The sequence below is a fragment of the Camellia sinensis genome, chromosome 2 (genome assembly GCF_055761805.1).
Source record: "Camellia sinensis isolate YWXY chromosome 2, ASM5576180v1, whole genome shotgun sequence".
NCBI lineage: Eukaryota > Viridiplantae > Streptophyta > Magnoliopsida > Ericales > Theaceae > Camellia > Camellia sinensis.
The window spans coordinates 64,887,110-65,031,288 of NC_138962.1; the positions used below are offsets into that span (position 1 = coordinate 64,887,110).

The window sequence follows — 144,179 nt, forward strand, 5'->3', positions numbered from 1 at the left end:
ATGAGAGCAAATATGTAATAATGGTATATATCTTCCAACCCCCATTTCTTTCTCCCTTTTATTTACCTGCTTATAATGGTAGCATAGAGCATCATGTTTCCTTAACATTTCCTATGTTTGCATACACTTGTTTCATGTACATTTGGGTTCGGCTCATCATACTAACCAATGTTGTATTCAACTTTCTTAAATGAATACGTGATGTATCATATGTTTTCAATGGAATCATTTACCATGCTCATAGTTGAGCCTATTAAAAATTGCATAATGTGTGCATTGTATTAGTCACATTGCATTGTTTAGGAACATGCATGTTCTCTAATCATTTTGCTTTGTTTTGGCTCGGAGTACTAGGTGAGCATTTAATTGTTTTAGCATATCGCATAAGTGTGATTATTGCGATGCCAAGCATGCTTTTTATGAGGCTAAGTGCTTAAGTGATATAACTCTTTAAATGCAGATGGATAAAGGCTAATTACAAAAATTGGGATAAATTGATTAAAGTACATACGAGCCTACTTTTTCAAGTAGTACGTATTCAAACCATTTTTCAAAACAAAGCATGAAATCAAAGCGTTCCAACTTTTGCAAATTAGTCTATACTTATGTGCATCACATAGTAAAATAGCTAAAAAATCGGAACAATAGCATATAATGTAAATAAGAATCATATCATGATTAGTAGAGGCCGATCTTTGATCGGGCGAGTAGGGTGCTCAATTCATGACCTTCCCCTCTCGTACCTAAGTTCTCGAGCCGAGACACTTTGGTGATGACAGATAAGTGGCCTTTGGCACGAGTCACAGGTTTCCTAAATTTTCCAAAAATATTTAGGTGGCAACTCTGAAATCTAACAAAGTAGTCCATTTTTGGCATTTGATTCAAACATTGATTTTTCAAAAAGAAATGTCGGATTTAGACTCTTTTTGTGTTGTCGCTGTTTCACATTGCACTTGTGAAATCAGATTCAGAACCACAGGAGTCCAAACTGTAGGGCTAGTCATATCCGAAAGGAGCACGAAAAGCAAGCTACAGTTTCTTATGCACTACATACCCCAAGAAGTTTCCAGCTAACACACCAAAAGCACAATTGAGAGGGTTGAGTTGCAACTTGAATTCTCTCATCCTTTCGAAGTCTGCTGCCAAATGAACCAGGTGCTCTTCCATGGAATTAGACTTCACAACAGTATCATCAATCTAACACTCTAAGTACCCTCCAATGAGATCATAGAAAATAGTGTTCATTGCTCTCTAATATGTTGCTCCAGCATTCTTCAACCCAAATGGCATTTTGACCCATTCGAAGGTGCCAATGTTTCCAGGGCACCTGAAAACTGTCTTATGGACATCCTCCTCTGCTATGTAGATCTGGTTATAGCCAGAATGCCCATCCATCATGGACAAAATTCTTGTGTCCTGCTGAGCTATCCACCAATAAGTCAACTATAGGCATAGGATACTCATTTTTTGGAGTTGCCAAATTTAGGTTTCTAAAATCGATACATACCCTTATTTTGCCATTCTTTTTTACCACAGGCACAATATTAGAAAACCACTCAACATACCTGACTATTCTAATGAAGCTTTCTTTAAGGAGCCTAACAATCTCCTTTTTAACCTTTTGAACCACTTCAGGATTCATTCGTCTTCGCTTCTACTTATATGGCCTGAAATTAGGCTTCATTGCGAGCCTATGTTCCACTAATGATCTGTCCAACCCAGGCAGTTCATTATAAGACGAAGCAAAATAATCCTTGTATTATTTCAAGACAACCAACAACTGGTTCCTATCATTAGGATCTAACTAAGCAATGATATAGGTAGGTTGTTTTGCTGAACCTTCACGTAGGTTGACTTCTTCCAAGGGATCTTGCACTTGGGCACTCGCTGATGCTTCCCCATTGACTTTATCTATCTTCGAAGCAACCCTTTTATCTGGTTCTACCTCTATCCTTTCTGGTTCAACATCTCTACTATCTTCTTCATAAACAAAATCTATCCATAAAGCCTCTTCTTCCTATATTTCCTGGACTTTCATTTCAATGTCCAATGCACAATACTTACCAAAAGTCAAAGGTCTGGCCTTTGGTTGCCTCTGATCACAACCAATCATCATGATTTCTCTCTCTTTCTCCTGCACTTTCTGGACTATTAACTCTATGTCCAATGCTAAAAATTTGATTAAAGCCAATGGTCTAGCTTCTTGGTCTTGATCCTTTTTCCCTACAACCAGGTATCATTGTCATCTTTGGTGATGAACTATTCATCAGCACTCTCTTGTACTAGGTGCTTCAAGTGTGCTACTTCCTCATCAACCATCACTTCGGCTGCTCCATCAGACTTTCTCAACACACTAAGTGGGACCACCCCTTCAATGTATAGCTTGGCTTCTGCAAAATCAGTACAAGCAATAAAGGGATGTGGATCTGCATTGATTTCTTCTGTTTCCCCATTGCACAGAGCTATCATCATCTTTTGATGTAGAGAGGAAGACACACATTTGTTGGTGTGGATCCAATCCCTGCCAAGCAAAGCATTATACTTGGCATTGTTGTCTATAACAAAGAATGCCATCATGCAATCTCTGGTTCCCACACTCCAGTTGATGGGCGGAATGCCCTAAGCCATCTACTTATCCCCAGCAAAACTAGCAATGGTTGTGCTTGTTGGGATCAACCTAGGGTTTCTTTTCCCCAACTTCTTCAAAGAGGACCTTGGAAGCAGAGTCACTGCTGCCCAATTGTCCACTAACACCCTATTCATTTGTATCCCATCAAAGTAAGCCTTGATATGCAGGGGCTTAGCTGGGTCATAGATATTGCAGGGTACTCGAAGGGGTATGAGAGGTTAATGCTCACCTCCTTACTTTCCTCATGAGTTTCCATTGGCTGGGCCACTTTGGAATCATCTTGAACCATGCTGGCTTATGAATCTTCACTAGAAACTAGATTGGGGTCATCTTCTTGACCTTCTTGGTTTCTCTCTTTAGCTTAGAATTCCTGTGGTAGCACATAAACCATATTTATTGGCACAGAGGGAATGAGCCAAACTGTACCACTGGCTGCAATTGCTTTCCTTCTATATGGATCTACTCTAAAGCTTGGGAGGCATCCTCCATACTGCACTCTAGTACCTTAGTGCTGGTGGGTTCCTTCGAAGCAATTCATTTGTGATCTGCTTCTGTTGCCTTTTCGACTAAGAATGTATGTTCATCTATGAAGGCTTCGAACATTTCATCTTCAGTCAATTCCTTCCCTTGGCCTAGTTCAACTTTTCCTTCTGTCTCACTATTACTTTCTATCAAGGCCTTTTCAAGACCTGCTATGCTGGATCTTTCTTTGGCTTTCAGTTTAGTATGAACTTAGCCAACTGTTCTCTACTGGCACCCTCTTTGATCTTAAGAGCAGGCCTTGAACCTTCTCCTTCTTCTATCTGGTCTTTTGACTGTGCCAAAGAGGTACTTTCTCCACTTTCTTTCAGGTCCTTCTGATACTGAGTGTACCTTCGCTAGATTTTTCTCCTTTGGGACCTGGAAATTACTGGAACCATGTCTGGTTCCCTTGTTTTGGGGTTTTTTGTAGAACCCAATTATTTGGAGCCACCAAATAAGGCTTGATCATCATTCCCTTGTCTCCGAAAGTCTTGCTTTATGCTAGTATGACTTTAGGTTTGCTCTACATGACAAACTAATCTGGAACCCCAAGGACCCATGAACCCACTGCTCTAGATGCTAGGCCTGCTACCCCTGTCTTCGTAACTATCTTCGAAACAGTTCTTGGAGGCCAATTATTACGCCTAGTTCCCTGTCTTAAGCCAATTTCAGGCTTCCCTTCTGGCTGATTGCCCACCCTGTAATAGTTAGGTGGCCTAGTTTCATGTAGGGGCCTCTTTCCCTTTGATTGCATCCTAGTGTTTGGTGAACCAACCAAGGATGAATGCTATCTAGGACCAATTGGTTATCGCCTTCTGTTGTAAGTGCTGGCTGGTTTTTGATTTTTCTACACATCTTTATAATACTGCTTCCCATCAACTGGGAGCCCCTTCAGCCATTTGTAACTCATCCTGCATCCAGGACACATCCTCTGCACTACAGCTACTTCGAGGGAGTCATCATCCAGTATTTCTTCACTAGAGCCATCCCTTTGGCCTATAGAGTTTTGTCCATTAGCTAGTGAACTTCTGGTGCCCTTCTTGAAGGCAGCTTAGCTAGCCACATACATCTGCACAGTGACTTCCTCCAATTCCTTCAAGGATAGATTTTCGAAATCTGGCATGCCAACATTGGCTATAGCCTCACTAATCTCTAGAAATGGGTTGGTGTCAATGCCCATGGCTTTCTCAGTCTTGGCTGGAAACTTTAGCCTCCCCTTCCGAATCTGTTCTTGGATCCTGTCTCGAAAAATAATACAGTTTTTAGTTGAATGAGACCAAGAATTGTGCCATTTACAGTACAGTTTTCCTTTAAGTTCTTCAGGAGTAGGGATCTTAACTCCCTTTGGTAACTTTAGGAAGTGTGCTGCAAGCAAATGGTCAAAAATGTCATCTGATGTTATGTCAAACGAATACTTCCTATGAAGGTCTTTCTTTTTAAACTGCTGGTCTATTGTAATGTCTTGTCGAATCAATGCGTCGCAGGTCATAGGTTCTTTTCCTATGATCTCTGTTGCATCGATTTTGTAGTTAGGGTCCCTGTAATAGGTTTTATAGGATGCATTATTTCGATCATGTTCTTCTTCCAATAAGGTTTCATACCTGAAAACTTTATAGGTTAATTCTACTAAGTCTCGAAATTCAGTTGCATCAAACTTCTTTCGAAGCCTAAATTCCAACCCATTTTGAGCCAACCTTACAAATTCAGGCTCAGGTAACATGACCCTACATTTGTTTTGTGCCCTTTTAAATCTGCCAATAAATTGAGCAGCCTTCTCATCAGGCCTTTGGCTCAATCTTGTCAAGTTTGCCATAGAAACCTTAGGCTCTGTCTAGAAAAATTGGGCATGAAAAACCTTCTCCATTTGTTGCCAGTTTTGGATAAAGCCAGGTATAAGGTTTATATACAATACGAAGGCTGCCTCAGTTAGAGAGTTTGGAAAAAGTCTCAATTTTATGTAATCATTATTAGCGAACTCCCCACACTGGCCTGTAAACCTAACAATGTGTTCCACTGTTGACTGGTTTCCATTTCCATAAAAAAAAAAAAAAGGGCAAAGTCTGGTATTCTAAACCCCCTTGGATATTCATGTATTCTATCTACCCATTCTGGGTAAGGTTTTCTGTACACCGGAGTCTGGACCTCCCCGAGCTATAGGTCCACACATCTTTCTAACAATATTCGTAATTTGGTCCCTAGGAACCATATTTTGCGTTGGTTGGACCACTACTGGAGAACACAGGGTTTGGAGGAACTCCATTTGCCTAAGGGCCTCTTGGTCCATATATAGGTACATTCAGGACTGGTTGTCCTTGTTATACTGGTTGCTATTGAAGGTATGGTTGACCTCTTGGAATCTGTCCTGGGAAAGGCCCTGCAAAAGGTGCTACAAGAGGAGGAACAAGTGTTGTTTCTGTTCCAACCGCAGGAAATCCTTCCAACCCCCCGAGTGCCAATTCAAACACAGGATTAGTGAAACTCCGTATGCCAGGTATGGCTTCGAACATAGGATTTGAAAACATCCTAATGCCATTTCCTTGCGATGGCCTAAATCCACCAATTTGTATGGTTTCACTAGTGGGTAATGGTACATTTTGATTTGCTAGTGGTCTTGAAGGAGCTTCATACCATGACTGAGCCACAGGTGATGACCTCTCATGATTTTGATTACTAGTCTGACCATTAGTTTGTCTATTATTTTGCATAGGCTATTTATCTCGAGCAAATCTATGCTGAAGGGAGTTCACATTTTCTTCAGCCTGTCTTATGACAGTTGGCTAATAGGAGTTCATTCAATCCAAAAATGATGGTGCCCATCTTTCCATTGTATACATTAGTTTTTGCCGCATAGCATTTACTAAATGTCCCCATTGATTCATTGGTTAGGTAGAAGGGACAGTCGAGGGTCCAATTTCATGGCCCTGTCTAGTATGTTAAACATGTGTTGCATATTTTGAAGTGCTGGTCTGTTCGACAATTTGAGGAGGATGTAATGGGATAGGTATATCCATAAGATGTGACATTACAATATCCTCTGGGTTCTGTACTTCTACCTCGCGTTTCACACCCTTTTTCAGGCATTCATTTTCTCCTCTTGCTCTATGTCTAGCCATTTTTAATAGTCCCACTGGGTGTGGCAAAAATATATGTTGGCTTTTTTGGCTTTCGAAGGTTAATTGTGTAAATTAGAGCATGCCAGCAAGGATCAATAAGTCCTTACTGAATTTTAATTGCCAACCAATTATCAGATGAATATGTTAAAGTTCTTTCAGCCTCAATGAAGAGTACTTTTACTGGTGGCTTTTTTAAGAGAAATTTACAAATGATCACAAATACAAAATAGTTCAGAAACTGAATTTCATTAAGTAAATAAGAACTTACAATGAAATGACCCAGCCTTGAAAAGATTTACAGTAGTGACGACTTGAAACTACTCCTAGGAAATGAAGTGCAGTACAGGAATTGAAGTGCTGGAAATGTAAAACTAGAAAGAAATATGAAGTAAATAAACTAGTTTCTGGATCTAAGTCTGGATCCTTTACTTTAGGGCCTTATCTTCTATTTATACTTCCCAATGGTAACCGTCGAAGTGGGCTTCCAAACGTCGAAATACACTTCCACGATCTCTGGTTATGGCCTTGAACATTCTGCTCCCACAATGCCTTCTTTGCAGTTGGGCTTCCCTCTTGAATTTGAATTTGAATTGCAAGTAACCGTTGGGCCACGTCACCTCGCGCCTTCTCACTGCTTCCATGCGACACAGACCCACCATTACCATATGAACTGTCACATGTATGCTGCTGATTGGAGACTTACATTAACTCTCCAAAATACCCTTTACGAGTCACGTGTTAAACTGCGATTGGCCTGTACAAAACATATAACCAACAGAATGATACATTAGTATAAAATCAAAGTTGTATGTTGTACACATAAAGTTATTGTCTTCAAAAATAAAGAGAAAACATAGTGATAAAATATAAATTTATTAATTTAAATTATGCCATTACAATCTCTGCTGAATTTTCTAATCAAAGAAAATAATTATATGATTCTTCTTTTTAAAAAGTTGACTTGAGGGCTTAACAATTTTTTTTCAAATTGAATGTGAAATCTCCTCCAAGTAGCATAAAGAAGATGATGAATTTGTAGGGCTGTGTTTGGTTTAATTTTCAAATCAATTTTTGAGAGTTCAAAAGCCAAAATTTGTTTGGTTTCTAGTTTTCTCAAAACAACATTCAATCATTTTTTCTATTTCCTCTCTCATTCTCTTATATCTTACATATCATTCAATAACTTTTTCTTTTACACCCATATATTCAATTACAAAAAAAATTCAAATCATCCCAAACTACAAAACTATTTTCAAAATATACAACTAAACAAATTTTTAAAATTTGAAAACTATTATTTTTCAAAATTGATTTCAAAACCAAACAAAATGGACCCTAGCTAGGATTTTGACTTAAGGGCTTGATAGCTTAATCCCAAATCAAGTTTGTAGAACATTCATCAATTTAGTAGAAGAAGATACTAAATTTGCAAAGTTTCATGACAAATTTTGAATTGATTACATGGTTTTATGTATTTAGAATTGTGTGTAAATTTTGTATATAAAATTCTGTTGGAGATAATCCATATTTATAGGCACAGACTTAAACTTCTTTTATAATTATCTTCGATTTATTTAGAGATAAATATCAAAATATCACTTTAATGGTGTGCCATAATTTTATTGGCTTTTTTTTGTCAATAGATAAAAGAGTGATCACAAATATGAAAAATATTTATATCATCAAATAGACTACTAGTCCACAAAACCTAGAAAGTCAAAAAAGCCTAACAACCAATAAAACAACTAGCCCAAGCCCAACATGACCACCACTAACACTCCGTTTGGATCGTGAGATGAGGTGAGAAAAAAAAATGATTGTGGTTTCTCACCTAGGTGAGAAAAGAAAAGAAACGATTATGGTTTCTCACCATTTTGTTTGGATGAATAAAATAGAAGAGAATTTGGTTTCTCATCTATCTTGTTTAGATATAGTAAATAAGAAAAAAGAAAGGAAAGTATTGTATTTTATTTTACCAAAATAACCTTCCATATTAATAAGCTATATTTTTCATAAGGATAATCTTGATATTTAAATTTTTTTTATTAAACCAATTCCTTTCTCATAAAATCTCACCACTTTTGGTGAGAAACAAAACATAGGTTTGGTGAGAAAAGGATTCCATCTCTCATCATTTCTCACTATTTCTCACCTAATTAACCATCCAAACAAGTTAGGGGATTTAATAGTCTCATCATTTTTTTTCTTTTCTCACCAAACCTCTCCATCCAAACGGAGTGCAAGTACATAAGCCCCATTATGGGAGGAGAGATAAACCACCGCAAAGTGTATTAAATTCCTCTTCATAGGAATTGAATTCGAGACCTCAAACTGGTGTTATACAATCACTAGGCTAAATGTCATGGTTACATAATTTTATTGGCTTGATCATCAAGACTTCTCATCTTGAAGAGATTACATCATTTTAACATATGGCAATTTGTGACTTAACTACCTTGTAATCTTGATTTGAGATCAATTAGACACGTGGCACGATTTGATTTGTCACTAACTATATCATATTTTATAAGCCTTTGTAATATGTGACAATTTGTAACTGGTTGAAATTTCAAGCTTACATATGCGTGGGACTATTGTAAGAAGAAAAATGCTAGAGATCCCAAATATTTTACTAAATATCTCACATGGGTGTAGGACTCATATCATGTGGGTCGCACACCCATATAAGATTTTGGTTAAATATTTGATAAAATATTTTGGGATACCTAATATTACTCTTGTAAGAAATTTATATACACGTGACTATAGCTATTATACGAAAATTAAATCTAACAGAATTTTGAATTGAATTCATTACATCTCACAAATAATTCAAACATACTTTTGTTGGCTGTTGAAATTAGAAAAATTGAGAAAATACTCTTTAGACTTTCTTAATAGTGATGACTAGAATACTTTTTGGGTGTGTTTGATTGGAGGGATAAGGGGGGGGGATTATTCACTATTGGGATTGTAATCCGGGGGAGGTTCTTTATCCGGCATTTGTTTTTTTTTTAGTCAGCCGGACATAGAGTCCGACCAGACTCCTTATCCCCCATATGGGGGACTATTGTATCCTAAGGGGGGTAGGGGACAATTTTCAGTAGACTATCCACTGTTGGGATTAAATGATGAAATGACCATTTTGACCCTCTACTATTAATTATGTAATATATTTAGTAAAATTCAATAAAATTCAAATGTCTCAATTTAAAAATAAAATAATTTTGTTTAATTTTTTATTGATGTTTTATTTATTTAATTTTTTAAAACAATTTTTTATAGATATTTTATTGGTGTTTTATTTTAAAATTTTGTTTATAATTTATTTAATTTCATTATTTAAATTTTAATAGATGTTTTATTTAATTTCATTATTTAATTATATTTATTTTTAAAAATAAATTTATTTAAAATTTTAATTAAAAAAATAACATATATTTTTATTGATATTTTATTTATTTAATTTAAAAATAAATAAATTTATTTAATTGTGGAAAAAATAAAATAAAATAAAATTTTATTTAATCTAGCTAAAAAATTAAAATATTAAAGATATGTTTAATATTGCTATTACTTAGTAAACAATTAAAAAAAAGGTAAAATAGTCCTTTGTTCATTTATCCTATCCAATCTGTCCAACCAAACGTTAAATTTACTAAAAATAGTCATTTCCAGATATCTAATCCAATAAAAAAACAAACACAGGATACAGATCCAATCCAACCAAATAGTCCGAGAGATTCACAGTCCCAGGACTCAAGTCCAATGGATTCTAATCCCCCCTTACCCAGTCCGTCCAATCAAACACACCCTTTATGTTATGTTTAGTTGGGGATTTAAGGAGAGATTTGGAAAGGAAAATCAAAAAATTAGGTGAAATGTGAATAAAACATAACTATATTTCACCTAGTTTCACACACATTTTCCCTTTCCCTTTCCATTTCCAAATCCCTACTCAAATCTCCCAACCAAACACAGCGTTAGTGATAGAAAAATATTACTTATATTGAAAATGGAGTCATCCATCTCTTTCTAGAGAATAAAAAAAATAAAAATAAAATAAAAAAACTTTATGAGAAGAATTCTATCAAAAAAAATTTCTTATCACAAAAGAGTGGGCCTTTTCTCAAATTAAGGCAAAATAGCAATTTATTTTCCAAACTAAGCCTAGTTTGGACGGAATTTTCAAACTAGGCTAAAACGTGGTTGTGAACCATGCTTTCACCGTTTATCTGAGCCTCTCGCTGAAAATTTCTAAAATCGCAAAAGCGTGGTTACAAACCACGCTTTTAAGGTTTTTTTTTCATAAAACGTGGTTTCAAAATACGCTATTGAGCAAAATGACGTTTTCAACAAATCAAACCAAACCAGCACTCTCTTCCTTCTCTCTCTCTCTCTCTCTCTCTCTCTCTCTCTCTCTCTCACGTCCATATACAAACCACGTGTTTTCAATAACTTTTTTTTTAATTAATTTTTTTTCAAATAAAATTAATTGAAAAAAAAATTGTTTGTAAAATTTTTAAATTTTTGTTTAAAAACCGACATAAACTCATTTTTTGAATTTACATTTTTTTCTCAAATTTACAAATTGAGACAACCATTTATATACCAAAAAAAATTATCAAATAAGTTTTTATGATAGTTTTTAAAATTTTTGTAAATATAAATTGAAAACTGAAAACGAAATGGTTACCAAACATGCCTCAGATGGTAAAAATGTCGTAAAATTAACAAATAATTAAATAAGTTACTAACGTAAGAAATGACTTATCAAAAGATTTTTAGGCTATGTATGGTTTGATTTTTAGAATTTTTTTTTTTTTAAAGAAATGACTTATCAAAAGATTTTTTTTCGAAGAAATGACTTATCAAAAGATTTTTTTTCGAGTGGTTAGAAATAATTTTTTACAAATTAAATTGAAACAACCATACGTATGTATAAACTAAGGTAATTTTATGATAATAAATTAGGATGTTTAGTTTAATTTATGATTTAATTATATATTCAGGCAAGCTCGCACTCCTTTCTTCCAAGCTCTTGTCTGTCCGATCGACCTGCGAGCACAACGGCGGTGAGCTACCCGGCGGTGTGTGGCCGGAAAACCCCTCCGACAATCAAGTTAGAACACACACACAGGGGATAGATAGAGAGAAGGGAGAGTGTTGAGTGTTTAGTGTATGTCTCACCAAATGTTCATCTGTCCATGCATGGGGGGCGCAGACTTGCTTATATACTTTCTACGCCCCAAATCTACTCCCATTAGTCTCTCGACACGTGGTACTGCTATCTCATCTGTCAGCACAAATCTAGCTGAACATCACCTAACCAAACTGCCAGCCCACACTACTGGGAGCTTGGCAGCCGGGCTGCAGCATCTCGGCTGTCAATGGCCGTGCTGCACAGCTAACCAGAGCGCTCCGCTCGCCAAGCTCAATGACGACCGAGCTCGGTTGCATTCCGGCATAGCCGAGCTCGGGATAAGTCATGCTGGTTAGCCGTCGGCCTTCCTGCCGAGCTAACGCATGAACCGTGGAACCTAGTGAGGCAGCGAACATCTCGGCCGAACCCTCACTTGACCGGTTTCCGCACCAACAAGCCCAAGTAGCTCGGTTCCACAGCAACTATGCCATTACCAAGCAAAAATCCTTTCTGGATAGGCCCAGGCTGCCACGGCCCAAATGTGTTCAGCCCACAATTTGTTCGGCCATTACCATGGTCCAATCCAAATCATAAATCTCCCTCTCAATTGCCCCTTAATTCCGTCCGCGCAAGCGTGACTTGGGTTACCTATTCTGACCGGGATAACTCTTCCTTGGTTCACAGTCTGCTAGACAGTGACCGGGCTAGTTGACATACCTGCCTTCAAAACTTTCCCGGTCGACGCCTCGACTTGCCATCCTGACTCTTCAATACTGACGCCGCCGCCATTATGACACGTGTCGCGTACTGGTTGGCCTCGAGCAATCAACCATCACATCCCTTTAATTCAAATTTTTGGCGGTCTCAGTAGCCTATAAACGCACCAAGTCCTCCTTCAATCTCCTCTTACTGTCTTTCCTCCTTCCTCGTCGATCCAGAGCTCCTGCCCTTCCATTCTTGCCATTCCAGAGTTCGTGTTCGAAGGAGAAGCTTCTGCCCTTAACTGGTAAGTCCTTCAACTCTTGTTATTGTTATTTCATTTGGTATTTCTCCTTTTAAGGCACCAAATCCGTAGGTTTTAGGACATACCCCTCCCAAAACCCTCACTTGTCTCTAGTTTCTTCGTTGTTCTTCAATCCCAGTGATGAACACTTGAAGATCTAGGGCGGACCGGGCTCCAGGTCTTCTTTTGATCCCAAAAAACACTGAGACTGAGCAAATTACAAGTTTGCCTTACCCTTAGTAGAAACCGAGGTGGACAGAGGACTTGGCCGCTCGACCGGGCTAACATCTGGTCCGCTTGAGCGACCGAGGTGGTCTGGCACTCTTCATGACCGAGCTAAAGTCAAGCTCGTTTCGCATGACCGCGCTTCCACTTACAATTACCCTCATTTTCCTGCAGAGTCCAAGGGGACCACAGACCAATACTGAGGCTCTCAAAGACCAAGCAGCCGTCTTAACTCCAGTTCGTGCCAAACCGCCTCAGCCGAGCTAAATCAGCCGGCTACACATGGGGCGATACCACTTCCTTGTCGACTCCCCGGCTGCCTTGGTCGCTTGGCTCTACCGAGAAAGAGAGAGATGCGCTCCGGGCCGAACTGGACGCGCTAAAACAATCAAGGGAGAAGGAGCTGGAGGATGCCAATAATGCTGGCTTCAAGGAGGCCGAGGAGAGCTATACAAAGCAGGTTAATGCCACCCAAGATATCTACTTCAAGGCAGGTTGGAAGACTGCTTGTGAATAGCTCGGCCATGGACCTGGGACCGACATATTTTCCTCTCCTCCAGCTGTCTTCCTGCCAACTTATCTTGTGCCATACGCCAACGATGTCTTTAGTGCATTGCAGGCTGAGGCCGAGAAAGGAGGCGAAGAAGAAGCCGAGAAAAATGCTGAGGAAGAAAACCATCCAGAACAGCCCGGCGCCCAAGACAAGATAGCAACAATCAACCTGGAGCCAACTGGGGACGAATTCACTGACCTTTCTCCCTTAGAGTAGTTTTCTTTGTCTTTTTCTTCCTTTTTGGTTCACAAATGTAACCTAGCTATCCGCCCCCCTCTTGTAATTACTTTGCTCATTAATGAAAATTTTCGATTTTGCCAAGTGTTTGCACGGTCTTCAAGCCACATAGTTTTAGCCAAACAAAATACCCCGGCAAGACTAATCATCTTATTAACTTATTCGACCAGAATAAAGCATCGCGGTTTTAATCACAAATAACCAACTTGAGTAAATCATTAATCCAATCAACCGAAGTAAAACATCTCGGTTGAAGTACAAAAGTTGAGCAAGTCATCAATTGTTTTAACCGAAACAGGACATCACGGTTTTAAATATGAAAGTTGATCTAGCCATCAACTCATTCAACCGAAGTAAAACATCTCAGTCAAAATCTTAAAGTTGAACAAAACATCAACTCATTCAATCGGAATAAACATCTCGGTTGGAACCTCAGAGTTGAACATATCATCAATTCATTCAACCGGAGTAAATCATCTTGGTTGGATCCCCAGAGTTGATCCAATCATCAACTCATTCAACCGGAATAAATCATCTCGGTTGGAACCTCAGAGTTGAACATATCATTAACTCATTCAGCCGGAGTAAATCATCTCAGTTGGATCCCCAGAGTTGAACAAATCATCAACTCATTCAACCGAAGTAAATCATCTCGGTTGGAACCTCAGAGTTGAACATATCATCAACTCATTCAACCGGAGTAAATCATCTCAGTTGGATCCCCAAAGTTGAAAAGCAACAATCAAAGTGCTAAGGCAAAGATGAGACACTTCTATATATATTGACAAAAAGAATATTACATTCTGAAGTGTAAGGCAAAAAATTCCTTTGTACAAAAAGAAAGCAAAAGCTAAAAATAGTACAGTTTGAGGTTGGCCGCATTCCATGGCCGGGGTATTCCTCTACCCTCCAAGTCCTCCAAGTGGTATGCCCCCTTGCCCGCCAGACCGGTTATCTTGCAGGGTCCTTCCCAATTTGTCTCTAGTTTGCCTTCACCTGGCACCAGGGTATTGCCCATGACTTTCCTCAAGACCCAGTCACCTACTTTGAACGGTCTGGGGTGCACCGTTTTGTTATATTTCCTTAAAAGCTCTTGTTGGTAGGCAGCCATGTAGATGATAGCCTTTTCCCGGCGTTCTTCCACTAGGTCCAATTCCAGGGCAATGGCTTCGGCATTCAGCTCAGGCTCAAAACTTTCACTTCTGAGGGTGGGCATTCCAACTTCCATGGGTATGACCGCCTCCATGCCATATGCTAAGGCAAAAGGATTTTCCTCCGTAGATCGCCACGGGGTTGTTTGGTATGCCCAAAGGACGCTGGGGAGTTCCTCGGCCCATTTTCCCTTGGCTTTCTCAAGCCTTTTCTTCAACCCATCAAGGATGGTCTTGTTTGATGCTTCGGCTTGACCGTTGGACTGCAGGTAAGCCGGAGTAGAGTTGTAGAATTCAATCTTCAAATCTTCACAAAATCCTTTGAATAGGTGACCGTCGAATTGGATGCCATTATCAGAGATCAGAATTTTGGGAACGCCAAATCGCGTGACCACATTCTGCCAGACAAACCGTTTGACGTCTTTCTCCTTGATTGTCGCCAAAGGCTTAGCTTCAACACATTTGGTGAAGTAGTCGGTGGCCGCGATGGAGAACTACCGGTTGCCTGGTGCCGTTGGGAGTGGCCCCACTATAACTAGCCCCCACATCGCAAAGGGCCAAGAGCTGGTGAGAGGAAGAAGTTCCCTGGCCGGCTGGTGGATCTGATGGGCAAACTTCTGGCACTTCTCACATTTGCGAACATACTTCTGTGTGTCGGCTTGCATGCACGGCCACCAGTAGCCTTGCAAAATACCTCGGTAGGCCAAAGATCTGCCCCCTATGTGACTGCCACAGATGCCTTCGTGAATTTCGTATAGGAAGGCTTCTACGCTGCTTGGGTGCACGCACTTCAGATAAGGACCGGTGAAAGACTTCTTGTATAAAGCGCCTGATGGAGAGAGCCAAAACCGCTCTAACTTCACACGCACTTTATGTGCTTCCTTCTTGTCGGCTGGAAGGGTCCGTTCTCTGAGAAAAAGGATAATAGGGTCCATCCAAGAAGGACCTAGCTCAGTGCAGAGTACTTTTGTCTGCTCGGCTTCCTCAATGCTGGGCCTCGGAAGGAATTCAATCAGGAGAGGGCTGGGAGATGTGCTGTCGACCATGGAAGCAAGGCCGGCTAATTCATCTGCTCAGCTGTTTTCTTCACAGCCAATCTGTTGGACCCTGATCGCCTGGAATCGCTTGATGTGGTCTCTGACCAGAACTTGGTACTTTGCCATTCTATCATCCTTAGCTTCGTAAACCCCAGAAACTTGGTTAACCACAAGCTAGGAATCACTGTAAACCATTAGCTCAGATGCTTACATCTGAAGCACGCCCTTGAGCCCGGCCAAAAGCGCCTCGTACTCAACCTCATTGTTTGATGCAGGAAATCCAAGGGTGATAGAGTGTTCGATGGTCAATCTGTCTGGCAAAATCAGAACTATAGCCAGGCTGGCACCGTGGCGATTAGAGGCACCATTTACAAAAAGGTTCCACATTTCGCCAACGAAGAGCTTCCAACATTCTAAAGGGTCCTGGGAGGCTTGCAGATGGATGGGAGCATGGTCGCTCGGCTGTTCGGCTTCAGGTTCAATGTTGATCGGTTCCACTTCCTCCCCCCTTGGTGATGTGGCACCGGGCAGAGCAGGTTGGTCTGTGATACCCAACTCCGTCGTCGCATCGCCAGGCTGTAATGCCGTACTAACTGAAGATTCTTCGGCGAGGCACGCAAGTTCCTCGTCGCCAACATCGCCAAGCTGTTGCATTTCGATTGAGCCTGTATTCACCTCTTCATCTGCCGTGGCAATATCCACCGGGCAAACTGGATGAGTTCCAGGTGAGAATTCAGCAACAAAGTCGGCCAATGTCTGGGCTTTTATGGCAGTGCGCGGCTGAAACTTGACGTCAAACTGTCCCAATTCGACCGCCCACTTGAGGATTCGACTGGAGAAGTCCGCCCGCTCGAATAAAGCTTTGAGGGAGAACTCGGTCAAAACGATGATTGTATGGGCATAGAAATAGTGCGCCAACTTCCTAGAGGCCATCATCAATGCCAACGCAAGTTTTTCCAGCGGCAAGTATCTTGACTCTGCCGGTAGCAAGGTTTTGCTGACGTAGAAGATAGGATGATGCTTGATTCCCTCCGACCGGACAAGCACCGCACTAACTGCATGCTGAGAAACGGCCAGATATAGGTAGAGTTCTTCGCCGGGCTTCGGTGTGACCAACAGTGGCGCTGAAGAAAGAAACTCCTTGAGCTCAGCCAATGCCCGGTCACACTCTTCATCTCACGAAAACTTCGATTTCAAAGCTTGAAAGAAATGGCGGCAGCGATCTGATGACCGACTTATGAATCGGTTAAGCACGGCGGCCATTCCGGCTAGATGCTGCACGTCCTTCACTGAACTCGGCTGCTTCAATTCTTGTACAGCTTTGATTTGTGTGGGGTCTGCCTCAATACCTCGGTTTGTGACTAGGAAGCCTAAAAATTTTCCGGATCCCACGCCAAAGGCACACTTAGACGCATTCAGGCGTAGCTTGTGTTGTTTGAGAATGGAGAACATCTCGGCCAAGTCAGACAAGTGGTCTGCTTGATGCCGGCTTTTAACCACCATATCATCGATATAAGCCTCCATTGTCCAGCCTAGCAGAGGAGCGAACATCTTGGTCACCATCCTCTGGAAAGTTACCCCAGCATTCTTTAAACCAAAAGACATGACTCGGTAGCAGAAGAGTCCCCTTGGAGTAGTGAAAGAGGTGATTTCTTGGTCGGGGCCATGCATGGCAATCTGATGATAGCCGCGGTAGGCATCCAAGAAACTGAGCCTGTTATGTCCAGCCGTTAAGTCCACAAGCTGGTCTATTCTGGGCAGAGGGAAGTTGTCTTTCAAGCATGCTCGGTTGACAGTCTTGTAGTCAACACAAACTCGCCACTTCCCATTTTCTTGGGCACCACGACCGTGTTTGAAATCCACCGAGGGTAGTGCACTTCCTGAATAGCTCGTGCCTCAAGCAAGTTCTTCACTTCCTCTGCAACTACCTCGGCGTGATGCAGCGCCGATCTCCTTGTTCGCTGAATGATCGGCTTGGCTCCGGGGAAAACGTTTAGGTGATGGCAAATAAAACTCGGATCGAGGCCGGGCATGTCGTAAGGCGACCATGCGAAGACTTCGATATTGGCCATCAAAAACTCAACCATCTCGGTCCTTTCTTGGGCGGTAAGGCTTGAGCCGAGCAAGAAGAACTTGTCCGGATTCTCTGTATCAATTCACACTTCCACCAATTCGTCAACGGCTTTGTCCTTGGCCCTAGTGCCCACATCGTCAAGGACTCCCCGATCTTCCGGTCCCTCTATCATTTGGACGAAGCCTTTGGCAGCTCGGCTCCCGTTTACTGCCACGAAGCATTGCTTCGACATGACTTGATCGCCCCAAATCTCCTTAACTGCCCCCATAGCCGAGGAGAATCTCATCACCTTATGGTAGGTCGACGCTACAGCTTGCATAGCGTGAAGTCACCCCCTTCCAAGGATCAGGTTATAAGTAGACGGCACCTACAACACCCAGAACTCCACTTGCTTGGCCACGGATCCCGCTTTGACCGGCAAGATAATTTTTCCCAAAGGCCACTCCGGTTGAGAGTTGAAACCGACCAGTGGCGAAGTTGCCGGAGCCAAGTCTGTATCTTGGAGTTTGAGCTGCTTGAATGCGTCGTAATACATGATCTCGACCGAGCTTCCCTGATCGATCAAGATACGCTTGACATCGAATTCCTTGACGCGGAGTGTCACTACTAAGGCATCGTTGTGCGGCGTCTGAATGCGCTCCAAATCCCTTGTAGAGAAATTGATCATGTCTTTTTCTTCGGTCTTCCCCCTCTTGATTGCAAGCTGGACTGACAAAACTTCCCTCATGTGTTATTCCTTCTTAATCATGCCACGGAGCTCGCATACACGCGTCGGCTCTACTATGCCATGGATAACAATAACAACTTCTTGTGGGGGTGCTTCTAAGTCACCCGATGCACGCGGATCAACCGGGTCTTGATGCGCCTTCATGCCCCCGTCAATGTAAAGGTCCAAGTGTCCGGCTGCGACTAGCTCTTCCAAGTGTTGCTTCAAAGGCAAACAGTCTTCTGTCCGGTGGCCGCGCTCCCAGTGAAATGTGCAACGGTACTGCAGATTGAAGCCCTTCTGTCCGTCGCCCAACTTAGCAGGAAACTGGACATAATCCTTGTCATGGATTTCACTAAGTATGCGATAAATTGGAATCTTAAAAACCGTAGTAATGCCTGTCCTGGCCTTCAACCTTCTGTTTGCATCAGCAACGTCATCCCGGGGGTAGTCATCTCGGTCATTTCGACGACCCCTATCCCGGTTTTTGCAATTTGAGCCACGGTCTGATTCCTCTGTGCGATCATTTGAACGATTGGCCTCCTGTCTGACCGTGTGTACCTTGCCAGCCGACCTCTTGTCTATTGTTACCGGAGTTGTCTTCGCGGTAGATGTTGCCGCATCATCTTCTACTCGGATGTGCTCATTAATGCGTTGCATTAGTTGGCCCATGGATGTCAGCTGGTGCATAGTAAGCGAATCCTGCAGTCTATGTCCGACCGGGAGACCATGCTTATATTGTGTGATTGCAAGGTTGACCGGGCAATCCAAGATCTCATTGAAGGTCTCCCAATATCTGGAGTTCTATGCCTTCAACGTGTCGCTCAACTCCATCTTGACACTGAGAAGGTGGTCGACTTCCTTTGGCGTTTTGGTGTTGGTTTTGAAGCGTGTTACAAAGGCCTCGGCCAACTGCTACCACCTTTCGATGCTCCCCTCTGGCAGCCTCTCGAACCATTTCAGGCCAAGTTCGCCCAAGCTCGACGGAAAGATTAGGCACATAAGAGCATCATTTCGCCTATGTCCGGCCATGACCTGTCGGAAATGGCTTACATGCATATATGGATCGGTCTTTCCGTCGTAGAGCGTGAACTTTGGCTGGTGGAAGCTCGCCAGAAGCGGTGTTGTCTCTATCTCCACGGAGAAAGGAGTGGCACTCAGCCTCGCCAAGTCTGTGTCTAAAAGGAGAGGCACGGCTGGGCGGGGTGGAGGCATTCCGACCTCTTCACTGGCGTAAACCCCATAGGATAGCCGCTGGAACGCCGGCACCCTCTAAGCCTCCCGCCGGCGAGCCCGTTCCTTCAAGACTACCCACAAATCCTCTGAACGAGCGGAATAAGAATACCTCGACGTCGTCGCCGAACGTGAGGGTTGATAGGTGCTGTCTTGCGCGCTGGACTTCTGTATGTGCGCGTCGGAATCTCCAAACTTGTAGCTTCTAGTGATAGATATGGAGGGAGTGTGCCGCTGGCTCTGACTGCCTGAACGGCAGGGTTGGGTGCGCTCACTGTGGTCTCCCACTCCAGTTACACCCTTCCCTTTAACATGCTGTTTAAGCTCCTCCATCTCCGCCACCATTCTCCGGATGACGGTGTCTTGGTCCCTTAGCTTGTGTTCCGAACGTCTGGCTTGCGATTCTCTCCGCCGCCGATGACCGTCTGGACTCCGAGAATGACTATAGCTTCTTCCGCGCTTATCTCGCGCGTCTCTTGAATGTCCTCCTAGGGATGTCCCCAGTTCCGCCATTGGAGGGATGGCGGGATGTCCTTCTCTCCATCTACCTGACTCTGGGGTAACTCCGTCGATGGCGGACAACAGGATCTCGTCGTTGTTCGCCATGGACGGCGATCAGATGAGCCTGGAAGACAAGGTTTTGTCTGTCAACCTTCCCACAGACGGCGCCAATTGTGCGGGGAGCAAATATTCAGGAAAGCCCGCACTCCTTTCTTCTAAGCTCCTGTCTGTCCGATCGACCTGCGAGCACAACGGCGGTAAGCTACCCGGCGGTGTGTGGCCGGAAAACCCCTCCGACGATCAAGTTAGAAAACACACACAGGGGATAGATAGAGAGAAGGGAGAGTGTTGAGTGTTTAGTGTATGTCTCACCAAATGTTCATCTATCCAGGCATGGGGGGCGCAGACTCGCTTATATACCTTCTGCACCCCAAATCTGCTCTCATTAGTCTCTCGACATGTGGTGCTGTTATCCCATCTGTCAGCACAAATCTAGCTGAACATCACTTAACCAAACTGCCAGCCCATAATACTAGGAGCTCGGCAGCCGGGCTGCAGCATCTCAGCTGTCAATGGCCGTGCTGCACAGCTAGCCAGAGCGCTCCTGTGATACCCCTGTTCCGTAGTATGCTAATTGGTCCTTAAATTGAGTAGGATTATGTGTTTATCATGATTTTATGTGCCATTATGTGAATATATGTGATTTTGAAGTTTTATCTGTTCACCGTAGGAATATCTGTTTGACTAATCAACTTTGGAAATTTAATCGAGGGCCTTATCGGCCACAGAACCCGAAATTGATTACGCCATTGTGATTGGCATAATTTTTAGAGCCTACGGTGAAATTTAATTGAAAAATTGATTCGGACCAGATTAAGTTGATTAAATTGGTAAATTGGTGCCCAATTATTTACTAATATTATATTGACTTAGTGGGACTTGCCATATTTGAGCACTACACCTTATTTCTCTCCCTTAGCTTATTTTGGCTGATTCTTGAACTCAATTTGAGAGGGAGAGCCGACTATAGGAAGGGAGAAAGAGGGATTGTGCAACTTTGGTCTTGAAACTTGGAGATTGGAAGCCTAAGTCAAGATTTGATCATAGATTGTGAGAATCAAGCTCCTAGGTGAGTGATTCTTGGATTATAATTGTAATTTTGTGCATATCCAAGCTATCTTGGTGATCAAGAACAAGATTGTGATGAAGTTGAGTTGTGTTTGTTGAATTGAGGCTTAATATGTGCATGCATGTAAGAAATACCTTGAAATTTGCATGTTTAAGCACAAATGTGTATAACCCATGTGAAATGTTAAAAGGAAACTCATGTTTTGATCACCATTGGTGTTATCTAAGTTGAGAATGTGGCTAATCCATCACATGCATGTACAAATTGAGAAGACATGAGTTTGAATGCATGAATTGGTTATGTTAATGATTGAGTTTAACATATTTTGGGACATGCATGTAGATAAATTATGAAATTGAGCTTCAATATGTTGTAATTCTATGATTGTACCATGATAGTATATGATTATGTGAAGTTTGGACCGAAATCCTGCATTTAGAGCCTTTGAATGTCAAGATGAAGCTCAAGAACTCAATCTGGAAAACCCAGATTTTCGATGTCCGCTCGAGCGGGTGAAGTGACGCTCGAGCGGAGAAATCGAGCTCCCAGCAGTTTTTACAGACATGGTTCCCGCTCGAGCGGGGAAGTTGACGCTCGAGCGTGGGAGCTATTTTGTCAGGCCTTCCGCTCGAGCGCCCTATTTAATGCTCGAGCATATTTTTCATGCAACCAGTACTTTTGCAAGCCTTGAGGACCCGCTCGAGCGGGTAAATTGACGCTCGAGCGGGGACCCTAATTTCTGGAATTTTGTTCATGCGTTCTGTGTTTCGTTTTCCGTTCTCTTTCACTTGTAATCACTCTTCGGCGTGTGTTAAATATTATAAATGAGTTAATGAGATAAGAATAAAGCCTAAAGAGGAATATGTGAATTAAGGGACGGATTGAATGGTTAATGACCCTTTTGTGTGCATGGAATGTGTAGGGTCAAGCTCTAGGGCGGACCCACAAGCCGATCACTGTGAGTAATATCAATATTTGAAAGCTTGTCAATGTCCAATTGTTATTCCCTTATAAACTTTATGAGTTGTTAATTGGGATTGTGGACAAAAGTTTGACAGGGATCAATGAATGGACCAAAGGTCGTTTTGATAGGAATGAATGGACCGAAGGTCGTTTTGATAAGAATGAATGGACCGAAGGTCGTTTTGATGTATATGAATGGACCAAAGGTCGTTTAGATAAATATGAATGGACCGAAGGTCGTTTAGATAAATATGAATGGACCGAAGGTCGTTCTGTCATGAATGAGTGGGCCGAAGGCCGTTTTGACGTAAATGAATGGGCTAAAAGCCGTTTTGACATAAATGGATGGGCCGAAGGCCGTTTGACATAAATGAATGGGCCGGAGGCCGTTTTGACAAGAACAGAAACCTGAATGGGCCAAAGGCCAGCACGTTGGAACTACAGTCACTTGATCTAAATTTTGTATAAGTATATATATAATGTACATGTTAAGTAGAAATGTGAATTGGGCCAAAGGCCGTTTGGAACATGTTGTTCTACATTGTTATGTAACTGTCATATTTGATATTATTCACTGGGCTATCGCTCACGCTCATTCATGTGTTTGTAGGTGAGCCAAGGGAAGTCCAAACCCAGCCCCATTGAAGTCTGCTAGGAAAACATCCGAGTTTTGCGGAAGTCAGCCTTGCGTCTCACTCTTGAGACCTACCCTTGCCTTTTTGCTATGTAATTATATTTTGTCTTGCCGGCAAGGACTTTATGTATATCTGTAAATAGTCTGTCATAGGTTAACTCGTTTTGGATGATCCTGTCTGTAATGAATTTGTGGAACTGTACTTTTGATGTGGGTTATTAACGTAACTGAATATGGTCTGTTAATGTGCATATAAGCACGGCTCTATGGACAAAGTTTTTATTTATTGCTTCCGTTTAGCCCCCTTTACTCTGACAAGTCATGTCTGTTTTGGTCTAAGGCCGTAGGTAATCTCAAGATTGCTGGCCGGTTATGTCCTTAACCCATAGGGGCGGGTTCGGGTCATGACAGCTCCGCTCGCCAAGCTCAATGACGACCGAGCTCAGTTGCATTCCAGCATAGCCGAGCTCGGGATAAGTCATGCTGGTTAGCCATCGGCCTTCCTGCCGAGCTAACACACGAACCGTGGAACACAGTGAGGCAACGGACATCTCGGCCGAACCCTCACTTGACCGGCTTCCGCACCAACAAGCCCAAGTAGCTCGGTTCCACAGCAACTATGCCATTACTGAGCAAAAATCCTTTCTGGATGGGCCCAGGCTGCCACGGCCCAAATGTGTTTGGCTCACAATTTGTCCGGCCATTACCACAGCCCAATCCAAATCATAAATCTCCCTCTCAATATGTATGTATGTTTATTTTAAAATTTTATTAAACTTAAAAATTAGATTAAGATAATTTTATGATTTAATTTTATGGTAATAAATTAAGGTGTTTAGGTTAATCTTATGGGTTAATTTATGGTAATTTTATGTTTGATTTAAAATGTTATTAAATAAGAAATTGAGTTAAAAATTAAATTAAGGTAATTTTATGGTAATAAGTTAGGGTGTTCAATTTACTATTATTCTATTTGTTAAATATGTGATTAAGATAGGAAATTATATATATTAGTGAAGAGAGAATATATTATAGGAGTATTTAGGTAATTTTGCCTTACTTTTAATAGAGATAATTTTGCATTTTAGTCCATAACGATATAAGGTCTTGTCTATATTTGAACTTTTTTTTTTTTTAATCAACAAAAAAATGAACTATATTGATGAAGCAGAAAATGATTACAACAAAAAAGAAAATGACTGCAAAAAACAGCCACTGTTTCCATATTTGACACTCTCAAATTTGAAGCCTAGATTCACCATAAAAAAAAAAATTCGAGCCCTAGACTCCACTCCACCTGCTTTACCCCCTCCCTGTTGATTACGCTTTTATCTGTCTGATTTCATATTTTGTACGTGGGTCTGAATTTTTTTTTTTTTTTTTTTTTGGTCTTATTATGGTTAGGATTTTATTTGCAATGGAGTTTGATTATGAGGTGATTATGGATTTTTTTTTCCCCAAAAAATGTTGGGGTTTTGTTTTGGATTATCCTAAAAAAAGTTGAGTTTTGTTTTGATTGATAATATTGAAATTAAGGTTTATTTTGATTTTCCATTAGAAAATATGGATTATCAGGATATACCATAGAAATTTTGAATATTGTTTAGGCAAATTTGGTGTTTTAGAATATCCTAACTCGAATCTTGCAAATAGTTTCACCAAACCCAATTGTGTGGTAATTTTAGTTTCCAGAGGTTGCACAAAATTTGGCCCTTTTTTTTTTTTTTTTGTAATTTTACGTAGTTTTCTTTTAGTTGCAGGTTAAATCAAACTAGAAGAATGTGTTTTGAACTTACAAAAATTAGAAATTCTTGTTTTTTAATTGACTATTTTAGTTGATTTTTTCATTTTTTACTAAAAGACTGTAAAAGGTAAAGAAAGTTATGTGACAAGTTGTAATGATTTTTTTTGCTAAAAATCAAACTTCCCAAATGGTCACGGTTTTAGTTTCCTAGGGTTTAAAATCTGTTGATTTCTTTTTCTTTTCTCCTAGCATTTTGTCATAAACCAAACATGCAATTCCTTTTCAACCTTTTTAGTTATTTATTTATTGTTTTCCTGATAAATGATAATCACAGTTTGAGTTTGAGTTTTTGTTCTGGCTCTATTGCTAAAAAACAGTTTTGATTTTTTTTATTTTTTTATTTTTTTTTAGTACCAATCAGTTGCAGCTTTTCAATAATTTTGAAACTCAGTGATGTAAATTTCGTGACTTGAGAAGCATTGCAGTATAACAAGGCACATGTGCATATAACTTAATCCATCCAGCTTGTAAGAGTAAATCCTGGCAGAGAATGGACATTTTTCAAGAAGCTCAACCCAGCACATTAACAGAGAAGAAGCTCATAAAATTTAAAAACTCCTCAACTACCTGCAAAGGCAAAACCAACTTTTTCGAGTTCAGTTCAGATATATGAATTTGAATTGATCAACACCCAAACAGACTCAAATTGATCAGTTGTAGATTAATATATATATATAACAAAATACGGATATTTGTAAATAGCTGATCTTTTGAAGTTCAAATATATTAGCCTCAATTAGTTTGATTGAAGTTGCAAAAAATAAAACTTATAAGAAAAGAGAGTTCTATAAGGTTGTGAAGAGTGCTTCAACATGTGATCAGGGACAGTTTGCTTATTCAGGTGATCATGGCCATTTTGAGTTTACTTCAACAGGGTGTTATCTATGGAAAATAAGGCTTTGCACTGCTGATACGTAGAAATTGAGATTGAGTATCAGAAACATAATGAAATTCGCAAAAGGAAGTCCAAAAAGGAGTTTGTTAAATTTAAAATATATATATATATATATATATTTCGGAACTTCCATTCATTAAGTACAAACAAGAAAACCAAATGCTGTCATAGGTTTCATCTGGAATACCAAATACTTCAAATGCAACAAAATGTAAAAATAATAATAAAAAGAAAATTTCCATCCCACGGAATCTTCTATTAGGTTGAGTATTGGAACGAATTGTAGAGGTCACATTCTCGTCATCTTCATCTAGGAACTTGAACTAATTACATTGCACATCTGTCTTGTTATCCTGCAATGCACGACAATATCAGTAAAGATTACATAAAAAATTGTAATGCATGTTATTTGAAATACAGTTATAATATTACTCAAAACAGGAAGCACATACAAACATGAGACAAAACAAAGAAACAGCATGCATCAAGTTGGTCATTGCCCTGTGCAATATCCATATACTTCATGAGCTTATGCACACCAAGCTTATACTCTTTCAAAATAAAAAACCATACCAAATTATCGGACTGTGACCATCTAAACTGAATTATGTTTAATCATATAGTAAATGGAAAGAACTAGAGCAACTACCACTGATCAGAAGAAGCTGACTAACTTCAATTCGACGTCTAGCACAATAAATAAATAAAGAAGAAAAGAAAGAAAAGAAACATATTTGATATTTTGTATTCCAACTGCACATATGATCATCAATTAACAGTAAATTACTGAGTTTTTGAGCAGAATCATGTTAAGGACTTGCTTTCAAACTCAAATCAACTCCAACTATAAAAAAAAAATTCACTTCAACTCTAACATCACTCAAATGAGTGGTGCTTTCTACAAATGTGTGTTTGCAAAGGTCTTATGTCCACACACTGGGCTTGGAAACTGTGCAGAAGCAGTAACCTATACTTATCACAAACCTTGAGGTCGGCCAAACAAACAGCACAATCCACCAACTAATTTATAATAATTGAAAAAAAAAAAAAACAACAACAACAACAACAACAACCTTCAACAAGAGCATCTAGCAAATTGTTACAGAAATGCAATATTAAACTGAAGAACAAGTAAACAAGTGCCTAACAAATCACACCACTTTTTCTACTCCTATTTCAAGTACCAAAGTCTTATTATTGTAAAACAAAGCTCTCAATCACAACACAACTACTAATTTTTTAGGAAAATCTAAACAAAACACTAAACTTTTTTAGGCAAATCAATTCAATACCCTAATATATATCAAAATAACCTATTAATGAACACCAACTTAGATCAAACAACTCAGATAAAACCAAAAAAACACACATCAAGGCTCCCAGCAGGAAATATTACAATAAAATTTGGTCATCAGCTTGGCGTCCAACTGATGTCAATTGTCCCCATAATTTTACAATAATAAACAAATTTCAAAATAATTTTTTTTTTTTTTTTTTTGATAAATAACCAGACTTTATTAAAAAAGCATCAAGATGATGCAAAGAAAACAAAAAAGACAGCCACAAAGGCTCAAAAAAAACTAGCAAACCAAATTTTTCACAAAATCTATAAAAACCAAAACATCTAGATCTACCGAGCCCGTAACCCAACTATAAGAAGTCGCCTATCTAACTAAAGAGTCGAATGAGACACCCCCTTACACTCCAACCAAATCAACCACATTAAGCATTGGGAAACAAGCATCCAAGCCTTTCGACGCCTCCTCCCAACCTGCCCCCCACCCAACTCTGCAAAACTGACTGCACAGAACCCGGTTGCACCTAGGCCAAATTGAAAGTCGCAACAACAAGCATCCAAAGTCGATAAGAAACAGGACAATGAATGAGCAAATAATCCACCGACTCTGCATCCCCATAACACAGATAACACCAATTAACCAAAATATGTCCACGACGAACTAAGTTATCAATAGTCAAAATACGCCCCAAGATTGCTGTCCAAATGAAAAAAGGAACCTTGGGAGGCGTGCCAGACACCCAGACACACTTTTAAGGAAACACCACAGCACCATCCTGAGCAAGCGCGCCGTAATAGGATGACACAGAAAAAATCCCCTTAGACCTAGAACAATCCCATACCAAAGAATCTCAACCTTCCCCCCCAACTTGCAGCCCATGTAAGAAACTCAAAAGCTCCACCAACTAATTTTTTAGGAAAATCTAAACAAATTTCAAAATATAGTTTTTCTGTTCCTTTTTTTCCCAATCAGGAATATTCAAATGACCCTGAAAATATTTGCAGTTTTCAGAAAAAATTCTGAGAACTGAATTCAAAAGCTATGCCAAACATGATGTCTGCAACTATAGTATACACATGATTCAATGGGAAAATCTTCAAAATTCAAGTCCGGAAGAGTAAATTGTAGAAATTGTTGAAGCAAAATCAAACCTTAAGTTTGTTGCATCCAATGGTCTGCTGCATCCGTGGCCTTGTTTGATTCGCCCAAAAAAAAAAAAAAAAAAAAAAAAAATTCACCCAAAAATCTGGCCTTGTCTGTTAAATCTATATTTTTAAATTAAAAAATAAAAAAGCAGCATATTTTTACAAACCCATATCAGAAAACAACTAGAAATTCTAATCAAAATAACAAACTAATTTTAAAAAGTAAATCAAAACTAATACTTAATTTTTTTTATTTTTTTTTAAAGAAAATTAAAACAAAACCCTTATCAAAATAACACACTAAATTTTATTTTTTTTTATCAAGACCCACATACAAAACATGGAATCAAACAAAGAAAACTGTAATAGGGTCATAATTTTACGAGTGTATGAATGGAGAGAGCGTTGAGTGAAGTAGATGAATCAGACCAGAGAGTTTGCCAATCTGATGAGAGCAGAGAGGGCTGGGTTTTCTCCAAGGCTTCTGGGAACCCCCGAAGTTGGATTTCATTCGCTTCCCAGAGGGGCTGGGAGTCCAGGGGAGGGGGAGTGATGGGCCTACTTTTTTTTTTCTCTCTTCTGATGGTGGTGGTTGTCATCGTTGATGGCGATGCCGGCAGTGGAGGGTGGTAGTTGTCGATGGTGCTGCTGGCAGTGGAGGGTGGTTGTAGAGGCATGGAAGAGATTTTGGAAGTGTAAGATTGAGAAGATGAAGTAGAGGGGCAAAAATGTCCCAGAAACCATGTCTTTGTTATTATTTTAGGTCCTTTCATTGATTTGGAATTTGGAATTTCTTCCCACTCATTTGTTTGTGTAATTTTTCCTAAAAAAAAATGAGGCTCTCTTTTTATGAAAGGCCTTAGGTGAGTACCTAAGTTGCCTAATGGTCGAGCCACTACTGGGTGAGTGGTGGCGGCTGCAGTGGTTGTGGTGGGGTGACAATGATGGTGGCGTAAGTAAGACTTTAGTCTAAAAAATATTTGTTCACTACAAAAATGTTGCTAAGTGGCAGCAAGATAAGTAAAACCGCGAGTTATTTACTTGATTCTTGTAGTAATAAGAACTGCTTTATGGCCTATGATCCGGCTGCCATCACTGCAGTTTCTGCCCCTTCCTGCTGCTCTGCCCATCAGGTCACTCTCATGATGCTTTTGTTCATCATCATATGTAAATCATACAAATCAGCAAAATTCATCAAAGGTCAAAAATCATTTTTATTTTCTTCCTTTTGGTTTGACTGTAGATTTCAGAATCTAAAACTACAAGCCACATACCTGTAGTTTCTGTGGAGGCTTGAAGTAAGTATTTTTGCCAACCCGAGTTGGATATTGGAACTACAAAATCATCTTTTGAGAGTACTTGATTGCTGAGGAAGTATATTCCACACCTCACTAGATATGCTAACTCTGGACAAGTAGGATAGGCCTTATCTTGGGTATCCTGTTTTTGTTCTTGATCATACACAACATGAACTCCAAACTCTTTTAACTCTAACGGAGTCCTCACAGTCACTGAAACATTTACTTCATTGCCACCTTCCAATAGATTCCCAATGCTCCAATGACTTAACCATATCATATCTTCATTGGCTTCAGGAAAGCCAAAACATGTTGGGACATAGTTCAAGTTTAGAGCCTTGCTCTCATTACGGAATTCAATGTGTAAAAGTGGTTGACCCTTCCAATGGCTCAACCAATTGTACTGACTGTTGGAAAGTGCATATGCTAAACACATATTCAGGCCTCGGATCCTTTGATAGTGAAGTGAAGGCACAGTAAAAGATATTGAGGATCCTGCACTTTTGTTGCTGAACCAGCCTGGAACCTCTCTCCCTGGGAAAAATGTGCTGAATATAATACCAAGCTCATACAAGCCCTGCATCGTGCAACTCATAATTTCAACAATCCATTACTCCATATGAGCGAGAGAGAGAGAGAGAGAGAGAGAACACCTGGATGGGGCGTTTCACTAGATTCAGTAATGTGCCATTTACAAAGTTCACCTTAATGTTGGTCAGTAATGCGCAATTTATAAAGTTCACTTCAATGTTGGCCATGGACTCCAAGTTGAAATCACCCAAGTTTTTGATCATTTCAGTTTCAACCTTTCCTATGGGTTGCAACTTGAATAAACCTTGAATCTCAACTAGTTTAGTACATTCAGTATGTTCAAGTAGTTGTGAGCCAAACATATTTGATTGATACGTTATTTTTTCCAGTGATCTGCAACGCCCCACGAACAATTTTTCCACACTCGGTAGGCCTAGCAGTGATTGGAGCCTTGTACATGAATTTAAACGAAGTGTCCAAAGCCCAGTTAGACCTTTGATCCAATCTGATAGACTGCAAATTGGATTTTTGCTCAGATTCAAGTTTTGCAACACCGGCAGGTTACTAAAATCCCTGGGAAAAACATCATCAGATAGATTGCAGTCCACAAGACTTAAACTTACTAAAAACCGAGGTAAAGAAATCCATGAAATTTCTGATGTTTTTCTTGGTGTTGAAACTGAAGGCCAGACTGATGCATGCCATGGCTTGACCTCATCAATTGTAGAGAGTAGTTGAATTAAAGCAATTTCATCAACATGAAGTGCTTTTAGGGATTCCATCTTCCCCATATCTGGTGGCAACTTTTCAAGTTTTGAGCAACCAGAAAAAATAAGCTTTTCAAGAGATTTTACCATTGCAATGTTTCTTGGAAGCTTCCTCAGATTTTTGCAATCTTTTGCATTCAAGAGAGCAAGTCTCTCTAGGTTGCCAATTGATTCATGAATCTTAAAAAGACTAGTACAATCTTTAAGAATTAATCTCTCCAAATTGGGGAGTAATGAGAAGTCAGGAGTTTTGGCAAGGCTGTGAGAATGGCTAAGATTAAGGGTTTTTAATAGTCCAAGAAACTGCAAAAGAGAGACAAAAAGGTGTTCCCATCATTTAATCACCAAAAACAATAAATGGATGGGTTAAAAAAAAAAAAAAAGAAAAAAAAAAGAAAGAAAGAAAGAAGAAAAAGAAAGAAAATGTAATACCTTGGTTCCATTCCAAACTCACTTCAAGCTGCTGTAACGCAAGTCAAGTGCAACCAAGCTCTCCAAAGGAAAATCTATAGGAAGGAATTTTGAAGGGAATCCACAACAACACAACCATCTTAATCCTTTAGGAAACTCCCCATAGTTTCCACTAAGTTGTACATAATTAAGTTGGAGTAGTCTTAATTTGTGCATTCTTGCAAATGCATCAGTTTTTAAGTCTAACTCGTTTGAATTTTTAAACTCCGTGCCTGTTGGGTAAGAAGAGAGGAAGCCAAAACAATGCTGCTTCAGTGAATTTCTTTGCTCTGACAACGATTTGTCAAGAAAGTACTCTTTGAAGTGGTGATGATTTGAATTATAAGCACTAATGAGTGACCTGGCAGATTTGGTTTCCATTAACATATGCACGTCAAGGACAAGGCCTTCTACTGTTTCAGTGCCCTGCTGAGGTAAGAAAAATGAAAATACCATGGATAAGTATCGACCAGGAATGTGGAAAAGAAACCACATACATAAGAAGCATGTTACTTACAGTTTTTTCTCTCAACACATTGAAGGAATCCTTATGATGCCATAATCTGCTACGTTTCCCAGGCTCTTTGGGTGATTCTTGGCCAATAATTTCTCTTCCCATGTCTTGAAGTAGTTGACGCATCATCTTGTTATTTTTATCAATTGTAACAAGACATCTATCAATGAGATTTTGAATCCCAGATGTTGTGTAGAAATCACACTCATCTAGTATTCTAACTGAGAAATCTTTGTCCTTTCCGACAAAGAAGCAAGCAATATGCAAGAACAAATTTTTATCATGATCATCTTGTAAGGAATCGTAGCTTATTTTGAGTTTATTCACAATTTGGCTTTCAGGGATTGTTTTCAACTTCTCTAATGCACTTTCCCACAGGTCTACACTTTTCCCAGATAGAGATGAGCCCAAAACTTGAAGAGCTAGCGGAAGTCCTCCACAGTATTGCACCACCCTTTTTGAGTGCTCCATAAAAACTTTAATAGGATGGTTTTGTCCAAAAGCATGCCAACTGAAGAGCTCACATGATTCATCTTCATCCAATTTCTCAACATTATGCACCTCATGATCTTTGTGAGGCTGCAACAGCCTCTCATGTCTAGTTGTTATGATGACTTTACTTCCAGGATGAAACCAATCACGAATTCCAATTAGTGCATCTAATTGGTCAACTTGATCTACATCATCAAGAACAACAAGAGATCTTTTACAGGACACCACATCCTTGATCTTAATAATTCCTTCATCAACACTATGTATGTTTTCTTTTTTCCTCTTTAAAATGTCTAAAAGAAGTTGTCTTTGTAAACGAACTAACCCATTGGGTTGTTCTGAAACTTCTCTGATATTTGCAAGAAAGCTGCTACCTTCAAATCTTCTGTAGTTTAAATTGTGCACAAATTTTGCGATGGTTGTCTTCCCTATTCCCCCCATCCCACAAATTACTAGCACACCAACATCTGTTGACTCATCTTGTAACCACAAATTAATGCTTGTGACTCGAGAATCCATTCCAATTAGGCAAGGTGCAACACTTAAGATCTTGTGGTTAAGCTTATCCTCAATCACCTTAACAATTTTCTGGATAAACTTTGATTCGTGCCTAAAAATAGCAATGAAAATGGTAAATAGATCACAATAAGCATACAATGACTAGAGGTTAATTAAACTGCAGTCTTGCAAATTTCTAACAAGTGACAGTTAATTCATTGTTCGGGCAATGGATGGATATAAAATTGAAAACATTACATGGTTAAACTATGCTAAATAAAAAGTAACACATTCCAAAAAGATCTAACCAATCGTCTAACATGAAATATATAATATATCCATTTGAATAAGTGATTTAATGACAAGTGCTTTTTAATTTTGTGGTGCTAATAATATATATATTTTTTCGATAAATAAACAAACTTTATTAAAATAACATCAAGGCGATGCAAAGAATACAAAAATGATTAACCCACAAATGCCCAATATCTAACTAATTAAATCATGCACAAAATCTACAAAAGCCAACACATCCAGATCCACCAAAACCATCACCCAACTATGTAACATAGTAAGTAGCCTACTATCCAACCACGGAACCGAATGAGGCACACCCTGAAAAGTATGCATGTTTCGCTCCAACCAAATCAACCACATTAAAACTGAGCAACAAGCAACCACGCCTTCCCACGAATTTTCCCAACCTTCACCCCACCCCAATTCTGCAACACCTCCACCATCGTGTTTGGTTGTACCCAAACCAAACCAAAAGTCACAACAATAAGCATCCAAAGCTGTGACGCAACCGAACAATCACTACAAGAAAAAACACTTTTGGCGACTAAATTTTTAGTCGCCAAAAGTCCTCTTTTAGTCGCCAAATGTAGAATTTTCACTTTTCCCAACTAAATATTTTAGTCGCCGCTGTGGTCGCCAATACATGGTCGGCAATACCTTTGGCGACTGAAGATTAGTTAGTCGGCAATATACAGGTCTTCAGCGACTAAAGTTTTAGTCGCCAATAGTCGATTCCATTTGTGAAATTATACATTTAGCGACTAAAGTTTTAGTCGCCAATAGTGTTTTTTTTTTTAATTATTTATACAATTGGCGACTACTTATTTCGTCGGCAATTGTCACTCTTTTTGGCGACCACAATTTTTGTCGCCAAAAGCATTTTTCAAAAAAAAAAAAAATTCCCACTGTGCCTCAGCATCTCCCACGCTTCGAACCTACGACCTCCAAGCTCCAAACCTTAAGGACACACGCCACCCCACTATGCCACTCAACCATCACATGAATATAATTGCAACTTATATTATTTATATATTACTTTCAACATAATATATATAAATATAATTATATATATTCAAATATAATTTATGTAAAAAATAAATTTATTTTATTAAAAAAAAAATTTATCTCAGTTTTGGCGACTAAATCCATTATTTAGTCGCCAATTCTACAATTTTAGGCTACTAATTAATTTTGCAGTCGCTAAAAAAAATGTTGCTCCTAAAAACACACCTTTTGGCGACTAAACCTGTTTTCAGTCGCCAAAAACGTCCCCTTTTGGCTACTAAACTAAATTTTAGTCGCCAATACTCAGTTTTTAGCTACTATTTTTTTTTGTAGCCAAAAAGCTTCACTTTCAGCGACTAATCTGGTTTTAGTCGCCAAAACACCTACAATCGGCGACCAATCTGCTTTTTAGTGGCCAAAAGCAGAACCTTTGGCTACTAAATTGTTTTAGTCGGCAAAAACCATCACTTTTGGCGACGAAAATTGTGTTAGTTGCTGAAACCCATATAATAGGCGACCAAACTGATTTTTAGTCGCCAATACATATACATTTGGCTACTAAATGGTTTTAGTCGCCAAAAATCTTCATTTTTGGCGACTAAAATAGATTTAGTCGCCATTTGTGCAACTTTCAGCGACGAAATTCATTTTTTTAGTCGCCATTGGTGCTTTTTGTTGTAGTGAATGAATGGTGCTAATAATATTTGCCTTCTCCATTTATGTCTTATAAACACCATGAACTTCAAAAGTTCTTTGAAATTTCTAACTATTCACCTTTGTAACTAGAATTCGAGTTATTTCTTTTAAGAACATAAAAATACCGTATGGAAGCCATTAAAACTCCTCCGAAAATCTTCTTTGACTTTGAATAGTTTATTCTTACAAGGGCTTAATTAAACGGCCTCTACCTACCTAACCGGTGCCCTCCTCACAAATTCCTACAGTTATTGCCACCCACTTATATACTCCTACTAGTAAGTGCTTTTAGGTTTTTTCTCTTGCATAACAGTTTGCTTCAATATGCTTCCTGTAGCCGTTATTTGCATTAAAACATGTTGGGTTATGGCCAGAGAAAAAACAAATAGTGATTCTTGATTGCTTCTCAAAATACTTTCAAAAAGCACAATGAAATATTATGAAATCTAAGTCTCTATTTGGTTCATGGATTTCACCCACCCTTTTTCTTTCCCTTCCAAATCCCTACCCAAATCCTCGAACCAAACACAACCTAAAGGAATTTGGAGAAGAATTACCCATCAGCTTGATTTGGCAAAACCATCCCTCCCAAATCCGCAACTTCTCTAAGTGCTGCCCTCCATTGTTTCACCTTCTTCATCCATTCAGTTTTTCTTTCATTAGCTTCTGCCTCTATTTGCTCATGCCTCACAAAATCCTCTGCAAGACCTCCAGTCTGGTTCTTGACCTCAGCCGGATCCACATCATAAAAGATTGGTAGAACTATATGTTTAGAGGTCCTTTTGAATTCAAGGATCATCAAAAGTTCGTCAAGACACCATCTGGAAGATGCATAATCTTTTGAGAAGACAATTACTGAAATCCTTGATAGCCAAATTGCTTTCTGCAATTCTAACTTAATTTTTTCTCCTCTTTCTATATCTTCATTATCTTTGAATGTGCGAATTCCTGCCTGCACCAGAGCTGTATAGAGGTGATCAGTGAAGGCCTTTCGAGTGTCTTTTCCTCTGAAACTCAAGAACACGTGATAAGTACAACGAGAAATGGATGTGTCTACTTGAGCTTTCATGGAAGCCCCAGAACGAAGTGTTTATAGATTGTTAATGATTGGTGAATAAATGTAATATCTTTCAAGGCACATGGATTCTTGTAATTATACCATATATATAAAATAAAGGGTTAATAGAATCAGAGTAGATGGAAGCGGTAAAAATACCAGAAAACAGCAAGGAAAATACTCTTGTAACCAGTTGATTAACAAACACACATGTTTGCAGAAATTTGGATAACAAGCCAACCATGTTTACAAGTGTCTTAAAACACCAAAACATAATTGTGAGTCTGTGACTGTAGGAACAAGTACTCTATATCTCTAGATATATTTTATATAAATATATGTATATTCTGCAGTTTCTTTCTGGGAGTTCTTGTTAACTGTTAAAAACTATAAATCTTGAATCAAATTTGTCTAGAGTTGGAAGAACAGCTGGCAGAAAATGACCAACAAGTCTACCTTAGTTTAACACCATAAGCAAGAACTACAAGTATATTCTGCAGTTTCTTTCAGATATTTCTTGTTAACTGTCAAAAACTATTAATCCATACACTCTTATATAATCAAGAGTATTTAGTTATACTTGCTATGTATTGACCCCTAAAGTAAGTAAAATTGGTTTGATCCCCTCAGAATCTCAATAATTTTATCTTACCCCTTGAAATCTCTTCCTAATTTCTTACTTATCCCAGTATTTCCCAATTTCTCTTTATAATTGGATATAACCATGTCTTATATCATCCTAAACATTCACCCTCTACATGTTTTAATACTTTTTATTTGTACATTTTAAAGTGACTACTACAGAGAATATACATTTATGTCTATTTTTTAAGAAATTGATAAAAATATTCCCAGGGTAAGCCCCTCATCAACTTAAGAACAAACATTCATTTTATGTTATTGTTAGCAACTAAGGTTTTAAAAAGCAGCTGCAACCGTTACGTAAAGCCGTTACGTAACGGTTGTGGTGGTTATCACCACCCATTATGGCCGCTATAGCAGTGTGACAGAAATTCACATGTGTAACAGCCGTTTCGGTATTACGTAATGACCGTAGCGGTACCGTAACGGTCCGTTAAACACTGCCACACCATTTTACAATATTCTAAATAGCTTCTTTTTTCAAAAAAAAAAAAAACACAAAAACAAAAAAAAAAACACAAAAACACAAAAACAAAAGTTTATAAAAAAAGAACAAATACTCAAGTGATCCAAGTCCAAAAAAAAAAATCATATTTGAATTTTTTTCTTTATAAATTTTTTTTAATTTATGGCACAATTTTTATTTTATAATCCTTTCATTTAATAATTGTGAATATGTTTTTATTCAGTTAATTCAGGTATTGGTAAAAAATAATTTATAGACATTTAAAATCAATTATTTTTAAAATCATTAACTATTGAAATAAAATATAAAAAACTCATTTTATAGTGATTTGAAAATATGAAATATATTAGATCATACTTAAAAAGTAACAAAAATTGATCAAAATATATTTAAAACCCCAATAAATGTGATTCTGAAGAAAAAAAATATGCGAATCAGTAATTTTTTTTCAAATTGTGAGAAAAAAGAAAAACAAAACACGGTTTCGGTTACCACAACCGTTACGCTACGGCGTTTACACCCCGCAACCGCTACCGCGTCACTGCAACCATTACGGCGACTGCAATCACTTTTCAAAGCCTTGCCCATTAGATGTTTCATTAATATTTATAATTAGGACTTTTCAAAATAAAAATTAAAAAAATTGTATTTCTTAAGAGCATAGGAATACCCCAAGTTAGTATCATTATATAATTAGCATGAATATAATAATATTAATAATAATAATGGGGAACGTGATAAAATCTATTATGTCAATTAGGCTTTTGAAATTGTTCTGTTGAGGAAGAATTTACATCGGAAGAATTTACATCGGAAGAATTTGTGAAGGAAAAGACTAATAGTTTGGCCTCCCTTGAGTAAAAATTTTGGTTCGGCCCCGACCCCTAACTACACTTGGATGTCCTAATCCAATTTATCCATTGCTGATCTGGTGCAAAATTTTCCTCACAAAATCCTGATGTTACAAGGAAAACCAGTTACTCTTCTTGACCCTACAATTATTAAAAAGCAAATGTAAAAGAAGGTTACTTTGTTTAATCTGGGTGGCAAAACAGCATGTATATATATTTGTTTAATGGATTAGAATTATCATTGAAATAGAGGGCCAACAGTAATGATGTTTACAAGGGTTGACCTTACTCTTTTTTTTTTGGGTTCCTTGCATATTCAAACCAATTATGTGCACAATCTCTAGATTACTGCTGTTATTTTTTTAGGATTAAGTTCACTTTCATCCCCTATTAATGACATATACTAGTTTGTCGGACCAGGTCCACCATCTTTCCTAAAATCAATTAATAATAGGAAGGGCTTCACTTATGTCTTTTACAGCATTCGACATCACGCCCTGCGGGCCTATTTTTAGAGCAGCCAAAGGGAGTGGCATTGTGTACCAACAATCCCTCCCTCACGATGATGCTCCCACGACTCGAACTCATGATAACTTCGCTTTGATCACTTCCCGGTCCAAGTTCCACAATCTTTCCTAAAACCAATTGGTGATAGGAAGGGCTTCACTTATGTCTTTTATGACATTCAACATTGCGCCTTGCAATCCTATTTTTAGAGCAATCGCAGGGAGTGGCATTATGTGCTAACATAGTCCTTAAAGTTTCTAATTTCGGCTCATATGATCCCAGTTTGAGAGGATCGTCCAAACCATTAACGGTTATAGTCTAATTTGTTGCGCAAAAAGATTATTTCAAAATCTAAACAATTTAAATCATAAAATTAAATAGCCAACTTCTTACTCTCACACTGAATTAGATTTTTCACACCCTCAACCCCTCATTTCAAAGTATCTTTGTGCCCATTGAGTTAGGTTTTCAGCATTCTTTGGACTATCTCTAATTACCTTTTTTTTTATAGCCCGGTATCCGATGAATGGACCAACTCATTCAGGGACCAATCCCACCGTCTACTAGTGGGGAGCCCAATTAAAGCCAGACAAAGCTCAGTATGAGACCATGGAGGGAGCAACCCAACCCAAGGCCTTGAGCACCCAGGTTGGGGTTTTGTCTCCATTACCATATTAACACTAAATAAATGAACTGATAGTGTATTTAGGAGGTGAAATAGGAAAAATTTTAAAAATAAAAGTGAAATTAACCCCTTTTTTTTGGGGGGGGGGGGGTGTCAGACTGATGTGTGCACATAGCAATTGATCAAAGTTAGTATCGTTAAATTTGTTTTGCATCAATGTACAAATATACAGGATATATACAAGTTCACTGAACCATCTCCAATCCTTAACACTTTTATTATTTATTTATTATTTTTATCAAATTTAAATTTGACCAAAAGTGTTAAAAAATACATCTCTAATCCATTCATCAAATGTTCATCAAATCAGGAGAGTGACATTTTTTTCATCAAAATGAGAACTCATCAAACACTTCATCAAGTTAGAATTTTATGAGAATTAAAAAAGATGAAGCATAATTTGGAATAATAGGGAAATTTTTAAAAAGATGAAAGAGTTGAAATAATTCATGGAAAATAAAAAATTTTATTCAAATTTGAAATTAAACTAGATAAAATAAAAATAAAAAATAAAAATAAAAATAAAAATAAAAATAAAAAGTTTGATGAAGGTGTTGAGAAGCAAAACACAAACAAAAACTAAGGAAACTAACTAATTTAGGGGATACAAGAACATTGAACTTCTAGAGTGATAAAATAGAGAAGTAGCAGGGAAAACCATCTGTGCTGAAATTTCCCAATAGCAATCCTATCACTGCCATATTATATATATATATAGTAGCCTTAGGGGCCCATATGTGAGCCAATGTAAACTCTGATTCAGGATTCAGAAATCAGCATCACATCTCTTCAAGTTTTTCACTATGTGTGCACTAAAATGAATTACTTTGCAGAAAATTCTATTTACGCATCATAAATTTTCTCTATAGTGATTCTGGTTTAAACCCGACCCATTCATTGTTTTGAATCCTGGTTTTCTTGTCCTAATGGTTATTCATGTCTTCTTTCATCTTATTCCTTGTCGAGTTTGGTTATTGAAGTGTCTTGGTTGTGTTTAAAACAAGTTAGGGAGTTAGTTTTTCAAAATTATGCTGGCTAGAATTTGGCTTGTTCGCTTGAGCGAACTTTCTTGCGCTCGAGCGAACTTTAAGAATTTCCAGTACGTTTGTAGATCTGCAAAACTACTGGGAGGGTGGTGCTCTTCACTTGAGCAGTCACTTTGTTCACTCGAGTAGTCTCACTTTTTGTGTTTGGTCGCTCGAGCGACCATTCCTGCACTCGAGCGGTCTCACTTTTTGTATTTGGTCGCTCAAGCAACCATTTCTGCACTCGAGCGGTCTGTGCGTATATTAAATCCGAAAAGTCATTTTTTGAGTCACTTTTTCACATCTCTCCCTCTCTCTCTCTAAACACTTCAAAATCTCATATCTTCTCTCTCTCTCTAGTTCTTGAACACTTGACCCAAATACACCTTGATCCATTAACCTCTACACCCTAGTCCCTTTGATAAAAAGAAAAAGCACGTCGAGGGTTTCATTCTAATCAGAGAAGTTCATGTTTTCGGCTTCATCGAGTTCTACCCATCTTTCCTTTGACTCTTCTTCTTTGAGGTAGGGATTACTTTGACATTTTTGTGTGGTTTTTAACTTAGTTATTTGTTTTTCTAAACAAGATTGTAATTTGGGAATTTTTGGATAAAATCTAAGGTTTTGGCTTTGAAATCAAAAGAAGGGTTTTCAAAATGGTTTTCTTGTAAATGATTGTGGGATTGTAGATATGGCTGAGTTATGATAAAATGGTGGATTTCCATCCTTAAAATTGATTTTTCAAAAAAAAAGGATTTTGCCTTAAAATGTGAATGTGTTGGGTTTTGTAAAGGGAAATGGAATTGATGTTGGTTTCATAGAATTGGAAAGATAATGATGATGATGGTGGAGTTAAATATGAATTATCACTCCTATTTAGAAATGTTGGAAAGTACATTTGTGTTGAAAATTAATTATCTATTTAGAAATATTTGTTTTGGGCTATCGGTAGAGGATAATTATGATTGTTGTAGAAATTGCATGAGAATTAGGTAAATTGAAACTAATTTCTCATCCATTCGCACTAAGCATTGTAACATATTTAACACATTGAAAATGATTATTGTTTTGAGGAAAAGAGGTGAATACCTTGGTGAATCTTGGTAAGGAGTGTAGTTGTGGTACTAAGTTGGCCTGTGTGTCCTTAGTGAAAGTCCAAAAACCCGCACGGATAGGTGCCGAGCCTTTAGGTTAATACCAATAAAAACGGCAATTGGTAGTGCTTATAGCCTACTTGCAGACACATCCTAGAGATTCCCCAGTGTTATATCCACTACCCTGTCTTCATTGTAAAATAAATAATTTCATGAATTGTACTATAAACTTGGCATAGCATGGTTTTGGAAAGAGATATAAAATGTTTTGATACGAGCATTGCATATGCATTCACTTTATAACTCTATTAAGATTCATACACTGTGTTAGAGTATCATTACTGGGTTTTGGCTCACCCCATGTGGAAAATCATTTTAAAGTGCAGATGATATGCCTCCGCCAAGGCCGTAGCTTGGGAGGACTTGAAGCCGAGAGCTTCTTGTTTTGTTTTTGTTGTATTTATTTTGTACAAGCTTAGGGCTTCACTTGTATTGAGTTCCAAACTCACTTTTGTTGTAACCAAGCATTAACTTGAAAAGTTGTAGCCATTAAGGCACTCATATATCTGTTTGACTTTTATTTCATATTATTAGCTTGTGTCATATGTTATAGATTCAAGGTTAAGGCTTATGAATGTATAAATGCATGTGTTACTCTTTTGTACACTTTGAAGTATATAAATGGAAGGACCTTATTCTCGAATTATGATATTGTTTAATTAATCACTACTCTTGTTTTATTGTAATTATTTTGGGGCGTTACAGTCTCATACACATCATTACGTAGTTCATAACATTACTTAGTTCACATCTTTGATACTTTTGACCTTTGATATTTTACTCAAAACACTCCACAATCTTCATTTTTTATCGGAAGACACAAAAAATTGATCTCAATATATACCATACACATCATACCTTATCAGTCTCGGTCTTGACCATAGGCCCACAAGGCCATGGCTTAGGACCCCTCAAAATAAACTCAAAAAAGGGGCCTCCTCTTATTATAATTTAGTATAATATATTAGGTATGTTTTAAGTCCAAAAAAAATTAAAAAAGACCCAAACTAACTTAAAATAAATTGACCCATTAAAAAATTAAAAATCATCAAAAATTACCTTCGATCAACCATATCACAAAAAAGATTGAATGGATTAGCATTGTTATCCATTGAAAATGACTTTGCAAAAAAATTAGATTATGCAAGTATGATTGATTTATTTGCTTCTAAAAATGCAAGAAGAGCGAGGATCAAGTGATACTTATTAATTATTGTAATGTAATGCTAAGTATTTTTTGTAATTTTAATACAAATCTTTTGTCCTTTACCTTAAAAAAAAATTCATTCTATGAAAAAAAATGTAAAGGGCCCCAGAAATTTAGTAGTTGATTATCGATTTTGGGCCTCGAAAATCTCAGGGTCGGGCTTGTACCTTATACACAGTTCACCTTCACCTTCACCATAACTATACATTGGTGTTGATGACACATCAATGAAACGATCACTGACATTGAAGATCTTGGATTCTAACCACCGAAGATCTATGATTCTCACCTTTGAACCTCACTTAGGCTAGTTTTTTCCATTTGTTTTTTATTTGCTTAGGGAGTTACCTTCATATTTCAAATTTGGCTCGACACTGGTTATCTAAACATATTTTGTTTGTAATTATTTCGGAGTGTTATAGTCTCATACACATCATTACTTAGTTCATAACATTACTTAGTTCACATCTTTGATATTTTTGACCTTTGATATTTTATTCAAAGCACACCACAATCTTCATTTTTTATCCTAAGACACAAAAAATAGATCTCAATATACACCATACACATCATATCTTATACACAGTTCACCTTCACCTTCACCATAATTATACTGCGGTGTTGATGACACATCAATAAAACCTTCACCATAATTATACATCGGTGTTGATGACACATCAATAAAACGATCACTGACATTGAAGATCTTAGATTCTAACCACCGAAGATCTATAATTCTTACCTTTGAACCTCACCTAGGTTAGCTTTTTCCATCCGTTTTTTATTTGCTTACGGATTTACCTTCATATTTCAAATTTGGCTCGACACTAGTTGTGTAAACATATTATTATTGTACAACAAAATAAAATTGAATAAATTAAATATGTTTGAAATATTTTTGTTGAACAAAATAAATTCGTACTTTTTATACTAGATAACTCAACTCATTCGGACTTATCGTGTTTAGTTTTTTTATGTGTGAACATTTATTATTTGGTCAACCTCAATAATTTGAACAAAATAGTATTGTTCGCGTGTAAATATTTGAATATTGTATTTAATTCTAGTTAATCCAAACACTTGATGAACAAAAATATCATTCTAGTGATTTTATAAAAAAGAAAAAAAAAATGCTTTTGTAAATAGTAAACTTACATTTTTATTGATGGATTGTTCTAGAGTAACAATCTGAGTGCCATCCATGGTGTGTAAATTTTCAAAACGATTGATTTCGATATTTTTAAACCCTAAATCTTAATATTTTGAGTTGATGATAAAAATGTAATGGATAAGAGAATTAGGTGAATAATTGATAATGCATAATATCATGAGTATAGTGTGTTAGATTATTATGGAGAAAATGATAAGTGTTGGATGATGATAATGAAATACACCATTTATACATCTATATGTGATAGTGTGCAAAAAATATTTTGTGTTTTGATGTATGAATTCTTTAGATCAGTATAATACACACCATTATTGTCCTTCATAGTCATTTTATTTAAGGATATTATTATAATACAAATTTAATGTGTTAATGGTTTGTACTGTGATAATTTATGGTGTGTAAATAGAATTACTCTTACTTTGCAAATATAACTTACAAAATTAAGGGCTAATTACACAAGTGATGGGCTTCTCACCATTCCACTTTGTGGATTAAACTATATTGTTGGGTCTGTGGGGCTGACCATGGATTCTGTTTCGATAATCTAAACCGTTAAATATGTAGAGTTCATCGAGTACTTTTTCCTTGCAAAAAATCATGTTGATCAGATATCAATAGCCCTTTGATCGGAATATGTTTTTTTCAATGGTAAATATGATTTTAAAAATAAATTGTTAACAAAAATGTGTTTTGACCCAGGGGCTATTGATATTCGATCAATGTGATTTTTTTGTAAGGATGAAATAATCGACGATCTCTACACATTGAACAGTTCGGATTATCGAAATAAGATCCGTGATGGACTCCACATGCCCAATAATATAGTCTAGTTTACAAAGTGGACTGTAGAGAACATTACACAAATAGTCCTCAAATTATGTACCTTATGCTATTTTGGTGTTTATGCTATTTTTGTCTTTATATTTTAAATTGTCAATTTACTGAATTCAGATCTTCGGTAGCCCTTTCCTGTCGCCCTCCCTGTCGCCCTTACCGAAACAGCGTCGTTTTGGTAAAAACGACGTCATTTTCATTAGTTTTTTTTTTTTTTTAATTTTTCCCCAAAATTTGAAATTCCCTCTTATGACACATGCCCCTTTGGTTTGGTTGTGCCCTAGCCCCTCTGAGACGAAGTAGAGCTGAACAAACGAAGCGAGGGTGAATCGAACGGGAGAGGCGAGGCGACGAAGACAGAGAGGCGAGGAGCGAGGGCGAGAAACGAATCACCTCTTATGTTGCAGCCCCTCTGGTTTGGTTGTGCCCTAGCCCCTCTGAGATGAAGCAGAGCTGAACAGGCGAAGCGAGGGCAATCGATCGGGAAAGGCAAGGCGACGAAGACAGAGAGGCTAGGAGCGAGAGCGAGAGACGAAGACAGAGAGGCTTGGGACGAACACAGATTTGGTTTGACTCTCTTCCCTTCTTCTGTGATTCATGCAAAGAATAAGAACAAATCAAGATTTGCTTGATTTGGGCATTTTATGTATGTTGACTTTAGTAGCCATGAGTTTGGAATTCTTAACAAAGGGAGGCTGTTTGCAGATTATTACGTCATTTTGTGTAGAACGAAAACAAAAATATATATATATAAATATATGTTGCTTGATTCATTGCTTGAAAAACAGAGCTGACGCATATATATATACAAAGCTTGAAAAACAGAGCTGAAGTATATATTCATAGTGCACCCCATTTCATGAACATTGCAAGATATATATACATATATATGATGAATCAAGAATAGTGATTCATCATAGCTAATGATTGATTCATTGCTTGAAAAAAAAATATCATTTTTTTCCTGAGTTTTGGTTCATCCATGGAAGTGTATTGAGTGTCAGTAGCAGTAATAACAATTCTGTTTCACAAAACAAGAAAACAATAAATAAAACAATAAATAAATAAATATATATATATATGTATATATATATATATGTTGCTTGTTGTTGCAAATGGTGTAGTGTGGTAGCTGATAGTTATACCTGAACTTCATTGTTGTACATAAGTTTATCAATCATTGTCTTCTGAGTCCATTGAACTAGCAATAACAACAAATCAGGAATGCCTTCACCACTGTTGCCCATTACCAGAACAGATCAATATTCCATGAGTTGAGATGAGTAAGCAGGAAAGTTAGAGTTTGTTCCATTAATGGATTGAAGCCATATAGCACCCACCAAGCTTAGCCATTGAAGAGCCACTAGATGTATGCTAAAGGGTTTGGATTAGTAAATAAATTTGGAATGAAACTGCTTTATAAAGCAGGGTTATGTATGTGACTATGGGATCAAGAAGGAAGGGAAGGGACACTGGTTAGGAAATATCTGTTTTTTTTTTAAATGTGATTGACACAGTATGTATAGAATTTATGTATGAAAAGTTAGCAATAACAACAAATCAGGAATGCCTTCACCACTGTTGCCCATTACCAGAACAGATCAATATTGCTATTATTATTATTATTATTATTATAAATTTGTTTGTTTGGATAGGCGGCAGACTCACTGATTCATTCAAGAAGAGAGCATATTACTAGTATTATTATATTATATGTTTATAAAGATATTATAAAAATGAATTTGTCATTTCACTATAATAAACAAAACAGATAATGAGGCAAAAGGGAAGAGACTACTACTATTCAAATGAAGAATAGACCTCAGGAGACCAATGTCAACAACCCTTATACATAGCTTCAAGTTCCAACCACTGCTTAGACTTGCTTAAGTAGCCCATTAGGCATGAACCTGAATTTATGAACTTTACCCAATGTTAATATAATAGTTAAAAGATGGTCGAACAAAATAAAATAAGAAAAAGAAACCCTTAAAAAATGGGTGTTCATTCTCCATAGTAAAAATAGATAGTTGAAATATGTATAATTATTTCTTATTTTGTTTTGTTAATCTTTTGTTTGTGAATACACAAGTTAGTTATCTACACTTGAAGTCAGAAAGAAAATGTCATGCATGCATGTCCATGGAAAGTTTGGTTAGATCTGTGTTGTATTTGAAATTGACTTTTGTGTTTACTTGTAATTAGGATTGACATGTCAACCAGTTCAAACAATGATGCTGGATTCTTTGAAAATAAAAGATGCAAATGTGGGAAAAAAGCAGGAGTGTACATATCAGAATCAGAGAAAAATCCAGGGAAGATGTATTTCAAGTGCGCAAATAAGGATTGTGACTACTTTGCGTGGGGAGTGGCTTCTACTAGGAGTGGATCAAATATCCAAAAGAGCGGATACGATTATGATTTTGCGAGAAACAATGAACTTGTGAATATCTTGGAATGACTTGACGCAAACCAACGAGAACGACTTGAAGCTATCAAATTCATGATGCTCACAACCATAGTGATGGTTGGTTTTACCATGCTAGTGGTGCTGCTCAAGTGAACTTGTATTTCTACTTAATGTAAACCAGTACTTGTAGAACTTGTTTAATTAATGAAGTTAAAGTTACTATGCTATGTCAATTGTGTTAATTAATGAAACTGGGGGTTATGTATATGATGTATGAAGATTCATGTTATGAAAAGAAAGTGAATCTGATGTTATGTGAGCACAAAATTAATATAATGTTGCATGATGTTTGATCACTCCTTTACACAGGGCACTGTAATGCAATTCTTCCATAGGTTTTAGCATGATAAAGAAAGTAAAATGCCTAGCTTCTTCAAAGTAATCCTCAAAGAGGCATCTCAAAGCAAGCTTTCCAAATAACAAGTTATATGATCACTCGAACATCCTGTGTCACCTCACCCTGAGTCAACAAAATCAACTCCTAAACATTTCTCCATGCTGAGACAAGCAAGCATATAGGAAATGAAGGCAAAGCGTGGTTGTAGAAACAACAAAGAATTGAACCTGTGCCACTTGAATTGAACCTGTGCCACAAAAAATTGTAGATGACAACCATAATAACAACTTTATATATGCATACACAAAAAGAACATTGTTCGGAAACACTAAATATACAGAAAAAAGATGTCCATGAAAAATGTCCAAATCCCGCGAAACATTAAATTTACATAAAAAAATATGTCCATCAAAAACATCCAAATCCCACCAAACATTAAAAATACATAAAAAAATATGTCCATCCAAAATATCCAAATCCCAGCAAACATAAAAATACATAAAAAAATATGTCCATAAAAAATATCCAAATCCCACCAAACATAAAAAAAATACACCCAAATACACCAATATAATAACATCATTGTTTGGTGCAAGCCTTCCAAGGATGTCCATTCACATGTCAGCAGGACTATATGAGGCTTGCGACAGTTGGACTGCACTAGTACCTCGAAGCAACTCCTGAAACGATGTTTGAGTGGGACATACTAAAGGCATTGAATGAGGCAGCATTGACTGCGGCACGTTATTTCCCTGCAATAGTGATACATTTATTAAAATATTTATACAATCTATACTACCATTTAAATGTAAAGTATGTAAACAATTACAACTCACATCATATGTACGACCCATGGCAAAGGGAGGTTAAGATTGGGATTCAGGTCCAGATTGGGATTGAGAATTATAAATTGCACGACCATGACCCTAAAGCAAACCAACATAAAGAATAAGTGAAATTAAAAAAAAGTAATAATGCATTTTCATTTTAAAAAAGATACAATATGAAAAGAATACCTCAACATAATTACTACTCATGCCAAAAGGAGGTCGAGATTGACCTTGTGGAGTATAAACACCCTAAAGTAAACCAACATAAACAAAAGAATAAGTGAAAAACAAAAAAAAGTAATAACGCATTTTCATTTTAAAAAACATACAATATGAAAAGAATACCTCAACATAATTACTACTCATGCCAAAAGGAGGTCGAGATTGACCTTATGGAGTATAAACACCCTAAAGTAAACCAACATAAACAAAAGAATAAGTGAAAAACAAAAAAAAGTAATAACGCATTTTCATTTTAAAAAACATACAATATGAAAAGAATACCTCAACATAATTACTACTCATGCCAAAAGGAGGTCAAGATTGACCTTGTGGAGTATAAACACCCTAAAGTAAACCAACATAAACAAAAGAATAAGTGAAAAACAAAAAAAGTAATAACGCATTTTCATTTTAAAAAACATACAATATGAAAAGAATACCTCAACATAATTACTACTCATGCCAAAAGGAGGTCGAGATTGACCTTGTGGAGTATAAACACCCTAAAGTAAACCAACATAAACAAAAGAATAAGTGAAAAACAAAAAAAGTAATAACGCATTTTCATTTTAAAAAACATACAATATGAAAAGAATACCTCAACATAATTACTACTCATGCCAAAAGGAGGTCGAGATTGACCTTGTGGAGTATAAACACCCTAAATTAAACCAACATAAACAAAAGAATAAGTGAAAATGAAAAAAAGTAAAAATGCATTTTCATTTTGAAAAAACAGACAATATGAAATATTACCTTAACATAATTACTACCCATGGCGAAAAGAGGTCGAGATTGACCTTGCGGAGTGTAAACTGTAACACCCTATAGAACCAATGCACAAAAAAAAAAAAGAAAAGAAATTCACATGACAATATTGCAAGAAGAAGCAATTGAAGATATGTTGGTGCCGTATGAGGTTCAATTGCCCTAAGGTGTATGCATGTTCAATTACCTGTATTGAATGGCTACACAAGGCGGAAGACGATTCAGATTGACCTTGAGAAGTAGGAAAAGAAGCACCCTACATGCATCACAAAATAATAAATATCACGCTACTAGTTGCACACAATAATAAATATTGCAAGATTAATACAAGGTTGCACAGAATAGTAAATATTACCTGACTACAAATATTACCCATGGCGACAAGAGGCTCAGATTGACCTTCAGGAGTACAAAAACCATCACCCTGCAAACAACCAATTTATTTAATTCATGATTTTCCAAACACACATAACACAAAATTGATAGCACATAACAATCACACATAACAAAATTAATTACCTGCTTAGATTGCATTCTTTTCTTATTCGCAATAGATTTTTCCATCCCGTCCTTGATCCTCCTTCTTCCCTTACTAGTTGCTTGTCTTTTCTTCAGTCCCTTAGCTTGGATTGGACAATCTACTTCCTCACTCTGTGGGCATGTGTTAGTTGAGGAATTTCTCAATTCAGTGACCTCCACTTCACCACAAGTGTGCACACTTAATTTCTCTTCAACCATTACGCTCAATGCTTCACCTTTTGCAAGTGACAAATGATAAGTTTCTTCACTTTCCGCGGCTCTACTTGCTATTGCTCTAAACATATTCATCAATGACCTATATCAATCGCTTTGATGTAGTTTGACATTAGCCTTGACATCATACCCACGGCTATCTTTCACACTTTCAGCCCTTGCTTTCTTAGTCCATCGTTTAGGAAGGTCTTTTGTATTCAATATTTCTCTAAGCACCGTCAAACAATGTCGACACACTATGCCCTTCACTTCAAACTTCTTGCAACTACAACTCAAAAAACCATCTCTATGCATTATCACATTCTTATCTTTGTTTCCATCTACCACCGTTCGAATTGTGAATATGGTACTCTCACCACCATTAAGAGTGCCTACAATGGATGCTTCAATGGACTGCACGTACTCATTTTGGAATTCCTCAAAAATTGTTTTGGTGTAAATATCTGCCATTTGCTTTAACATCAAAGTTGGAATGGAAACCCTTGGCAATTTTTGGGACAAATTATATTCGACTTCCAATTCTTTATACCTCTTGTCATAGAGCACCCTCTCAAAGTGCATGAAAAATTCCATCAAGTTATGATCACAATTGAGATAATCCTTCAAACATGCATTGAATGATTCACTTAGTTGAGTAGTACTTATTCTAGCTGCCCAAGAATTCATAACATACGGCCATCCCCATTTGTCCTTCACACCAAAAGTTTGCTTTAACCAATGATTGTTGTGTGCATCATACCTATCAAGCATTTGGTCCCATCGTATTCTAAATTCTTCTTCATCATCAATTTCATGCATAAATTTTGCAAACACACCCTTCACCCCCACATCTCCAAAAAGACAACTTACATGCTTCACAGCGTTTTGCATCAAATGCAAAGTCGGTGGTTTGTATTAGGCATGACAATTGGAATGGCCTTAGCCATCGCAGCATCTTGATCTGTGAAAATAGTTTTTGGAGCTTTGTTTGACATTGCCTCCAAAAAAATTTGAAACAACCATGTGAATGATTCGGCAGTCTCATCATACATCAACGCTGCACCGAATACAATCGTTTCTCGATGATGATTAAATCCAACAAAGGTTCCAAAAGGTCTATGCTCATTATTTATTTTGTAAGTAGTGTCAAAGGTCACTACATCACCAAATTGAGCATAGTCCATTATCATTTGAGCATCGGCCCAAAATATATTAGTTATCTGCTCTTCACAATCTAATTGGACTGCATAATAAAAGGATGGATTTTCCACAGTTTTCTTACGAAAGTATTACAACACACTATCCGCTTCTCCATATTCCAAATCTTTTTGTCTCTTCGATCTTAAATAATTTTTTTGGTCCAATTTGGTGAAGCCAAGTGATGCTCTTCCACCACATTCCCTACCCAATAGCTCATAAGCAGAACTAAGAGGAATTCCAGATTCTGAAGCCAATTCTACTTCAATTGCTTGGGTGATAGATATTTTTCTTTGGGATGGCAACATATGAACACACTCTTGACGCACAAGGTCATAATTATGATGTTCAACAAAATCAATTGCAACATATTTCCCTAAATTTCTATGTAACTTTATACTAAATCGGGCACCACAACCACATCGCACCTCTTGTCTCGAAAATTTTACTAGTGGATCTCGCTTGTCAATACCCCGAGTTCCCTCTGTATAACATACAAAAATCCGTGAAGTTATTTCCTTGGTTTGTTTGTTCTTGTGTGCATACGACTTCCTAATACTAAAGCCCACCTTTCCGCCATAGTTATTGTAAAAGTCATACGCAGCTTGTTCAGAGTCAAATGGCATGCCCAATTTTGGCTTCCAACCACAACTACCCAACTCATCAACAACATTATTTTCTTCCATTACCTACAATTGAGTACCATACAAATAATAAAATAAGCTAATTCCCAAAAATTGATGGATAGGATTTTTTAGAAGTGTGCCTACAAATACTACTGAGTAATTTATATAACATTTTCCTATACATATAATATACCAGTGGGACTGATGAATGATATAAATAATTATATATATATATATATATATGCTTCAGCTTTGTTTAACTTTTCTTTTTCTTTTTTTTTTTCTTTTTTTTATTCGGTGGAGATTGGTTCTGTCATGCCTAACCAAGGCTACCCATTTATCTTATTACCTATTTTTTTTCTGATTGTTATCTTTTGTAATATTTGGTACTGCAATACACACGATAAAGCTTTTCCAATATTCCATGTCTAGCTTTTGCCCAAGCCAAAAAATTACTGTATTTTTAGTGGTGAAATTTTCAGCAAGATGATTCAAAAAACACTTCCAAGACCAATTCAGCAAGATGAAGCACAAGTCATATTTGTTTTATCTGGAATTCCTGGAATACTTGTTATCTAGAATTCCTGGGACACATAGAGGGAGAGAAAGGGGGTTTGGAATTCCAGACAACACCAATTCCATTCTTTTGTAATGTTTGGTAGTGGAATATACCTTCTGCCCAAGTCATACAAACACATAACACAAATATTAAATCAATTGGTAGTTGTTATGTTCTTCATTCTTGAACAATTAACAGAATTAACTGAAATTTTTTTTAAACACATAACAGTTAGATCAATTCTTTTAATTTTCAGAATTCTGGGTCAATTTTTTTTTCAATTAACAGAATTCTATTAACATTTTTGTAATGTTTGGTAGTGGAATATACCTTTTTGAACAATTCCATCACTGGGTCAAAAAATTAACTGAAAAAATTAACAGAATTGAAAAAATAACTGAAAAAATATTTGGGTCACCATCACAAATATTTAGTTGAAAGCCACAGAAAATTGAAGAACATAACAACAAAAAATGAAAAAAAAAATTGAAAAACCCAGAATTGATATTTTTCTATAATCTTTTTTGACTTCTAGAAATATTTATAAAAAATTTCAGACAGATATTCAAAGTTATATATATATATATATATATATATATATATATATATGTATATATCAGCTACAATAATCTGAAAAATATCAGCTACAGATATTCACTTATTTTACCTCCTCAAGGCCGCAATCTTGCCTTGCCGTCGCGTCGCGTCCCTCCGCCATGCTTCGTCCTTCGCCATGGCAGTCTCCTCCCTCCGCCATGCTCCCTCCATTGCCATGGCAGTCTCCTCCCTCCGCCATCCTTCGTCCTTCGCAATTGTAGTCTCCTCCCTCCGCCATCCTTCGTTCTTCATCGTCGCGCCCCTCCACCATCCTTCGTTCGCCCTCGCCCTCGCTGTCGCGCCCCTCCACCATCTGTCTCATCTCTCAGCTCAGCTCTCTCTCTCTCTCTCTCTCTCTCTCTCTCTCTCTCTTTCTCTCTCTCTCTTCGTCTACCATCTCTGTCTTAGGGCTAAACAAAACAAAACACAGAGCTGAGTAGAAAACAAGCGGGAATTTCAAATTTTGGGGAAAAATTAAAAAAAAAAAACTAATGAAAACGACGTCATTTTTACCAAAACGATGCTGTTTCGGTAAGGGCGACATGGAGGGCGACAGGAAAGGGCTATCGAAGATCTGAATTCCAATTTACTCTTTATCTATTAACTTTGTTATTAAAGTGACTATTTTAATTAATTTTTTTGATTTTTTTATGAAAAGTTGTAAAAAACAATAGAGACAAAAATTAATTTTTTAATATATTTTTTTAATTATTTTAGGAGCTTGCCAAAATACTCTTAAATGGTTTCTATCTCCATTTCGACTATAATTGAAAACATAAGGTATTTTTTTAGTTAACTCACTTATGACATTTAGAGTTGTTTTGGGAAGATGATTTTTTAATTTTTTATTCGAAAACATGTAAGGAAATATATAACTAGGAAAATTTAATTTTTTTTGTAATAATTTTTTGATTTTTTAACAAAAATAACATATTTTTAAAATAGGCCTAAATAAAGTTGGAGATTAAATTCATAATTGAAAATATCAAAAACCAAAATGAAACAAAACATATATTTGGAGATTGAATTTTTTTTGGAGGGCAAATTACACTTGTAATCTCTATATTTTGACTTTTGTACTTTCTATAATTTTAATTGGTTTCGTTTTGATCATACATTTGTGATTTTATCCCAATTTAATCTAATTGATTATAATTTTTAATATTTTTTACATAAAATGTACGCATAATCGGCATGCATCATCCTTTTATAGAAATATTATAAACTTGTTCAACTTAATTAACTAATTTTAACCAACTCTGTAACCATGTTTCTTCAAAAATCCTAATCGGTGTTATCAATTAAATTAAATTGATATAAAATCTAAAATTAAAGATCAAAATTAAGCTAATTGAATTGACAATATCCAAAATAACACAATAAACAAAATAAAGGGACTAATGATATTTGTCATTTTTAGGGATGTTTGGAGCATGATTTATTTTTTTATCTTTTTGTTTATTACGAAAGGATGTGTAAAAAAGTAGAAAAATGATGTGACAACTTGTAACAAATAAACTAAGGTTTCATTTGGCATGAGCTATTTTGACTAAATTAGTCAATAAATAAAAAATAAGCTAATTTGGCCAATAAGACAAAATGTCATATTTAAACCATAATCATTTCACTATTTTTTTTTATAACCATCAAATTAACTACAAAAAAACAAAATTGATTCCAAACATAATTTTTTTAATTAGACAAAAATAACCTAAAAAACCAAACTAAATTAGCTTATCCCAAATGAGAGCGTAATTTTTTGTTTTGCTATTCATTAATTGACACACTTTATAATTTTAAGAAATCTCAAGGGTTTATCTATAATTTAGGGGGTGTTTGTGAAGAAAATTGGGTTAAAATAACTCATTAAAAGATAAAATAAGTTAAAATAGTCAGTAAGTCAATTTTTAGGCTTTTCTTTTGTTGATAAAAAAAAAAAAAAAGTCAGTAAGGCAAAATATTATATCAAATTCAGAATCACTTTATTTTTTCTCTCGCAACTATCAAATCAACTATAAAAAAAAAGCTCACAAACTTTCTAAATATAATTTTTTAACCAGACTAAAATAATCAAAAAATCAAATAACCAACAAAAAAAAAAAATGGGCTGAGCTTTCCTCCAATCCGATCATAGACTGGAGAGCACTATTAGGCCCGTGGAGGTCACCACGAGTTCTGATTCGACAACCCGAGCCATTCAATGTGTAGAACTCGCTGAGTACTATATGCTTGTAAAAAAAATCACGTTAATCGAATATCGATAGTTATCTCATCGTATTAGATTTTCGTCAACTATTTATTTTTTTATCGTCTATTTTTTTATACAAAACTTATTTGATCACATAACTATCAATATCTGATTAATATAATTTTTTATAAACATATAGTAATCAACAAATTCTACAAATTGAATGATTCAGATTATCGAGACGGGACTCGTGATGAACCACTACTTTTCTAACATTACTTTCTAATCCAATCACGAATTTAAAAAAAAAAAAAAAAGTCAACCCTAAAAAAAAAATATCCAACTTCCCAAATAATACCTTAATAAAAAAATAATATTTCATGTGATTTATCCGAGACTGACAACTGAACAAGCACAGATCCAACTTTCCTTTCTCCCTCTCCCAAGTCTTCGTCACCCTAAATTTTAGCATTTTTTCAGGTTACAAGTCAAAAATATATATATATAATATAATATAATAAAATAAAAAATAAAATAAAATATCACATGAAAGAGTCATTTTATCTCTTCTTTCCCCCAAACATAATATGTAAATTTTTTTAAAAATTCAATCCACTCTCTAAACACAAAAATTTAAATCTATTAAAATAATCAAAAATTAAAATAACAAATTTCAAAACCCCCACTATATATACCGCCACCGGTACTTCTTTTTCTGCGTAACCAAACAACAACAATTCTGTCTCTCCGCAGCCCTGACAAAGAAAAACGAGTTGGTTGTGCAGACCCCCGTCGATCCTGGTACTCTCTCTCTATAATCTATCTCTCTGTATATGTAATTGATCAGATCATATCTCTGTGTGAGTTAAATTACTCTTCCGCTGCCCTTTGTGTGGTGTGTTCATGTAATTCAGATTCAGAATCAAATTTGAAGAAATTGAACTCTAATGGAAATTGTGTGTAGTGGGTATTTTGATTTGAAGCGATCGAACTCCAATTGAGTTACGAATTGAAAAGAATTCGATGGAAATTTGATATTCCCATAACTAATCTTTGGTTGTAAGGAACAGAGGGTGAGTTACATGAGTTTTGATTGGATGTTTTGTGAGAATTAGTTAATTTTTGGATCAAATATAAAAGTTATCTTGTTGATTAATGGATTAAAAACTAGATCTTTAAGATCAGGGATGCAACATAGATTTTATATTATAGAAGATCACTACAGAACTTGAATTGAAGGTATAGAGAATTGGGAAACGGAGAAAGTAATTGTAAATTAATGGGTGCGAGTGGGGATTTTGGCATTTTTGCGCAATTCCCTCTTGCACCAGGCACATGTCTCACTTATGGGTGATTTACCATGATCAAATTATTTGACAATCATGGTAAATTACCTATATTGAATTTTTATAATTCTCCCTTCGGTGGGATCAGAAAATGTTGGCTTGATGATGCATTTTCATATTTTGTTAATTAGTTTTTAGTTGTTCATGAATGGGTCCTGTTAGAGCAACCCATTAATTTTGGGTTAGCTTGAGTACCTTTGTGTGTCCGTTGTCCAAATTTGTTTTTGGTGATAGTTCGCTGTCTGCTGAAGCTTGATCTCATTATTAAATGCTGATTTTGTGCGATCACACTATAGTTATATTGTTGACTCTGTGATTTCACTGGATTAATGAGTTTAGAACGTAGGTTACAATGCGACACTGATTGGTTGTTCAAATGTGCAGTCACTGTTCTTTTTTCGACCACTCTCTCTTTAAGACGCACAATCACGGACATAGAACAAGACACAACACCGACACACTACATAACATGGACACACTAAATTGTTGACACAACAATTTAAAAAAATGTAGGACATGAAACATGGGGACATGCACAAAATATATAATTTTGTACATTTATTATATGTCGTATATATAAGGCTAAATACACGGACCTCCTATGAAGTTTATGACAATTACATGGACCTCCCCTGTTAGATTGACAGAGGAAGTGATTTTACTTTTTACCCTTGTACTTTTACATGTATCCAAACAAGCTTTATTCAAAATAAATAATAATGGGACACGTTTGGAGTATCGTCAGGAAGTATCCTATGAATGTCGATGTCCTACACTGTTCGACACAGACACTACATGGGCATGCCACCTTCTTAGAATTGTTTGTTCTTCATAGCTTTCTCTTGTAGCAGCTCATTGAAAGCGTACAAAATATTGGGACTTAAAATATAGCCCTCTTCTATTTATCATTTTAATTCTGTATCTAAATAATAGTGAAAACTGGAAGTTTTTAGGGCATTAATATATTATGGGTTTTGAGATTGTGATTTCTCTAGCATATAGTGCTTTTTCATCCTTGTTTGTGTTGCAGCTGTTGCTTGTGCTCCTGCATGCTGATTTACGCTATTTTCCTTTTATATGTCTATTTTATTGTGTTTGAATCTAGAATTTGTGGAGGGAATAAAAAAAGGAAGAAAAAGTGGGAAAAAAAAAAGTTTCACCCACTTTGCCATTCCATTTACTTTTTTCTTTCACAAATCTCTCCACAAATCAAAGATCCAAACACAATGTGTTTGATGTGATTCTAGTGAGCATCCTTATAGAGGTGATTGTTTGGATCAAACCATCAAGCAAAAGGTACAGGAAAATAAAATAAACTGTTTGAATTATACCAACCCCAAGGTTTCATACTTCCAATGCAAAGTAACGGGTATGTTACAATTATTTTGGTGATTTGGTTTGACATTCTATGTCAAAGCATGCTCCTTCTACAAAATTAACATGCATGAAATTTTGGACAACAGTGCCTATTTCAATAGAGTGGGTAAGTAGGCAATATTAATGTTCATTTTGATTTTAAAAAGAAAAAAAAAAAAAGAAGAAAAACTTTGAGCTAAAAAGGTACAGTTCTAATAATTTTTTTGCCTGTGCTACAGATTTCTGGATCCAGCAAGTAGAGAATGGACATAAAAGGATGCAAAAAAGGAAGAAAACACATGACAACTAATGAAGAAAGAGAAAATGACAAGGAAGATGAACAGCAGCAACAGGATCATACAACAACAGCAGAAAGTGTAGTTAGTTTTGGTATACTTGAACTGCCTATACACTTAATATATGACATACTCTCAAGGAACTCTCCAAAGACCATACTCTGTTGCAGATGTGTTTGCAAAACATTCCTCAAAATCCTCACAGACCCTTATTTTGCTGAAATCTACCTTATTAAAGCACCCAATGTTGCTGCTAGCCTTATCCTTCAAGACAGTTCCATTCCCAATGGATTTGTATTTGTCTACATGCTTGATCTTGAGGTGACGTCATCCGCTGCCTCCTGCAGCACTCATCACCATCCTTCTCGTCCTTGTCAAGGATTGACAGTGAAAAATACCAAATTTCAGTTCTACCATGGTCATGTGACTCTTGTGGGTTCATGTAATGGATTGCTTTGTCTACGCCGGGATTCATGGTCAAAACCTCTTTACTACATTTGCAATCCAATTCTTGGTGAACTTATGGTCCTTCCCCAACAATCTCCGTCAAAACCAGTTTATCTTAAGCTTGAAAATTCTGGGTTTGGTTTCTGTCCAAAGACTAAGCAGTACAAGGTCATTCGTTTCATGTGTTTGACATCTTTTGATAGTACAATTTCAAAGAAAGCAGTTGCTGAGATACATACACTTGGCACAGAATCCTGGAGAAGCATTGGGGATGCCCCATGCCCCAGAATGCGGGGGTCGTTTGACTCTTTACTAGATGGTATTCTTCACTGGATTACTGATAGTGTTACGGCTTTTAATTTGATTTGTTCCTTCGACTTAGAGACTGAGCAGTTTCGATCTATCGCTGCACCTACCCACTTTAATGCAGATTATGTTAATAAAATTTCTTGTATCAACGTTGGGGTACTAGGTGGGTATCTCTGTCTATGCTATGTACTTGGCGATGCTCAATTTGATGTTTGGGTAATGAAGGATTATGGTGTAAAGGAGTCCTGGACTAAAGAGTTTACCATTGACATCAATTTCTATTGCGGACTGCGAGTGAAGGACTTGCATCAACCAATTAAATTTTTGAACAATGGGGATATGTTGCTCATAACTAATTCCAACTCTCTAGTTTCTTATAGTCCTCGGAAAAGAACCTTCAGAGAATTTAAGGCTTTGGGGGATCCAAATCTTCAAGCTGTTGCTCATATTCCAAGCTTTATTTCCCTCAAGGATCTTGCGAGAGGGAAAAATGTGAAAAAAGTGAAACGGAAAAGCAAGGAAAGATTTGTTTGGACGAGGGAATTTCGTTTATTAGAGTGTGCTCCATAAAAATTATTCTCTCAAGTAGCTTGCTTCAGAGTCACTTCTATGCATTAGAAACAAATGTGCATATTTAGATTATTTGTTAATAAAAAGTACGAATATTGGTTGTAATTAGACAGATGATACATTTTCTGTTTCTCTTCTATTGAACATATGTTATTAAAGCTTGTGCCAGAGCAGGCTTTAACCTCATATATGCAGTTTTTTGTTGGATCAATTTGTATTTGTTGGATTGTCTTGTAGTAGGAAATGCAGAAAATGCTGTGGAGCATAAACTCGAGTTCACTAGAGGACGACCTTGATCAACAAATTAAGAAGAGAACTAAATAAACTGGTGAAGAGCAATTGATCAAATTACTATATCAGCCTTATGGGCAATTACGGGTGGTTTTTGCCCTGCAGGTGAGTGGGAAATATGCATATTAGTTCACCTTAAATGCATGTGTTACTCCACAATGGGATAGTTTTTGATTATATGCATTTATAAGTACCATTTTTGCTGCTATAATTTACTCTTAATTCTCATTGTTATAGCTTGCTTAGCCATGTAACTTTTACTTGTCTGTTCTAGGCCAGGGATCCTGTGTCTTTAAAATCTTTCTTTATGTTCTCCATATACTCTCAATTGAAAGATGTGTTAGGAATCTCGAAATAAGAGAATCTCACGGCATGATCTTGTGGTGAGAAATTTATTTTTGTCTAGAAATGTGTTTGAATAGGGGAACAAAGATTTTGGGGATAGAGAATCTGAGCACCTGTTCCAAGTGCTCTCAAGATGTTTATTCTTCATTGTTGATTGTGTATCATATGCCAATTCAATTTTCCACATATATAATGACCACAGTATAATAGCTTTGTAAGTAGGTTGTATTGTGCTCAATGTGGGCTTTTTAGATATGATGAAGTTTAGCTTTGTACTAGCCTCTTGAAGGAGGAAAAATAAGAAAGGAACCAATATGCCTCAGGTCAGCTGGCTGCGACAACACTTGACCGAGTATGGCTGCCCAGAGTCTGGTGGCATGATACGATTGGTCGTCACCCCTCGGCCATGACAACACTTGGTTGTCCACTACATAATTGTTTCATAACTGAACATGTCCTGGATGAAGTGTGAATTAGAATTTTAAATTCCGTAATGAATATGGAGTTCTATTCACCAAAAACAGAGAATCTCCATGTTAGCATAGCAGCCTGTACATTTAAATTCAATTTTCTTCATTTGAAGAGGGTAGCATTGAAAAACATTCAAATTATTTGTCAACACACCCTCTTTGGATGTGTATTTGGGCAGAAATTATTTTTGATCTATGGAGAGTCTGTTCAGAATTCCATCCTATCCAAAGGGTTGGTTTGTCACTTGTATCCTGAATCTGTATCCTGAATTTTATCACTTCATAATGTTTATATCCTCCATAATGTTGCAGACAACTCTGTTCTGTCTTGAAGGCTTATTTATTAATATCTTGTCCCATTTCTGCTAATTAATTGTGTTTATATCCTTATAAACATAATTTAATCCATTAATTTAACTGAAAGAACTGAGTAGATACTATTGTAAGAAAAATTGAACAATAATGAAACACCTCTTTCTCAAATCATTTCGAATTCAAACATTGATATCAAAACTTCCAAAAAAATCAAACAGACAGCACCAGTGGGAAAGAGTAGTGTCTGACCATCTCATAGCTAGTTTATCTTTAATGTACTTAGTATTCTCACAACCACCACAAAAATAAGGATTGATGTTTGTGCACCTAAGGCTTATTCTCATAATGAAAGCCTAGTAGCATGATGGTAGAGAAACATGACCCAAGCCACTTGATACAGTGAGACAGTGCCATCAACAACATCCTGATGGCAAGCAAAAGTTTGTAGCAGTGTGTGTTCACTGTTTGATTGGGTAACCATCTCTTTTTTCTCGTATATTACGTGTATTCCATACTTCCTCACCTGAAATCCCATTCCCATTCCCATTTCTTATTGCTGACTTTAGCATAATGTTTGTAGGTGAATCTGTCTCGGCGATCATTGGATAATTTGTATTCAATGCATACGTTCAAGCCTTTGATCTTGTGACCAGGAGGTGGTGTCATAAAAGTAGATATTGAGTACCCAGTTTGATGAATGAACCACTTGGAACCTTGTTTCCAGGAAGAAAAAATGCCAAATATGCCACATTCACACAATCCCTGGATGTGAAAAATCAGAATGAAAACATGAGATAGAGAGAGAGGATAGCTTGTTTTAATATACATTGTTGGGCCCATTTTTTAACAGCCTAAGCTTTTCGGATGTTCGGTCCCCATTTGGTTTTTTTTTTCTCTGTTTGGTTGTTTGTTTCTCTTTCTGTTTGTCTTTCCATGTGCAAGTCGGGGTTGTGAGGGTGGGTGTTCGATAGCTTGATATACATCGTTGGGTTCATTTCTAAAGAGCTTAAGCTTTTGGGATGATTAGTGATTTAACTAGAGAGAGAGAGAGAGAGCGCCTGGAAAGCAATCATTCCGTACGTGTCAGTTAGAGTATTTGCCATTTCCACATTAATACTCTCTGTGGATTCCAAATTGAACAAGCCCATGTATTTGATCGTTTCTTTGCCGACGGTTCTAACTTGAACGATCCCTGAATTTCAGCTAATTTGCTGCACCCAAAAATTCCCCGGTGCACTAATCTTGAAAAGTTTGGTAGATGACCTATTCTTTCCAGTGATATCCAAGCTTTTGCTAACAGCATCTGTAAACTTGCCGGAAGCTCTGGAAGCGATTGAAGCTGTTTGCAACCTTCTTAGTTAAGGATTTCAAGCTTATTGAGACTGCTGAAGTTTGTTTGTAGGTTACAAATTGGGTTTTCAATTAGATCCAAATGCGTGAAGGAAGATAGACTCATCTGATAGATTACATTTTGCAAGTTTTAACCTCACTAAAGAGTGTGGTAAACAAGCCAATGAAAAGAAATTGGCGGGTTCTAGACATTTCCTTTGTAATATCCAAGACCAGAGTAGTGAATGCCATGGTTCTGTTGATACTGAACTGAAGTTGCTTGAATCCCGTGTGAAGGGGAAATGATTTAGAGCAACTTCATCAGCTTGAAATTCCTTTAACGATTCCAATTTTCCCATTCCTCCAGTTCTGAGCAAGCGAAGAGAGTAAGTCTTTCAATAGACTTCAGCATACTGATTTTTCTTGGAAGCTTTCAAAGGTTTTGGCAGCCTTTCAGATTCAACAAAACTAAGTGTTCTAGGTCTCCGATGGATTCATCAACCTCCACCAAGTTAGTGCAATAAATGTATCAATCTCTCAAGACTGACTAGTCTAGAAAAGTACAGGGTTTTGATAAGGCAATGGGAATGACTATTAAGAAATTTCAGTCATTGAAGAAACTGCATAAAAAAAACAAAAGAAAGCTATTAGTTTCCTTGAATATGTAATAACTAATCCCCGGAAAAAGAAGGGAGCAGTGGGGGTTGATATGATATCGTACCTTTTTATCCTTTCCAAACTTGGTCCAAGCTGATATTGCGCATGTCCAGTGCAACTAGGTTCTAAAGGTGACAACTGTCCTGTATGAATTTTAAAGGGAATCCGCGCCAACACAACAATGTTAAATTCTTAGGAAACTTCTCATAGCCTCTGGTGAGATGTACGTAGTTGGTTGGAGTAGTCTCAGCTTGCGCGTCTTTGAGAATGCATCAGTGCTTAAGTCGGCCTCACCCAAACCCTTTAAGGCTTCCTTCATTGAGTGCCAAGGGAAGAAGGCAAAAAGCAATGTTCGTTCAGTGAATGGACTTGGTCCGGTGACCTTGATTTGTCTAGAATGAGACTTTCAAATTCAGTTGTCTCTGTACCCCGACGTCGATATCATTCGATAAATGAATGAATAAATAGATTATTAAAAAACACACACACACACACACAAACATGCAAAGCATTTGGGCATGTTTGGTTTGTTTTTCAAAACTTGTTTTTGGAGAAAAAATTTCAAAAACATATTTGGTTGAAAATTTTAAAAAAAAAATAGAAGAAAATTCTAAAATCATTTTTCTTTATTATATATCGATCAATCACTTTTTTGTTTTGGTCTCATTTTTCATTCTTAATCACTTTTTCTCTCGTACCTATTTATTCAACTATAAAAAAAAAATATCAAATTATTCCAAACTCCAAAATTATTTTTAAAATATATAATCAAACAAATTTTTTAATTTTCTAATCTTTATATAGAAAATTATTTTTAAAATAATATTTCAAAACACAAATCAAACGGAGCCTTTGTCGTATAGTTTTTTCTCTTACTACGTACAACACATTCTTATGATGCCACAATCTGCTAGGTTTCCCAAGCTTGGATGATTCTTGGCAAATAATTTCTCTTGCCATGTCCCTAAGCAACCGATGCACTACCACCTTGTTTCTTTCATTGATCGTTAGGAGACATCTTTCCATCAGATTCTCAAGTCCAACGATTGGGTAGAAACCACATCCATCTAGTATTTTACCACGTAGTAAGGAATAAGTTTGTCATGATTTTCTTGAGAATCATAGCTTACTTTTAGTACTTTTGTAAAGCCAATCCTTCGTTCCAACAATAGCGTTTGGTTTGGTCCATTTTATCAACATCATCGAGAACAAGAACTCTTTTGCAACGAATAGCATGTTTAATTTTACATTGCTTCATCAACAATATATTTTTTCCTTTTTTCCCCTTTACAATATACGATAGAAGTTGTTTCAGAAAAAGAATCAAACCATTTGGTTCGTTTAAACGTGGGCGAATTACATTAATAGTCTCTATAATTTAAGACTTGTATCTTTTTGATCTCTGATTTTTCAATTGCGACACATTAGACCATAAATTTTGAATCTTATTCCAAATAAGGATAATTAAATATATCATTGCTCAATTTTAAGGGCAAAATCGTCAATTTAATAAAATATATATACTAATTTGAAAAAAATAAATATCAAAAAAATATTTTTTAATTTTTAAAAATTATTTCTACTCATCAAAGATGAAATTATGTAAAATTGATAAATCTTTTACACATTTAGTTTTTTTTTTACCAAATTAATTTTTGTTATGTGATTCAATGATGATCATATAAAGGGCGGTTATTTTTATTTTCATTAAATTAATTTTTATTTTTTCGAGAGGCAATTATAGTGACAATTTTGATATCATTATTAAACAAATTCATTAAATAAAAAAATTCAAAACTAAGAACATTTCATATATTAAATGTATTGATTACACATTAAAAGCGTAACAATTATCTATTACATGACCATCATCCAAATACATAATAAAAATTAATTTGGTAAAATAAATAAATGTATAAAAGATTTATCAATTTTACACAATTTTATCTTTGGTGGGCAGAAATAATTTTTAAATATTCAAAAATATTTTTGACATATTTTTTTGTCAAATTAGTTTATATTTTATTAAATTGACGACTTTACCCTTAAAATTGAATAATAGTATCTTCAATTGTCGTTATTTAAAATAAGATTTAAAATTTAAAATCAAATGTGTTACAATTAAAAAATCAAAAACTAAAATAATACGAGTCCCAAAATATAAAAATTATTAGGATAATTCGCCCTTTCAACTTAGCATGATATTTGCAAGAAAGCTTCCACTTTCAATTTTTTTGAAGTTATAAACTATTCTTGCAATGGTTGTCTTTCCAATACCGCCCATCCCACGTATCGCCATTATTTCAATATCGGTTGAGGTATCTTCTTGTTGGGATCTGGGATCCCGCCCAAGACCTTATAGAAATCAAAACAAGCAGAAAAACACACCCACACACAAGGAGACACAATATTTTACGTGGTTCGGCCCAATGCCTACGTCCACGGGAGAGTAACCGGTTATCACTATACCAATGAGGAGATTACAGAAAGATTACAATAGAGGAGGAGCTCACACTCTCCTCACTCAGCCACTCACCCGTCTCCCTCGCTCACACCGAGGGAGACGGTCTCTCCGCCTCACATCTCTCGCACTCTTTGGTTCACGGTTTTCTTCCTCACTCACTTACTCACACTTTGGCCTCTCCTCTCAACCTCCATTTATAGGTGAGGGAGTAGGTGGGAGAGCCTTTGGGCAGCCTCCATCCTTGACTCTTCAAGATGGTTGGTGGCCGCCAAGGTGGACTTTGGTTGGTTGCCTTCCCATTGTTGCCAACCAAACTTGACTTGGATGATCACCCCTTTCACACATGGGTGAATTCAACAAATCACCCCCTCAACCCATGTGAGGTGATCCACTGCACACACTGCTGCTAATCTTGTCACGCCCAAATTCAACATAGTCTGCATCTCTTCACTGAGACGCTGCATCCCCTGAAGCTAGAGATAAAACACCAGAGATACAAGAGGAGGAGGGAATCCGACATCCTCAACTCAACTCACACCACTCTCTGATTTGGAGAGAGCCACTGCTCCTATCTCCCACAGATCTCTTCCATGCTTCCTGTCTCGGATGTCTATACCTGCTATGCTTGAACTTGCGCAACCAAGATATCCGACACCCCCTGATTGGATGTCCTGCACCCCCTGCTTGGATGCCCTTGACTATCATGCAACTCCTTGCATGATGAACACTGGAGCAACTAGAAAACTTCAGAGTTTGACACATCAACATCCTCAAGTTTCCTTGCTCGGAGCTTATTTCTGAACAACCAGCCTTTGCCCTTCTGCACTTCTGAACAACCTCCTGGCGTTTCCACATACGCTTGTTGTCTGTGCTGCAATCCCTGATGTTCGGTTCTGTTTCACTTGTCCGTACTGATGTTTGACAGTTAGCCCTTCTGTCAAGACAACTTCCACCGGTCTGTACAAGTTACCACTATGCAACTCCGTGCATAGTGCTCACACCCATGGAACTAAAGAAACCACCATAGAGAAATAAGACTTGCCACTCCTTGGCACGCACTCTTGCGTTTTACCTGTCTCAATTTCTCTGTCTGGAAGTTCCTGTGAACTGTCAACAACCCGCTGCTGCACACTCTTCTCGCGCCTCTGTACGACACTCTAGCGTACCCTTGCACTGTTGCACGTCTGCAATTGTACTTCTGCGCTTAGTATGCTCCTCTGCAACTATTGTTCTACATGTCCGCATACCATTAGTACCTTCTCGTATACAGTAGCTCCAACAGCCACAGTATTTCCCTGAGCCTGTACTGGTTGCCAAATCATCTATCCGTCGATGAATGGTCTTCTCTTTTGATTGAACCAGATCCTCCGATCACCTCAACAACCAGGAAAGTTCCCAGGAAAGACTGGTGGGGTCACAACCGGTCCCACTTAAGAACCAGTCTCCTTAGACAGTGTCTTTTTGACAGAACTTTCCTAGACCTTTGATCTTGAGATAATCATGTCTGCAATCCTCTGATCGCCCCTGACCAATCCTGATCTCCCTCGATCTGCCATTTGATCAAGCCTGATCTCCTCTGGTCTTCAATGATCTATCTCAATCTGTATCTGGTTGTCCAATCGGGTCAGAATCTGCCCATTCTAACCTCTTCAGTGAATCCGCAGCGTTCCACAATATCCGGCAACCTTCATTCGACTATTGAAGATGACAAACTCCCATGTTTTGACAATCTTTCCAAACCGTTCAGAATTTCACTATTCTGACCTCGCGGTTGCGTCCGGAGCGGTCCGTTTAGCTAGGACCAACCTTCGCTGCACTTCCAAGGACCTCACTGAAAACTTTCCCCGAAAGCTGGGCCACACCACAATTTTCTGAAAATTCTGGGCCAAATTGCAATTTTCAGAAGTTCAGGGAATATTCCGTGTACCAACAGAATATTCCGTCCACTGCCCTGACGCCGTCTGCCACTTTAATCTGCCTTCTTTTTACAGAAACTCCATTTCCAAAATCTGACCGTACAGATGTGTCCGGAATACTCCAAATAGTCGGAAACGACTATTGGATCACCAAAAACGGACTCCAAATGGCTTCGATCTAGCCAAAACATTTTGTACGCCTCAGATCTGCGGCTGCACCGTAGCCGCGAAACACAGGATTCCTCCTCCTGCGGATGACGTGGCAGCTGACGTGGCTGCTGACGTGGCACGCGCGTGCCACACACGCGCCTCCCCCCACTCGTCTTCTTCCTTCATCAGCGCGTGGGGCGCGTGCATGCGACTGAGCCGACGCGCCGTCTGCCTTCACGGCGCGTGGAGGCGCGTGCCGAGACTGAGCCTCACGCGCCTTCTTCAGGAGGCGCGTGACGGCGCGTGGAAGCTCCTCTGGGTGTCTGCTTTATATGGTTGGACTCCTCTTCTCGAGCCCTTGCTCCTGGTATGCTCAAAACCTGATTTCGAGCAACTTGATTTCTGGGCAGTTTCGGACAACACGCTGTTTTTGTTCCGAAACGCCACCGACGAGGCTCTGATACCACTTGTTGGGATCTGGGATCCCGCCCAAGACCTTATAGAAATCAAAACAAGCAGAAAAACACACCCACACACAAGGAGACACAATATTTTACGTGGTTCGGCCCAATGCCTACGTCCACGGGAGAGTAACCGGTTATCACTATACCAATGAGGAGATTACAGAAAGATTACAATAGAGGAGGAGCTCACACTCTCCTCACTCAGCCACTCACCCGTCTCCCTCACTCACACCGAGGGAGACGGTCTCTCCGCCTCACATCTCTCGCACTCTTTGGTTCACGGTTTTCTTCCTCACTCACTTACTCACACTTTGGCCTCTCCTCTCAACCTCCATTTATAGGTGAGGGAGTAGGTGGGAGAGCCTTTGGGCAGCCTCCATCCTTGACTCTTCAAGATGGTTGGTGGCCGCCAAGGTGGACTTTGGTTGGTTGCCTTCCCATTGTTGCCAACCAAACTTGACTTGGATGATCACTCCTTTCACACATGGGTGAATTCAACACTTCTATCCATGAATTAATGCTTCTGACTCGATAATCTATCCCGCTTGGATAAGGGACAACAGTCAAGATCGTTCGGTTCAACTTATTCCCAATCTGTTCGACAATTTTTTGGATAAACTTTGATTTGTGCCTGCAAAGTATGAAAAGCTCAAAGACTAAAAAGTGTTTATGTACGTTTCAATACATTTTAACCAGATCATGGAGGCATTCAACTGGGTGCTTTTATAAACACATTTTTTTATTTCCTAAGCCACCAAATCTTCTAAGAGTTTATTACAATTCTACCCATAAACAAAATTACCATCAAGGACAAAAACTTCAAAAATTTGGAAAAAAAATTCAGTCATATCTTCCCACCGTCTCTCTCCCCCCTCTCCTGCCGACCACACTGTATCTGTCTGCACTTTCCCCTCGCCAACCCCAACCCTAACCCCAACCCTAATCCCAATCCCTTCCCTGCAACCTCCAACTTGCAATCTAGTCTCTCCTAACCCCTCTTCCGCCACCCCTAGCCCCTTCCTTCTCACCCTATAACCTCCATACGTACCCACCCAACTACCCAATCCCCCACCACTTGTACACCCCTTTGCAACTTCTCTCTAACCCCCGCAACCCCTCTGCCCCATCCTGCCACCACCCCTCTTTCCCCACCTCCACCCAGCCCACGAACATTGTAAGAAAGAGAGAGAGGGAAAGTAGAGAAAGAGAGAGAGAGAGAGAGAGAGAGAGAGAGAGGGGTGTAGAGAGAAGGTGGTGAGGTTAGGGATGAGGTAGGTTAGGAATTATGGAGGTGTGGAAAGAAAAATAAAGGTAGCATTCAGTTTAGAGAGAGAAGAGGACCTGTGAAGAATCTTCAGCTGTGATATTCAGCTTTAAATTCCTTCAACTGTAATATTCAGCTTTCAATTGAATGCCTTCAATTTTTTTTTAATTTTGGGTGGATGTAGAGAGAGAAAAAGAGAGGCTGTATTTAGTAGGCACCCTAATCAACAACTTGATTCAAGGAATTCAAATTTATATGCTTTGAACCAAATGAAACCTTTTTGCCAAAAAAAAAGAGTGGATAACTAAAGAAAAGATTCAAGGAAATTACCCATCAGCTTGATTTTCTAGTTCCATCCCTTTCAAGTCTGCAACTTCTTTGAGTGCTTTCCTCCACCTTACCACCATGTCTATCCATTCCTTCCTCCTTTCATCATTTTCTGCATTAAATCGCCCTCCATGACTAGCAAATGTTTCTGCATAACTCCCCGTTTGTTTCCTGACTTGGGTTGGTTCCACATCATAAAAGATGCGCAAAACTTCATGTTTGGAGTCGTTATTGCATTGGAGGATCTTCACAAGTTCATTGAGGCACCACCTTGAAGAAGTGTAATCTCCAGAGAAGACGATTATAGAAATCCTTGACTGCTTAATTGCCTCTTGCAACGCTAACTCAATATTCTTTCCTACCTCGATTTCATCGTCATCCCTGGAAGTGTGAAATCTGCATGCACCACAGCTGTATAAAGGTAGTCAGTAAAGTTCTTGAGAGTGTCTTTACCTCTGAAACTCAAGAAGACATCGTAAGTACATCGAGATGTTGAAGAAGAGGCTTCTTGGTCTATCACATTAGCCATTGAACCAAGCTATAGGATTTGAATGAATGCGAAAATGAAAAACATGCAAGAGATGCCCAATTTGTTCATCTAATCAAAGTTAATAACACCCAATGAATATAAAACTATTAACGATACTTAATGTAAGGTAAATTGATAGAGAGATACAGAGAGAATGAATTATGTATTGATTGATTGATTTATATTGATTGTATTGTATGTACATTATATAGGAGATGTAAAGTGGAGATGGAGTGGTGGAGTAGGTGAAGTGGAGGTGGTAGTGATGTAGTGGGTTAGGTTTAGTGGAGTAGGTGAGGTGGTAGTGGTGTAGTGGGTTAGGTTTAGTGGAGTAGGTTTAACAGCCCCCCTCAAACTCAAGGAGGTTAGACACAAACCAACTTGAGTTTGGAGAGAGTAACAAAACAGGAAAGTAAACTGATAAATAAAAAACAAAACAGGATAGGAGACACGGTATGGTCGTGTCAGACCGTTGTAGGAGACACGGTATGGTCGTGTCAGACAGTTTACGGGGTCATGTCGGACCGTTGTAGAAGCAGACCGGAATCAATGTCGGGACAGTTTACGGGGTCATGTCGGACCAATGTAGCAGACACTGTGTAGTCATGTTAGACCGTTGTAGAAGACAGTTTATGGGGTCATGTCGGACCGTTGTAGCAGGACAGTTTACGAGGTCATGCCGGACCGATGTAGCAGGACAGTTTACGAGGTCATGCCGGACTGATTGTAGCAGACACTGTGTGGTCGTGTCAGACCGATGTAGAAGACAGTTTATGGGGTCATGTCGGACCGTTGTAGAAGGACAGTTTACGGGGTCATGTCGGACCGTTGTAGAAGACAGTTTACGGGGTCATGTCGGACCGATGTAGCAGCTGACCGGAATCAATGTCGGGACAGTTTATGGGGTCATGTCGGACCGTTGTGGTGGTGCACCAAGGGGGCGACTTAGGGAGTGCGCCATGAGCGACTTATACATGATACTGTGTATAACCCCCCCTCAAACTCAAATACGTGTGAAGATAGAAACCTATTTGAGGTTGAAACAAAGGGATTGATAAAGCTGACCGGTGTAGAAGACACTGTATGAGTGTGTATATAGGCTGCCCAAAAGATATACATGGATATAGATATCGAGCCCTCAAAAGTCGTGCTCTCAAAAGGTGTGCCCAATCTTTCAAAAGGCGTGCCATCAAAAGGTGTGCCCAAAAAAAAGGTGTGGCGGACATGATGGCGAGGCGCGTGACTACCTTGGTTTGCGCGCCCGTTTTGTCGTCTGGCGTCAAGTGGTGCGCGATGCGCGGATCGGCCCTGGCTATTTAAACCAAGGTTGAGGCGGAAGCTGTGCAAACCAGTCTGAAACCGTTGAACATTTTCATTCTGAAATATCTGAATATTTGCATTCTGAAACATCTGAACAATGGCCTCTTCTTCCCGTTCAGCTACCCAGAATATGGCCTCTTCGTCCCGTGGTCTACGCACTCTCTTTCCCAACCTCAACGAGTCAACAAGAGAGATAACCAGTGCGGTGGCCAGTGAACCTCTCCCAAACACCTCTGGTTTTGCTCTGTTGAACTTTCCGATGCGGTCTGTGGAGCAAAAAATGGCGGTGCAAACTGATATTGAGGCCAATCAGTATACTTTGAAGTCATGCGTGGAAACCATGACGGCGGTCACAAACCTGTCGCACCGGCTGCAGAGTAGGACAAATGAGGTGCAGCAGTTAAACGCCCAACTGGCTCTGCTCCAGCGCATGTATAAGGATGCGCGAGCAGAGATAAGTGTGCTAAAGGCGGAAAATAAGGAACTGAAGCGGAAGGCCACCGTTATGTTCCGATTTGGAGGTCCACCATATGCTGCAGTGGAGGAGCAGGGAGTAGTGATCATGCCCAGTGGAGTGGGAAACACGGAGGCAACACCGGCAAGGGCCGCCCAGGACGGAGGCAAGAAGAAAAGACCGGCGGCAGAGTAGAGAAGAAAAATCCCGCCTGTGGATGTGGATGTGGTAGTTGTGGTTTTGGTTGTTGTTGTTGTTGTTTTTTTTTTTTTTTTTTTTTTGTGTTGGATGTAAAATTGTAATCGGGGTTGATCCCTGATATGAATAAAATATGGGTTGTTGTGCAAATTTGTAAATTGTTTTGGGTTTTGTTTTTGGATGTTTTTTTTTTTTTTTTTTTTTTTGATGAGCATGGTGATGATGAATATATAAGGATGAATAAAAAATAAATAAAGGTGAGAGGGGGAACAGGGCGAATCAAGAGCACCAATTAAGCTTTATAATAAAAAATAAAGTTTGGGCGGTGGATGGGTTGTGGTTTTTTTTTTTTTTTTTTTTTTTTTTTTTTTTTTGTATCCATGAAAGAGAGCTTTATAATAAAAAAAATAAAGTTTGGGCGGTGGATGAGTTTATTAAAAAAAAAAGAATGTGGGTTGATTAAAGTGGATTCATTCATCAACTTCATGGCCTCAATGATGCAGAGAACCTGTCCCTTCTGTACTTTGTCTCCAACCTTAACAAGCGGTGGTTCACCAGGTGCCGAATGCCAGAATGGTAGAATGTCCCTGCCATGGGCATTTAAGAGGTGGAAGGGATGACTTAGCTGACTTGGCAGCAGGTGGAGAAGGTGATACAGATGATGAAGGTGTGGGTGCAGAAGGAGCAGCCGTAGATGGGGGCAACTGGAAAGTTGGTGGTGCTGCAGCTGGTGAAGGGGGTGGCTGCAATTCCACAATATCCCTGGAATCAACTAGCTTGACAAGATTTGCAACTTGCTCCTCCCAACCCAACACAAACCAAGCGCCAGAGTGTGTTTTAAAGACAGAAAAAGACTCCCTTCAATTCAGATTCGATGAAACCAAAGTAAGCTTCCCTTCAGAGAGAGAGAGAGATGAGAGTTGAGTGGATCCATCATGGTCAGTTTGCTTGATTGGTTCCCTCCATACAAGTATCATGTGTGTGCTTATATCAATTGTAGAGAGAGAGTTTGGTGGTGTTGCCGTGAGAGCTTTGACTGTGCATGTTTTTGTTTTAGTTCAGATCATTGTCTAACCCGAGAGAGAGAGTGCATGTGTTGAGAGAGAGAGGGAGAGAGATTGATGCCGAGAGTGAGAGAGAGAAGTGTGTTGCATGTTTGGTGTGTGTCTTAGAGAGAAAGCAACCTAGGAATGTCTAGATAGAGAAGAGAGAGATGGGTTTGGTGTGTGTTGTCTATGTCTGTGCATGTGTGTCCCCGTGTGTGTATGTGTGCATGGTGTGTGTATAATGTGTTGAGAGAGAAGAGTGTGAATGGTGTCTATGTGTGGCTGGTCTGTGTTGGGTGTGCTGGGTGTGTTCTGCCATTGAAGAAGAAATTAGGGAAATTTGGGTTTGTCCGGCGGGCGGCCAAAGCGAGATTGCCGCCCACCGGTGGAACGAAAATACTAGGTTCTTAACCTAGCTCTGATACCATGTAAGATAAATTGATAGAGAGAGATACAGAGAGAATGAATTATGTATTGATTGATTGATTTATATTGATTGTATTGTATGTACATTATATAGGAGATGTAAAGTGGAGATGGAGTGGTGGAGTAGGTGAAGTGGAGGTGGTAGTGATGTAGTGGGTTAGGTTTAGTGGAGTAGGTGAGGTGGTAGTGGTGTAGTGGGTTAAGTTTAGTGGAGTAGGTTTAACACTTAAAAACAAGAAAATAGACAAACAGTATCACATTGTCAATGTCCAAAGAAGAAGAAAAAAAAAGGTTTCCCATCTAAATAGGACAATTTTGAAGCGTAGTTATCCATGGGGTCCTAGTTGAGCATCTCTCATTGTCTGTACAAATGTTAAATCACCACTGCTCAGAAAAGCAAGCAGGCACCCAGTTAAAAGAAAAAAAAAACACACACACACACACAATACAAAAGAAGATGAAATTTTGAAACTTGAATCTACGTAACGTTTTAAGTTGTTGAAATGAAAAAGATGTACTCAAGATGAGCCAAAATAGTTTAGCAAGCTCTAGAAATACATTGGTCTAACTCCCAACATTTTATCCATAACCAAGTGGATTTTAAGGATGCAAATTAAGATTGGCAAAATGGCAAACAAACATATCCTTTGGGATAATGACCATATCAATATTTTGTTGTGAACCAGCATCAGTGTCTGGAATTTGAAACCCATCATAGAATTTACCAACATAAAGCTTTTTTCGAGTCTACAATCAAAAAATGAAAAAACAAAAAAACACTTGCATTATCAAATTGAAGGAGCAAGAGATCTGTTTTGTTAGTGAGAGAATGAAGGAAAACAACAGAAGGTAAAGAGAATTCAAATTGAACATATTTCAGAATGGAATAAGCTAAGACACTTCCAACAAATAATACATAATTTTCCCTGTTCTCATGGTGCACACTGAGCTATTAGAAGACACAATAGCCATGAACTAGAACTAAAAGACAATTTATTTAATACATAACAAAGGACAATCAGCAAAACGAAATTCCCAAAACCTTAAATACATACCAGTGGAAAACCATGTTGCTGCCTGAAATTCCCAGCAGCACAAGCCATGGAACACTCCCAAGTCCCAAACCCCATCAGGCTTTGAAAGTTGAGCATAGACCACCACAAGTACCCTTGACATTAAAACATAGCAAACAAGAAAACAAGAAGGCAAAATAGGTAAGAAAACAAGAAGGAATCAAAACTTATATGCATGTATAGATGTATATGTATATATTCATATCAATAGCTGTAATAAATTAAAAATTATGCAAACAAGATAATAGTGCAAATAGCATGCGCTACATCATGTATATCAAAGGTTTTTCGATCATTTGAAGTAGCAAAAACACTAAAGATAATATAGGTTTTTGTGAATTAAAGAAAAACTCTACACAACTACCAAGCGCTGTTTTTTTAGCCAACACCGTTTAGAGGGATAGAATAACCCCAAAAAGCTGTTAAATTTTACAGTCTGTAAAGATTTTGATATCAAATGGACACAAAATAACGCAATTTCAACAACAAAATTATTTTTCATTATTATGACCAATATTATGAATTTAGGTTGAGGAAAATCAATATTATGAAAATTCATCTTACCAAGTTTATGGGCTTGAAAAGTCAAGCTCACTAGGTAATATAGCATTATATGGTCTAAAAATTAAATTATCTACGTTTTTGAACTCAGAAATATAAGCTAATGAAATACATGATTTTACCTTACAACTTTGAAGAAGTTTGTGTTGCCTTTGAATCACATTATTAGCTTCAAGTCTCCATTATTCAACTTCTAAACTTACTCATGGACTCACCCAAAGCTCACAACCAAAAGTACAGACTTTATGAAAATTAATTAGCAACAATACAAAAAATAGAGGTGTACAAAAAAAAAAAACCGGTTTTGAAAATGGTGGAACCGATCCAATCCGGTCCAATCCGGAGTGGACCGGATTGGACCGATCCAATCCGGTCTAAGCTGCCGGTTTGGTTTGGTTTGGTTTTAATTAGTTTCGGTTCTGGTTCCAGTTCTGGTTTTGAAAATGGTGGAACCATTTAAATTGGTCTGGTTGCCAATTCCTAAGCTTTGGTTGAGGTTCTGAACCAAACCAGACCCTAACATCTTTATTTATTATTATTATTTTTATATTTTTATATGTAAATATTAAAATATAAAAAGTCTTTTATAAGATTTGAACACTAGTATTCATTGTGAAATTGATAAACTCGAACTAACTTAACCAAATTAATTATCATTAATTTGTTTACTAACATAAAATATATATCATGTTTGTTGTTATATAAAATTTATAGAACCGTAAAATTGAACCGAACCAAACCAAACCAAACTGATTTTTATGGTTCGGTTTTGGTCTTTTTCCACAATTTAACGGTTCAGTTATGGTTCTAATTTTTCTAAAACCAGTTCTTACGATTCAATTCTTGGTTTACTCTAAAACTGAACCAATCTAATCTATTTACACTCCTAACAAAAAAATGACTAAAGAGTATATTCATTTTTCTTAACAATCGTAACTGCTCTCTCTCTCTCTCTCTCTCTCTCTCTCTCTCTCTCTCTCTCTCTCTCTCTCTCTCTATATATATATATATATATATATATATACTATTATATATGTGAGCACTGATTTGGTGTTCAAGAGTGTTGTGACTTCTCTTACAATAAAAAATATTATTTGAAGTTTCTACCACGTGACAAATTTTTCTGCCTTAAAATAAAAATATATTATTTAAAGTTGTGAGCAAGATTTGAATCCAAGACCTTGAATTTTATTAAGAGCACTCTTATCATTTAGTCAATATACATATTATGATTTTAATTTATTTATTATTTATTTTTATACTTACTTATCTAAATTACACACGTATTCACTTACTCGTATATATTATATATAAAGTGCTAATATCGTGACAAACCAATTAAGGGTCACATTTGACCAAAAGAATAAATTTAATATAAACAAAGACTCACACTGATTGGAAGACATGTCAAACAATAAGTATTTATCAGCAAATACAACAGGTGCATAGAGAACAAGTTGACTTCTGCTTTGTTTGGATGCACAAGCCCATGTTCAAGCGCTGGAACCACCATTGCTTCTGCATGTTCCTCTGACTACTATCATCTGCAAAAGCTCTCTTTGGAAGCTTGGCATCTGCCTCATAGTAGCCTCTAGCATCTTTACATCACAAGGAGGCTAAGGATTTGCCTTATGTTGGTCAGGGTAACTCAGCTCTGGGTGGTAAAGAGTCTCCAAAGAATAAGTCATACCAGCCCTTTGTAGTCCATTCATCATCGTTTGAGAAGCTTTGCTGGATATCAAAATCATGATGGCAAAGGAAGTACATGCCCGTTCTTACCTGATATGCTGATAAATCTTGATCAATCACATTTTGACGAGGAGCGGTGATCTGTTGGGTACCCTTCTTTTCTTGTTCATACACAACATGAATGCCAAAGTTTTTTAGCTCAACTGCATTCCACAGAAACACTGAAACATCCACTTCATCACCACTTTCCAATTGATTCCCAATGTTCCAATGGCTCAACCATGTCATGTTTTTATAGCCTCTTCCATTTGGAAGGCCCATGATTGTTGGGCTGTAGACCCATTTCAAACCCTTCGTCTTGTTACTGGTTTTAATATAAAACTCATTCCAGTGCTCATCTCTTGGATCATTGGACCTTTTTTCGGCAGTTGCAATCACAACACAAACATTCAAACCTTGGATATTAAGATTCGGATGTGAAGGCACTTTAAAACAAATTGAGGACCCTGTGCTCGTAATGCTAAACCACCTTGGAACCTCACTTCCCGGAAGAGAAGTGCTGAATATGTTAAATTCATAGAGTCCCTGTGCCATATAGGTTAAATGATTTAATTAGCACTTGAAAGAGATGTGTGTGATGTGCATGCTTGCAGGTGTGGGTGAGAGAGAGAGAGAGAGAGAGACCTGGAGGGGAAGTTTCCTTTTTGTAAGTGTCAGGTTATTATACATTTCCACCTCAACTTTTCCTATGACATCCAAGTTGAACAATCCCAATTTGTTTATCATTTCCACATCAATGTTTACAATGGGTACTAACTTGAACAATCCCTGAACTTCAACTAGATTGCTGCAAAGATTTATAAGCAAGTCCAGTGATCTCAACAGGTTTGGTAGATTTGTTACCACTTCTAAAGACTCGCATGTGTGTAAATCCAAGTCACTTAAACTCATTGGAAGCTCTGGAAGGGATTGGAGTCTAGTGCAACTATTTAAACGAAGTGATTGGAGCATAGTAAGACAATTGATGCTATCTGGTAGGCTACAAATTGGATTCCCTGTCAGATTCAAGCTTTGCAACAAGGACAGGCCACCAATATCCCTAGGAATGGCATCGTCTGGTAGATTGCAGTACGCAAGACTTAAGCTTACTAAGGAGCGTGATAAGGAAGCCAATGGAAAATTGATGGAATTTGGACACTTCTCTGGTTTCAATATCCGTGGCCAAAAGAATGAGTACCACAACTTGTCCTTGCCAGTGGTTGACAGTGATTGACATATAGCAGTTCTGTTTGCATGGAACACTGTCAAAGATTCCAAGTTGCTCAACTCTATAGGGAACTGATTGAGCTTTGAGCAACCAGAGATGATGAGCTTTCTAAGGGATTTCAGGTGACCAATTTGTTGTGGAAGCTTCCTAAGTCTTTTGCAGTCTTCTAGATTCAACAAAACAAGTCCCCGTAATTCTCCAATGGATTCATGAACCTCAATCAGATTTGTGCAATCTTTAAGAATTAGTCTCTCCAAATTAGGAATTTCTGAGAAGTCAGGGGTATTGGTCAGCCGGTGGGAATGACTGAGGTTGAGGATTTTCAGTAATTTGAGCAACTATAATAAGAAAATGAATTAAATTTAATGAATATTTATAGTAAACCCCAAAAATTTGAAACAAGGAAAGATGAGAGGAAAAAGGAAAATAATAAACTAATGTTATACCTTTGTTCCCCTCCAAAATCTTTCCAGTCTGCCATAGCGCATGTCAAGTGCAACCAAGCTCTCCAAAGGAAACTCATTGGGTATATATTTCGAAGGGTAACCACGCCAACACAACCATCTCAATTTCTTGGGAAATACCTCATATTGACCTGTGAGCCGTACATTACTGAGTTGAAGTAGTCTCAATTTGCACATTCTTGAAAACGCATCAGTTTGTATGTTTACGTCTTTTGATGTGACAAATGAATCTATGAAGGTAGAATATATGGGGAGGCGAGACAAGAAGCTTAGACGACGTCGCTTTGATGGATGACCTTCATAGAGCATTGTTGACACATCAAGAAAGTCACCAGAATGGTGTCTTTTAAAATTATTTACCCCCCAGGATAAGTTATCTTGGTTTGATGCATGAATGTTAAGGATGAGACCTTCAATTGTTTCGGTCCCCTAGAAAAAATAAAGGACCATGTAAGTATGCACACCAACATAAAAACATACAAGTAGATGTGAAAAGCATAGTACTTACACTTTTCTCAATTAATACATTGAAAGAATCCTTATGATGCCACAGTCTGCTTCTTTTGTCAGGTTCCTCAGGTGACTCTTGTCGTATTACTTCTCGTGCCATGGCTTGAAGCAACTGATGCGTCATTAGCTTGTTATTTTCATCAATTGTTAAGAGGCATCTATCAATGAGATTGTCAATCCCTACTCTTGTGTGGAAATCACATCCATCTAGTATTGAAATAATGAAGTCTCTGTCTTTTCTAACAAAGAAACAAGCAACATCTAGGAATAGATTTCTGTCATGGTCATCTAAAGAGTCATAACTTATTTTAAGTTTTTTAAGGATTTGGCTATCAGGAATTGCTTCCAATTTCTTTAATGCACTTTCCCACACATCTATATTTCTGTCGTATAGAGAAGAGCCCAAAACTTGAAGAGCTAAAGGCAGCCCTCTGCAGTACTGCACTACTCTTTTTGAGTGCTCCACGTAACCTTCAATTGGATGGTCTTGTTGAAAGGCATGCAAACTGAAGAGCTCAAGTGATTCATCATCATTTAGCTCCTTAACCTTATGTACCTTACACAGTTTTTGTGCCGTTAGCAACCGCTCACGTCTAGTTGTTATGATAATTTTACTTCCCGGAGAAAACCAATCTTGCATCATGAGTACCGCATTTAATTGCTCCACTTCATCCACGTCATCAAGCACAAGAAAAACTCTTTTACAGCATATAGCACCTTTGATCTTACTAATACCTTCATCAACACTGCGAATTTTTGTCTGTTTCCCTTTCAAAATATCCTGAAGTAGCTTTCTTTGCAAACAAACCAAGCCATCGTGTTGTTCTGATATTTCCTTAATATTTGCAAGAAAACTGCTACCTTCAAATTTGTCGAAGTTAAGATTATAAACTGTTTTGGCAATGGTTGTCTTCCCTATCCCACCCATCCCACATATCGTCACAATGCCAACAACAGTTGCCTCATCTTGTAACCAGGAATTAATCTCTTCTATACGAGAATTAATTCCAATTTGGTAGGGGCCTACACTCAAGACTCTGCGATTCAATTTATTCGCAATCTCCTTCACAATTTTCTGAATAAATCTTGACTCATGCCTTCAAACAACAACCAAAAAGGAAATATCAAAGTTTCCATGTCATTAGTTAAAATCAAATAAGAATTTAAATGTAAACAAAAAATAAAAAATCATGATGATTAGATTTAGCCACTATAACTTGAATGCAAACAAAATTAAGTAAATGTCACGATTCTTAATTCTGGGCACTAAATTCATGCAATTTAAATGTTAATATTACATGAAAAATATTTTTTGATAAAAAAAGTAAATCAACGGAAAATCTAAGTTTGTACAAAAATCACAACTCCAACTTGACCGATTAATTTTTAAGGCAATAGGTTCTTTTTCTTTTCACAATAATTATGATATTTACTTTTTTTTAATTTTAATAAACTTTTCCCAACTCTTTTTTTGTAAATCGTATCATTCTTTTTTCCTGGTGAGATGCCTAACCCTGGGATTGTCCATGTAAAATGACACTCTACTGCGAGAATTTTATTTTGCATTGAACACCGTTTGATTTTGCAAAGTTAATAGAAAATAGACAATTTTTTTAGTAAAAATTAAAATGCATGTGAACTTTTGAAAAAAAAAAAAAGAGAGTTTTGATTGTGTTTATTAATCTAATGCAAAAGAGTAGTACTCTTTGAGTCATAGAATTTCAAATCTTAGACAAAGATATCTTCAATATCTAGTCTCTGTTCAAATAGACAGTATCGCATGGCCTATGTAGACACCTTTTCATAAGGGTTGTGTCCTGTTAATAAGATTGGAAATCTTGATTGTAGATAAGTGAATAAACTTGTTTGTTGAATAACATCTGTTTGCTTGATCAGGATGGTGCCTAATAAATAAGTTAGAGAAAATTACGTACCCATCTTCTAAGATCATCCCTGGCAAATCCGCAACTTCTCTCAGAGCTTCCCTCCATGTCTCTACCTTTGCAAGCCTCTCTTGTTTTCTGTCATCGGTCTCTGCCTCAAATCCCATCTTGTGTTTTTCAAATGCTTCTGCAAAGCTCCCTGTTTGGTTCTTGACATGGGATGGAGCCACGTGGTAGAATACAGGAAGTATTATATGATTGACAGTTCTCTTGCGTTCAAGTATCTTCACAAGTTCATTAAGGCACCACTTAGAAGATGCATAGTCTTTTGACAAGACGATTATTGAAATTCTTGACTGTTGGATTGCCTTCTTTAGGTTTGATTCAATATCCTCTCCTCTCTCAAGTTCGTCATCATCTCTAAACGTGTGGATCCCTGCATGCACTAAAGCTGTGTAAAGGTGATCAGTGAATGTCCTGCGGGTATCTTCACCCCTAAAGCTCAAGAAAACGTGATAAGAAAACCGAAGCATTGATGATGAGGCAGGCTTTTTGGACTTTCACAGCAGTAGTCTAGGAACAAAGACAACGCTCTACTATATGAATTAATAACTTGTATGTTCAGTCTGCAAAGGCACCATTGTATGTATAAGATATCTCAAAAATGGATAACAAATGTTGTTGGCATTACAAATTTAGATCAAACAATGCCAACGAAGTTTCAAATAGAAACCAAGGCTACATGGAAAATGTAAAGTAACATACGATTTCATGAATTTTATGCGAGGTGCGGCATTATGTTCATGAATTTTACATGAGGTGGGCAGTATGTGAAAACACAAGTAGCCATCAAAATAGAAACAAATAAAAATAAAGCTAGTCTTGGTACAGATCCTCATGTACCTACCTTGCATTAGAAATTACCTTTGTTATTTGGTGCAACTCTTGTTTTGTTGTTAACTAGTTACCACATCATCTTATCTACCAACCAACTATAAAACCCTTGGATTTGGGTACCAAGCAAGCTTCTCTAGGGTTTAGGGTTTCATAAAAACTATGAATCTTAGTATGAATCCCCATGTGTCTAGCATGCATTAGCAACTATTCCCTCTGTTTTTTGGTGCAACTCTTGTTTTGTTGTTAACTAGTTACCACATCATCTTATCTACCAACCAACTATAAAACCCTTGGATTTGGGTACCAAGCAAGCTTCTCTAGGGTTTAGGGTTTCATAAAAACTATGAATCTTAGTATGAATCCCCATGTGTCTAGCATGCATTAGCAACTATTCCCTCTGTTTTTTGGTGCAACTCTTGTTTTGTTTTAACTAATTATCACTTCATCTTATCTACCAACCATGAATCCCTGGATATGGGTACCAAGAAAGCAAAAGTTGAGCAACTCCTAACAGCTCACCCAACTTTTTATCTCAAACAAGGCAGCATAATGGGCCAACAAATTTATCTCAAACAACACCTTTTAATGAGGGTTTCGAAATGCAAAGCCATTACAACCTCTCTTATACGGTAGGGGCCCACTGGACTGTGGATATAGTCTTTTATATTGTGGATTTAGCAATGAATAAGTCTACATAAATATAATTAAGCCATTGAAAAGTACCACGAAATATATATGTAAAGCACAAAGCACACTAGGACCAAAACACCTAGTGAAAATACTGAGGATACCAGTGAATGAGGATACCTTTGGTGAGTCTCCTTGTAACGTCCTGATTTTCAAAGATCAACTAGGCGGAAATTAAATAATCCAAGCATGAGGTTTTAGAAAAATACCTTCATTATCACTCAATTAATTATAAAAAAATCTTTTTCATTAACCATTTTCTTTACTTTTCACAAGTCCATAAAAAAAACAATAAATAAATAAAAAATACCATGAATGAAACCATAAACCCACTTTCTGTGTATTACATTGAATATAACATATTCTTTTACAAACAAAATTCCCCGAAGGCTTACAACAAATAAGAGGGCATTGTCCTTTACAAAACATAGAACTCAGCCAAAGAAACAATTAAAAAGCACTGCGACTTATCATCACTTTATAACCATGTCAAGGTAAAACCTATTGTTTGATCCTCAAGTTTGAAAACATTCCCTGTACACATGTACAGGTAGGGGGTGAGCAAGCCACTAGCTCACCAAACAATCTCATATAATAACATTAAAACACATGCGGGTCCAACGATACAGTGATACCAAACAAATACATATAAAGTCATATCATGCCATAACCTTATGATTTTATTACCAATAAATTAACATACTTCAATGTCAACAAGATATTCTTTTCAAAACTAATGCGATGCCAAAGTTTATAATACGACTTATATGCATGTCTTTTCTTCAAAGCAGAAAACAGGCGATAAATACACACACTGGGAATCTCTATCAAACATAACGTTTCACAGAAATTTTGTCCGCAGGAACCCATAAACTGGCACCCATGTGAACGTAGGCTATACAAGTGCTACTATTGCTATTTCACGGAAATTTTGTCTGCAGGATCGGCACCCATGTATACGCGCGATTTTTAGGACTTTCACGATGGACACACAAGCCAACTTAATTTGAAGTAACCACATCTCTTATCTAGATTCACCAAAGTATTCACCCACTTTTCTCAAAACAATTCATTTCCAATGATTAAGTATGCAACAATGTTCCATGCAATGTGTATGAGAAATTAGTTTCCGTTTACCTAATTCTCATGCAATTTCTACAACAATTAATACTATCCCCCACCAATAGCCAAAATAGTTATCTTTAATGCATTAATTAAAAGATAACAACATAAATGTACAATCCAACATACAACCATAACTTGGAATCCCTCTTGATTCCCAACAGTTGGAAACAATCCATATTCCACTTTTTAAAGCCAAACTTTCAAAACTTATATAGTTTTCCATCAAACTCAACAATTTTAAAACCAAACATAATCTTTTTCAAATAATCCAACAACTCCCAAAACATTAACATTTAGGATCTTTCACAAATTGGAGCTTTCTCACTTTCAAATACCCACATGCAATTTTATATACAAAAAATACATTTAATAGCAAGATTATAGGTAATCAACTCCTAATTTAACAAAACCCTCAATTTACAAAACAAATATCTCATATATGAATTTGACGTACAAAAATAACATATTAGCATACTCTAACTAGTAAAACTAATAATCAATTTCTCAATTGTTTTGACTCATACAAAATTTTCAATCAACTTTGTTCTATCTCAACCATGATAACCAATATGATTTTCACCAAATCTCATATTTATTGAATATTACCATTTTCATCATATTATATTAAAAGTTATGGTATAATCTCAATAACACACTTTTAATCATAAAGAATATAAAATATTAACCAAACTAATTTAATCCATTAAATTAGTAAGTTCATTATATTCAAAATTTTTCAAATTAATAATACCAAACATAACTTCACATGTCTCATCTCTTAAACATAACCATATTTCATGCCAAGCTACTTAAAAAGTTATTTTTTCCCCCAAATTCTCTACCAATAACAATTTCACAACTTTTTTTAAAATTAACTAATCAGCATGATATATATTTATATCAAAAATTATGAAATATGCCCAAAAGTAACATTTTCAAAGTTGTGAGTTCAAAAGTCCACATTTCATATCTTTCACTTTCACAAAAATAAACAAATTTAATCATCAATATATCACCATTAATAGAATACCATGAATTCAACACTTTCAAGATTTTTAATCCCAAAATAACTCTATAATTCCAACTTAACAACTTAAACAATATTCATCAACATCAATTTATTTTTTTCAAAAATAAATTCCAAAATCAAAGATGAGATAATATTTCAACATTATTTGTTTTTTCTCAAAATAAATTATATAATCATAACATGATGTAGATACCAAGCATACAACTATTAAAATTTAATTTTGGATTTTTAACAAAAATTATAAACACAAGATGATTTTCCCAAATAAAGTTCAAGATACCAATATTCCTAACATTTCAACATGATTTTCTTCCAAAAATTATTCAAACAAAATCTGATAACAATATATACACAATAACTCCTATAATGATATATTTTTTCAAAATATCCCTAATATAAATTTAAAGCAATAATATGAAGAAAGTCTCTACCTCAAAATATGAAGAAAAGCAAATCTGAAAATGCAAAGCTTGTCTGATCATGAATCCGAGACTACCGTTGCGAAGAGTACGACGAGCTCTCTCACTTTTATTTACAAAACTTTTGTAAAATCTCACTGTAAAGACTCCTACACAAAGCTCAAAGATTAAGCAACAATAAAGATTAAGCAACAATGGAGGGAGAGAAAGAGACGGTCAGAGAGGGGAGAGCCCTCTGTCCAAAAACAAATCAAGGAAAGAAAATGAAAGAAGGAAAGGGATAGGGGGGGGGGGGGGGGCTGGTGGTTGTGCGTTCATAATTGGTTTTTTCAAATTAAATTTTTTTTTTCTTTTTGGTAATAATATTTCAAAATTTTATAACATAAATTATAAAATGATATAATTTTTCTCACTATAAAATATAATATTTTGTATATTATAAAATATTATATTTTTATACACTATAAAATATTATATTTTTATACACTACAAAATATAATATTTTATTCACTACAAAATATATATAATTTTTTTCACTGTATGATACAGACTATAAATTCAATTTTTAAATATATATTATAATTATATATAATAAATAATAATAACTCAAAAGGGTCACTATCAATCACACAATTAAAAGGATCAAATAGTTAAATATGAGTCATAAACAAATTTAAATCAAATTGAATCGAAGTCATGGGTCTAAACATTCAAAATTTAACAACAAAATTTTACTATAAATTAAACTGAACACCAATCAATCCCCAAATTTTCATGAAATAAGTACTCATCATTTAATTTTAAAATTTTTATCCAACATACTAGACTGATTTGAAAATAACATATAAAATATTATACTTTTCTGAGATCGAAAACTATTTTTAAAAAATACAAAACCAAACTATTTTTTCACAAAATTTATACAACAGTCAAATCCAAAAATTTAATCAATTAAATTATGTAGTGACTATTTAAAAAAAAAAAAAATCGGGTTCATTGCGCTCCTTGTGATGACCTATATATTCTTGATACTTCTCTATCGATTAGTTTTATACAGGTAGGACTTACTCTTTAGTAATCGCATTTTTAACACTATGATGGCCAAATTTTTATACCAAAAGACGTGTCATCATTGCATTGGTGCGGTGGATCCCACCTGCCATGCATTGTACAGATGCATTGACTATACATCATTTTTGGTATGCAACTTTTGCTATACAAATTTGGTAATTGTAGCGTTACACCAATTTTATTCTCTAGATTGCCCTAAAAGACTCATTAACTCATTGAGCCAAGAGCTAGATATTATTTGTGCAAACAACAGGTCTAAAATAATACAAAATAATAAGTAAAATAAAAAGAATAACCACAAAAAAATTAAAAAAAATTGTAGTTAATTCTAGAGGGCAGTAGCCCCAAGTAAAGGGATTCCGGAAAAGAATTTCAGCCAGTATTAAAATTCCACCGTTTTCCTTTACTGTAACACACTTTTTACCCTTATTATCTCTAACAGTACCTAATTGGCATGTTTGATTGGAAGGATTAAAGCATGGGATTAGGATTATTAATCCGTGGGCCCAATCATCCTATGTTTGTTTTGACATTTTGGTTTAGGATTATTAATCCAATGGATAATTAATCCAACAAATTTGTAGGATTATTAGTAATGGGGTAGGGATGGGATAGTTAATACCACACTAATTTGATGGGATTATTAATACTTCACTATTAGTGTTGTGAATCAAACATGGCCTTAGGGTATGTTTGATTGGAAGGACTAAAGCATGGGATTGGGATTATTAATCCGTGAGCCCAATCATCCTATGTTTGTTTTGACACTTTGATTTAGGATTATTAATCCAATGGATAATTAATCCAACAAATTTGTAGGATTATTAGTAATGGGGTAGGGGTGGGATAGTTAATACCACACTAATTTGATAGGATTATTAATACCTCACTATTAGTGTTGTGAATCAAACATGGCCAATATGTTCTCTGTGTGCACTATCAATTTGTTTTTAGCCTTAATCTAATAATATTTAGGGAAAATTATTTATAAGTTCTATTAGGAAAACTTATTTAATGTGAAATTCTGTGTAATTTTTTATAGAGTTTTAAGTCCTATTTAGATTGGAAAGTGTTCCACAAGGTTCTATGAATTGTAAGTAAATGGTATTAGGGTGTGCTTGTTTTAAAGGATTAGGGTATGCGATTGGACTATTAGTCCCACCGAATTAATAGTCCATTGTTTGTTTGAAAAATTTTGCTCCGGATTATTAGTCCCACAAATATGGGACTATCCTATCCCATGGGGTGATAGAAACCATGGGATAACTCATCCCATGGGGATTAGACAATGAAATTACATTTTTGCCCTCTAGTATTTAATTATGTATTATATTTAGTAAAATTCAAAAAAATTTAAATGTCTCAATTTAAAAATAAAATAAAATTTTTTATTTAATTTTTATTTTTGTTTTATTTATTTAATTTTATAAAATATTTTTTTATAGATATTTTATTGATGTTTTATTTTAAAATTTTGTTTATATTTTATCTAATTTCATTACTTAAATTTTAATAGATGTTTTGTTTTATTTCATTATTTAATTATTATTATTATTATTTAAAATTTTAATTAAAAAATAACATATATTTTTATTTATATTTAATTTATTTAATTTTTTAAAAATAAATTTATTTAATTGTGCAAAAAAATGAAATAAAATAAATTTTTATTTAATCTAGCTAAAAATAATTAAAATATTAAAGCTATGTTTAATATTGCTATTACTTAGTAAATAATTGAAAATGATAAAATAGTTATTTGAGCATTTATCATTCTCCATAATATCCCAAACAAACATTGGATAACTAAAAATAGTCCAATCCAGACATCTAATCCCATAACTAAACAAACATAGGATACAAATCCAGTCCAACCAAATAGTCCGGGGACAATATATCCAGGACTAATAGTCCAATAGATTGCAATCCCTTCTTATCCAGTTCGTCCAAATAAACGCACCCTTAGGGTGTGTTTGATTGGATAGACTAGATAAGGGGGGATTAGAATCCATCGGACTTGAGTCCTGAGACTGTGAATCCCTCGGGCTATTTGGTTAAATTGGATATGTATCTTGTGTTTATTTTTTTATAGGATTAGATGTCTGGAAAGGACTATTTTTAGTGAATCCAACATTTGGTTAGACGGACTAGATAGAATAAATGAACAAATGACTATTTTACCATTTTTTAATTGTTTACTAAATAATAGCAATATTAAACATATCTTTAATATTTTAATTTTCTAGCTAGATTAAATAAAATTTTATTTTATTTTATTTTTTACACAATTAAATAAATTTATTTTTTTTAAATTGAATAAATAAAATAAATAAAATATCAATAAAAATATATGTTATTTTTTTAATTAAAATTTTAAATAAATTTATTTTTAAAAATAATAATAATTAAATAATGAAATTAAATAAAATATCTATTAAAATTTAAATAATGAAATTAAATTAATTATAAAAAAATTAAAATAAAACATCAATAAAATATCTATAAAAAATTATTTTAAAAAATTAAATAAATAAAACATCAATAAAAAGTTAAACAAAATTATTTTATTTTTAAATTGAGACATTTAAATTTTATTGAATTTTACTAAATATAATACATAATTAAATAGTAGAGGGTCAAAATGGTCATTTCATCACCCAATCCCAATAGTGAATAGTCCCCCAAAAATTGTCCCATACCCCCCCTAGGATACAATAGTCCCCCATATGGGGGATAAGAAGTCTGGTCAGACTCCATGTCTGGCGGATTAAAAAAAAAAAACAAACGCCGGATAAAGAGCCTCCCCCGGATTACAATCCCAATAGTGAATAATCCCTCTCTTATCCCCCCAATCAAACACACCCTTAGTGTACTATTATGCCTTTTATATGTTTCCATATTATAGATTATTCTATCATTCAACTTATTAAGTTTTTAGAGACTTTTAGGAAAGTGGAATGTGTACGCTTCGTTTGTGGGAGTGAATGTTGTATTGATCGCGGATTCCAGTGGATTTTGAAAATGTTGTTGGTTTGGATGTAGATATGGATGATGATGTCATCAAGGTTGGGGGTTGTATTGTCTGCTTTTGACGATTTGGACCCCAAGTGTTTAAGGAAAGGAGGTAAGGTTTTTTTCTTCTGCATTGCTGAGTGTTGTTGTTGTTGTGTGTTTGCCGATTGTTCTTTTTTCAATGTCATATTATCTAATATGGCTTTCACAATTTGTTATAGCCATCCAATGTTAACCCACATCTACAATGTTGTTATGTATTGTGTGTGTTACGTTCAGTTGTATTTGTCTTTGGATTTGTGTTGTGTTGTGTCGTTGTTGTATTTAGTGTTTACATACGTGTCATGTTACGTTTCGCAAACTTATTAGTTTTTTAATTGAATGTGAAAATGTTGCTGGTTTATGAAAAATAGTACAGCCATACATTGGCACACTTTCATTAACCTCCAATGACGTTACATTTAGGTTGTAATGTTAACCCACATCTGCAATGTTGTCATGTTTTGTGCATGTTACGTTCAGTTGTATTTGTCTTTGAATTTGTGTTGTGACGTTGTTGTATTCAGTGTTTACGTACGTGCCACGCTACATTTTGCAAACTTACTGGATTTTTAATTTTTTTAATTGAAAGTGAAAATGTTGTTGGTTTGTGAAAAATGGTACATCCATACATTGGCACACTTTCATTAGCCTCCAATGATGTTACATTTAAGTTGTAACGTTTACCCACATCTACAATGTTGTCATGTTTTGTGCGTGTTACGTTCGGTTGTATTTGTCTTTGAATTTGTATTGTGACGTTGTTGTATTCAATGTTTACGTACGTGTCACGTTACGTTTCATAAACTTACTGGGTCTTTAATTTTTTTAATTGAATGTGAAAATGTTGTTGGTTTATGAAAAATGGTACAACCATACATTGGCACACTTTCATTAGCCTCCAATGACGTTACATTTAGGTTGTAATGTTAACCCACATCTGCAATGTTGTCATGTTTTGTACGTGTTACATTCGGTTGTATTTGTCTTTGAATTTGTGTTGTGACGTTGTTGTATTCAGTGTTTACGTACGTGTCACGTTACGTTTCGCAAACTTATTAGATTTTTAATTTTTTTAATTGAATGTGAAAATGTTGTTGGTTTATGAAAAATGGTACAGCCATACAATGACACATTTTCATTAGCCTTTAATGACGTTACATTTAGGTTGTAATGTTAACCCACATCTGCAATGTTGTCATGTTTTGTTCATGTTACGTTCGGTTGTATGGTTCTTTGAATTTGTGTTGTGACGTTGTTGTATTTAGTATTTACGTAGGTGTCATGTTACGTTTCGCAAACTTACTAGGTTTTTAATTTTTTTAATTGAATGTGAAAATGTTGCTGGTTTATGAAAAATGGTACAACCATACATTGGCACACTTTTATTAGCCTCCAATGACGTTACATTTAGGTTGTATGTTAACCCATATCTGCAATGCTGTCATGTTTTGTGTGTGTTACGTTCGGTTGTATTTGTCTTTGAATTTGTGTTGTGATGTTGTTGTATTCAGTGTTTACATACGTGTCATGTTACGTTTCGCAAGCTTACTGGGTTTTTAATTTTTTTAATTTAATGTGAAAATGTTTCTAGTTCGTGGAAAGTCTTGGAATCTATGTGGATGTTACTCTCAGTTTTCATTATATATTATTGAATTCGAAGTTAGATTGTTTATCTGTAAACTTTCTTAAGATGGCTTCTGAAGTGGGTTGTGAATATTGGAACCTTGGTTCTTCACATTCATATAGATATGATTTATGGTAACATTCAATTTCCTATATATGGTCTTGCCATTGTTTTTTATATTAACAACTAATATTGAGGGTAAATGTGTCAACAAACTTCCCACAGGACTTATGGAAACATAAGTTTTTTATAAGATCATATGTAGCATGACTTATAAATAATTTTCCCTAATATGTATTTGGTCCTTTAAAAAAGAAAAATTCAAAATGTTTCCAACCTGGGAAACATCTTTATCACTTGAGCGACACACAATATATATATATATTTTTTAAAATCAAAATCAAAATTTATGTTTATAAATTTAATAACTCACCAATCAAGTGACACTCACCCACTAATACATATATTGAAATTATACATATACAACTGATAAATGTTGATCATTTATATACTTTATCAATGTGTATGAGTATATATACATATATATTATATTACCTTTCAAAATATTTCATCAATTGTATAGCAACATCAACAGAGAGAGACAGTAAATGAAATTAAATCCTCATATAAAGCTCAGATCAAGGTAGGGAAAGATATCAACTCCACAACAAACAAAGCATCAATCCCCTCCCCCCCCCCCCCCTTTATGTGCAAAAGCAGAAACTTTATTGATGATAAAACATGCACAGGACAAATAATATACATCATGGTTAGACTTTGCTATCTTAACTAGGTTGGCACCACAAAACAAATACAATCATATGTTAGCACATCACCAAGTTGGTAAATAACCAGGCTCTACAAACCAGCCCTAAAGATGAAATCAGGCTCTACAAATGGAGCTAAGCATATACAAATGAATTTATTTTTTCTCAAAAAACTAAAATAAATAAAGGTAAGTTACACTTTTTCATAATTTTACTATGATTATATTGAATTTTTTTAATATTTTAGTTAACATAACAATTATTCTTATTTTTAATAAAAATTTGTTAGTTATAATATAAATGAAAAGATAATATTATTTCTTTTATACTTAAATGTAAATTTTTTTCTTCTTTATTATTGTTGTATTTTTACACCCTCTATATTAGTATCGGTCTCTTTAACTTTATCAAAAATAAAATAAATATAATTAGAAAATTTGAGTGATGAGTGACAGTGAAAGTCTTTGTAGGCCAGAGCCAAATAAAAGTTATTTATTTATTTTTATTTTGTAATTTATCCTTATAAAAAGTTAATTTGGTTACGTAACATGATATGATTTTATCTTCTTTTATAAAGCTTAACCAAACAAAATAAGAGAGAAATTATTATTATTTTTTTTTTCTCTCCTATTCATCCAAACAAGAAGAAGAGAAATAACAATTGTTTCTCTTCTTTTTCCTCCTAATTTATATAATTATTTATTTTCTGTTACCAAACATAGTGTTAAAGGTTCAAAATTAAAATGTAATAAAACTCATATTTTGAGAACCATTGATGAAATTAGTGTTTTATTATTATTATTTTTTGTACAATATATAGAATATTACATAAACGACACTGAGTTAGTCATAGTTTGTTCTTTTTAGTTAATAAAATGCAACATTTATAAAGACATTTGTGGTGGCCCAAAAAATACTACCTTATTAATAATCGGCCCAGCCCAAAAAAGACATTTTGTGTGCTTTCTGGCCCAAAAAATACTACCTTAAATGGGTTTTTGAATTGTATATACGTGTGTGTCTGCGTACAAACTCTATGGAAACTTTTGTTCACTGTGAATCTTGATGAAAAAGTTTTAACACCACATAGAATTTATGGGTCTGGTTTTGCGCTTGATTTTCTTTCTCTAAAATTGGGTTGTACTTTCTTCTTTATGAAAGTAGCTTTTCGGCAATAGAACACATGTTGTTTAGCTGAACCCATCCTTGGGTCTTTATTTATTGTCTCACAACACTTATTTTAAAGTCGTCTCACTATTGATTATCAATAATGATTAAAAACCAAAAGGTTGGCAACCATGCGTTGAAGCTTCAACGACACCATCCTTTTTCTAGGAAGCTATCCGACAAGAAAAAAGTACACCAATGGCTGAACGACCAAAATTTTCAAACATTCGGCAAATAGCCGAATTCATCTTGCCGAGTTGCTGACCAAAGATCAATGCTTGTAGCAAATAGCAAATAGCTAAATTCCTTTTACCGAGTTGTCAAAGATCAATGCTTTCACTGCCCCGTTTCGGTAAACCAAGTTGGTGCCCAAGTGTTTCGACACACCGTGAAGCTAAGAGAAATCGTCGACCAAGAGTTCTGGTACATCCAAAAGTCCCTACATTCCAGGAAGATATTGCTCATCCATAACAAGCTTGTCGAGTTGTCAACAACATCGTGATCATAAGCTCACTCAAAATTCGGCTCTCATAACTACACCTACTTGGCAACATCGAAGAGTCGACTTATGTCAAAGCGTAACGATGACGCTACCATTCGGTACAATCACTTCCTCAGCCACATTACTCGGCAACAATTTATATTGAATGGCTCACAATATTTCCTTAAGCTTTTCATTCTATTTCTCTGATGTAATTTCATGAATTCATTGTTTACATAAAAATGTGCACTTCATTAAATATTTTGCATGATATAGGTTATAGATATCTTAGTACCACAGTTGAGAAAAGGTGCCAACCACGAAATCGGCACAATTACAGACCCAAGTGTTGTCAACCAAGCTCTTGACAAAGTCAAATTATAAATGAGACGGACCCAGGTGTTTTGGCACTAGTTATTCGGCACACCATTCAAGTTCCTCGACTTTCCATTGAATTGGGTTTACATGTTTTTGGCACAAAACCACTTGTTTGCCGACTCTCGGTGCTACAACTTCGTCCTTCAGCTTGTCAGTAATGCTAACCATCACGAGCAATGCATACATTTTTAATGTCAGCTGAAATGTCAAGAACCAAGTGTTTTGGCCAGCTAAAGCGTCGCCGACCGCATTTACGTACCCATTCTCTCTCTACAAATTAGGTCTACATTCTTCTTCATGTGAACAATGTTTTGGCAATACAGTAGGAATTACCTGGCCAACTGGAAGGTTCGTGTCAACTAGAGGCGTCTAGACACACCAACCAAGAGCCACAATTTAACTAAAGTCTGCTAATAGTAGCGAAACAAACCAAATTTTCAGCACACTGTCATTTTTGAAGGTATCAAAATCAAGTTTTGACCTTACCAATGTGAAATACTCATTGAGAAGAGTCTAACACACCAATCCGCGCCGAAATTGGAGTTCAAACGAAGCCGTACGAGCTCATTGAAGTTTGCCGAGCAATGTCATTATTCCGTCGGAGAAGACGACTTGAGTTGGCCAGCCTAAGAAATTATTGTGTGCATTGCGGCTAAGGTACATCATATCATAGCCGAACAATCAAGTTCAAATATATAATGTGCAAAATATATACATAAGTGTAGACACCCCATTTTTTACCGACCTTAAGACTCAGACGTCACCAACTGAGCGCTCGGTGATGTTGCATATTGTGCTCGTTCTGAGGTTGCAAAGTCTCGGCTGAGAGCCTAGCCTCCGGGCTTTGGAACATTTTCGTGCCTTGCCTCGGTTTGTGAACCAAGTCCTGTTTTCTCTATTTTCTCTTTCTGGAGGGAGGGAGAGGTCTCGTAGACTCGTAGACCATCTCTCAGTGGCCATAGGCTACGTTTCGTGGTCGTAGGGCATTTTTCTTGTTTAGAGACCAATTTCCGGTTTTCGGAGCCGTCGGCTGTGTGCCTCGGTTCGGGACCGCTTAACTACCTCCGTTTGCTCCGATTTTTGGCACACACCTTGTTTCCTCTCCTTAGAGGGACACTGTGGCCCGGGAGACCACCTTCGTGGTTGCACGGCACTTTTGATGCTTAATAGTCAGTTTTCGGGGCCCCCAGCTGTGCGTTTTGGCCCCCGAACCTTTGTTTCGCATCGGTGTGGGTTCATTTTTCGCATGGACCATAATTTCATTGTTAGGAAGGTGGTAGTAGGGTGGGAGACCACCTTTTCTTCTTGGAGACCACCTTTCCCCGGTCGGCCAATTTTCTTGACAGGTAGGTGGTCTCCCTCACTTTTGAGCCACATTTTCTGGTCTCCCATACCACCACTGAGTTGCATTCACCTGGAAGACCACCAATATGGGCTGGCCGACCACCTTTTGAGCTTGACCCTTTTGAACCTGGTCAGCCGACCAGGGGACATGATCGGCCGACCACCTGAACTAGTCGGCCAGCCATCTGTTTTTTCCTCTCTCTGAGTGTGTTCCAACTGTGCCAGTTGGAAGGCATTTGGTGCATCCTCCATATGGAGGATGTTTGGCCTAGCTTTTAAGCTTCTTTGAGAAGCTTTAGACCTTCTCCTCTATAAAGGAAGGGCCTCCCCTCCTTGGCCTTGGTTCTGAAAAGTGCTGGAGCATACATGCATATATCTCCCTCTTGTATCTCTATATTGCCTCCAAAACTCCATAGTTCTTGGCCTATCACACACCAACCCTTAGCTTAACCTTTCCACCATCCATCCAAGCACCTTGGAGCTATTTCTCAGAGGTTGAAGGGTTGCTACATTGGTCCAGAAGTTGCTGGAGGTCTGCTCTACAAGGGTAACTCTATATTTCCCTTTTTGTAGCACTATTTTGCTTCATCTTTTAGCCTAGTTTCCAAGCATATTTAGGCTTTGTCATAAACTCAAAAAAAGTCTTGTTTTGAGCTTCTAAACATGTTTGTTTAAGGTCTTTTTTCTGTTGGGGGTCATCTACCCCCTTGCATGCTTGTTTTCATCTTGTTTTGAGCCATGCATCTAGGCCTTTGTATTGTGCTTTGTTTGACCTTTTAGCCACTGAAATCCAGTGGATTTTCAGTGGCTAACATGCTATTTTGAGCCTCAAAATCAGATAGGGGTGACCCTCTCACCCCTTGTTTTGTTTACTAGCTTTGTTGGCCTTACAAAGGAGCCCCGATTTGCATGTTTTGAAGCCATGTTTCAGGCCACTTTTTATGAGTTTTGTGACCTGCATAGGCTCTGTCCCGAGCCCTTTTTTCCATGTTGAATGTCTATTATGCATGTGTAGAGTAATCCTCTTCAAGGCCTTCCAAATGGGCCTTTACTTACATGCTTCCTGGACTCATTTCAGGCCCTTTTCAGTGAGTTTTAGGGCCCTCATAACCTCTGTCCAGAGGTAATTTTGCCATTTTGTGTGTCCATCATACATGTGTAGAACAACCCTCTTATTGGCCTTTCAAAGGGACATATCATTTTTGCATGCATTGACTGAGTTTCAGTGGGTTTTTGGTTATATTTTGACATGGCATACTTCTATTTTTGGCTGGTTTGGTGACCTCTCATATGCTTCACATAGTTGTAGTGCAAATCATGGTTCACTAGCTTGTTTGGCATGGTGTTTTGGCCATCTTTCTTAGTACTTTTTGGCCATGCCTTAAACTGATTTTGTACATATTTTGGACTGCCTCAGCTCTATTTTTGGGTCTCATGGTCGAATGATGCTTATTTTCCATGCTTGTAGTTCAACATCCATGCTTAGCTTTGAGTTTCGAGGTCTATTACATGCATATGCTGAGGTGTTTTGATCTTTTGACGCCATTGCACATCATATTTCAGAGCTTACATGCATGCCATATTGTCATGTTTTCCACTCTTTAAATGCGTTTGAGAGTTGTGCATAAATACCTCGTTTTCGGACCATTGAATGAGCTTCATTTCCATGCACTTTGAGCCATTATTTTAGGCCATTTTCCCATTGTCTTGGACCTGCCTAGGGTCTGTTTGTGGGTGGTTTTTCCATTTGTGCATTGCATTGTGTACCTCTAGTGTAACGCACTTCACTAGTTTCGGTATTCGGGCCATTTAGCATGCATCGTGTGAAGTGTTTGCATGATTCGGAACCATTGTGTATCATATTTCAGAGCTGCATCATGTGCCATTCTATGCCATATTTCATCATTTGCCATGCTTTGTTAGAGTTACATGTTGTGCCTTAGGATCGGTCCTTTGCATCCGTGCATGTTTGCATGTATTTCGGTTGTCTCATTTTCATCATATGGCCACTGATTTGGGTGTGGCTGAGGTCCACTCATGTTGATTTAAGTCCCTCTTGCATTGTGTATGCCATTTAGTTCACGTTGTTGCATGATTTGATCATTGCATTGTGTATGCCTTGTTCGTTTCATTGTGTTTGTTAGTCTTCATATGCATCGTGTATGCCATATAGAATCGTCTTGCATTGAGTATGCCATTGATTATTTCATAGCATTGTGTATGCTAGTAACATGTTTGCATGCCATCCCTTGCATGTTTGCGTCATTCAGTGGCATTTGCATCTAGGTTGCATGTTAGAGTTGCATTCATGCATGTCATGCATATTGCATTGTGTTTGGAGTAGGGTTTAGTCTAAACACAGGAAACGAGGGACGTTTCGTACTCCAAGTGACGGATCGTGCTTCGATTCTCAGTCGCTGACACTCTTGACTATCCATGATAGAGCCGTTGGCTTTAGTTGTTTATATGTGCATTCATGTCCCATTGAGTCGTGCAATTCGACTCATCGGTCATTATGCATCGAGATGCGTGATTGATGGCACGAGGATCGAGGACTACACTCCCTAGACCTTGTGCAATGACGGGGAGAGTGGTCATGCACACATTTGTTGAAAATACATTGCCTTTTCTCTCTCTTGCCTTTGTTGCAGAAAAACCAGAAATCAGAGGTGGAAACTAGTTGGCCAATCAGATTTTCTGGCAGGCCGACCACCCTCTTTGGTCTCCACCATAAAAGGTGGTCGGCAGGTGGCCTCCCATGCTAATAACTGGTCGGTGGCCTTCCCAAGGTGGAGTTTCAGCCTTCTGGAGCTTTGTGCAAGTTTCTGAGATCAATTGCAAACAAGGGTGAGGCGAGGCATCGCGATGGAATTTACCGACAAGGCGACTCGAGCATGCATACACCTTTCATCATTCAGAAGAGAGCTGAGGCGGTTCATTTAGCTTGCATGCTAATTTATTTGCTTTTCTAGCTAATTTGTTGATTAATTAGGGTTTTGTAATATTTAATTAGCTAGAGTAGTTAATTATTTATTCAGACTGTATTATTTATTCGGACCCTCCGAGCGAGTGCACAATTGTAATAAGTGTGCGTGTGTGTGATGTATGTCTTCCAACCCCACGTCGTTCTCCCTTTTATTTACCAGCTTATGATGGTTAGTTTAGGGCATGCTTCAATTAGCATACTTATGATAGCATGTTTGCATTCATTCATCTGTCTTGCATGCACCGGGCTCTGCTCATCATACTAACTGCATTGCATTTCAATTCTGAGTTGAATACTTGTTAGTTGTAGCATTTCACATGCCATCTTTAGAATAGCCAAGCCTATTGTAGTTGCATTCATGCATGTGTTGCATTAGACATCTCAGCATAGTTAGGATCATGCATAGATTTCTAACATAGCTTCTGTTTTGGCTTAGAGTACTCGGTAAGTGTTTATGCTTTAGCATCCTTGCATGTGTGTGAGTGACTGCCATGATAGCATGCTTACCATAAGGCTATGTGCTTATGTGATATACCTACCTGAATGCCTGTGGGTGAAGGTTGGATTATCTGAATTGGAACAATGCATTGACTATGAGTTTTAAGCCCACTAGATAGTAGCAAAACCATATTTTCTAAGCCCACTCGAGGGTGGTAAAATCTGCATTTTAAGCCTACTTGCGATAGCAAACCATTTTCAAAACAAACATGAGATGTTTTGTTCCAATTCAGGCGACCCAGTCTATACTTGTATGCTGTGCGCATCACATAGTAAATCTAGGCTAATAAACCGGAATAAGAGAACATATGTTTTCAAAACAAGATATCATGGTTAGTAGAGGTCGATCTTTGATCGGGCGAGCGGGGGTGCTCACGAAGTGACCTTCCCCAATCGTACCCAAGTTCCCGAGCCGAGGCAACTTTGGTGATGACGGACACGTGGCTTTATGCATGAATCAGGGTTTCCTAAATTCCTCAAAAAAGTAAAATATTTAGGTGGCGACTCTGTATCTGGCAAAACAGTCCATGTTTAGCACTTCTTTCAAAACAATCTGTTTTCAAAAACGATTTGTCGGATTTGGACTCTTTAATGATTCATCGGTCTTGCATTGCACTCTGCGAGATTAGATACAGGACCGTGACATTGAGTCCTGAACTGTAGTGAGCCCAAATGAACAAAACGGGGGATTTCCCCCGGGACGTTCGGGGACGTCTAAAGTTTCTGGCGACTCTGCTGGGGAGTTAGAGAACGTGACTCGAACTCATGATATCTTGTTTTGATTACATTTATGTGTTTCTTTACATTGCATTTGCATTGGTGCGCCTAGGACACTGTGTTTGTCGTATGCTATTCCTAAACGGTTTACCGGAGGCTCGCTTTGCGAAGCGTGCCATAAGGCTGACCGGTTGCAAGCTCTGCCACGACGGGAACACTAACCCCGGTTTTACCGGGGCACCCTCTTTGACCATTCGGCTTAGCGCATATTCGGAATCCATAGTGACCATTCCAAACTAGGACAGGTTGCTTACCCGATTGTAGGTTGTTTGAAACCGCTGCGTGCGTAGTGAAACCCTAGCTCCTGACAAAATAGGACAGAGAAACCCTACCCCAACATAGGGGTGTTTTGGCTCTTACTTGCTTGCTATGTGCTTTTAGAGTGTGTCTCTCCAGGGAATGCATGTATTAGTTCGCAAGTCTGAGTATCAAGCCCGCAGGTATCAGTATTTGGTGGAATTAGTTTTACCTGAGGGTATCAGTTTATAGGCAGAATTTTGGGCAGAATTCAGTAGAGAGCACGGTCATTCAGCTTTGCTCATATCTGTTTTGGTGAAATCAAGCTGAGATGCTGTCTATTTTCTTCTTTTGCAACCATAGCTTCAGAAGGCTCCAATATCCCCCGGTACATTGGGCTTGTACTGATAGACTTTGTCAGGTCAGAGATTCAGTTCAAGGGCAAATTAGTGTTCCTTCGCCAAAGGCAGGGTAAAAAGGCCAGTCAGGCACAGATCATCAGTTCAACAGTCTTCGGATCAGCAGTCATTATCCATCTCACCTGTGCGTAGTTAGGCTGAGATATCTGTTTTTACAGAGACAGATATACCGATAGATCAGTTAGATCAGGGCAGTATGGCAGGAATGGAGGAGATGATGCGTCAACTCCAAGAAAGCATGAAAATCATACAGCAGGACGCTGTTTGTCAAGCCGAATTTGCCAAACAACAGGCCGAGGTCATGGCTCAACAAGTAGAGTTGATCGCCAGGTTACACCAGCAAACCGGAGCATCTACTTCACATCAAGCCCCTCCCCCACCAGGAGTTCCAGCACCCGAGAAAGCACCAAATGTCCAGGGAGATACGGACATTCCGACAGGACCGGCTCCGCCCCCAATCCTACCTCAATTATCCAAAACACCCACCAACCTGCCGGATTCTCCCTTTGAGTTCGATGTGGACCCCACAGCATTGAAGGTAAGCAAGCTTGAAAAGCTGTTCAAGAAATCTCAAGGCGTCAAGTTCGTCCCGGACATTGAGGATGGGTATACCGATGCGGCCGTGACGCTACCAGACCGCTTTAAAATGCCACATATTGACCGCTTTAACGGGTCCGGGGATCCTATGGTGCACTTACGGCAGTTTTCAGACATATTAAGGCCGATGGGCCTCACCAGACTACTGAAGCTTTCTTTATTCGGCCGGACCCTGTCGGGTGTGGTGGCGGCCATCTGGTACGTAAAACTAGAAGACAATGTTAAGAGGAATTGAGATGAGATGGCCGAGGCTTTTGTCGCTCAGTACTCCTATAATACACAGATCGAGGTCACAACCCGTGACCTCGAGACGACTAGGCAGGAGCCTAAGGAGAGTTTTTCTGACTTTGTAACCCGGTGGAGGGCCAAGGCCTCAATGATGACCACTAGGCCCACTGACAAAGATCAGATTCGGATGATTGTGGGAAATCTCCAGCCCAAGCTTATGCAAAAAATGATTGTTCTCCCCTTCCCCACCTTTTCATGAGATGGGGGTACAAATTGAGGATGCTATGAAGCAGGGCCTCATTGACCTGGAGAAGGAGCAGCCCAGGAAGGCGTTTTCCTGCAGTTCGAATGCGACCACCAGTGGTGATGCAGCTGCAAGATCTTCTGAAGTGGGCATGATTACCACCACCGCATCAAAAACAGCTACCCTATTCACCGGTGCGTCCGGAAGTAGCTCACAAAAAACCAAATATCCATCTCGAGTCAAGAGGGTTTTTACCCCACTTTATATGCCTTTGTCAAAGGCTCTAGAGGCCTTACTTCGGAAGGGATATCTGAAACCATTGGAACAACGGCCTCTACCCAATCTTATCCCTCCAAAGCATGACCACACTAAATACTGTGCCTACCATCAACAAACCAGTCATGACACTGACAGTTACTTTCGTCTTCGCCATGATGTACAAGATCTGTTTGACAACAAGGTCATCGCCGCACCAGCTCAGCCAAGTCTATCGGCACTTGATCAGTGAACTTATGGGGGATAATGTGATGTGATCAGAGGGTGAATCACCTGCAGGTGGCGCTCAGTTTACTCCAGATGTGGCGTATGGCACGCACTGTTTTGAGCATTTGTGAATGCTAGTTTTTGTACTTACTGACTTGGGTATTGGGTCAGTTTTGTTGTTTTGTGCATAGTCAGTTTTTTTATACTGAGTCAGTTGGGTCTGTCTTGTTGTATCGAGTCAGTCCTATTTTGTTAGAGTCGGGTGATTTCGGGGTGTTACCTCGGACATCACTTGCTTGTTTTATGTTTGTCTTTTCGTTTTCTTTTGAGTCTATTTTTGCCTTGGAGCCAGTTGTGCCAACAGATTTTGAATGAAACAGCAGTGATTTTCACACCCTTGTGTTTACTTCTGCCTTACGCCAGTTGTGCCAAAAAGTTTGAATGAAACGGCAGTACTTTTTGCCTACTTTTCTGTGCCTCAAACTCATTGCATGGACCTAAGTTTTTCAAAACTTTTTGAACATTGTGATGAAGACAAAGAGGAAGGAATTCCTCGGGATTTGTAAAAAAATTTGATCAATTAAGAGAAAGAGAGGCATGCTAAGCCCTTAATGAATGAAATTATGTTTGTTAATGTGAGTACTGAAAAGGACCCTGGCTTGATCCAGATTGGTTCTACACTGTCTTCAGCGCGAGCAATTTGTCGCTTTCTTAAAAAATTTCAAAAAATGTTTTGCGCAATCCTGCAAAGACCTGTGTGGAATCGCTTTTGAGATTGTGCAGCTCAGGATCGCTCTCAGCCTCGAGACTCAACCCTTTTGTTTCCAAACTTGAACTTAATTTAGAATGTGCAAAGGTCAACTACAATGTGAGGCCTGTGTGGCCAGATTCGAAGCAGCCCTTGAACTAGGGGCAAGGAAAGTCAGATCAAGAAGGTCAGACATCGTCAAAAGAAAGCCTGTGAAGCTAGATTAGAAGCACCCCTCGAACTAGGGGCAAAAATGTCAGATGTGCTTGAAGAGTCAAAAATTGGGATGTTTCTCAAGTTAACAAAGATTGGCAAGAATGCCAAATCCCAGAAGGGAGGAAAGAAGAAAATATTGCTGAAGAACAACTGAGTTCCTATCCACAACACTAGGGGCAAATTCAGCCCCCCATTGGATGGACTCCTGCATCGTCAGTGAACAACAGCCATTCTCCTGGATTCAGATGACTTTAGGATCTCAAAACCATTTAACATGGACAAAGCTACACTTTTACCCTTGAGAGGCTCGCTGGGCTGAAAACCCGGATGGGCGATCCAGACAAAAGTTAGAGCAAGAAAAAAAAGAAAAGAGAAAAAGAAAAGAAAAGAAGAGAAATGAAAAGAATTGAAAAGAAAAGAAGAACAAAGCTTGCAAGGTTGAAAACCCAAAAGGGCGGCCTTGGCAAAAGTTAGAGCATAAAAGGAGAGGTTAAATACCCGAGTGTACCTTACCCCGAACTACGTAAGGCTTGATTCCTATGTTTGGGATACGTAGGCAACTTCATTCCGAAGTCCAGCCATAACACTTCCAAATTGATTGTGTCCATGTAATGGTTCTGATCGTCTTTGTCTTCTTTGTATCCGTGAGTTCGGTTGTGATCGTCACTTTGAGAACTGGTTACAGTGTGCTACGGTGCTATTCAAACAAGGGCCAACTTTCCGTTGCCATACAGCGCGCTGCGGTGCTATTCAAACAAGGGGCAACTTTCCGTTGCCATACAGCGCGCTGCGGTGCAATTCAAACAAGAGGCAACTTTCCGTTGCCATGCAGTGCTGTTCAGACAAGGGACAATTCTCCTTCGGATCTGAGGTTGTGCATCTCGAGAGTAGGTTCCGTGCTCGTTGAGCAGTGGCCGTTTGCAAAAATAATTTTGAGAATTTTTACTGAGGTTGACTAATTCTCTCGAAAATTATTCAACTTTTCCAAAACTGGACCATTTCATGGACACAAAAAGGAAAATTTTCAGTGCTCATAACCTAACTTGCATGATTTCAAATCAGGAAATTGAATAAGCATGTTAATCTAACTCTCATGTTAGTCAAAATTGTTTTAGTAGAAAGCCAAAAACAAAAAATGGTCAAAATGATGAACTAGGGGCATAGTTGAGTCAGGTTTTTTATCTTTTCCCCTTTATCAACACACTTGCCAGAAAGGGCATCATACTTGCCGGAAAAGGGCACCACTGAAACTGACCGCAAAAGTGCAAAAAGCTCTCACATCCTCCAAGCAACGAGGTATCAAGCCAAGTGCGAAGCACGAACTGGAATGGGGCAAGATATTCCACTCCCTCATCTGGACCAGATCTAATCACGTCCAAACTCTCCAGTAGAGCATCGTCAACCAATGTCAATTGCAGATCTGCTGCACATCCAACCGCATCACAACCCCTCTGTAGGGGGGAGTTCACTGTTGTGAGCAGAAGAATGAGAATCTAGCAGAATGCTAGGGGCAAGAGCCCACAACTTCTTATTTATCCATCAACCACCCAGGGAAGGGATAAAAAATGAGAGATTAAAGAATAGAGAGATGTGCGCTGAGAGGAAAAGCAAGGAAAGGGTTTTGAGAGAAAAACTGAGCCTGAGGGTCGAGTGATGTGAGAATCACAAATAAGAAAGGGTGGGGAATAATACCTGAAGAAATTGGCTCCTCGTGCACTTAGAGGTCTCTCGCCATTGTAACATGTCTGAGTGTTGTGTCTTTTGTTTTGTTTGTCTCGATTCTCGTTTTTGAGTCGTTTCGAGTGTGTCTCAACGTGTTTAGGTTGTTTGCCCTTTTCTTTTCCTTTATTGAGTCGTAGTGCACTGTGTTTAGTCGTTGGCTCAATACCCGGTTGAGAACACTTTTCTCATTACAATTTAAAAAAAAAAAATCGATTTGTGCTCAGAGTGTCGTGCCATTCTCCACATTTGTGCGAAACCAGAATTTGTTCTTTCATAAAACCGCAGGGTTCAACCAGGTCATATGAGAACAGTAAAACTAGGACCTATCTGAAGCTATATAGGTTCCAGACTGCAAAGCAAAAGAAAAGAGGGAAAATGTCGGGTATCTGAGTTTGTTTCAACTTCAGTAAGTTCCGAGATTATATTCCGTGTGTACCTCTTCAGGTCTTGCCAATGCTCCGAAGCATGAGTGTGCCTCTACCTCAAGCTCAAGATCAAGCCTGCTTTAAGCCAGGATGACGATCAAAGGTGCTCTCCCTAAGTACCATTCCCTGCCAGAGGCATCTTGGCTGTGTTCGCAATGAGTTCCTAGGAGACCAACTGCGACGGTGGAAACTAGAGTTCGAATGGCTGTTACCTAGAACGCAAAGGTTCGGGATTTCAGAGACTAAAGTCTAGTTTAAATACCTAGAGGCGCGTCCTCGGTTTGAAATCTATATGGAAGCCCCATAGGTTGAGATAGCGTGTATGCACCTCAATTCTGGATACCGAACCAACCTAGTCTGTCACCCCGTTGGAGAATAGGGAAAGTTGTGAATATGATCAGGAAGAAAGACAGCATCCAAAGTGTTCTACGTGAAGAACCCTTGTCAGTATTTCAGAGCCTTTGTACTGTTAGTTGAAGGTAAGTGTTTGAAGAGCACGAAGGGAGATCCCCGTCAGAGTAGAGCGGTTCATCGCCACTCACCCCATAAGGTGCTTTCTAAAGCGCCGCTACGCTTGTTTATTGCGTTCCTTAAACATCATGCATTGTATTGCATTGTACCTATCAAGTTTCTTTCACGATATTGTATGTACGGTTCATTCAAAGAAGTTCCGTTTGAGACCATTTATTTAGTGTATCAATCACACTTCGTTCAGTTAGTGTATCAATCACACTTCATTTATTTAGTGTATCAATCACATCTCATTCACCCTTAGTGTATCTATCACACTTTTTTCATTCGCTTAGTGTATCAATCACACTTCATTTATTTAGTGTATCAATCACACTCTCTTCACTTAGTGTATCAATCACACTTCTTTCATTTTCTGTATTTATCACACACATTTTCATTTTTTGTACCTATCACACATATTCTCATTTTCTGTATCTATCACACACATCCTCATTTTGTGTATCTATCATGCACATATTCACTTCATTTACTTTAGTGTATCCATCACACTTCATTATCTTTTGTGTATCCATCACACCTGTTCACTTAGTGCATCTATCACACTTCGTGTTCACCTTTAGTGTATCTATCATACCTATTCACTTAGTGCATCTATCACACTTTGTGTTCACCTTTAGTGTATCCATCACACTTCATTTACTTTTGTGTATCCATCACACTTGTTCACATAGTGCATCTATCACACTTTGTGTTCATTTTTAGTGTATCTATCATACCCCGTTCACATAGTGCATCTATCACACTTTGTGTTCATTTTTAGTGTATCTATCATACCCTGTTCACATAGTGCATCTATCACACTTTATGTTCATTTTTAGTGTATCTATCATACTCTGTTCACATAATGCATCTATCACACTTTGTGTTCATTTTTAGTGTATCTATCATACTTGTTCACTTAGTGTATCTATCACACTTCGTGTTCACCTTTAGTGTATCTATCATACTCTGTTCACATAGTGCATCTATCACACTTTGTGTTCACCTTTTGTGTATCCATCACACCTGTTCACTTAGTGCATCTATCACACTTTGTGTTCACCTTTAGTGTATCTATCATGCTTTGTTCACTTAGTGCATCTATCACACTTTGTGTTCACCTTTAGTGTATCTATCACACTTCGTGTTCACCTTTTGTGTATCCATCACACTTGTTCACACAGTGCATCTATCACACTTCGTGTTCACCTTTAGTGTATTCATCACACTCGTTCACTTAGTGCATCTATCACACTTCGTGTTCACCTTTTGTGTATCCATCACACTATGTTCACTGAGTGCATCTATCACACCTTGTGTTCACCCTTTGTGTATCTATCACACGTGCTTACTCACTTTGTGTATCTATCATGCATTCGCTTTGTGTATCTATCAAACATGCACACTGTATTCGCAGTGAGAATTGCAGTAATTCTCTTACACCCTTTCTGCATATAATGTAGTTAGATTTGTGTATGCATGCTTAAAACTATTGCATGTTATGCTTCGTTACAACTTTCTGTGCGTAATCATAAGTTATGCTCAGCTTTGTGCATTGTTCTTGCATTTTGCCCCCTACTTGCGGACGCATCTCTTTTATCTTGCCTGTTTGTCTAAGTCTTCGGCCTTGTCAAAAATGGGTTGTCCCTGGGCTTTGACATTCACTCCCATCACTTATGACTTTCGAGTTTTGTCAAAGAGGGGACAACTGTAGACACCCCATTTTTGACCGACCTTAAGACTCAGACGTCACCAACTGAGCGCTCGGTGATGTTGCATATTGTGCTCGTTTTGAGGTTGCAAAGTCTCGGTTGAGAGCCTTGCCTCTGGGCTTCGGAACCTTTTCGTGCCTTGTCTTGGTTTGTGAACCAAGTCCTATTTTCTCTATTTTCTCTTCCTGGAGGGAGGCAAAGGTCTCGTAGACCATCTCTTAGTGGCCGTAGGCTACGTTTCTTGGTCATAGGCCATTTTTTCCGTTTGGAGACCAGTTTTCGGTTTTCGAAGCCGTCGGCCGTGTACCTCGATTTGAGACCGCTTAACTACCTCCGTTTGCTCCGATTCTTGGCACACACCTTGTTTCCTCTCCTTAGAGGGACACTATGGCTCGGGAGACCACCTTCGTGGTCGCACGCCACTTTCGATGCTTAATAGTCAGTTTTCGGGGCCCCCGGCTGCGTGTTTTGGCCCCCGAACTTTCGTTTCGCATCGGTGTGGGTTCATTTTTCGCATGGACCCTAGTTTCATTGTTAGGAAGGTGGTAGTAGGGTGGGAGACCACCTTTTCTTCTTGGAGACCACCTTTCCCCGATCGGCCAGTTTTCTTGACAGGTAGGTGGTCTCCCTCACTTTTGAGCCACATTTTCTGGTCTCCCATACCACCACTGAGTTGCGTTCACCTGGGAGACCACCAATATGGGCTAGCCGACCACCTTTTGAGCTTGACCCTTTTGAACCTGGTCAGCCGACCAGGGGGCATGGTCGGCCGACCACCTGAACTGGTCGGCCAGCCATCTGTTTTTTCCTCTCTTTGAGTGTGTTCCAACTGTGCCAACTGGGAGGCATTTGGTGCATCCTCCATACACGTGTATGGAGGATGTTTGGCCTAGCTTTTAAGCTTCTTTGAGAAGCTTTAGACCTTCTCGTCTATAAAGGAAGGGCCTCCCCTCCTTGGCCTTGGTTCAGAAAAGTGCTGGAGCATACATGCATATATCTCCCTCTTGTATCTCTATATTGCCTCCAAAACTCCATAGTTCTTGGCCTATCACACACCAACCCTTAGCTTAACCTTTCCACCATCCATCCAAGCACCTTGGAGCTGTTTCTCAGGGGTTGAAGGGTTGCTACATTGGTCCAAAAGTTGCTGGAGGTCTGCTCTACAAGGGTAACTCTCTATTTCCCTTTTTGTAGCACTATTTTGCTTCATCTTTTAGCCTAGTTTCCAAGCATATTTAGGCTTTGTCATAAATTGAAAAAAAGTCTTGTTTTGAGCTTCTAAACATGTTTGTTTAAGGTCTTTTTTCTGTTGGGGGTCATCTACCCCCCTGCATGCTTGTTTCCATCTTGTTTTGAGCCATGCATCTAGGCCTTTGTATTTTGCTTTGTTTGACCTTTTAGCCACTGAAATCCAGTGGATTTTCAGTGGCTAACATGCTATTTTGAGCTTCAAAATCAGAGAGGGGTGACCCTCTCACCCCTTGTTTTGTTTACTAGCTTTGTTGGCCTTACAAAGGAGCCCCGATTTGCATGTTTTAAAGTCATGTTTCAGGCCACTTTTTGTGAGTTTTGTGACCAACATAGGCTCTTTCCAGAGCCTTTTTGCCATGTTGAATGTCTATTATGCATGTGTAGAGTAATCCTCTCCAAGGCCTTCCAAAGGGGCCTTTACTTGCATGCTTCCTAGACTCATTGCAGGCCCTTTTCAGTGAGTTTTAGGGCCTTCATAACCTCTGTCCAGAGGTAATTTTTCCATTTTGTGTGTCCATCATACATGTGTAGAACAACCCTCTTATTGGCCTTTCAAAGGGACATATCATTCTTGCATGCATTGACTGAGTTTCAGTGGATTTTTGGTCATATTTTGACATGGCATACTTCTATTTTTGGCTGGTTTGGTGACCTCTCATGTGCTTCACATAGTTGTAGTGCAAATCATGGCTTACTGGCTTGTTTGGCATGGTGTTTTGGCCATCTTTCTTAGCACTTTTTGGCCATGTCTTAAACTGATTTTGTGCATATTTTGGACTGCCTCAGCTCTGTTTTTGGGTCTCATGGTCGAATGATGCTTATTTTCCATGCTTGTAGTTCAATATCCATGCTTAGCTTTGAGTTTCGAGGTCTATTACATGCATATGCTGAGGTGTTTTCATGTTTTGACGCCATTGCACATCATATTTCAGAGCTTACATGCATGCCATATTGTCATGTTTTCCACTCTTTAAATGTGTTTGAGAGTTGTGCATAAATGCCTCGTTTTCGGACCATTGAATGAGCTTCATTTCCATGCACTTTGAGCCATCATTTTAAGCCATTTTCCCACTGTCTTGGACCTACCTAAGGTCTGTTTGGGGGTGGTTTTTCCATTTGTGCATTGCTTTGTGCACTTCTAGTGTAACGCACTTCACTAGTTTCGGTATTCGGGCCATTTAGCATGCATCGTGTGAAGTGTTTGCATGATTCGGGACCATTGTGTATCATGTTTCAGAGCTGCATCATGTGCCATTCTATGCCATATTTCATCCTTTGCCATGCTTTGTTAGAGTTGCATGTTGTGCCTTAGGATCGGTCCTTTGCATCCGTGCATGTTTGCATGTATTTCGGTTGTCTCATTTTCATCATATGGCCACTGATTTGGGTGTGGCTGAGGTCCACTCATGTTGGTTTAAGTCCATCTTGCATTGTGAATGCCATTTAGTTCACGTTGTTGCATGATTTGATCATTGCATTGTGTGTGCCTTGTTCGTTTCATTGTGTTTGTTAGTCTTCATATGCATCGCGTATGCCATATAGAATCGTCTTGCATTGAGTATGCCATTGATTATTTCATAGCATTGTGTATGCTAGTAGCATGTTTGCATGCCATCCCTTGCATGTTTGCGTCATTCAGTGGCATTTACATCTAGGTTGCATGTTAGAGTTGCATTCATGCATGTCATGCATATTACATTGTGTTTGGAGTAGGGTTTAGTCCAAACACGAGAAACGAGGGACGTTTCGTACTCCAAGTGACGGATCATGCCTCGATTTTCGGTCGTTGACACTCTTGACTATCCATGATAGAGTTGTTGGCTTTAGTTGCTTATATGTGCATTCATGTCCCATTGAGTCGTGCAATTCGACTCATCGGCCATTATGCATCGAGATACGTGATTGATGGCGCGAGGATCGAGGACTACACTCCCTAGACCTTGTGCAATGATGGAGAGAGTGGTCATGCACATATTTGTTGAAAATACATTGCCTTTTCTCTCTCTTGCCTTTGTTGCAGAAAAACCAGAAATCAGAGGTAAAAACTGGTCGGCTGATCAAATTTTCTGGCAGGCCGACCACCCTTTTTGGTCTTCACCACAAAAGGTGGTCGGCAGGTTTCTTCCCATGCTAATAACTGGTCGGTGACCTTTCCAAGGTGGAGTTTCAGCCTTCTGGAGCTTTGTGCAAGTTTTTGAGATCAATTGCAAACAAGGGTGAGGCGAGGCATCGCGATGGAATTTACCGACAAGGCGACTCGAGCATGCATACACCTTTCATCATTCGGAACAGAGCTGAGGTGGTCCATTTAGCTTGCATGCTAATTTATTTGCTTTTCTAGCTAATTTGTTGATTAATTAGGGTTTTGTAATATTTAATTAACTAGAGTAGTTAATTATTTATTCGGACCCTCCGAGCGAGGGCACAATTGTAATAAGTGTGCGTGTGTGTGATGTATGTCTTCCAACCCCACGTCTTTCTCCCTTTTATTTACCAGCTTATGATGGTTAGTTTAGGGCATGTTTCAATTAGCATACTTATGATTGCATGTTTGCATTCATTCATCTGTCTTGCATGCACCGGGCCCGGCGCATCATACTAACTGCATTGCATTTCAATTCCGAGTTGAATACTTGTTAGTTGTAGCATTTCACATGCCATCTTTAGAATAGCTGAGCCTATTGTAGTTTCATTCATGCATGTGTTGCATTAGGCATCTCAGCATAGTTAGGATCATGCATAGATTTCTAACATAGCTTCTGTTTTGGCTTGGAGTACTCGGTAAGTGTTTATGCTTTAGCATCCTTGCATGTGTGTGAGTGACTGCCATGATAGCATGCTTACCATGAGGCTATGTGCTTATGTCATATACCTGCCTGAATGCCTGTGGGTGAAGGTTGGATTATCTAAATTGGAACAATGCATTGACTATGAGTTTTAAGCCTACTAGATAGTGGCAAAAACCATGTTTTCTAAGCCCACTCGAGGGTGGTAAAATCTGCATTTTAAGCCTACTTGCGAGTAGCAAACCATTTTCAAAGCAAATATGAGATGTTTTGTTCCAATTCAGGCGACCCAGTTTATACTTGTATGCTGTGCGCATCACACAGTAAATCTAGGCTAATAAACCGGAATAAGAGCACATATGTTTTCGAAACAAGATATCATGGTTAGTAGAGGCCGATCTTTGATCGGTCAAGCGGGGGTGCTCACGAAGTGACCTTCCCCAATCGTACCCAAGTTCCCGAGCTGAGGCAACTTTGGTGATGACGGACACGTGGCTTTAGGCACGAATCAGGGTTTCCTAAATTCCCCAAAAAATAAAATATTTAGGTGGCGACTCTGTATCTGGCAAAGCAGTCCATGTTTGGCACTTCTTTTAAAAAAATCTGTTTTCAAAAACGATTTGCCGAATTCGGACTCTTTGATGATTCATCGGTCTCGCATTGCACTCTGCGAGATTAGATACAGGACCGTGACATTGAGTCCTGAACTGTAGTGAGCCCAAATGAACAAAACGGGGGATTTCCCCCGGGATGTTCGGGGACGTCTACAATAAGGATATGTCATGACAAAGTGGTTTAGTGTTATTCCTTCACCACGAAAACGAGAGTTCAATTCTCACCAACAACAACTTTCTTTTATTTTTTTCCAAGCCGCCTAGCCGAACTTAGCCGTGCCGCGAGCCACCAAGTCGAATTAGCGAGAGTTCAATTCTCACCAACAACAACTTTCTTTTATTTTTTTCCAAGCTGCCTAGACGGGTTGAGCCGTGCCGCGAGCCACCAAGTTGAGCCGTCTAAGTCAGCAATACATGAGCAATTATCCAGTGCTTCGTAGAGCACCATTCTTAACCGATTTGAGCCATTAGTTCTATTTTGGCTAAAACTACGCCATCAGGAGTCCGACTACAACGATCCCATAGTCGTTTCCAACTATTTGGAGCCTTATAAACACATCCGTATGATCTGATTTTGCAAATTCTATACAAAAAATTTGTAGATTTTATATGCTTTCCCCATATCCATCGCAACTCAAACAACACTTTTGTCACCACGCCTGGAGTTTGATCAATGTTGAATTCAACAATTTTTGCGTCTTCCCACTCATATAACAGCCCACATCATTCGGCCAATTTGGCTCAAGTCTATTCCAACTTCCTTTCGAATAACAACTTTCCTTCACAAGCAATAGGGCACAAAATCTGTGTCAACAATTTGTTCTCGGCTTACTCCTCCGCAATGTTGGCCAATGTCCTATCTGAATTCGTTTTGCCTAACAACTATCATTCGAAAGCAATGGGGCAAGTTGGACAAAAAAGAAACTTAAACTAAATCGGTAATCTGTTTCCAGAAACTATTCAACAATTCCTTACAACGAATCAATGCTATTTTTCTTTTAATGCTCTACCATTGGTGTACTTTTTTCCACTTTCCACTTATTTGTGATTAACAAGTCTACCTCATTTGGTACAGGAAATCAATGATATGTGATGCATTATTCACAATCCTTACAATATTGGCAACTGGTCGCCATTTAAAATTAGCAAAAGTTTCCTAATACGGCACAATCTTCGCACGCAGCATGGAGCGCCATCAATAAAGGTCTCTAAATTTGGAGCAAAGCATACATATAGTATTTGTGGCATCCTTAGTGTAGACCTCACCCGGGGGTTATAATATCACAGCCTACACCCTTCGCTTGAGGGTTATAATACCGCGACCTACGGCCCTCGCCCGAGAGTTATAATACTGTGGCCTACAACCCTCGACAGATATACATTTATTCATACATTCGAGCATGCATGCATTCATACAGTTATTCATTCATTCATTTTTATTCATTTAGAAAATGTTCTTTATCAAGCAATCTAACTTCTGTTTGAACAGCATAACTTAACAATAAAAACTCTCATTCCTTCTACCACAGACAATGAAAGTTTTGAGGCAATTGTGGTGGCCCAAAAAATACTACCTTATTAACAATGGGCCCAACCTAAACAAGGGAGCCCATCAAGTAAATATCACACCCCCATCTATAAAAGGAGGGCATCCCATGAAATAAAGGTATGTTCATCTCTCTTCTAGACAGCACCCAAACACTCTTCATTTTCTTCATCTTCCTTCTCTGATTCCAGGGGCTAGCTTTATCATCAGAGTGTCTCCGACCAGCAACCCCGGTTGGGTGGCGGCGACTATGTTCATATTTCCAGATCTACAGGAGTAAAGCTCATCTCTTCGTTGGATCTCTATTATCCATGTAAGACGATTTTTCGGGTCTCACAACATTGACATAATATATAAAAGGGAAACTATTTATAAGTTCTATTTAAAAGACTTATTTAATGTGAAATCTTATGAATATTCTTTTAAAGTTTGAAATTCTATTTAAATAGGAATGTGTTCCATAAGATCTTATAGATGTAAATGAATTATATTAGTATACTTATTATGGGAAATTTAGCCAAAACTCCTCCATTGGACCTTTATTGAAAATAACAACTCAATTTATTTTGATTCATAAACCCCCTAAGGAGAAAACACATAATTGAGTAAGGACAAAGTAAAATATATATATATATATATATTTCTTGAAAAATATTGCCAAAATAACATGTTACTGTAAACCATAATAACATATTACTGTTAAACATAATAACATGTTACTATTACAGTTTACATAAATTTTCTACAGTAAATTTTTTTTTTTTAAGAATTTCATAGTCAACATCGATCTTATTTGATCGATCTTGGTGAGGGTATTTTAAAAATACTAATTTTATTAAAAACTGACATTTACATCAAAAGTTATATTATTTTAAAGTTTAATATTTTGATAATAATGGTATGTGTTGGACTTTTCAAGAAAAACTTTTTGTGCTTGTCCTTAATGCCTTAAAGTTTTATTATGAGGGAGTTTTGACCAAATCTCCCTACTATTATACCCCTAATTTGTTTTCATATTGTACCTTATTTTCTCATTCATCATATCATGTTTGGGAAGGCTTTTAGGAAAGATAAGTCTATAAGCAACGATCGTGCGAGTTTTTTTCGGCTTGATTACGGGATTCCAGTGCATTTTCAAAATGTCGCTTAAATGGATGTGGATATGGAGGATGATATAATGAAATTTGAGGGTTGTGTGTTGATTCCTTCGACATATTTCAACTCCAATCGGTTGAGAGGAAGATGTATGTTTTTTTTTTCTTTTTGTTAAAGTATGTTGCTGTTTGTTGAAGTGTGGATTGTTCATTTTTAATGGGGCATTGACAATCTATTACACTCATTGATAGGCACGCTTTGGCCAATTTTCTGATTGAATGTGTGTATTTGACATTGTGATGATTGATGCGTTTTGATATTTGCGATGTGTGGGGTAGTGTGTATGGGTTCAAGAGTTGGGTTGGGGATATTTGGTTTTGGTTGTTAATTGGATGTCGAATATGAACCATGTCGTAGGATGACAATTGTACATTGAGACATATATGATCGTATTACGATGCATGTTACATTTAATGTATAACGTTAATCCACATACACCATGTAGTAGATGATATTTGTGTGTTTGTTCAATTGTATATGCATTTGAAGTGTATCGTGTCTTTATTGTAATTAGTGTTTACATACATATCACAGTACATTGCGCAAAATTATTGGGGATTTGGGTTTGTAATTGAATGTGGATTGAATCTCATCGCTCGATGTTGAAGTTACGCTGGGTTGGGGGTGATAATGGTTCAATACATGGATTGAGTTAGGATGTTACATGTTATATTTAGGAGGTTACATTATTCATAATTCAACGGTGGAGTATTGGAATGTCACATTGGGTTTGAATCATATGGGAATGTAAAGGTGGGTTTGAGATGTTACATGTTACATTTACATTGGGTTTGAGATGTTACATTCTATATTTATGTTTTGAATTTTAAATTTCTAACCATATAGATATGATTACAATCTATGGTAACATTAGATTTCTCATATATGGTATTGTCATTAATCAAGTTATTTTGAATTTCAAAAACATATAGAAATGTCCCGTTGGATTTGAGAATGTAACATTGAGTTTGGAACGTTACACGTTACATTTACGTTTTGAATTTCAAATTTCCAACCATATAGATATGATCACAATCTGTGGTAACATTAGATTTCTCATATATGATATTGCTATTAATTATGTTATTTTGAATTTCAAATTTCTAACTATATAGATATGATCACAATCTATGGTAATATTAGATTTCTCATATATGGTATTTGCTATTAATTAGGTTATTTTGAATTTTGAATTTCAAATTTCTAATCATATAGATATAATCACAATCTATGATAATATTGGGTTTCTCATATATGATATTGCCATTAATTAGGTTATTTTAAATTTCAAATTTCTAACCATCAAAATATGATCACAATTTATGATAATATTAAAACTTTCATATATGGTATTATCATTAATCATGTTATTAACTATTTAAGATTGAGGGTAAATGTATGCACAAAAAAATTACAAAACCTATTAGATTATAAATTTTTTTCATAACATCATATCTTATATAAAAGGGGTGGTTTGGGATATTTTAAATAAGTGTACTTTTTGACTTTTTATGAAATATGATTTGGGTATGAGTTGAGTTTAAAGTAATATGATAGAGATGTGATATGACTTAAATAAGTGATATAACTTAAATAAGATAGTAACTTTTTGATATTTTAATTTTTTTAAATTATGATAAATAAGGCTAAAGTCTTCCAAATATAACTTATAAAAGGAGTAATCTAGGATCAATGTGTCTGATTACTTGGTTCGTATACCTTTTGTCTGCCTCTCCCATCTTTAAAATAAAAAGTAAAATAAAATAATAATAATAAAAATAATAATAAATAAATAACACTTTGTCTGCTACTAGTTCTGCTATCAGTGAAATCAAAGTCAAGGCCAACAATATAAAAATTATAAAAGAAGAGAAAGCCATGATCAGAAGAAGTCTTTGTTTAATATTTATGAAGGACAGACACATAAGCAATAATTGTTAAAAAAAAAAAAGCATAGAATATAGTAAGGATACTATAAAAATATATATTTTATGTTTTATATATATATAAATATAAATTTAAGACACAGATGAAAGACATCACATCTTTGTTTTTTTTCATTTTTCTACCTCCTTCTTATATATTTTATTTGGATAAATTATAAATATGCCTGAGATTTTCTTAAAGTGTAGATTATCTCTTGTAATTCTAAAAATTACAAATACCCTAATTAGAACTTTTTATTTAACAAAATTAACAAAAATAAAATACCTTCTAAAAAAACAAAAAAGTGAATTCTTAACTACTCTGTTATACAATAATAAAATTATTAATTGAAATATATTTTTAACATCATGAAAAATTGTTAATTGACTTAGTAATTTATTAATAAAAAAGATTATTTGTTGTGAGAACACAAATTTCTAGGGGCGGGTTGTAATTCCAAAATTGCAAGGGACAATTCATATTTTAAGCAAACCTTAAAAGGGATATATTTGTCATTTACCAATTTTATTTTGATCTTAAATCAATATTTTAAATTATTAATAAAAAAAAAAAATACTCTCCAACACATGTCCAGAGACCTAGAATATATATGTCCTTAAATTGTCCCATATGTGTCATGCAAAAAGATAATTAAAAAAATTGGCAAATGTCAATGATTTTGTTGTCCATGCTTCTGAGAATAAATAAAACGAAAATTATAATATATACATAGTTGAAAGAGTGACCATATGCACCATTGATTATGTCATTTTCTTTTTTACTTATGATTAATTTTTTTATTTAGTTAAATACATCAAGCGTGAGGATTCTATGGTATTGGTGAGGGATGAAGAGATTAAGGAAAGATGGAATAACTATTTTGAGAAACTATTAAATGAGAAACATGAAGGTACGGCAATAGGGGAAGAAATAGCCAATAATACGATAAACCAAGGCTACAGGTTCTATCGCAGGATTAGGAACTTTGAAGTGGAGATTGCACTTAAGAAGATGAAATCAAATAAAACTTTAGGATCAGATGATATCGCTATTGAAGCTTGGAAGTGTTTGGGTAAAAAGGGAGTTGCTTGGTTGACTAGGTTGTTTAGCAAAATTTTGTTGACTAGAAACATGTTAGATAAGTGGAGGAAGCGTATTTTAGTGCCAATATTTAAGAATTAAGATGTCCAAAGTTGAAACAACTATAAAAGAATCAAGTTAATATGTCATATAATGAAAGTGTGGGAGAGGGTGATAGAACGCCGATTGCGAGATATAGCAGAGGTGTCAGAGAATCAATTTGGATTTATGCCTGGCAGGTCAACAATGGAAGCGATCTATCTTTTGAGGAGAGTAATAGAAAAGTATAGTGAAAAGAAAAGAGACATTCATATGGCGTTTGTCGACCTTGAGGAAGCATATGATAGAGTGCCCCGGGATATAATATAGTGGGTGTTAGCGAAGAAAGGGGTGACAAAAGGTTACATTGATGTGATTAGGGATATGTATGAAAGGGTGGTGACCACTATTAGATTGCTTGCTGGAGAAACTAATGAATTTCCTATCATTGTAGGGTTACACCAAGAATCTACCTTAAGTCCTTATCTTTTTTCTTTAGTTATGGATGAATTGACGAGAAATATCCAGGATGACGTGCCATGGTGTATGCTTTTTGCAGACGATATATTGCTAGTGGATGAGACTAGAGAAAGAGTTAATACAAAGTTGGAGGTTTGGAGAAAAGCTCTTGAATCTAAAGGATTCCGGATAAGCAGAACTAAAACAGAGTACATGGAGTGTAAATTTAGTAATAGTAACAATGAAAGCAGAGGTGAAATAAAGATTGAGAACCAATAACTGTCTAAGAGTGAACATTTTCGTTATTTAGGATCGATTATCACAATAGCGGGAGAGATTGATGCAGATGTGGCCCATAGGATTAAGGCGGGATGGTGTAAGTGGAGAAGTGCGTCTAGAGTACTGTGCGATAAACAAATATCCACTAGACTTAAAGGTAAGTTCTATAGAACGGCTATTAGACCAGAGATTTTGTATGGGACGGAATGTTGAGCAACCAAAAAACAACATGTAGATAAGATGAGTGTGGCTGAGATGAGAATGCTAAGGTGGATGTGTGGCAAAACTAGACAAGACAGAATTAGGAATGAGTGTATTAAGGAATGGGTAGGAGTAGCACCGATAGAAGATAAGTTGAGAGAGAATCGATTGAGATGGTTTGATCATATTCAACGGTGACCAATAGAGGCAGTAGTGAAGAGATGCGATGCTGTAACGGTAGATGGAAGTGTTAGGGGACAGGGTAAGCCTAGATTAACGTTGGTTAGCATTGTAAATAAAGATATGGATCTACTTAATTTGACTAACGAAATGGTCTTTGATAGGGCCGCATAGAGAAAAATGATTCATATAACCAAATCCATTTGATGGGACTTAAGGCTTGGTTTGGTTTGGTTTGGTTTAGTTATAACATTATTTTAGTTATAACTCATGAGATTTTTAGTTATATCTCATATTGTATTTGGTTATGACGTATAAATATATATATATATATATATTTAGTTATGACTCATAAAATATGAAATTATACCATTTTCTTCTTTAATTATAAGATGCATATAGTACACACCATTTGAAGGGGTGTACCATAGTGTTTTCCTAAATAAAATCTTGAGTTTTTAAACCAACCAACCTTTTCAAGTTCAAGTCATATTCGACCCATTAAAAGCTCACCTGATATTGTTATGTAAATCAATTAAATTTGAATACAATTTTAAGTTCATTAAGTTTTTTAGTTAAGATTGAACAACTAATTACTCAACTTGATAAGCTTAGGTGCATTATAAAAAATCAAACTACTCAAGAGCTCGACTCATGTTCTGTTCATTAAATGTTCGTTTGAAATCGGCTCGTTACGTAAAAAAATCAAGCTTAAACAACTTACTACCCAGCTTGTTTTCAGCCCTACTAAGATCGTCTTCTTTGTTCTGATAACCATGTATAGCAATGATACACACTGAAGTCTTCAACATGTGTTCTCATTCACATTTAACTGAATAGATTACATGGTATATACATGAAGTATAGAGAGGAAATTATTTAGACTCTCAAAGTGGGCAGGGGAGAACCGAACTGAATGAAAAAACTCTAGCCAACTAGATTAGTCCTTTTGATTGGGCTCCATCTTCAATTAATTCAAATTGCTGTAGACTGCTTTGATAAAGAAAAAAATCACGATGGCAAAGGAAGAACATGCCTGGTCTCACCTGATATGCTGATAAATCATGATCAATGACATTTAGAGTGGGAAGATAGGTGTCTTGTTGGATACCCTTCTTTTCTTGCTCATACACAACATGAATGCCAAACTCTTTTAGATAAAAAGTTGACCACAGAAACACTGAAACATCCACTTCATCCCCACATTCAAACTGATTCCCCAAGTTCCAGTGGCTTAACCATATCATGTCTTCATTGTCTTCTGGAATGCCTACGAATGTTGGGATATAGCTCCACTTCAAATGCTTCGTGTTGTTGTTGGTTTTAATACAAAACTCATTCCAGGACTTATTTCTCGGATCATTGTTCTTTCTTTCAGCACGTGCATACACAACACAAACATTCAAGCCTTGGATCTTGAGATTTGGAAGTAAAGGCACATTAAAACAAATTGAGAACCCTGTACTCTTATTGTTGAACCACCTTGGAACCTCACTTCCTGGAAGAAAAGTGCTGAATATATTAAATTCATACAGTCCCTGCACCAAGAAGGTCAAATTAATTAGAACTTACACGTGCGTGCACATGTCTGCAGGCTTGCGTGTGTGTGTAATGTGTATGAGAGAGAGAAAGAGAGAGCACCACCTGGAGGGGAAGTTTCCTTTTTGACAATGCCATATTATTAAGAAGTTCCACCTTGACTTCTCCTATGACTTCCAAGTTGAACAAGCCCAATTTGTTTATAATTTGTGCATCGATGTTTACAATGGGCACTAACTTGAATAATCCCTGAACTTCAACTAGTTTGTCACAAGAATTTAAGATCATATCCAGTGAACTCAAAATGTTTGGTAGGTTTGTTACCATTTCCAACGACCTGCACTTGAATAGATCCAAGTCATTTAAACTCATTGGAAGCTCTGGAAGGGATTGGAGTCTTGTGCAACTATCTAAAGCAAGTGACTGCAGCTGAGTAAGGCAGTTGATGCTATCTGGTATGCTACAAATCGGATTCCCACTCAAATTCAAGTTCCGCAACAAGGACAGCACACCAATATCCCTTGGCATAGCATCATCAGAAAGATTGCAATGTGCAAGACTTAAGGTTAATAAGGAGTGTGACAAGGAAGCCAATGAAAAGCTGATGGGATTCGGACACTGTCTTGGTTTCCAAACCCATGACGAGAAGAATGAGCACCAAAAATTCTTCTCATCGGTGGTTGACTGTGATTGACATATAGCAGTTTTGTCTGCATTGAACACTGTCAAAGATTCCAAGTTGCCTAGCTCTGTAGGCAACTGATTGAGCTCTGAGCAACCATAGAGGATGAGTTCTTTAAGGAATTTCAGGTGACAAATTTGTTGTGGAAGCTTCCTAAGTCTTCTGCAGTATTTCAGATTCAACAAGACAAGTCTACTTAATTCTCCAATGGATTCATGAACCTCAATCAGATTTATGCAATCTTTAAGAATTATCCTCTCCAGATTAGGGATCTCTGAAAAGTCTGGGGTATTGATCAGGCGGTGAGAATGACTGAGATTGAGGATTTTCAGTAATCTGAGCAACTATAATAAGAAAATGAATTAAATTCAATGAATATTTTATACTAAACCCCAAAAATTTGAAACAGGAAAATATATTGTTATACCTTTGTTCCACTCCAAACCTGTTCCAGTCTGCTGTAATGCATGTCAAGTGCAACCAAGCTCTCCAAAGGAAACTCATTGGGTATATATTTTGAAGGGCAACCACGCCAATACAACCATCTCAACTTCTTGGGAAATTTCTCATAATGTCCAGTGACCCGTACATTATAGAGTTGAAGCAGTCTCAGTTCGCACATTCCTGAAAATGCATCAGTTTGTATGTCTACTTCTTTTGATGTGGCAAATGATTCTCTTAAGGCAGAATATATAGGGAAGGAAGAGAAGAAGCTCAGACGATGTCGCTTTGATGGATGGCCTTCGTAAAACATTGTTGATATGTCATGCAAATCTCCAGAATTGCGTCTTTTTGCATTGCCTACCCTCCTGGATGATTTATCTTTGTTTGATGCATTAATGTTTAGACTGAGGCCTTCAATTGTTTTCGTCCCCTGACAACAAAAAAAAACCGGATAATGTGAGTATACACATCAAGAGAAGAACATACAAGTAACTGTGAATAGCATATAATTCTTACACTTTTCTCTATTAATACGTTAAAGGCATCCTTATATTCCCACAGTCTGCTTCTTTTCTCAGGTTCCTCAGGTGACTCTTGTCGTATTACTTCTCGTGCCATGGCTTGAAGCAACTGATGCATCATTAGCTTGTTATTTTCATCAATTGTTAAGAGGCATCTATCAACAAGATTGTCAATCCCTACTCTTGTGTGGAAATCACATCCATCTAGTATTGAAATAATGAAGTCTCTGTCCTTTCTAACAAAGAAACAAGCAACATCTAGGAATAGATTTCCATCGTGGTCATCTAAAGAGTCATAACTTATTTTAAGTTTTTTAAGGATCTGGCTATCAGGAATTGCTTCCAATTTTTTTGATGCACTTTCCCACACATCTACATTTTTATTGTGTAGGGAAGAGCCCAAAACTTGAAGAGCTAAAGGCAGCCCTCTGCAGTAGTGCACTACTCTTTTTGAGTGCTCCACGTAACCTTCAATGGGGTGGTCTTGTCGAAAGGCATACAAACTGAAGAGCTCAAGTGATTCATCATCATTTAGCTCCTTAACCTTATGTACCTTACACAGTTTTTGTGCCTTTAGCAACCGCTCACGTCTAGTTGTTATGATAATTTTACTTCCCGGAGAAAACCAATCTTGCATCATGAGTACCGCATTTAATTGCTCCACTTTATCCACATCATCAAGCACAAGAAAAACTCGTTTGCAGCATATAGCATCTTTGATCTTAATAATACCTTCATCAACACTCTGAATTTTCTTCTGTTTCCCTTTCAAAATATCCTGAAGTAGCTTTCTTTGCAAACAAACCAAGCCATCGTGTTGTTCTGATATTTCCTTGATATTTGCAAGAAAACTGCTACCTTCAAATTTGTCGAAGTTAAGATTATAAACTGTTTTGGCAATGGTTGTCTTCCCTATCCCACCCATCCCACATATCATCACAATGCCAACATCAGTTGACTCATCTTGTAACCAGGAATTAATTTCTTCTATACGAGAATTAATTCCAATTTGGTAGGGGCCTACACTCAAGACTGTGCGATCCAATTTATTCGCAATCTCCTTCACAATTTTCTGAATAAATCTTGCTTCATGCCTTCAAACAACAATTAAAAAGGAAATATCATAGTTTCCATGTCATTAGTTGAAATCAAATAAGAATTCAAATGTAAAAACAAAAAACAAAAAAAATGAAAAATCATAATGATTAGATTTAGCCACTATAACTTGAATGCAAACAAAATTAAGTAAATGTCATGATTCTTAATTCTGGGCACTAATCCTCTGATGCAAGCAATTTTGATGTTAATATTACATGAAAAATATTTTTTGATAAAAAAAGTAAATCAACGGAAAATCTAAGCTTATACAAAAATCACAAGTACTTGACCGATTAATTTTTAAGCCGATAGGTCCTTTTTCTTTTCACAATAATTATGATATTTACTTTTTTAAATTTTACTAAACTTTTGCCAACTCTTTTTTCGTAAATCATATCAATTTTTATTTTTTTATTTTTTTTATTTTTTTTTTTATTTTTTATTTTTTCAAACTATTTGTGCTATAATCTTCATGGCCCAGCATTTTGTTGGATTTTTCCTGGTGAGATGCTTAACCCTGGGATGGTCCATGTAAAGTGGCACCCTAATGCGAGAATTTTATTTTGCATTGAACACCATTTGATTTTGCAAAGTAAATAGAAAATAGACAAATTTTTTGGTAAAAATTAAAATGCATGTGAACTTTTGAAGAAAAAAAGGAGAGTTTTGACTGTGTTTATTAATCTAATGCAAAAGAGTAGTACTCTTTGAGTCATAGAATTTCAAATCTTTTTAGACAAAGTCATTTTCAATATCTAGTCTGTGTTCAAATAGACAGTATCATATGGCCTATGTATACACCTTTTCACAGGGGTGGTGTACCGTTAATAAAGATTGGAACTCTTGATCAGAATGGTGCCTAATAAATAAGTTAGAGAAAATTACGTACCCATCTTCTAAGATCATCCCTGGCAAATCCGCAACTTCTCTCAGAGCTTCCCTCCATGTCTCTACCTTTGCAAGCCTCTCTTGTTTTCCATCATCGGTCTCTGCCTCAAATCCCTTCTTGTGTTTTTCAAATGCTTCTGCAAAGCTCCCTGTTTGGTTCTTGACAAGGGATGGATCCACGTGGTAGAATACAGGAAGTATTATATGATTGACAGTTCTCTTGCGTTCAAGTATCTTCACAAGTTCATTAAGGCACCACTTAGAAGATGCATAGTCTTTTGACAAGACGATTATTGAAATTCTTGACTATTGGATTGCCTTCTTTAGGTTTGATTCAATATCCTCCCCTCTCTCAAGTTCGTCATCATCTCTAAACGTGTGAATCCCTGCATGCACCAAAGCTGTGTAAAGGTGATCAGTGAATGTCCTGCGGGTATCTTCACCCCTGAAGCTCAAGAAAACGTGATAAGAAAACCGAAGCATCGATGAGGAGGCTTTTTGGACTTCTGCAACAGTAGTGTTGGAACAAAACTATACTATATGGATTAAGAACCTGCATACAGTATGCAAAGGCACCAAGGATGTATAAGACGTATATATTGTAAAAATTTAATGTATAAAGAGAAATAGAGAGAGAATAAATTGTATGTATTATTGATTGATTTTATTGAATGTTACAATGATTCCTATATATAGAAGAGTAGGTGGTAGTAGGTGGTAGATGGAGTAGGTAAAGTGGAGGTGGTAGTGGTGTAGTGGGTTAGGTTTAGTGGGTGAAGTAGGTGATAGGTTTTAACATATATCACAAAAATGGATAAACAATACTTATAGGTTCTACAAATTTGGATTAAGAGAAGTCAATGAAGTTCCAAATAGAGACCAAAGGCTACAAATAAATGTAAGATAACAGATTAGTTCATGAATTTTACTCAAGAGACGAGTTGTATGTGAAAAAAGACAAACATTAAAAAAGAACAATTCCCTTTGTTCTTTGATGCAACTCTTGTTTTGGTGTTAACAAATTACCACTTTATCTTAACTATAGAAAACAAACTATGAATCTTTGGATACGGGAACCAAGCACACAGAAGCTGAGCTACAACCAACTTTTTCCAATTTCAACAGGTTTTATATCAAACCCACACTCAAATACTAATCCATTCCGATTTACAGTTTTGAACAAGCTCATATCAAAGGTACTTCGGTATCTTGGAAGTTAGCACAATGAGATTAATTTCGGTATAAGGAAAAACACAAAGAAACTCAATATAGTGGACTGTTTTTAACAGATCACCCCTCTTAACACACTGAACCTTTTACCCCAAAACCCATAATTCATTGTTTCCATACTTCTATCAGAACAGAGGAATTTCTCTACACAGTTTTAAGAGAAATACTGTATAAATATTCAAATCAAAATTTAAAATTACCATTCTGATCCAACAATAGGGAAAATTTTGAGGTTACCATTCTACCTTTAAAGGGAGGACCCATTACATAGATTCCAAACAGGCTAATACAAACATATATATATTTTTTAGCACAAGAATAAAGGAATTGTTGTAATGCAAGCATTAATAAAAGAAAACCTTTGAAAATAGGAATTTGATAAAAAAAAAAAAAATTTACAATAATGGGGAAAAGGAATAAAAAGAAAGAAAATACTTTGTAAAACTAAGTAGATATTAGCTATGAATTAGACAATAGGATCTCTTATTCCCATAAAATAAGAGAGTTATAATTCTCACCTAACTTATATACCAAACATGAGAAATGAATTCTCTCTTTTTTTTTTTTTTTTTCTTTCCATCAGTTATTTTTTCTACCAAATCATTCGATCCAAACAGAGTGTTATTTTCTGAATTCAGCTTGTTCAAACAAGAACTCAACTTGACTCCATTGATTCATAACCCAACTAATTTGAAAAGAGCAAAAATAAAAAATAAAAAAAATCAATAAAAGAAAAAAGACTAAAATATTCTATTTTCCATTAGTTTTAGCTAATGGAAATAGGCAGATGGTTGAGGATTTATTTATTTGTTATAAGAGTCGAACCCTTATTTTTTTGACGTAAAATATTAAAAGAGAGCAATTTACTGGATTTTTATTTAGCAATATTACTCTCACTCTATAAATAAAGAGTGTTCTGGAGCCCGTGTGTATAATATCTATAAACATAAGATTTTATAGCAACATCAACAAAGAGACTAAGCGAAACTAAAATCCCAATAAAGTAAACCACAGATCATATCAACAAAGAGATTAAAACATATCAACATGGATCAAAACAAACGGGAGCCCTCAGATGAAGAAAACTTACCTGGATTTTGCTGATGAAAAATCCTTCTAGTATTTGAGTGTAGAGCAGTCCAACCAAGATTTTAACAATTATGTGTTTGTTGTTGGTGTGTGTTGAGGAAGAGAAAATAAATAAATAAATAAATAAAGAGAAGAAATGATGAAAGAGAAAAGATAAGCACAGAAGTGTTTGTTTGTGAAACAGAACAAATTAAAAAGGAGGGAAAAAGTCTCACTCTTCAATAGTTTATGAGGAATTATAAATTGGAAGATTCTCTCATTGTCCATAAGCTAACTAAATTACAGGGTGCTATTTAGATTAGTGGGGTTGAATATATGTTCCGTTTCGATAATTTATATTATTAGTTTTGTTGAAAATTTTGTGTATTTTATTTATATAAAAATTTAAGTCAATTTGATAATTATAATTTTTTGAATAAAGCTTCAGACCCTCAGTGGGGGTGCTGGGGGTCTGTTGTGATTGGTGAAAAAACTGTTTTTTTTTTGTTTGTTTTTTTTTGTTTTTAGCCAATAACAGGCTGACACGTCACTGGGGGTCGGAAGCATTTCTGATAATCTATTCAATTTATTATGTTTATTATCAAAAAATAAATAATAATTATGTTTTCAAAATAAATTTTTTTTTTTCTTCCGTTAGACTTGTGCTCTCTTGGCTGATCAACAGATCAATAGGTCTCCTCTAACATACCAACGAGATTCATAGGTCAAGCTTGACTTCAAATTAATTGGACCCAACTAGCAAGTTAGGTATGAGCTTGAGTTGAGTTGCGAGCCTTCAAATTAAATGATGAACCTCAATGTTAAATTAGTGAAAAAAAAGAAGAAAGTATTTACAAAATATAAAGGTTTAAGTGCTCTTTGTGCTTTGGTGCAAGTAAAGTTACAATTTTTATTTGTACAAAAAACATGATTATACCTTCGTGTTTTTTGTAATTATTGTAATATTTTTTTTGTAATTTGCAATTTTTTCAATAATTAAAAAAGAAAAATCTCAATCTCAATACAAAACTGACATACTTGGATCATCTATGGAGATTTTGTACTTCCAGATCATGTGGAACTTTGCACTGTGAAGTGCTACCTCATAAGTGAAAGAATTTGGCGATTGCGATTGAGCCACGTCTGTGAGAAAGGTAAGGCTAGTAGAACGATATCGTCTTGGTCGATTTCTTACAAATCCAAATCCATCTCTCTACACCGTCACAATATTCTTCAACTTTTTTTGGCGACACATTAAATATTTATAGACAATAATGATGGTGAAAAAGAGTGAGATCAGAAAAAGAATAAAAGAAAAATAATTAATTACATTAGGATCACCCGTCATTTATGAATTCATATATATTGACTCTCTCAATTATGAAAATTGTACAAATACACTTATTTTAAAGATGGTTTACAGGAGGTCTGTAGGATATGAATGTAATATACTTTTATACTTGAAAAAGATCAAAACATATGGATTCATAAATGAAGAACGTAAAATGATATTTACTAATATTGGAGGGACTTTGCATCGAATATGAATCTTGGAACCCACTAACAGTGAATACTAATTAAACATATAATTATCTAGTGTGATTAAACTAATCAAGAGCATTGAATTTGAATGCTTTTGCTTTGATTAGTTTAATTTTTAATTTTTTATACAACTTACAGAATATTACACAAAGGACATGCACTGAGCTAATTAGAGCTTGTTTATTTTATTCCGATAGTCAATGAAGACTCTGATCTTAACTTCAGAAAATTGGCTACCTGTTGGGTCCACACCACAGAATTTTTTTTTTACTAGTTAAAATAAAATATAAATATAAATATAAATAAGGTGTATTTTTTTTATTTTTCTTAATTATTTATTATTTTATCTATCTATAAATACAAATTGTTTAAAGAAACTCTTAAAGCTACTCCAATGGGTATTCAAATAAAACTTATTAAGTAAAATAACTAAGCCTCCGTTTGGGAAGTAGGTTGGCTTTTTGGCTTTTTTGGCTATTTTAGCCTGGGCTAAAAAGTTTGGTTTGGGAAGGACTTTTTGGCCTTTTGATTTTTTTGACTTTTTTTGTGAGAGAAGAATGTAATGATTATGGGTTGGATGTGATATTTTATTTTTTGTGGCTAAAATAGCCTATTTTGTCTTTTGTGACTAAAATAGCCAAAAAAGCCCCGTTTAACTCTTGCCAAACGGAGCCTAACTATTTTTATTTTTTACTGCTCCAATAAGCTCTTTAAATGTTAAGTTAATTTAACTATCTTTTTTGGCTCTTTGCTTGTAGAGAGCCATTAAAAACTCTTCAAATTTCAAGGAATACTCTATCTTCTTTCCCTTCATCTGCAATACTGATGTGGTATAATATAAAAGGCCAGGCTTGTCTCCAATTCACACTGGACGGTATTGTTGGGCTTATGGGGCCCACTAGGATCTTGTTTCGATAATCTGAACCGTTTAATGTGTAATGCTCATCAAATATTTTATCTCTATAAATATTCATGTGGATTGGATATCGATAGTTACTTGATCAGATTAGATTTTTGTCAACAAATTATTTTGAAAATTATATTTACCGTTGACAGAAATCAAATTCGATCAAGTAGTTATCGATATCCGATCAACATGATTTTTACAAAAGACAAAGTACTCGACGAGTTCTACACATTAAACAGTTCAGATCATCGAAACAGGATCTGTGGTGGGCCCATGGAGGCCCAATAGCATGCTTCAGTCCAATCCCAGACTGGAGAGAAGCCTGGCCCAATATAAAACACTATCAATTAGAAATTAGTTTGGGCAAAGAGGTAGATAGAGAGTAGCGTTAGAGTAATTATAAGATAAAGTCACTAGCTAAAATAAAATTATACTCTTTATCTCCTTTAGATAGCAAAAAATGACTAGCATGATTGAAACTGCTCTCAAGTCTCTCCAAATATAATTAGTTTGGAAAAATTTTGTTAACATAAATATTGGAAATGTGATTAATTAAAGTTCAAATTTCTGTTGGGGAATTTTCAGAATGGGTTTTCAAAATTTATTTTTTAGTTTTTGGGTGTTTTCAAAACCTTGTTTTTCTTTGGAAAGCTTGAAATAAGCTTAGGGACTTTGTCCCACATCGGAAAGAGAGAAAAGCATGGAGCACTTAATAAAGTGCTACATGAAATATTCTTTTGAATATAAAATTGTGAGGTGATAGTGTCACAACCCAAACCCGCACATATAGGTTTAGCGTCGTAACCGGTCAGTAATCCTTGGATTACCAAAGGCCTCTTAACAGAATGATATATAATAAGGGGCTGCGGAAGCAAATATAGAAAATATACAATGTCCATAGCCCAATGTACAGATAAGCAAAACATCTGTAGCAAGGTTACAAACCTAAACATTTCAAAATGGAACCTCCCCGGGAGGCACAGTGGCTGGCTGACCCAAAACTCCAGGCAGCAGCTTAGGCCTGGTCACACACCTGCTCACATACATACATAAAATAAATAAAGAGCGGAAGCCCAATGAATAATAACAGAGTAAAAGGTTTAAATGAATGATGTCCATAACAGAATCGGAAACCAGAGTTCATAATAAAAACAGATTTATATTCATTTTCTTGTTCAACTTCATACAGAAATTAAAGCTCATGCTTCATCATACATGGTACATCCAATAGCATTATCATGCTTGTCAGTTTCATAAGGAACCTCTAGTACCGGGAACTTGTAATGTACTTGAGCCACTGTATTGTTACCCTCGGGCAAGGGCCATGAGACAAAGATATTATTACCCCCGGGCAAGGGCCTTGCTTATAAACCACGGTATTGTTATCCCCGAGCAAGGGCCTTTGTGCTAAGGATGCCACGAATACTTGTCAGAAATTGAACAATCATTCATTGGGCAGAATATAACATTTCATAAAACAAAGCATTTCTTGTCATATCATATCATTTAAGAAATTGCTTAGACGTAAACATAGCTTTACAAAGTTATTATTCACAGATGGCTCCACTTGCAGAATAGACAAATCGGATAACTTGTGGCGCGTGACCTACACACACATAATAGAAATACATAATGAAACACACACTCGGTTGGTACTTAATTTCTTTCGTTTCATTCTTAGTATGTTTCTAAGTCTTAACCTCTTATTGAGCCTTAATCATGGCCTAGGAATGTCTAGAATACAATGTGGATGCAAAAATACACTTAGGAACCCTTAACAAAATTTGCTGAAAACAGGGGTCCCGCTCGAGAGCAACTTTCTTTGCTCTGGCGGACATGCAAAAATGTGAGGGGCCGCTCGAGCGCAACTTCCTTCGCTCGAGCGGTCTGCAAACTTGAAAAAAAGTATTGGTTGCGTGATTTTCACGCTCGACGGACGCTCGAGCGTGAGACTTAGGTCCTCGCTCAAGCGCAAATTTTGTCGCTCGAGCGGTCTGCAAAAACATGAAACCTTTGGGAGCTCGCATTTCACGCTCGAGCGGATGTGTAAGATCACAGAGTGATCGCTCGAGCGCAGATTCTGCTGCTCGAGCGGAAGTGCAGAATCTGGAATTTCCATATGGCATTCCCAAGCTCCAAACTTGAATTACACACCTTAAAACTCATCTTTCTGGGCCAAAACTCTAAAAAACATTTAGAAACTTGTAAAATACCATGGTTTGAAGATCATTTCACTAAATCAAGATCCAAAAGCATGCTAATTGATCAAAACTCCAACTTGTAATTACTTTGAACTAAGGCTTTCCAAAACATGATTAATTAAAGGTCAAATGGTAAGAAATATGATGAATTCTCAAAACCAAGTCAAGATAGACACATGCATGTGACAATTCTTTAGAAATCTACTCAAAATACCATGATATGTGCGTACATGTATGATTTGGGTGACAATTCTATAATCCTAGCTTTATTCTCATGTCATTCCATCTTTTTCACTAGAATTCTTACAAAACTAATTCAATTACACAACTAAGGGTTGGATTTCTTACTTTAGATGTTCAACTATGCTCTCTCTAGAGTTAATTGATTGAAGTTCCTAGCCAAATCTCCAAATTATCAAGCAATTCCTTTGTTTGAAGTCACTTCTCTCTCTCTCTCTCTCTCTCTCTACACGTTTTTGGGCTCAAGCAAGAGGAAATGAGAGTGCAAAAGTCTATAAGAGACATTGAGGTGGCCTTAAATAGGCTTGATTAAAGAAATTAATTAATTAGCTTACCACTAATCTAATGAGTATTAATTTATTCTAATTTAATTGTTCCGAACCGAATTTTAATTAAACTTATCATAAAGTTTTAAAAATTCCAACCAACACGTAATTCAAGTCAATTTCGCAATCGGGTGCCGATAAGGCCTTCAATTCACAGTACAAAACAGAAACAGAAATAGATATTCCTACGATAGACAGATAGAAACTCATATAGCACATAACACATGCAATTAACTCAGGATTTCTTCTTGATTACTTATTAGGCATAATTAATCATGATTAATTAGTTAATCACAGGTTGGGGTTGTTATAAAAAGCTAATGTGCATGCACTTACACCACAATGATGGTGTTTTACACTATCCATATACACACGGGTGGGCGAGCATGGAGTGGACAGTAGGCTGTGTGGCGTTTGATGGCACACTTTGCGCTTAGCAAGGCGTCATGAAAGTGCTTTTCTATTTGCATTGGACAGGTTGGAGCGACGACATGGATCCAACGTGGCTTAGGTGACGTGGAATATAGTTAGCATCATCGATCCAATGGTCAGATCTGATCGGATGCGATCAAGGGACATGACCATTCGATCCGATGCATCAAGGCCTATAAATAGGCTGCAAAATCAGCCATTTCAATCCATCCAAAAATTTAGAAAGCATTCATGCAATTCTCTCTCTCTCTCTCTCTTTGTTCCTTTTGATTTAGACTTTTCTATCAAGAGTTTCTTAACCAAGTTCCTGCTTTTCTTATTGGTAATCAAATTCTACAAACTTAATTATCAGTGTCTTGGTTTTCTTGATTATATCAAGAGTATTCTTATCTATTGTCATCAGTGCAGTCTTAGGTAGACTTGATCTTTAGATTAGATTTCATTGTATCTTGGAGGCGAATTTGCTATAACCCCCTGCACACCTTTTGGTGGGTGCGGATATATTGTCTTTAGGAAAGCGACTAAGTGACGCGACTTGAAGCACCAAATTTCTATTTTACATAGACAAGATCATCGCCAAGTTTTGAAAACCCAAAGACCACCAACTGAAGAATTCAAGACGAATTATTCTAACAATCTAAAGACAATTTTTAGATATGGCGATGTCCATTCAGAAAATGACTCAAGATTTCGCTCGACCAATTTGATGGAGGAAATTTCTGATGCTGGAAAAAGAAGATGTACTTTTTGCTCACCACTCTCAAAGTGGTCTATGTGCTGACTACCCCTATCCAGCAGAGCAAGAAGACAAGACTATGGAGCAAACCCATACCAGAACCCAATGGGAGAATGACGACTACATTTGTCGAGGACAAATTCTGAATACGCTATCAGACCCTCTATTTGATGTGTATCAATATCTGGAAACGACAAAGCAACTCTGGGACATATTACAGTCAAAGCATCTCACTGAGTATGCCACCAGTAAGAAATTTCTTGTTAGTAATTTTATGCATTTTACTATGATTGATACAAAGTCCATTATGAAACAATTCCATGAGATCCAACATATTCTGAGTCAATTTCGACAAAAGAAAATGAACATGGATGAATCTATTGTAGTTTCATCTATAATAAAGAAACTGCCATCTTCTTGGAAGGATTTTAAGAAAACTTTGAAACATAAAAAGGAAGATCTAACTTTAGAGGAATTGGCTCAACACCTTAAAGTTAAGGAAGAGTCAAGATTTCTTGAAAGTAAAGATAACTAACTGGCTCAGACTTCCAAGATTCACATGGTGGATGACGGCAAGAGGTTCAACAAAAAGAAGCATAAGCGCGACCCCCAACCTAAGAAAGATGCTAATTAAGAAGCTAAATGGCACTTGTTGGCGCTGTGGCAAGCCGGGGCACTTCAAAAATGAATGTCGGTTATACAAGAAGAAGCCAAAAGTATCAAATGCCAAGAATAAGTTCGTAGTTGTTGTATCCGAGGTGAACATGCTCGAAGATGCTGCTGACTGGTGGATTGACTCAGGAGCAACAAGGCACATCTGCAATGACAATACCCGTTTCACTACTGATGAACAAGTGAGTGATGGATCAGTTCTCTATGTGAGCAACTCTTCAACTATTGCTGTCAAAGGCAAAGGGATGGTGGATCTAGAGTTCACATATGAAAAAGTTTTAAGTCTTAGTGATGTTTATCATGTACCTGAAGTCATGAAAAACCTTGTATCTGGAAGCCTGCTTAATAAGCATGGTTTCAAGTTAGTATTTGAGGCGGACAAATTTGTCCTGTCTAAGGGTGGGATTTTATTAGGAAGGGCTACATGTATCATGGAATATTCAAACTTAACATTATCATTAATACATATGTTTCTGCTTATATTGTTGATTCTCTTTCTTTATGGCATGCTCGTTTAGGTCATGCTAATACTAAAAAAATGCATGATATGGTTAATTTAGATTTAATTCTTAAGTATGATATTGATATATTTGAAAAATACAAATTTTGTGTGCAATCTAAAATTACTCGCATTCCATTTCTTAAAGTAGATAAAATCACATCTCTGCTTGAATTTGTGCATAGTGATGTTTGTGACATGCATAGTACCCCCACTAGAGGTGGTAAGAAATATTTTGCAACATTCATTAATGATTTTTCTAAGTACTATCATATCTATCTTTCGCATTCAAAAGATGAGATGCTTGATAAATTCAAGATTTTTAAGACAAAAGTAGAAAATCAGTATAATGTCAAAATAAAGAGACTTAGGTCTGATAGAGGGGGTGAATACCTTTTTCCAGAATATTGTGAAAATGTTGGTATTATTCATGAGCAGTCTACACCCTATACCCCACAACAAAATAGAGTAGCTAAAAGAAAGAAGAGGACATTAACAAAAATGATTAATGCTATGCTTTCTTACTTCAGTTTAAGTTCTGGTTTTTAGGGTGAAAGCCTTGTTCAGGTAAAATTTAATGATGAAAAGTTGTAGAATGTAGTTATGATGATAGAAAGAATAAATGGTAGGAAAAAGGACAAGATGGCCATTTAAAAATTTTTAGAGCATGCCATCAGCAATCCATGGGGCAATTTGTAATAAGATTACAAACTTGAGACAGGGGATATAATTTTTCAAATATGAGGAGGATCGGTAGTAAATAGAAATCTCAAGGGTGTTAGTATAATTTACCCATAAAATTAATAATAATAATAATAATAATAATAATAATAATAAAAACAATTTGTTTGCTTCTAGTTCCGCTATCAACGAAATCAAATGAAGTCAAGGCCAAAAATATAAAAATTATAGAAGCAGAGAAGCCATGATCATATGAAGTCTTTGTTTAATATTTATGAAGGACAGACACATAACAATAATTGTCAAAAAAAAAAAAAAATAGGATAAGAATATAGTAAGGATACTATAAAAATATATATTTTGTATTATATATATAAATATAAATTTAAGACAGAGATGAAAGGCATCATCTTTGTTATTTTTCATTTTTCTACCTCCTTGTTTTTATATATTTTATTTGGATAAATTACAAATATACCCTTGAGATTTTCTTAAAATAGAGATTATCTCATATAGTTATGAAAATTACAAATATCCTTATTAGAAATTTTTATTTAACAAAATTATCAACAAAAAAAAAACCTTCTAAAAAACAAAAAAAATGAATTCATAATTACTTTGTTATACAATAATAAAATTACAAAATTATTAATTGAAATATATTTCTAACATCATAAAAAATTGTTAATTGACTTAGTAATTTAGTAATAAAAAAATTATTTGTTATGAGAATAGAAATTTCTAGGGATGAGTTGTAATTTCAAACTCACAAGGGATCATTCATATTTTAAGCAAATCTCAAAAGGGATATATTTGTCATTTACTAATTTTATTTTGATCCTAAATCAATATTTTAAAATTATTAATAAAAAAAATATTGCAACACATGTCCAAAGACCTAGAATAAATTGTCCCATATGTGTCATGCAAAATGATAATTAAAAAAAAAGATTTGGATTCTCTCCAGTTGAACTTTCAACGTGACCAGACAGTTGAGATTTCTTACCGGTAAGAATCATTAAACGGAAGTTTCTTATCAGTAAGAGTCTATAAAAATATGGCCCAATTAAATTTTTTCATAAATTCTTACTGGTAAGAGTCTTCTGTTTAATGACTCTTATCGGTCAGATTCTTACCAGTCAGAGACCTCAATTGTCTGATCCAGTTGAAATTTCAACTGTAGACAAGCCATTCCCTTAAAAAAAATTGACAAATGTCAATGATTTTATTGTCCATGCTTCGGAGAATAAATAAAATGAAAATTCTAATATGTACACTGTTGAAAGGATGCACCATATGTACCCTTAGTTATTCCATTTTCTTTTTTAGTTATTACTAATTTTCTTCTTTAGTTATGCCTCATGTTGTGTTTGGTTATGCATAATTTTTTATTTTATTTTATTTTATTTTTATAGTTATGATTTATAAAATATGAAATTATGTCATTTTCTTCTTTAATTATGAGTTACATATGGTACACATCTTTTGAGGAGGCGTACCACAGTGTTTGTAGAACAATCTTCACTGTATTTAATTAAGTTAAATTCTGTTGTGTACAAAACAACAACAAGAATATAAAGAAATAAAGAAAATGAGAGAATTTGTTTGATTACAAAAATCAAACTCGAAATAATAAATCAATAAATAAAACCACAGATTTTATTTTGTTACAAAAACAAAAAATAAAATCTGATTAAATAAACAAATAAAAACATAATAAAATTAAACAACTTACTTGGTTAATTTATTTGAATAACTTTTCTGATCAAGTCCAGTGTTTAACACTGTGTCCTTAAGACAGATTCGTCCTCTCCACGGTGCTTTCAGAATTTGGACGTCTATCTCCCAGGATAAAATGATCTTATCAACGAATAAAAGCAGCACTACAATTTAATCGTTCGTCGAACACACAAAGTGTTTATACTCTTTCTTTCAGAAATAAAATGCAGCAAAATGCAGAGATTTAAAGCAGATGATGGAGTACGAAAATTGGAGTTAAATCCAAATGGGAGGCTAGTCTATTTATAGATGTAAAGGTGGCTCTTGGTTTTAAATTGAACAGGTATGAAACCTGTTAGTTTCAAATTTAAACAGATTTGAATCTGTTGGGTTAATAATTCAAACAGATAAAAAACGGAAAGGGCTCTGTTTGGATGAACAGTAAATCCAAACCAGTTTAATTCTGTTTGAAAACGGAAAGGGCCCTGTTTGGATGAACAGTAAATCCAAACCAGTTTAATTTGAATTCTGGATTTTATTTTAATAAAAATAAAATGGCCCTGTTTGGACGAACAGTAAATCCAAACCAGTTTAATTTGAATTCTGGATTTTATTTTAATAAAAATAAAATTAAATTCAAATGTTTTTGACCCAAAAAAGATTAATATTGGGCCGAACAGCCCAACTACACACCCGTGCCCAGCCCATCCCGCCCGACGGCGGCGCACACGTGTGGTGATTTTTGGGTCCAATGGGTCTAGCCCATAACCTCTCCCTTTAAAACACTTGGGTACCCCTTGGGGCACACCCCAAGTATCTAACCCAAGCCTTATAAACCCTTTCAAAACTTCCCACCAAATCAATGTGGGACAAGCCAATTTACAACCTTAAGGAATTTCCACCAAAACTCCATTTCCATGGAGCACACTTTGACTTCAATTTCTCATTCACTCGGTAATGGTTTTGAGCAACCAATTATACCACGTGAATCACAACGCGGCATAGAACGCGTTACCACTTTGACCCGAGTAAATCGACACTCGGGGCCCACCTAAAAAATAGACCAAACTTGAGAAAAAATTCTGGTTTTACCCAGAATTTTTCTACCATTTCCAACAGTGTTTTCCTAAATAAAATCTAGAGTTTTTAAACCAACCAACCTTTTCAAGTTCGAGTCATATTCGACTCATTAAAAGCTTGTTTTGAGGTCATTATGTAAATCAATTAAATTTGAATACAATTTTAAGCTCGTTATGTTTTTAAGTCAAGATTTAACAACCAATTACTCAACTTAATAAGCTTATGTGCATTATAAAAAATCAAACTACTTGAAAGTTCGACTCATGTTCAGCTCGTTAAAGATTTTTTTTTTCTTTTTATTGGATCTCACTCATACAAATTTCTTTGTATCAATGCCAAAAGGTAATTCCTGATTTTATATGTTTCGATTCACAAAATCATTATACCAGTGTTTTGTTGGAAGATTTATGAAACATTTATTTTTGTCACCATACTACATGATCAAATATCCTTGTGATGTTTAAATTGTTATTTTTTGTATTTGTTGGTATGCACAATATACCAATGTTTTCATACTGTTGGTGGCAAATGTGTTGATTCATTTGTCTTTTTCATAGTAAAGATTTCCATCGATGTAGAAAATTGTTTGCTTTTTTTTTTTCCCCCCCCTTACAAATCTGCTGGAATCAAGTTTATGATGATTTTTTTGTTAATGATAAATAGAAGCGCAATTTTTTGTTTTTGGATTATTGGGTAAATTATACTTTGCACCCCTGCACTTTTCATCAAATCCTGCATATCAAATTGTGACATTTAACCCCTACACTTTTGGTCAAGTGTCACTTTGGCCCTTCTGTTAACCTCATTGTTAACCGAGGTTAGTCACATGAAAAACTTGTGAGGATAAATTACACTTTGCACCCATACACTTTACACAAAATCCCACTTTAGTCCCCACACATCAAAATTGTGACACTTAGCTCCCTAAAGGATAACTTCTGTTAGCCTCACTATTAACAGAAGGGCTAATGTGACACTTGACCAAAAGTGCAGGGGGTTAAGTGTCATAATTTGATGTGTAGAGACTAAAGTGAGATTTTGTGTAAAGTGCAGGGGTGCAAAGTGTAATTTACCCTTGATTATTTTTATTCTTTGGGGGTGTTTGGGAAGCCAAAAATTGGTTTTTTTTGGGTTAAAATCCACAGAAAGACAAAGGGGTGTTTTGGAAAGATGGTTAAAAGTTACTTTTTGACTTTTTTGTGAGAAAAGGAAGTGGGTTAAAAGCTGAGAAGTAACTTTTAATCCACTTTCCAAAATAGGCTAAAATAGTTAATAAGATAAAATATCACATCAAACTCATAATCATTTTACTTTTTCTCTTACAAACATCACATCTAACTACAAAAAAAATATAACCCTCTTCCCAAACATAAATATTTTGACTTACTAAAATAGCCAAAAACTAAAATGGCCTATTAAAATAGCCAATTTTTCAAAAAAGGCCTTTGAATGACAGGCCTTCAATTGAACATGAAGCATTGGTCTTTGTGCCCAACCTACTAATTTCTGTGGCTTTGTATATGATTTTCTATGTTCCACAAATCAGATGTGTCTGGTAAATTTTATAATTTTCTTGGATATGGGCTAAAGGGATTGCCAATGGGTCATACTACCGCCAAGTTATGTAATTGGTTTTAAATTACGGTTTTGTTTGGGTTTATTTTGGTTTTAGAAGTCAAAGTCAAGTCTTTAAAAATCTAGTTTTTTATTCAACGAATTCTTATTATAGTTGGAGTAGGAGCCTCTATGTAAGATAAATTGATAGAGAGAGATACAGAGAGAATGAATTATGTATTGATTGATATATTGATTCTGTTACAATTGATTGATTATATAGATGTAGGTTAGGTGGTGGTAGGTGAGGAGTAGGTGAGTGTAGTAGGTGAGTGTGTGGTAGGTGATGGTAAGTGTGTGGTAGGTGATGGTAAATTCTAACAGCCCCCCGCAAACTCAAGGAGGATAGAAACTAACCAACTTGAGTTTGAAGAGAGGAACAAAACAAGAAAATACATAAAAATAAACAAGAAAATACATAAAAAGAAAAAAGGATAGGAGACACTGTACGGTCGTGTCAGACCGTTGGTGAAGGCACTGTATGGTGGTGTCATAACGTGGTAGAGGACACTGGATGGTGGTGTCATAACGTGGTAGAGGACACTGGATGGTGGTGTCATAACATTGTAGAGGACACTGTATGGTGGTGCCAGACCGATGTAGAAGACAGTTTATGGGGTCATGTCGGACCGTTGTAGCAGACAATGCTGTGACAGTTGTTGTGACAGTTTACGGAGTCTTGTTGGACCCTTGTAGAAACTAACCGGAATCAATGTCGGGACAGTTTACAGAGTCTTGTCGGACCCATAAAGGAGCTAACCGGAATCAATGTCGGGACAGTTTACAGAGTCTTGTCGGACCCATAAAGGAGCTAACCGGAATCAATGTCGGGACAGTTTACAGAGTCTTGTCGGACCCTTGTAAAAGTTGCACCCTCAAAAGGTGTGCCCAATTTTGTCAAAAGGCGTGCCATCAAAAGGCGTGCCCAATTCATCAAAAGGTGTGCCGGACATGATGGCGAGGCACGTGGGCACCTTGGCTTGCGTGCCCGGTTGTCGGCTGGTGGCAAGAGGCGCGCGATGCGCGTGGCTGCCTTGGCTATTTAACCAAGGTTGATGCTGAGGCTGAGGCAGAGAAAAGCTGCGAAAAACCTCTGAAAAAAAACTTCGTTGTGCTGAGAGAGAGTGTCTGTAACACTCTGTTGCGAGAGATATTCTGTAACACTCTGTTGCCCAGAAAATGGCTTCGTCTTCGTCTTCCCGTGGACTGCTCACCCTCTTTCCCGACCTCAACGAGTCAACAAGAGAGAGAACTGGTGCGGTGGCACTGGAAACTTAACCAAGCGCCCCGGAGTTTGCTCCGTTGAACTTTCCGATGCGGTCGGTGGAGCAAAGAATGGCAGTGCAGTCGGATGTGGAGGCCAATCAGTATACTCTGAAGGCATGTGTGGAAAGCATGACGGCGGTCACAAACTTGTCGAACCGGCTGCAGAGTAGGACAAATGAGGTGCAGCATTTAAACTCCAGCTGGCTCTGCTCCAACGCATGTATAAGGATGCGCGAGCAGAGATAAGCGTGCTAAGGGCAGAAAACAAGGAGCTGAAGCGGAAGGCCACCGTGATGTTCCGATTTGGAGGGCTGCCATATGCTGCAGTGGAGGAGCAGGGAGTAGTGATCATGCCCAGTGGAGTAGGAAACACGGAGGCAACACCGGCAAGGGCCGCCCAGGACGGAGGCAAGAAGAAAAGACCGGCGGCAGAGTAGAGAAGAAAAAATCCCGCCTGTGGGTGTGAGTGGTTTGTTTGTGGGATTTTTTTTTTTTTTTTTTTTTTGGTTGTAAAATGGTGATCGGGGTGAGCCCCGACATGAATAAAATGAAATGAGTTTGGGGGTGTGCAGTTCATCTTCTTCTGCTGGCTTTTTTTTTTTTTATATAATAATAATAAGAATATATATGTATAGATAGAAAAGAAAAGAAAAGAGAAAAAAAGAAAAGAAATTGAATTCAATTCAATGTATATACATGTATATGTTTATATATTAAAATATAGATAGAATATATAATGACGAGGGTTTGAGTGGAAAAAATAATAAATTATTATAAGAGATAGTGGGTGGTTCATGTGAGTGGTCTTGGGAGTGATAAGAAAAAGAGAAAAGAAAAGAAAAGAAAAGAAAGTGGAAGAGAGTGTGATATTAATGATGAAAAGGGCAAACCAACCCATGTGCGTTGCAGAGAGAGAAGAGAGAGATTCTTCTTGTTCTTGTTATTTTTTATTTTATTTTTTTTATTTGTCATCTCACAGATCATCATATGCAGATCTGAGATGCTTCGGTGAGATTAGTGAGAGAAAAGCCATGTTCAACACAATCGCCAGCAGCGGCCGAGGAGTGACTGAAGCAGAAGCAGGTACATCTGATGGCAATCCAGGTCAATGGTGGGACTATTGCTCAGAAAGTGGATTATGCTTATGGCTTCTTTGAGAAACCAGTTCCTGTGGATGCTTACAAGCTTGGAAAGTCTGGGCAGGAGTCCCACACTACTGTCACCGAGTTCGACAGGACTGAGAAGGACATTACTCCCATGGGTGGCTTCCCTCGCAATCGCCAGCGGTGATTTTCTCGACTGGATCGAAGAACAACGACAATGTTTTCTTGGGGATTTTTTGATACGAGGATCGGAAGTCAGATTCCGGCGATGTATGCCGACTGGTCTCCGCGGAGGGGGACGGTGAGTAGTAGGCCGGCGAGTAGAGAACCAACGCCGGAAAGTCTAACGGCGGTGACAGCAAGGCAAGTAGCGCGGTGGCGCCGATCGGCAAGGTAAGGAAGAAGGCCAACAGGGTACGAAACAGATGAAGGAATTGAGATGTTTTGGGAGGTGTGAATCAGGTCTGTTTGAGATTTGATTATGTAACAGGTTAGGGGACCGGCGGGCGGTGAAGGCAAGGTTGCCGCCCGCCGGAAGGTGAAGCTCACCAAGAGCTAACCTATAGCTCTGATACCATGTAAGATAAATTGATAGAGAGAGATACAGAGAGAATGAATTATGTATTGATTGATATATTGATTCTGTTACAATTGATTGATTATATAGATGTAGGTTAGGTGGTGGTAGGTGAGGAGTAGGTGAGTGTAGTAGGTGAGTGTGTGGTAGGTGATGGTAAGTGTGTGGTAGGTGATGGTAAATTCTAACACTCTATAGCTTGTAAATACCAATGTAATTCTTTTAATTCAATGGAGAGCATATGTTAGATAATTCGGAAAGCCTTGTGCATAAGCTGGTAGTAGGTAAAATGTTTGTAAAAAAAGAATATAAGTCCTTTGGAACTAGATATGGATAAACTGTTTATGTTAAGTTTTTATCCGTCATTACCCCTTCTTGTTATTGTGCTTTTGGCTATGTTTTGGAGAGTTATTTAAAAATGAAAAGGAAAAAAGTGTGTGAAATTAGGTGTAATATAAGTATATTTTATTCACATTTCACCTACCTTTTTCATTTCTATTTCCAAATCCCTCATCAACTCCCCCAACCAAACATAACATAAAAGAAAAACAAAGGGAATGAACAATAAGAATAATTTTGGGTTCAAGAAGTCAATTATACTCCCATTGGGGACAATCATAAATCTAAATTATTAGAGTGATTGCAAGAGTAAACTCTGTAACATCTACTTACTTATAGAATGCATGAACTAGATTAGGATAGCTAAGTTAAAAAGAATTATGGATCCCTGTAAAAGATTTGTGGGTATAGATGAACTTGTCATGTTTCCAGACGATGAGTGCTGGAGACAACAATTCCTAGTCAGATACAGCAACACATTTATACCAAGAGTTTGTGAAACTACATTCACATGCACAGGGAAACATAATGATGGAGCTAAAACAATTACTCAATAATCAGGAATAACACACCTATAGTGAACGTTTCCTGAGGCAGATAGAGGTGGATTATTTCATAAAGTTAAAATAAGTTAACATAGATGTTGTGATTCATTTAGGAGTGAAAGGGCAACCCATTTTACATAATATAAGTAATCAAAATTGCATATGATTAATTTTAAAAGAACAAAATTGCATATCATCAAAAGATTAATTACATTCGAGTTTTATATGAAATTTTTTTATAATTTTAAATATGTCAATATTCAGTCAATACTAATAATAAATTTTATTTTTACAGATTATTTTTGGCGTGAGACTGTGGATACGACTTTTTTGGTCTATGGAGTACATTATTTTTTGTCTACGGAATACTATTGTTCGTACAGATAGCTATTTATAGATTACTTTTTTGGCGTAGTACAGATTACCTTTTGGCATAATAGTGTGGATATTAGTTTTTTTGTGGGCAGAGGACATAGTTTTTGTGTAGGGGTACTTACGTGTAGGTCCTAATAAGTGAATTTATTGTCTAATAGGTCCTATGAGAAAAATTAGTCATAAAAAATGTCACTAATTGTAAATTTTAGCGACAACAAATAAAAATCATGACAAAAAAAAGTCACTAATTGTCAATTTTTAACAACATATATAAAAAATTATCACAAAAAAATTATTTTTAACGACAATTTTATCAAGATTTATTTTCAATAGGACTTGATGAGAATTAAGTCCAACTATTAGGAACTATTGGTAGTTTACCCATCCTCTCTATTTTGTATGAAATTACATTTTTGAGGTTGGATTATGCTTGGTTTGTATGGAATTTCTATTACATTTGGAATTTGACATTCAATATTATTTTTTTGAATGGTTGAAAGTGAAATGTGTGCACGTTGTAGAATGACTGATAATATAATCGGTTGATGTGTTGTTTTGTTTATATATAGGGTACAAGTTGCACTAATAAAATAATAAATACAACTGGTGAAGAAATCAATTTAAAAACACTAAATAAAATTTTTGGCGGCTAAACATTTAGTAGCCAAAAAAGAAAATATGTTTTTGGCGACTAAATATTTGGTAGCTAAAAAAGTAAGCAAAGATTTTTGTGACTAAATATTTAGTAGTAAAAAAGACAAGAGACTTTTGCCGACCAAATAATTAGTAGCCAAAATAAATCGAGATGGGAGAAGAAAGTATTGCCAACTAAATATTTTAGTCACGAAAAAAAATGACATCCTTCAGCTACTAAAATATTTTGTCGTAAAATATAATGGGATGAAAATATTTAGTCTTTTGGTGACTAAAATGTTTAGTCGTAAAAGCAAAGGCGACTAAATTATTTGGTGGCTAAATGTGACATAAAACGGCGACTAAAATATTTAGTCGCTAAATGTAGTACTATTGGCAACTGAAACGTACTAGCAACTAAATGTTTAGTTGCTAAAAGAGAACTTGATTTTTATTTGAGAACTTTCAGCGACTACACCTTTCGTCACCAAAAGATGTCAATGAGGGACTAAGTTCGTTTTAGTAGGCTGAAGAGAAGAGAATTAGTGACCAACAACCTTTTAGTAGCCAATACTATCGCCGACAAGCCTTCGGTGACAAACTAGGCGACTAAAATCTTTAGTTGCCATTGACTTTTGGCGACTAAAAAATAAGCTTTGGCGACTAATTTTTTAGTAGCTGAAGGTGTATTTTCCTGTAGTGAATGTTTGTTCGAAATGAGCTCATTACGTAAAAAACCAAGCTTAAACAACTTACTACACAACTCGTTTTCAACCCTACTAAGATCGTCTTCTTTGTTCTCATGACCATGTATAGCAATGATACACACTGAAGTCTTCAACATGTGTTCTCATTCACATTTAGCTTAATAGATTACATGGTATATACATGAAGTATAGAGAGGAAGTTATTAAGACTCTCAGAGTGGGCAAGGGGGAACCGAACCGAATGAAGAAACTCTAGCCAACTAGATTAGTCCTTTTGATTGGGCTCCATATTCAATTAATTCAAATTGCTTTAACCTGTTTTGATAAATAGAAAAATCACGATGGCAAAGGAAGAACATGCCTGGTCTCACTTGATATGTCGATAAATCATGATCAATGACATTTAGATGGGGAAGATTGGCGTCTTGTTGGGTACCATTCTTTCTTGCTCATACACAACATGAACGCCAAACTCTTTTAGATAAACAGTTGCCCACAGAAACACTGAAACATCCACTTCATCTTCCAACTGATTCCCCATGTTCCAGTGGCTTAACCATATCATGTCTTTATTGTCTTCTAGAATGCCTACGAATGTTGGGATATAGCTCCACTTCAAACCCTTCGTCTTCTTGGTTTTAATATAAAACTCATTCCAGGACTTATTTCTCAGATCATTGTGCTTTCTTTCAGCACATGCATACACAACACAAACATTCAAGCCTTGGATCTTGAGATTTGGAAGT

The 144,179-nt window shown here is 37.0% G+C and overlaps 7 protein-coding genes and 1 long non-coding RNA gene across 11 annotated transcripts; 2 read left to right on the forward strand and 6 right to left on the reverse strand.

Moving 5' to 3' along the window:
* Window positions 1-25,608: 25,608 nt before the first annotated feature.
* Window positions 25,609-28,806, reverse strand: LOC114314575 (uncharacterized). Its single transcript, XR_014361017.1, has 2 exons — window positions 28,002-28,806; window positions 25,609-25,905 (listed from the first exon to the last, which is right to left on the reverse strand). It is a non-coding gene; the product is annotated as an uncharacterized LOC114314575 (long non-coding RNA).
* Window positions 28,807-29,070: 264 nt separating this feature from the next.
* Window positions 29,071-45,389, reverse strand: LOC114314221 (disease resistance protein RPV1-like). Its single transcript, XM_082910376.1, has 7 exons — window positions 45,288-45,389; window positions 35,101-35,495; window positions 31,559-32,657; window positions 31,046-31,467; window positions 29,947-30,850; window positions 29,270-29,870; window positions 29,071-29,117 (listed from the first exon to the last, which is right to left on the reverse strand). The coding sequence occupies exons 1-7, from the start codon at window positions 45,387-45,389 to the stop codon at window positions 29,071-29,073; spliced, it is 3,570 nt and encodes a 1,189-aa protein (XP_082766502.1).
* A 4,220-nt stretch (window positions 45,390-49,609) lies between these two features.
* LOC145813940 (protein FAR1-RELATED SEQUENCE 5-like) lies at window positions 49,610-50,392 on the reverse strand. The gene has a single exon (XM_082910378.1). It carries the CDS (start codon window positions 50,390-50,392, stop codon window positions 49,610-49,612), a length of 783 nt encoding a protein of 260 aa, XP_082766504.1.
* Window positions 50,393-55,333: 4,941 nt separating this feature from the next.
* On the forward strand, window positions 55,334-59,203 carry LOC114314567 (F-box protein At3g07870). Of its 2 annotated transcripts, none has more exons than XM_028261037.2 (2): window positions 55,334-55,469; window positions 57,610-59,203. In XM_028261037.2, the coding sequence occupies exon 2, from the start codon at window positions 57,634-57,636 to the stop codon at window positions 58,990-58,992; it is 1,359 nt and encodes a 452-aa protein (XP_028116838.1). In that variant the 5' UTR covers window positions 55,334-55,469; window positions 57,610-57,633; the 3' UTR covers window positions 58,993-59,203. The 2 variants fall into 2 exon arrangements, with proteins under 2 accessions (XP_028116838.1, XP_082770780.1); XM_082914654.1 differs by having other exon boundaries at window positions 55,391-57,497.
* An 8,580-nt stretch (window positions 59,204-67,783) lies between these two features.
* LOC114314562 (toll/interleukin-1 receptor-like protein) lies at window positions 67,784-74,160 on the reverse strand. The gene is made up of 3 exons (XM_082910385.1): window positions 74,013-74,160; window positions 68,988-69,395; window positions 67,784-68,024 (listed from the first exon to the last, which is right to left on the reverse strand). Exons 1-3 carry the CDS (start codon window positions 74,024-74,026, stop codon window positions 67,784-67,786), a joined length of 663 nt encoding a protein of 220 aa, XP_082766511.1. The 5' UTR covers window positions 74,027-74,160.
* Window positions 74,161-75,866: 1,706 nt separating this feature from the next.
* LOC114314212 (disease resistance protein RUN1) lies at window positions 75,867-84,814 on the reverse strand. Of its 2 annotated transcripts, none has more exons than XM_082914656.1 (6): window positions 84,575-84,814; window positions 80,456-80,855; window positions 78,520-79,618; window positions 77,994-78,440; window positions 76,965-77,885; window positions 75,867-76,865 (listed from the first exon to the last, which is right to left on the reverse strand). In XM_082914656.1, the coding sequence occupies exons 2-6, from the start codon at window positions 80,569-80,571 to the stop codon at window positions 76,230-76,232; spliced, it is 3,219 nt and encodes a 1,072-aa protein (XP_082770782.1). In that variant the 5' UTR covers window positions 80,572-80,855; window positions 84,575-84,814; the 3' UTR covers window positions 75,867-76,229. The 2 variants fall into 2 exon arrangements, with proteins under 2 accessions (XP_082770782.1, XP_082770781.1); XM_082914655.1 differs by having other exon boundaries at window positions 80,456-81,030; window positions 84,575-84,809.
* Window positions 84,815-118,566: 33,752 nt separating this feature from the next.
* Window positions 118,567-125,473, reverse strand: LOC114314552 (disease resistance protein RUN1-like). Of its 2 annotated transcripts, none has more exons than XM_082914650.1 (6): window positions 125,262-125,473; window positions 122,943-123,342; window positions 120,951-122,049; window positions 120,418-120,864; window positions 119,414-120,334; window positions 118,567-119,307 (listed from the first exon to the last, which is right to left on the reverse strand). In XM_082914650.1, the coding sequence occupies exons 2-6, from the start codon at window positions 122,957-122,959 to the stop codon at window positions 118,705-118,707; spliced, it is 3,087 nt and encodes a 1,028-aa protein (XP_082770776.1). In that variant the 5' UTR covers window positions 122,960-123,342; window positions 125,262-125,473; the 3' UTR covers window positions 118,567-118,704. The 2 variants fall into 2 exon arrangements, with proteins under 2 accessions (XP_082770776.1, XP_082770775.1); XM_082914649.1 differs by having other exon boundaries at window positions 122,943-123,494.
* A 6,773-nt stretch (window positions 125,474-132,246) lies between these two features.
* LOC145813944 (large ribosomal subunit protein uL3-like) lies at window positions 132,247-140,444 on the forward strand. The gene is made up of 3 exons (XM_082910392.1): window positions 132,247-132,656; window positions 140,134-140,237; window positions 140,320-140,444. Exons 1-3 carry the CDS (start codon window positions 132,247-132,249, stop codon window positions 140,442-140,444), a joined length of 639 nt encoding a protein of 212 aa, XP_082766518.1.
* Window positions 140,445-144,179: the final 3,735 nt, after the last annotated feature.

Excerpts from the sequence above, each read along its gene's own strand:
- LOC145813940 (XM_082910378.1), bottom strand. The coding sequence starts at position 50,392 with ATGCAAAACGCTGTGAAGCATGTAAGTTGTCTTTTTGGAGATGTGGGG.
- LOC145813944 (XM_082910392.1), top strand. The coding sequence starts at position 132,247 with ATGCTAATTAAGAAGCTAAATGGCACTTGTTGGCGCTGTGGCAAGCCG. Across the intron at positions 132,657-140,133 it reads CTTAATAAGCATGGTTTCAA|ATCATCATATGCAGATCTGA; the intron begins GTTAGTATTTGA and ends GTCATCTCACAG. Across the intron at positions 140,238-140,319 it reads AGTGACTGAAGCAGAAGCAG|TTCCTGTGGATGCTTACAAG; the intron begins GTACATCTGATG and ends TTGAGAAACCAG.
- LOC114314567 (XM_028261037.2), top strand. The coding sequence starts at position 57,634 with ATGGACATAAAAGGATGCAAAAAAGGAAGAAAACACATGACAACTAAT.
- LOC114314562 (XM_082910385.1), bottom strand. Across the intron at positions 68,025-68,987 it reads CTAGAAAATCAAGCTGATGG|GCACAAATCAAAGTTTATCC; the intron begins GTAATTTCCTTG and ends CATACTTTGCAG.
- LOC114314212 (XM_082914655.1), bottom strand. The coding sequence starts at position 80,937 with ATGCTTCGGTTTTCTTATCACGTTTTCTTGAGCTTTAGGGGTGAAGAT. Across the intron at positions 78,441-78,519 it reads ATGTATTAATTGAGAAAAGT|GGGACCGAAACAATTGAAGG; the intron begins GTAAGTACTATG and ends TATTTTTTCTAG. Across the intron at positions 76,866-76,964 it reads AAAGGAAACTTCCCCTCCAG|GGACTCTATGAATTTAACAT; the intron begins GTCTCTCTCTCT and ends TATATGGCACAG.
- LOC114314221 (XM_082910376.1), bottom strand. The coding sequence starts at position 45,389 with ATGGGCAACAGTGGTGAAGGCATTCCTGATTTGTTGTTATTGCTAGTT. Across the intron at positions 31,468-31,558 it reads ATGTGTTGAGAGAAAAAACT|GGCACTGAAACAGTAGAAGG; the intron begins GTAAGTAACATG and ends TTACCTCAGCAG. Across the intron at positions 30,851-31,045 it reads TTGCGTTACAGCAGCTTGAA|CCTTGCCAAAACTCCTGACT; the intron begins GTGAGTTTGGAA and ends CCATTCTCACAG.
- LOC114314552 (XM_082914650.1), bottom strand. Across the intron at positions 120,335-120,417 it reads AGGTTTGGAGTGGAACAAAG|TTGCTCAGATTACTGAAAAT; the intron begins GTATAACAATAT and ends TTCTTATTATAG. Across the intron at positions 119,308-119,413 it reads AAAGGAAACTTCCCCTCCAG|GGACTGTATGAATTTAATAT; the intron begins GTGGTGCTCTCT and ends TTCTTGGTGCAG.